General features: G+C 46.7%; 8 protein-coding genes, 2 long non-coding RNA genes and 4 pseudogenes across 18 annotated transcripts; 10 read left to right on the plus strand and 4 right to left on the minus strand.

Moving 5' to 3' along the window:
• Positions 1-18,228: 18,228 nt before the first annotated feature.
• On the plus strand, positions 18,229-18,752 carry LOC120658945. The gene is made up of 3 exons (XR_005668890.1): positions 18,229-18,320; positions 18,413-18,475; positions 18,577-18,752. It is a non-coding gene; the product is annotated as an uncharacterized LOC120658945 (long non-coding RNA).
• Positions 18,753-20,674: 1,922 nt separating this feature from the next.
• LOC120661495 lies at positions 20,675-21,600 on the minus strand. The gene is made up of 2 exons (XR_005669923.1): positions 21,237-21,600; positions 20,675-21,091 (listed from the first exon to the last, which is right to left on the minus strand). It is a non-coding gene; the product is annotated as an uncharacterized LOC120661495 (long non-coding RNA).
• Positions 21,601-21,718: 118 nt separating this feature from the next.
• LOC120662844 (protein FAR1-RELATED SEQUENCE 5-like) lies at positions 21,719-23,115 on the minus strand. The gene is made up of 3 exons (XM_039941909.1): positions 22,806-23,115; positions 21,949-22,556; positions 21,719-21,790 (listed from the first exon to the last, which is right to left on the minus strand). The coding sequence occupies exons 1-3, from the start codon at positions 23,113-23,115 to the stop codon at positions 21,719-21,721; spliced, it is 990 nt and encodes a 329-aa protein (XP_039797843.1).
• Positions 23,116-27,298: 4,183 nt separating this feature from the next.
• LOC120661496 lies at positions 27,299-29,625 on the plus strand. Its single transcript, XM_039940379.1, has 2 exons — positions 27,299-28,510; positions 29,180-29,625. The coding sequence occupies exons 1-2, from the start codon at positions 27,337-27,339 to the stop codon at positions 29,413-29,415; spliced, it is 1,410 nt and encodes a 469-aa protein (XP_039796313.1). The 5' UTR covers positions 27,299-27,336; the 3' UTR covers positions 29,416-29,625.
• A 468-nt stretch (positions 29,626-30,093) lies between these two features.
• LOC120661498 lies at positions 30,094-35,975 on the plus strand (annotated as a pseudogene).
• An 877-nt stretch (positions 35,976-36,852) lies between these two features.
• LOC120661499 (pentatricopeptide repeat-containing protein At1g05670, mitochondrial-like) lies at positions 36,853-40,765 on the plus strand. 5 transcript variants are annotated; one of them, XM_039940386.1, is made up of 3 exons: positions 36,853-39,368; positions 39,468-39,549; positions 40,000-40,765. In XM_039940386.1, exon 1 carries the CDS (start codon positions 36,960-36,962, stop codon positions 39,249-39,251), a length of 2,292 nt encoding a protein of 763 aa, XP_039796320.1. In that variant the 5' UTR covers positions 36,853-36,959; the 3' UTR covers positions 39,252-39,368; positions 39,468-39,549; positions 40,000-40,765. The 5 variants fall into 5 exon arrangements, with proteins under 5 accessions (XP_039796320.1, XP_039796318.1, XP_039796319.1 ...); XM_039940384.1 differs by having other exon boundaries at positions 36,879-39,368; positions 39,452-39,549; XM_039940385.1 differs by having other exon boundaries at positions 36,879-39,368; positions 39,452-39,549; positions 40,003-40,589.
• Positions 40,766-40,909: 144 nt separating this feature from the next.
• Positions 40,910-47,980, plus strand: LOC120661497 (tRNA wybutosine-synthesizing protein 2/3/4-like). Its single transcript, XM_039940380.1, has 11 exons — positions 40,910-41,399; positions 41,825-42,015; positions 42,552-42,838; positions 43,305-43,715; positions 43,962-45,110; positions 45,187-45,316; positions 45,820-46,055; positions 46,136-46,271; positions 46,358-46,434; positions 47,365-47,471; positions 47,602-47,980. The coding sequence occupies exons 1-11, from the start codon at positions 40,967-40,969 to the stop codon at positions 47,700-47,702; spliced, it is 3,258 nt and encodes a 1,085-aa protein (XP_039796314.1). The 5' UTR covers positions 40,910-40,966; the 3' UTR covers positions 47,703-47,980.
• An 8,067-nt stretch (positions 47,981-56,047) lies between these two features.
• LOC120661500 lies at positions 56,048-60,710 on the minus strand (annotated as a pseudogene). Its single transcript, XR_005669924.1, has 8 exons — positions 59,921-60,710; positions 57,619-57,762; positions 57,363-57,515; positions 57,151-57,266; positions 56,916-57,083; positions 56,698-56,825; positions 56,416-56,515; positions 56,048-56,304 (listed from the first exon to the last, which is right to left on the minus strand). The product of XR_005669924.1 is annotated as a calcium-dependent protein kinase 2-like (transcript).
• A 5,346-nt stretch (positions 60,711-66,056) lies between these two features.
• Positions 66,057-71,630, minus strand: LOC120661501 (serine/arginine repetitive matrix protein 1-like). 2 transcript variants are annotated; one of them, XM_039940387.1, is made up of 4 exons: positions 71,468-71,630; positions 68,337-69,847; positions 67,895-68,110; positions 66,057-66,870 (listed from the first exon to the last, which is right to left on the minus strand). In XM_039940387.1, exons 2-4 carry the CDS (start codon positions 69,845-69,847, stop codon positions 66,732-66,734), a joined length of 1,866 nt encoding a protein of 621 aa, XP_039796321.1. In that variant the 5' UTR covers positions 71,468-71,630; the 3' UTR covers positions 66,057-66,731. The 2 variants fall into 2 exon arrangements, with proteins under 2 accessions (XP_039796321.1, XP_039796322.1); XM_039940388.1 differs by having other exon boundaries at positions 67,895-68,107; positions 71,468-71,611.
• A 396-nt stretch (positions 71,631-72,026) lies between these two features.
• On the plus strand, positions 72,027-75,506 carry LOC120661502. Of its 2 annotated transcripts, none has more exons than XM_039940390.1 (10): positions 72,027-72,254; positions 72,962-73,143; positions 73,266-73,416; positions 73,490-73,576; positions 73,674-73,801; positions 73,903-73,999; positions 74,257-74,334; positions 74,439-74,664; positions 74,808-75,031; positions 75,121-75,506. In XM_039940390.1, the coding sequence occupies exons 2-10, from the start codon at positions 72,962-72,964 to the stop codon at positions 75,142-75,144; spliced, it is 1,197 nt and encodes a 398-aa protein (XP_039796324.1). In that variant the 5' UTR covers positions 72,027-72,254; the 3' UTR covers positions 75,145-75,506. The 2 variants fall into 2 exon arrangements, with proteins under 2 accessions (XP_039796324.1, XP_039796323.1); XM_039940389.1 differs by having other exon boundaries at positions 72,041-72,254; positions 73,224-73,416.
• A 158-nt stretch (positions 75,507-75,664) lies between these two features.
• On the plus strand, positions 75,665-78,833 carry LOC120661506 (annotated as a pseudogene).
• A 252-nt stretch (positions 78,834-79,085) lies between these two features.
• Positions 79,086-82,170, plus strand: LOC120661507 (annotated as a pseudogene).
• Positions 82,171-83,193: 1,023 nt separating this feature from the next.
• Positions 83,194-98,790, plus strand: LOC120661504. 2 transcript variants are annotated; one of them, XM_039940391.1, is made up of 10 exons: positions 83,194-83,329; positions 83,955-84,163; positions 84,303-84,450; positions 84,526-84,612; positions 84,703-84,830; positions 84,938-85,034; positions 85,131-85,208; positions 85,315-85,540; positions 85,635-85,730; positions 98,624-98,790. In XM_039940391.1, exons 2-10 carry the CDS (start codon positions 83,976-83,978, stop codon positions 98,773-98,775), a joined length of 1,200 nt encoding a protein of 399 aa, XP_039796325.1. In that variant the 5' UTR covers positions 83,194-83,329; positions 83,955-83,975; the 3' UTR covers positions 98,776-98,790. The 2 variants fall into 2 exon arrangements, with proteins under 2 accessions (XP_039796325.1, XP_039796326.1); XM_039940392.1 differs by having other exon boundaries at positions 84,324-84,450.
• Positions 98,791-99,489: 699 nt separating this feature from the next.
• On the plus strand, positions 99,490-102,459 carry LOC120661505. The gene is made up of 10 exons (XM_039940393.1): positions 99,490-99,719; positions 100,355-100,404; positions 100,510-100,664; positions 100,739-100,825; positions 100,906-101,033; positions 101,118-101,214; positions 101,386-101,463; positions 101,571-101,796; positions 101,914-102,137; positions 102,227-102,459. Exons 3-10 carry the CDS (start codon positions 100,560-100,562, stop codon positions 102,263-102,265), a joined length of 984 nt encoding a protein of 327 aa, XP_039796327.1. The 5' UTR covers positions 99,490-99,719; positions 100,355-100,404; positions 100,510-100,559; the 3' UTR covers positions 102,266-102,459.
• The last annotated feature ends 7,786 nt before the right edge of the window (positions 102,460-110,245 follow it).

Below are 110,245 nucleotides of genomic sequence, written 5' to 3' on the forward strand. Positions count from 1 at the left end.
TGCCGGAAAGTACCTCCCCTGAAAGAACTCGTGGTGTGCCCGCGGCAAGCCACGCGGCTCGGCGCTGGACTCCTCGTCGCGGGGATGCTTGTCGCCGGCCATCCGGGGAGGATCAACAACGACGACGAATGCGGTTAGAGCTCCTCTTCCTTTTCCTTCTCCTTGCTCCTTCGCCTTCGTCTCCTTTCCGTGTTTTCTCTCCAAGAAACTGGCAGGGAGCGATGTCGATGGAGATGAGGCGACGGGAGGCAGAGGGTTAAATAGGCGATCACTGTCATCACTCCGCAGCGGTTCCTGAGCAAAGCGATGCCTCGAGACACGAGCCACCACGAACGGACCTCTCCGCTGCAACCGGCGCGACGCATCGGCTCCACGGGTGCGTACTTTACAGTTCCAATTAAATTCTCATCGTTTATTCGTTTCCAATTGCAGGGAGGACGGCAAACTATTTCCATGCCTCAAATGAATCGCAACTGCACGATTCGATCTCAAGGTTCGAAAGCCAGTCCACCAAGGGCTCTGCGCTGCCTTGACTCAAAGAGCCAGGGAAGAAAAACCGAGACGAGCACCAAGCGGCCCATGCCCGACCTGCCCCGACAGCACTCGGGTCGTCTCAAATTTTCTTGTTCGATCCGGCCTCTAGCATTCCACGGAATCCCCTCCAGGGGGAGGCCAACTAGGCCCCCCGAGCTGGCTGACGGCTCGGGTATCTGTTTGGGATGCGGGCTGTAGAGCAGTGGAGTGCTCCCATTGGGGTTCCGTCGACCCGGTCGTCCGCGGCAGGGTCGGACTTCACTCGGATTGTCCTTAATTGGGCCTACCCGCTATCGAGCTCACCGAACTCGCCGTTCCGAGCCATCTAGGTCAAGCAGTAGGGTTCACCTCCTCCGATCGCTACCGGTCGCAGTGGAGTCATTCATCGTTGAGGCACGAAAACAAAAAAAACAATGCGGTAAAATCAACAAACAAGAACGCCTTAGGGCCAACTTTGTTTCAACAATCTTCCTTTACAATAATCGGCTGGAGGCCGTTGCATCAAACGAAAACTAGCTGTCCTCGACTCACGGACACAGCGGATACAATGGATCAAATCTATTTACTCCCGCTAAGGGAGCAACAAAAAGGGGCTAAGGCAACGGCTGCTACCTGGCAAGCAGGAGGACATGGCCAAAGAACGTCGCAAGACTTCTTGTAGCACCTTGCAAGCCTTCTCCTAGCATCAGCCGCACCGAAAAACCCCTGGCGGAGAAGGAGGCAGACGATGCCGACGAGGGGAGTTTAAAGGGGCTGAGGTTAGCCCAAAAACTCTACGCCGGTGTCTGCTCCTGGGTATCTTCCTCATGCGCTGGAAGTCGGGCCATGATCTCCTTCCATTGGCCGCTGCGGCTTCCAGGCGCACCACTCTAACTGCCCGCCTCCGAGGCACGAAGACTCGTCCTGGCTGCAAGACCACCCTGCCTGATAAGAGAGGAACCCTTCACCGTCCCCCGCTACCACGGGGCACAACCGCGGTTGGAAGATGGGGTTGCAGCTCCGCGTCGACGACGCGTGAACTGCCCACCCGAGATCTCGGGGGAGCGGCAACCGCAAGAAGGACACAGAGCAGAAGGGTGACCCCCGCGGCAGGGAAGGGTCGCACCACCACCAAGTCTCCGAGCCGGCGCCGAGAGGAGTCCAAGGTGGCCACGAGAAGCTGGGAGCCCCCCTCGCCTGTTGGCAAGGGAGCAGGCAGACTAGTGGTCTGGCTTGCCTAACTCCAGCAGCAAGCCCTCGAACTCCTCAGCGCCGGGCAGCGGTCGACGGCATGAACTCGCCGGCGAGTTCATGCCTGAGGAAGATCCCCCGCCATTCGCAAGCATTCTTCTAGCACCAGAAAAACAAGCCATGCCCACTCTCATCTGGAGAACAGATGTGGGGTGCGAGGAAGAGAACTACCAAATGGATCTCCATGATCCGCCCGCTTGTGTGGAACCATGTATCCACAATCCCCCTATTTATAGGCAAACGAGGGCACTAACGGCCCCAGTAGTCAGTGGGCCAGCCAAAACGGGGCACACCAAGAGCCCTCACCTAACCGAACCCCTTCTTGAATGCCGACGGAACGGCGCCAGCGCGCCCGGCAACCACCGCGCCACTCGGGGCACGATCGCTGCACGACCCACCAATGGGGGGCGACCCCGAGAAGGGGGAAACGAGGCGTCCGCGGCACAGCGATAAGACGCGACGACCGACCTCAAGATTCCACGACCCGTCAGCCGGCCATCAAGACGGGCCTGACCCGTCACGCCATCACTGGCGCATGCCGAAAGCTGTGGACGCGGACAGTTGGATGGGACGCCCCGGTTAGGGGTCATCAAAGCCAAGACCAGCGGCTCCACGATTACTTCAAATAATCGCAGAGCCACTCGGGGGCCTCTGATGGGAGAGTAAACCCAGGACCCCTAATGGGCCCGACTCATGAGCAAGGCCCAGCAGACTTGTTGGGCCAGGGACGGGACAGCCCGCTAAACCGCGCGGGGAGCAGCCTTCGCCGCTAAGCCAACGGGTCCGGGAGCCCGACCTCCCGGGACGCGTGGCGGCCCCCCGACCTAGCGCCTTGGGTCAAAGCCAAAGCCGGTGACCTGGGACGTACGCTCCAAGGGCGCTGCGCCTCCTGACAGGTGTGTCGGCCAAGACAGCCTCCGTGCAAGCCCCAAGGCACCAGCCCAACTTATCTTGCGGCGAGGGCCAAGCCAGCAGGCCTCCCTGACAAGGGGATAGCGCTGCTCGCGCGGGCCCCTTGACGCAACGGGAGGGGGCGTCCGCAGACGCTGCCTCCCCTCGCCGTAATGATGGCTGCTTCTGTGCACCGCCTCATTACGCCAGCGACCGTGACCGGACGCCCCTGGCAAGGCCTCGGTAAGACGCCCCTCACCAGGCACGCCGTTTTGTGACAGAGCTACGTAAGATAGCCTCGCAAGTAAGGAACCCGGGCTTCGGCGGACAAGACCGGAGGAGACCCCCGAGCGACTGCCCGAGTGGTCGAGCCGCCCCGACTGAGCCAGGATGGGACAGCGCCAGGGGAACACATCGCTCAAGGAGATCGCCAGGATCATCCCTTGCACCAGAAGATTGCCAGGATCAAGCTCGTCCACTCCCGACCGACCGAGTGGGCCCCGACGACTGATGAAGCGCCCCGACCCGAACATCAAGGCTAAACCATGTATTATTTACCGAATTAAGTCTCCGGCACAATACATGTTACATCAAGTGGAGTCCAGAGTCATACAGAGCTTTATTTAACACGTACATGAGGAGTAAAGTGACAACACAAAGCTACACAGAACAACCATAGGATAACAACTAGCATAACGACATGCAGGACTAGCTCTTCATCCATCACGGCTCCACTCGAAAAGCTTGGGTGCGGACACGATCTACTCGCAGTCTTCCGGCACAAAGTCAGGATCCTCTGGAGAAAATCAACAGGGGTGAGTACAAAAGTACTCAGCAAGCTCCACCTCGCCCTACGGGAGGGGAATGACATGCATGATACACATTAAGCACAATCTAATAGCAATGCAACTAATGGTATGCAAACCCTTCCAGACACAACCCACAGTAGGTAGCTCACTAGTTGTCAGGGCCACACCTTAGCCTGCCCATACCGTGGGCACGGACCATTCGAATAGATTATACACTCTGCTGAGGTCGTACACTGTACCCACACGCTCGACTGCCCGAACGGACAACCGACATAGCCGACACCCAGCCGTGGTCACGCCCCAGCCCAGCCGCACAGACCCTCGGGCCCTGACTCCAATGGTCTATACCCGTAAACAATCCCTGCGACCGTCAGGCTAACCAGTGGGATTAGGCTAAGTCCGGCCCATACCAGAACCTGTGGTCGTACTAAAGTAAGCTAGGTGAGATGTCAAAACAACTCGGTCCTTATGGTTCACCAGGGCAGCAACCATCCCTCAACATACCAACTCGAGCCTACCACCACGGTAGCACTCACCTGCTAGTCTACCACCACGGTAGCGCCGGCTCCAGCATACCCAGCTACCGTCTTAGCCAGATCCCTTTGTATCCTAGTCTCAGCTCTGGATATGCATGACTACTCAGATGCATGCATGAGCACACTCAACCACTCAAGTACTGGTATATGTAATCGATCCTAGACCCAGGCTACAGCTAAACGTCCTCACATGGATGCAACCGCTCACGTAGGGGTCGATGAAACTTGCCTTCGCTTACGTACGCATCGGCGGTGGCATCTTCCTGCTCGCGGTACGGGCCTTCTGGCTCCGGCTCGTGGTACTGGCATTCGTACTCCTCGGCGCGCTCCTCCTCGATCACTTCGTCGTCTACGGGCGGAAACGACATAACCGGCAAGCAAACACAAGCAAGCACCAAATTAAAATGAGCTTAAAAGGTGATGATAATAGGTGGAATCCATAGTATATGATTTTTGAAGAATTTAGAAAAAGAATCAATGGAATCAGAGCTTGGATGGATGAGATATTGGATGACAAAGTGGGCTGGTAATTAAGTTGCTTAATTAAATTAGCATATTTCATGTGATGGCATGGATGGGTGCTTTGGGCTACTCGAACAGCATATGGGCTGGTTTAAGGTGAGCTGGCATGCGTCTGAGCTTGGGCTCTTTTGGACTTTATTAGTGTTATCGCCCCAGGAAGAAAAGGAACGGAAGGGGACACGTGAGATTCGTATTCTTATACTCGGCCACCATGGAGGCAGACCAAGCTCTCTGCAGCTTGCCGCAGGGCGGCTCGGACCACCATATTTGAAACTGAGCACATGGGGGGCGGAGGGCGAGGGGGTTTCCTTTTGACGGCTTCAAGCATGGGAGACGCAGGTCGGCTCTGGCCGCATGGCAGCCATGGCCGAGCTTCACGAGCTCGTTGAGCTCAGCTCAGGAGGGGAGGCTGGGATGGGGATGAAGACGTGGGTGGAGCTGCTGGCGGAGAAGCTACCAAGGGGTCTCACCTTCTCCGAGCTCGAGAAAGAGGACAGTGCGACGGTCTCCGGTTCTTAAGTAGAGCAGAGCAGGAGTGAGATGAGCTTGCGACAGCTGGTTCAGCTCGGCGTGCACTGGGTGGTGGCGGAGCTCGGCACGGCTTCGCTCCTTTTTATAGGCGAGGCGGACAGCGGCAAGGACGACGGCGTGGCAGCTCGGCGTCGTTGTGCACAGCTGCCGCATTGAAGCGCGCGAGCGTCGAGGCGGCAAAGCCGGTGAGGACGCGGCAGTGGCGTGGGCGAGGTGGGGACGCGGCGATGGGCGGCACGGCATGGTGTTGGCGGCAGTGCGCGGTCCCGTCGTGGGGCCGGCATGTCGTGCATGCGCGAGCGAGAGCAAGCGCGGGTGAGGACGGCAGGTGGGGCTGGGCTGCTGCATGTGCGAGTGAGAGCGAGCGCGGCTGGGGCTTTGGCTTGGCGAGTTGCAGCAGCGCAGAGACAGTAGTAGCTGCCCAACTATGGTGTGCATGCGTGTGTTGCTTGCTTGTGCGGGTGCATGCATGTGTCTCGCTTGTGCGTGTGTGCATGCATGTGTCTTGCTTGTACGTGTGTTTAGACAGCAGAAGGGAGAGCAAGAAGGATTAGAAGAGGTGGAAGACGATTGGTTGCTTGGAAGATTATGAGAGAAAAATAATTGGTAATTAGGAATAGGATGGAGTTTAGATGACTAAGGACTTAGCTCGAGAGATTAGTTTTACAATAGATTTTGAAAATAGTTTTTGAATTCGAGTGATTTTTGAATACCAGAATTTTTGGGTTGTTACAAACCTACCCCACTTAGGTTGAATCTCATCCCCGAGATTCAGCTATACTGCTAAAGAGACTAGGGAACTCGGCTTGGAGCGCGTCTTCTCTCTCCCAAGTTGCTTCTGCTTCCGAATGTCTGCTCCACTAGACTCGACAAATTTTGACTGCAGAGTTGCGGGTTCTTCGCGTCACAATATCCAAAATTTTTACTGGTACCTCTTGATATCTGAGATCATCCTGCAGGTCGATTGTTTCTGGGGCTACTTGTTGTTCTAGTACTCGCAGACACTTTCTGAGTTGGGACACATGGAATACATCGTGCATATCTGACATCTCTGCTGGCAACTGAAGCTTATAGGCTACCGCTCCCACTTTCTTGATAATTGGGAAAGGTCCAATGTAACGTGGGGCCAACTTTCCTCGCACCTGGAATCTGCGTGTGCCGCGAATTGGGGAAACTTTAAGGTACACATAGTCTCCAACTTCGAAGCTGAGAGCACACCTTCTTTTATCGGCATAACTTTTTTGGCGGGATTGAGCAGCCTTTAGATTCTCTCTGATTTCTGCTATCTTGTCTTCGGCTTTTTTAAAAAAATCTGGGCCCTCAATAATGTGGTCGCCAACTTCGGTCCACATGAGAGGTGTGCGACACTTCCTCCCGTAGAGGGCTTCAAACGGCGACATCTTCAAACTATACTGGTAGCTGTTGTTGTAAGAGAACTCCGCATATGGCAAACTGTCTTCCCAATTTTTGCCATAAGTAAGAACATAGGCTCTTAGTATGTCTTCAAGGATCTGATTAACTCTTTCAGTCTGGCCATCGGTCTGAGGATGATAGGCTGAACTGAAGTCCAACTTTGTATCAAATGCTTCATGTAACCTACTCTAGAATATAGAAGTGAACTGGGTGCCTCTATCTGACACAATCCTCTTAGGTACTCCATGCAGCTTCACAATACGCTCAATATATAATTTGGCTAATTTACCACCTCCATAAGTGGTACGCACTGGGATAAAGTGTGCCACTTTAGTGAGTCGATCAACAATTACCCAAACTGAGTCATGACCGCTCTGGTTCCTTGGTAGGCCGGTGATAAAATCCATACTAACTTCATCCCATTTCCATACTGGAATTGGCAACGGCTGAAGTAATCCACTAGGCTTCTGGTGCTCTGCCTTAACCCTTTTGCACACATCACAATGAGCGACGAATCGAGCGATATCCCCCTTCATACCATTCCACCAATATTTCTCCTTAAGGTCCAGGTACATTTTCGTGGTGCCTGGGTGAATGGAATAAGCTGAGTTATGGGCTTCATCCAAGATGGTCCTGCGGAAATGACCTTGGTTAGGTACACATAATCTCTTCTTGAACCACAAGACTTCATCTTTATCTACTCTGAAATCTGGGGCTTTGCCTTCACTGTTGCGACCTTTAATCCGTACCAATCTCCTATCCTCCATCTGAGCTACCTTGATCTGGTCATCCAGGATGGGATGAACACAAAGGTTGTAGTTGCAAGGGCGGTGTACAACCCTTAGATTCAACTTCCTCATTTCTTCACTCAGCTCTGGGGCTTGCGTAACTAAGTGATGGCAATATGCTTTACGACTGAGCGCATCAGCCACCACATTAGCTTTTCCAGGTGGTAATGAATTTCCAAATCATAGTATTTGATCAACTCCAACCACCTTCTCTGTCTAAGGTTGAGATCTGACTGGGTGAAAATGTACTTCAGGCTCTTGTGATCCGTGTAGATTTCACACTTGTTTCCAATCAGATAATGTCTCCAAATCTTGAGCGCATGCACCACTGCTGCTAACTCCAAGTCATGGATGGGGTAGTTCTGCTCATGCGTTCTCAACTGTCTTGAGGCATAAGCTACAACTCTTCCTTCTTGCATAAGCACACAACCCAATTCTTATCGGGATGCGTCGCAATAAACGACAAAACTCTTCTGATTATCTGGCAAGACTAGCACTGGGGCAGAAGTTAGTCTCCTCTTCAACTCATGAAAACTTCTCTCGCAAGCTTCAGACTAGACAAACTTCTTGTCCTTCCGGAGCAACTCGGTCATAGGCCGCGCTACCTTAGAGAAACATTCGATGAATCTCCGGTAATAGCCAGCTAATCTCAAGAAACTCCTAATCTCCGTGGCTGAGGTTGGTTGCTTCCATTCGTATATTGCCTTGATCTTTTCTGGGTCTACTTCCACACCTTCAGCTGTTAAGACATGGCCTAGAAAACTGACTCTCTGTAACCAGAATTCACACTTACTGAACTTGGCATACAACTGGTGTTTTCTAAGCTTTCCCATCACAACTCTGAGGTGTTGTCCATGCTCCTCAGCATTCTTAGAGTAGACCAGTATGTCGTCTATGAATACCATGACAAACCGGTCTAGCTCCTCCATAAACACCTTATTCATGAGAGTCATGAAAAAGGCAGGAGCATTAGTCAGCCCAAAAGACATCACTGTGAACTCATACTGGCCATAACGGGTTCTGAAGGCTGTTTTAGCGATGTCCTCTTGTCGAACTCTGAGCTGATGATAACCTGACCTCAGATCAATCTTGGAGAAGAACTTAGCTCCCTTCAGTTGGTCAAACAGGTCATCAATCTGGGGCAGAGTGTACTTGTTATTGATGGTGACTGCATTAAAATCGCGGTAGTCCACACAAAGTCTCATGCTCCCATCCTTCTTCTTCACAAAGAGCACTGGGGCTCCCCACGGAGAAGCAGCGGGTCTAATAAATCCCTTTTGTTGAAGCTCTTCAAGCTGCTTCTTCAACTCAGCAAGCTCTGGGGCTGCTAACAGATAGGCATTCTTTGCTATAGGCTTGGTTCCAGGGACTAAGTCAATAGCAAATTCTACCTCTCTTTCTGGAGGCATACCGGGTAATTCATTTGGGAATACATCTGCGAACTCCCAAACTACTGGCACACCTTCGGGGGATTCTGCTTGGATGTGGTTCACCATGGAGTCTGTCAGGCTAGGCTGGATTAGGCATGTGACCATTTGCCCTTGGTGGTTGGTGACTGTTACTGCTCTCTCAGCACAAGATATATTTCCTCGGTGCTTGGTGAGCCAGTCCATCCCGAGTATGACGTCTATCCCTTTGGAAGTGAGGACTACTAGGTTGGTAAGGAATACTACCCCACTTAGGTTTATAGGGATATCTAAGGCACCTAAGTGGCAAGGTATGCAACCTCCAGGAGAATGGGTCATTAGCGGTCTCTTAAGGGCTATAGTAGGTATATCATGCTTTTCCACAAAGTGGGAGGATATAAAGGAATGCGATGCTCCATAATCAAAAAGCACTGAGGCTAGAGCTGATTGAACCAGAAACTCACCGAAAATCACCCCTGGTGCCTCCACTGCTTCCTCAGCATATACATGATTCACCTTTGCCTTGCCGAAGGACTGTTGCTGGCTCTTAGCTGGTGATGTACGGTTGGCTCCAGTCGGCTGTTTTGGTCCTTGCACAGAGTTGGAGAAAACAGAAGGAGCGGGCTGACTGAGATATGGACAATTGGCAATGTAGTGTCCGGCTTCACGGTAGTGGAAACAGGTCTTCACATTGGTTACTTGACTTCCGCCAGACTGTTGGGTGCGGAAGGTACTCTGGGTCTTCATAACAAGAGCTGACTGAGCTGGCTTCTGGAAAGAACCGGGGTGCGCTTTGAATGAAAAGGCACCCTGGCTCCTTGGGCCTGAGTGAGCCAGATACTAGGTCCTCTGGAATTTCTCCAACTGCTGGGGCTTCTTGCTTTCAAACCGACGTTTGCGCTCACTGAGTTCTACCTTCCTGTTTCTCTCAGTGGTGATGGCCATGTTGACCATAGCATTAAAGTCACTGTGGGTGGTGATTTCAACCAAGGTCCTTATTTCAGAGTTAAGCCCACCAAGAAAAGCTTCTTGCTTCTTCTCATCATCATTGATATCCTCTGGTGCATAACGAGATAACTCTATCACAGTCATGCCACCTTGACGAAGCTTTCTGAACTCATCCCTCTTGAGCTTCATAACACTGCTGGGAATGTGATGGTCTCTGAAGATCTTGACAAAGTCAGCCCATACCATCTCGTTAGCATTTTGATTTATTTCCCTGTAACTCTGCCACCAAGCAAGGGCTGGTCCCCTTAACTGCTATACTGCGAGCAAAACCTTGTCTCTATCATCTGCATGGACCTCTTCAAGCTTCATTTCATTCTCTCGCAACCAATCATCTGCCTCAATTGGGTTGTCAGATCCTCCAAACTTGGGTGGTTGCAAGCGGTTGAAATCGGCAATTCTGCTGCCATTGGCATTATGATGCACTGCAGGTCTATGGTTGCCAAGATTGCCTTGAGCTTGAACTGTAAGTGTGGTCACAAGAACTTGGAGGAGTTGGTTCTGCTGCTGCAATATGGCTGCCAGATCAATGGGTACTGGGGCACGGGGAGGTGGCGGCGGCAAGTGTCCATTTTCAGGTGCTTCTGGGGCTGCATTCAGAGGGGCTTGGTTTCTCGGGTTGACCTCGTCACCGTCTTCCTGAGCATGGAGTCCCTGGACTCGGCTCGAACGACGAGACATCTGTGGTTAAGGAGGGATAAGGTAAGTTTAGGTGACTCTCCTAGTTTATTACTGGGGTAGATTTGTGTGTGTGTGTGTGTGTGTCTATATATATATAGTGTATTTTGTACCACCCAAAGCACACAAGTCAATCGCTCAAGCATCACACAAGCATTTATTCAACCAAGCAGGGATACATGGCACAACGGATTACAATAACGCGGCTCGACTTTTAAGGGTCGGCCAAAACAACTCGGCTACTGGACACTACGACACGGTCTTCGGGGTCACTGTTTCCGGGATCTCGGGGAGACGTGGGAGGTGTGGGTGGCACTGATTCACCAATCCTCCTGCGTGGTTGGGACAAGGGATACAGCGGGATTCCCTCTAGGATTGGCGGCTCCACGGCAGTCCTGGGATGGCGTTCCTTGCGCTTGGCACGGTCCACTAGGTAGACACCCCTAAGGAGCTGACTATGGCGATCTGCCTGCTCCCTAAGGTTCTCTTCGGCCACAACAAGGTGGCTTTCAGCTTCAGCCGCTCGGGCTTCTGCCTGAGCTAAGGCCAGCTTAGCCCCACACCAACGGGACTCCGCTTCCTCGGCACGCTGGATTAGACCTCTCACACACTGATGCAGTTGATCGCACAAAATCGTCGAGGCTAAGCAAATAGCTAGACATTGTGACAACTGTGGGGTTCTTCTCTGTCCCTGCGGTGCTCTCCAGGTTGTGGATCCTCGCCGCCCAAGCAGGACGGTTACGATCCAGCGGGGGAAAGTACTTCATGGGGGTGGAACCAAAGTGCCATTCAAACATCTGGCACAGGTACCACAGCGCCTTGCGAGCTGCAAGCTGAATTGTGTCAGGCATACGGGCTCCAGTGGCGGTGACGCTCCAGGGTTGCATCTCCAAGTACTTATCACTGGCGCCAATATGGATGGTGACCTCACAGCTTTCGGTGCTATGCTTCATGACCTCGCGACCCACGTACTCCGGACATTATGGAATACCAAGTCGTACCGTGGCAGCATAAAGCACTCTGGGGAATCCATCTTCGTTGATGCAGTAGGTGGTGGTCCAGTCATCAGCCATCTGACTTCCAAGGGTAGGGTTAGCATAACAATGATAAAGTTTAAGGAGTAGTAGATTTTCAATGATTGACCATCCTAGGGCTCCTACGGTCATCTTTCACTACCGGTTCGTGTCCTACAGCCAAGCATGACTCTGATACCACCTGAAGCTCCCCGACCCGAAGATCAAGGCTAAACCATGTATTATTTACCGAATTAAGTCTCCGGCACAATACATGTTACATCAAGTGGAGTCCAGAGTCATACAGAGCTTTATTTAACACATACATGAGGAGTAAAGTGACAACACAAAGCTACACAGAACAACCATAGGATAACATCTAGCATAACGACATGCAGGACTAGCTCTTCATCCATCATGGCTCCACTCGAAAAGCTTGGGTGCGGACATGATCTACTCACAGTCTTCCGGCACAAAGTCAGGATCCTCTAGAGAAAATCAACAGGGGTGAGTACAAAAGTACTCAGCAAGCTCCACCTCGCCCTACGGGAGGGGAATGACATGCATGATAGACATTAAGCACAATCTAATAGCAATGCAACTAATGGTATGCAAACCCTTCCAGACACAACCCACAATAGGTAGCTCACTAGTTGTCAAGACCACACCTTAGCCTGCCCATACCGTGGGCATGGACCATTCGAATGGATTATACACTCTGCTGAGGTCGTACACTGTACCCACACGCTCGACTGCCCGAACGGACAACCGACATAGCCGACACCCAGCCGTGGTAACGCCCCAGCCCGGCCGCACAAACCCTCGGGCCCTGACTCCAATGGTCTCCTGCGACCGTCAGGCTAACCAGTGGGATTAGGCTAAGTCTGGCCCATACCGGAACCTGTGGTCGTACTAAAGTAAGCTAGGTGAGATGTCAAAACAACTCGGTCCTTATGGTTCACCAAGGCAGCAACCATCCCTCAACATACCAACTCGAGCCTACCACCACGGTAGCACTCACCCGCCAGTCTACCACCACGGTAGCACCGACTCCAGCACACCCAGCTGCCCTGGTCTCAGCCAGATCCCTTCGTATCCTAGTCTCAGCTCTGGATATGCATGACTACTCAGATGCATGCATGAGCACACTCAATCACTCAAGTACTGGTATATGTAATCGATCCTAGACCCAGGCTACAGCTAAACGTCCTCACATGGATGCAACCACTCACGTAGGGGTCGATGAAACTTGCCTTCACTTACGTACGCATCGGCGGTGGCAGCTTCCTGCTCGCGGAACGGGCCTTCTGGCTCTGGCTCGTGGTACTGGCCTTCGTACTCCTCGGCGCACTCCTCCTCGATCACTTTGTCGTATACGGGCGGAAACAACATAACCGGCAAGCAAACACAAGCAAGCACCAAATTAAAATGAGCTTAAAAGGAGATGAAAACAGGTGGAATCGATAGTATATGATTTTTGAAGAATTTAGAAAAAGAATCAATGGAATCAGAGCTTGAATGGATGAGATATTGGATGACAAAGTGGGCTGGTAATTAAGTTGCTTAATTAAATTAGCATATTTCATGTGATGGCATGGATGGGTGCTTTGGGCTGCTCGAACAACATATGGGCTGGTTTAAGGTGAGCTGGCATGCGTCTGAGCTTGGGCTCTTTTGGACTTTATTAGTGTTATGGGCCCAGGAAGAAAAGGAACGGAAGGGGACACGTGAGCTTCGTATTCTTATAGGTAAAAGCTAAGTAACGACTGGTCGCGCCCCGCGGCGAGCGCGCGACCGCCCAACCCAGCAGGCCGCGTCCAAACCGGCCCATCAACTCGCCCCGACATCCCCTCCCCCCATTCCAAATCCGGATCCAGGGTTGTTTCCTCATCCCGCATCGGCCTGCTCCTACGGGCAAACCGCCGCCGCTCCACGCGTAGGTGCTGCCGGCGGAGGTTGGCGGACAGGCGAGAGGACCTAACGGGGGTTTGCAGAGGCCCTGCTCGGGTGGATCTCGAGCGGGGAGCGGCGGCGGAGGCGGCGGCGGAGGCGGCTGCGAGGAGTAGCGGCAGAGGCGGCATGGCGTGAACTTCCGCCAGCGGCGCTGGAGAGGAGGCCCCGCCGGGAGTTGCTAGCCGCGGCGGCACCCGCGGCTTGCGTCAAGGGAGGAAGGCGCTTGCGATGCGGGGTCCCAGGCCGACTACCTTCTCCACCTCCGCGGACCCAGGATCCGATGACGACGCAGCGAATGAAGTCGCGGGTCGCCCGCGAACAAGGGCGTCGAGTCGTGGGGGAGGCGCCAACTCCCCGATGATGGCAGCGCCCGGCACGGCACCACATCCCCCTGCTGGGAAATCACGGTGACTACTCTCTATTCTCCAAAAAAATTTTCTGCCTAGTTGTTTTGTTTAAGGTAATTTTGTATCAAATTGCGTGGCAACTTTGTATCATTTTTTTTCTGTTTTATTCGGACCATGAACATTTTAACCTGAAAAAGGAAAAAAGAAACGAGATAGAAATGCAGTTTTGTTCACCATTTCATTGGCTGAAAAAGAAACGAAAATATCATGGGCATAAAGAGTGATGTAGCTCTTGGTGTAAACCTTCGTCACAAATCAGGTATGGACAGACTAAAGTGACTTTAATAAGTTAGTCATGTACATTAACCTAGCCACAGAGGTTTCACAACTTAATTTAGCTGGGCTTTTAAGGAACAAGAATATTAGAAGTACATTAGATATTCCAAATAAAGTTACAATATCAAACCAAATATTAGAAGTACATTCAGTCAACTGAAAAATCACTCTCTGTGCATTAGATATGTCTGTGCATAACTAAAAAATCTGAAGGAAGCACTCTCTGGCTGAACACATTCCTGATTGTGTTCCTGCTCGCACAAAAGCCCATAAGCACATGGCTGAACAGCAGCCATCAGAATCATCTGAAATGTCAAGAATACATTATCATAGCCATAGTTCACAAGAGTTTCAGGTGGCATTCCAAAAATTGCATAATCTAAACTGAATATCAGGTTATCAACTACTACAGGTCATGCATGAATGAGTGATTACATAAACTACATAATCTGCAAAAATCTGCAGGGAGCAACACAACTAAAGAAGCACTAGACACTAGACACCAAAAAACCACTAGACACTCCCACCTCCACTGCCTCCTAGTATTTTCAGCTAGAATTTTAGCACGCATGGCCTCGACATATGTCCTCTGTGTTTCCAGCAACTTATTCATTCCCTATGCAGCAACTTATTCTGTTTATCATGGGGGGTTATTATTCAACTAGGGATTATTATTTTCAGAGGATGATTTTGTTGACATTAGGACCCACTGAACTCTTTTTTTTTCTCTGAACCCACGTAGCAACTTGATTTCTTTTCCAGCAACTTATTCATCCCTTTCGCAGCAACTTATTTTGTTTATCATGGGGGTTATTATTTTGTCTAACACATTTTCTTTATGCACTTTTTTTATAGCATGGCCCAGAAACGCAATATTGAAGCTACTAATACAGCCCCGTCTCCAAAGCGAACAACTAGGGCTACTTCTAGAGCAGACAAGGGTACTTCTAGAGGCAGTGCAGTGAATGATGAAACGACAAAAGTTGATGAAGGAAGAAAGCACGCAGAGCAGGTATCATTCAGAGCAGAAAAACTATGTTGCATGAATCTTTTTTTTATGGTTAACTTGTAGTATGTCTGCTCTAGCAGCTTTATACATGAATTATGTGGTAGCTTGTATGGATCTTTTTTTTAAGCAGTTTGAATTCATGAATTGTGTGCAAACTCATTAAATGCTTCGTTTCTTCTTTTAGGATATAAGGAAAAAAGGATTAGCGAAAAGACTGAGCAAGATCAATGAAAATCTCAAGGGTAATCAGAAACAGCGAATTGCAAGTGTTGGGTTTGAGGGACTCCTTGAAATAAAGTGCAACATTATTCCTGAGAAGTTGTCAACTTGGCCAGTTAACAATTTCGACATCAACAAGTCCGAGTTGGTGATCCCTTACAAGGGGACAATAAAGGTGGACGATAAAGCTGTTAAACGAGTGCTCGGGTTACCAATGGGCCCGAACTCTGTTGTTTATGAAAAGAAGAGTAATTCTGATACATTCACTGAGTTCTATCAAGTTTTTGGCCATGAGAATGATCATAAGGCACCATCATTTATAGAAGTTGAAAAATGGTTGTCTGGTGAGGGAAAGAATTCAATAGATGACAAATGGTTGAAGGTTTGATTAATGTTTGCAATTAGCACCTCCTTGTGCCCAACATCAAGCCCAAAGTTGTGTGTGAGGGCTTTCCATTCCATTTCAATCTCCGAAGAGATTAAAGGATACAACTGGTGCAAACTAGTAGTGGACAGACTCATTAAAGGAATTGCAAAGTTTAAGTCTGGGAAGCGAAAGTTTGTGTCCGGGTGCCTCTTCTTCCTTACCGTATGGACACTAGACTTGTAGCACCTTGTCTTTTTCATTTTTTTAGTCTCCCTTTTTCTTTTTTCTCAAGACCTGACTACCTTTTTCTTGGTGTTCAATATGCTCTTTTTTGTGCATGCAGATATTGTATCTAGATTCACTCGATGTTGGTGATATCGTTAACAACAACTTGGAAGTAAGAGCCGCTGCGTGGACGGGACAACTCGTCTCCAAAGTCTGCCTCATGGATAAGCTCTCCGAGACTCAGTTCGGCAAACTACAAGTAAGATTCATGCACAAATATCTTTTTCCTTCCAACTTTCTGCATGTGTGGGAATTAGTAACTTTGTAAATATCTTGTATGTGTAAGTAGCAAGTTATACATGTGTTGGATATACATGTCCAACACATGTACAGAGTCACAGAGTTATACATGCAAAGTTATATATTGCCTTTTGTAAACCAGTAACCTTTTTTTATTCACTCATGCACACCTTTTCTCCTTTTTTTGTACAGCTAAAGCCAGATCATTTAAGAACAACGATGATCTCACCAGAAAGGATCTAACAATTCATCGATTCAAACATGCCGGAATCGGTCATTGTTGTATGTTTTTGCCCTCCATCCTTTTTTTCTATCATCACGCATCATTTTTCTCCCGCATTTCTCTCATATAATCCAACCATCTTATGTTTTTCGTGCTGCCTTATGTTTTTGTAATTTTTTTCTTTTTTGCAGAATCGGGAGGTCCTCAAAAGTGCACTGAGCGAGTTCAGCATTGCAATCAATCAATCTTTTGTCAACCTTACACAAAAGTTGTGCCAAGGGGTACAACAGCAAGAAGCACATGCAGAAGGAGGTCAATCAGGCCCCAGTACCTCTAAAGGTACCCGGGAGGTTAGGAGTAAAAGGAAGAACGACATTCTGGAAGAATCACTCGGTGAGATTAGGAGTGATGAAGAAGACTCCAGCAGCGATGAAGATTATGCCAACTTTGACTCTTGCGACATAGAGGGGGACGAAGATGATGAGAACAACGATGGATTTGGAGATGATATCAATTCATCACAAATTGACCCAAGAGCTACTGAGAACGAAGGTATTGACTAACAGCATCGCATATGCTTCTTATAGTTTTGTTTTTCTAACAGAAACATTTTCTTTTTCTTTGATAGTGCAAAGCAAGAAGAAAGTTAGATTTGAAGATGTAGATAACGCAAACAAGCAAGATGATGACATAGAGTACAAGTTGATGAAAGGCAATCAAGGTAAATATGTTGACATGATATGTTGGTAGCAAGATCAATGGAAATCTCAAGGATTCTTTATTATTTTATCTTCGCAGGATCTGTCTCTGGAGCCTCATGTAAAGATGAGGCTGCTAATAAACAAAGGAATAAAGACGACCACAATGATGGCGGTTCAAATGATGGGGCCAACGACCGAAAGAAGACCAACAAAGCCAAACCAGCCAACAAACAATCAGGTATGCAACTTGTATTGAAGGCCTCCAACAACTTGTATTGGTTCAGTAGCATATTCTCTTTTTGGAGACAGCAGCAACTTATGTTTTTTTTTAAGTATCTGCTGAACCATCATCACACAAAGATCAGTCTGGTGATAAATCTAAAGGTGCGTCATCCAAGGATGATGATAAAGGTGCAAAGGACGACAATAAAGCACAAAGGATGATGTTAGCATCAGAGATGATGGAAAGCAAGGTAAACATATGTTTTTTATCAGTCCAGCAGCAATTTTTGTATCACTAATTTTTTGGTTGAACCAGCAACTTGGATTGAGTTATTTAGCAACTTATGATTTTGCGTAGCAGCAACTTATGTTTCGATCTGTAGCAACTTATATTTGACCACAGCATCTATTTTTTTGACAGATTTTGATGAAGCACCATCACCTAAAGATGAGGTTGGTGACAATTATCAAGGCACACCATGCAGTACGCAATCGGGCACACAATCCAGCTCTGAGTTTAGCGGATTGTCACCGATTACACCAGCAAATCGGTACAGGTTTTCGGGAGGTATGACACTACTGGACTTAATGGCTACACCGCCCGATAGGAAGCCTTTGATCTTTGAACCACCTGAGTTCCTCAATGTGCCGCTCGTGCCCAATGAGAAGGAAGTCTTCAATGATATTGTCGAAAAGGAATTTAAAGGGGCGAAGGACACGGTCACAATGTCCGATGAGATGGATTCTGAACCGAAAGAGCAAGCAAAAAAGTTTGAGGCCAAGCTTCTGGAAGATTTGTTGCAACCCCTGCCTGTGGACAATCTTCCGGAAGATGTGCCCAAACCCAAGAGAACAAAGAGAAAGGCAGAGCGATCAGATGTAGTGTCAAGGAAAAAGCTTGCTAGCACAAGAGGGAGAGGCTTGCCACCGGTGGTGCCCAAATCCAATACTGCAAAGGAGCAAGATGAAGGAAAGGTAGAGCCGCTTCCTGGTGCAGCAGCGACCAAAGTGTATGCGAGGAAGTTTACAGAAAAATCAGATACCATCCCAAAACAAGCTGAGGTAGCAACTCACGCATGCAAATGTGCCCCATCACTTTTTTTTTTGCAAACCAGCAACTTATGCTAATCTGTTTTTTTGTCTTCATTACATAGACTGCAACCCAAACACTTGGTGATGGGCGCACGGAAGCTATGCATAAAGCAGCAGTAGAAAAGGTAATAGCAACCCATGTTTTCTTTTCTTCTCATTTTTTTCAATCCGATATACAGCATGCAAGTGCTAATTTTTTGTGCATGTGTATGTGTTCCGATAGCAGCGTGTCGACAACTTGAAGGACAGCAAAGGTTTCAAGGATGCACCCGATGCTCCAAGCTTCTCACTGGGATTTACAGACGATGAGGATTCTCAAGAAATGGACAAGGGTCAACTTGCAACAGAAGATGAACTGTACAGCATCATATGCAGACACACCAAGCACGAAGAGGGGTATGGCAATATACCTTGATCTTATCCCCCATCTTTTTTTTCGCCTATCAGTCATGGAGAAAACCTTTTTCTTGTTTGGCAGCACAATATTCTTTCAATCCAAAGAGATAACACTTACAGCACATGAGGTAGCAGTGGGCATGGTTATGGGGAGATCGCTAGGCACCAACGCCATGCATCTCGGGACTTACGTGCTGTCACAGGACCCTAGAAAGAAGAGGACAAAGATAATGTCCCCATGGGTGTCGGTAATATCATTTTTCCCCCTTTTGACCCCTCTGACATCTTTGTGTATCTTATCGTTTTGAAAGTATCTCCCCATGTGCATATCTGAGCATTTTTTTGCCATATATTTTTTTTGCTACAGATCCAAATGATGACAGGGCCCATGAACAGCAACATTGTCAAGAACGCTTTTGAGTTTCGCGATTCAAACTATGAAATGGTAAAACCACATTTTTCTTTTTCTTGAAAACTTTGTGCTGTCTGCCTAGTAACCTAGTTTGCAAACTTGTGTTGTATGATTATAGCAAATTTTAGCCCACGGAACCCATTGGTAATTGCAATATTACTAAGGATTAGTTTTCCAATGTCTTTGTTTTCTGATTTGCAAATATTAAGAGTAATGAGTAGTTTGTGATTTGCAACATTCAGAGTTAGGTAGCTTTCTGATAGCATTATTCAAAGTTAGATATTTGCAACTCGATTTTCTTTTCCAGCAACTTATTCATCCCTTTAGTAGCAACTTATTTTCTGTTATCATGTGAGTTATTCAACTGATTTTTCTACAGATACTCTTTCCCGTGCACCAAGAGAATATAGTGCAGCCGGGCGGCGATGGCCACTGGTTTGCATTTGCTGTAAATATTCCAGATAAGAAGTTTCAAATCATAGACTCTCTAAGGAACAGCGACAATGCTGAATTGAGATGGAAAGCCAATCAGGTGCGTGCAAAAGTGATTACCCTATGGAACAAGTACACATCTAAGGTTCAGGGGTGCAAGATTCCCACCATTTACAACTTCGAGACGCAGTTCATTGAGGGGTACAAGCAATTCGGGATGTAAGCACAAGTCACTCTTATCTTTTTATCCTAAACTGAATTCCAAACTGTAGATATTGTAACAATTTGTAAGTTCTACATTATCTAACATTTGTCTCTATTTTTTTGTGCCCTCAATCTCAGTCATGACTGCGGTCTGTTCACTCTCAAGGCTATAGAGCACTGGGATGGACACAACCTCCCAAATATGATGGAGTTTTATGAAATGAAGCTGAGGAAGCGAGTTCTTCATGTGTGGTTTCATAGCCCGGCCAACAAGCTAGAGAACAAGACTGAACTATTCTCAAAGGGAAAGGGAAAGATGCCAAATCAGTAGGCTAGGAGCGGAGTGGGGAAGGGGAGGAGAGATGTCTGTATTTTTCATATGATGCATATACTCTGTATATAGATGCTCTCATTTTATTTTTAATTGATGCTCAGATATTCTGTAATATACTTGCAAGCAGTTCAACGGAAAACTTGTATGCAATTTGTGGCTAGTCCAACAGCAACTTGTGATTTTTTTCATGATGCATGCACTCTGTATATAGATGTTCTCTGTGGTTTTAAACAATGCTCGGATATGCTGATTGTTTTTTTACCCTCCACTTTTCCTGTGTGAGAAGCAACTTATGTAATATATGGAGGTATTCTTTGTGATCAGCAACTTATGTAATATATGGAGGTATTTACAGTGGCAACTTGTGACCAGCCCAATAGGCAACTTGTCTGAAGTCAAAACAACAAATTGTGCACAGATTTTTTTTTTTGAAATATCAACTTCTGTACATCAGATCTGCACTTTTTTGTGTTTTCTGTTAACTTAATTCAACATGCAAGCTGCAATTTTCCAATCTTTTTTTTTCATACGCCACCATACACAAAGTTTTATTAAAAGTATATTTATCCATATATATAGCAAGTCTGAAATATACAAAAGCATCAACTATTCATTATTACATCACCACACACAATGCTTTAATAAAATCATAAATCACTAATTGCAGTTTAATAAATTACAAGGAAGTGGAAAAAATGTTAGATGCATCCCCCTGCAACACATCTTGTTTTTTCACGCAGCAGCAACCTCATTTAGTGATTTATCCGAGAGTTCTTTTGTTTGCTTTCTTGCCGGCTTGGCGGGGCAAGTCGATGCGGTATGTTCTGTTGAACCACAATATCCACACGGTGGTTTTTTTGGGGGGAAGCAACCCCAACCCTGTCTTGTATCTCTTTGACCTTGGACGCCCTTGCTTCTTTGTTATTGGTGGGTCCCCAATCTCAGCACCAGCAACATGCGAGCCTGAAAAGTCAAAACAATTTCAAGTTGTTAGGAGTAATACACACAAGTTGCTAGAACAAGGAGTACAAGTTGCTAGACTGAATGAGTAGAAGTGGCTAGGGGCAAAGAAGTATAAGTTGCTACGTTCAGTTAAGACAATACGCACCATTAGGCTGTTGTGACAGATTTGGATCCCCACCCCCTCCGGTTGATGAGCTTGTTTTTTGCGCGATTTGTTCTGCGGCCTTGACGCAGCGGGTTGTTCAATATCAACTTGTTCACACTCCAGCCCCGGAAGAATACTTGACGCTCTCCTTTTCCCCCAAAGCAACAAGCTTAGATTGTAGAGCACTCACTTGTTTTGATACTATGGCATACCCCTCGTCATCAGCCATAAAAGGTCTCACAATCTTATTAAAGTTTGTGCACATCCTGCTGTAACGTATAACATGCTTCCCATGGTCTGTAATTTGGGCTTCTTGAAGAGGCTCGTTAGCGGCAACTTCCACCCCACTATCAACCACTGGCTCAACTGACCATCGAGAGAGAATGTACCGATCAGGCACCTCGCGGACTGTAAGGGCGTCAAAAACCTTCAATATGTGGCAGCAAAACACTCCATCTCTCTCAAACTTGCAACAAGTGCAGCTATATAAGCCCTCCACCCTGGACGACGTGACCCTGAATGTCCGTGTCCCATACAACAGATTGGGGCAACGCCTGTACGGAACAACATCTATCAAGTCATCCCCTTCAACACGAACAACATAGTAGCTCGAACTTAGCTGCAGCTCGTGTTGAAACACATTGAACAACCTCCTTGTATACGCTTTCTTCATCTGATGCTCCATAGGGTGCCCCGTCAAGTAGCGTGGGACCTTCGTGGCTGTGGCCGCCTCTTGCAAATCTTGCTTGCTGAAAATCCTTTGTTGTATCTTCTTATATTGCTGCACAAAGTTGAGTATCGAGTTCTTTGGGTTGACATAGTGCTTCAGGACAGCATTGAAGCCTTCACTCCGTGCTGTTGTTTGGAGGAAGGGGAAGAAACAATGCATGAAATACGCAGGGATCCAACAATGTCTCATGTCATACAAATGTTGGAACCTCTCATCATTGTTGAGCTCATATTTATCCAGAAAAGCCTGCCACTTCTGCTCAAACCCTGCCGGCGTGAAGCTATTGTCAATACAATCCTTGAAGTCATCCGCCAACTCTTGCTTATCATCCCCCTTGCTATCCAAGAAAGGACCCATTGTCTTCCTAGCATTTTCCATAATGTGCCAACGGCAATTCCTATGAACTGAACTGACAAATACCTCTGCTATAGCAGCCTTCATCGCAATATCTTGATCAGTTATTATATTTGCAGGATCCTTGCCGCCCATTGCTTTCTTGAATTCAGTAAACAGCCAGACAAAACCCTCAGTCTTCTCATTCCTCAGAAAGCCACAACCCAGTTGGATTGTTATGCCATTCCTATCAATCCCTGTTAACACAATACAAATTATTAGTATTTTTTTCATAGCTGAAGGCTATCAACTGGTGCAGAATAAAGATGGCAACTTATGTGCAACTAGTGTGTCAACTTGTGCTTTCTCAAAGTAGCAAATTGTTCAAAGAGTATACAGCATTATAGTCAGTGTGATAACCAGTATTTTTTCTGGACTCCAATATATAACAATCAATGAAAACCATCAATGGTCAAACTAGCATTTTTTTTGCTGGACATACATACCTATGAAAGGAGCACATGGCATGTTGTAGGCATTGGTCAAATAAGTAGTGTCAAAGGACAAACAATCACTATACAGCTCATAAGCTCTCCTTGCTGCAATATCCACCCAAAACAGATTATCAACCCTGTCAAACTCATCAAGAGTGTAACTATAATAGAATTCCGGATCTTCCTTCTTTAATTCTTCAAAGTACTCAAGCGTCGCCTTCACATCTTTACCTCTATATTTAGCGCGGTACTCAACACGCAAATTTTTAGCATCACCTTCGGTGTATGGACAGTTTTCAATACCTCCATACAACTCAGCCATTATCTAGTAAGCACGAGTTGTCGTGATGCAGCATCCATGGAGCAACTTGATGAACTCTTTCTCTTCAGCTGGTATGTCTCTGTGAGACTTCAAGTATTTTGTGAGCGAGAATTTTCTTAAACGCTCATGGTTGTGCTCCCTTTCAAAGTTCACAACCTCCCAGTGTCCAGGGGATGTCTTCCTCACAATCATGCGAGCTGGGCAGTGCGTCCTATCTACATAATCCCTGCGGCTTTGCCTCACAATCTTTTTCTCAGTTATTGGCCCATCATCAGCAACCTTCTCTTTTTTGTTGACCCCAGCCTTCTGGCAAACATAGATATACTTTGTCTTTTCATTGGCCTTCTTCGACTCACGGGATGTGTCGATCCTTATAGAGAAACATGTATGACGGGCATAGGAATTGTAATAGTCTTTGGCAGCATCAGAACTATTAAAAGACATGCCTACAAAAGGTTCCTGCGGAGTGGATAAAACCTCAACACCATCCTCAACATCAACTTCATCTGCGGTTGTCTCAGCCGTGGGAACTGTCACACCACCAGATTCAGCCGGGAGCACCTTTGATGCTGAGTTGCTAAGTTGCTGAGTTGCCAGTTCGGGAGGAGCTGAGTTGCTTGGCAGATGAAGGGTTTCATTGGATATTACAAGGAGAGTCAAGTTGCTGCTGGACACATGTGCATTTACACCACCTGCAACACACATCGGTGGGAAAGCTGCACCAGAAACTTGCTGCAACTCAAGATCTGAAGGGGATGCAAGGAAATCATGCTCTTGTAGTGGCGCAGAATTTAGATCAAAAACCCCACTACAAGTCATATTGCACCTAAAAAACACAAATATTAAGTATAAGTTGTCATGCAAGGAAACTCATAATGTATATAGGAAGGCACACAAATACTAATTAGCACAATACAAGTTTCTTTTTGTAGCCACAAAAAAAAATGAACACAAATTGCCATACAAAAAAACTCGAAATGTAGATAAGCTGCAATCTGAGGAAACACAAGTTGCCACAAAAAATTGAACACAAGTTGCCATCTCAGGACTGCAATACATAAACCTATATGTTCAGAAGAGTCTTGTAAGGGGGCACCCATCCTGTTGATCTATTAGACGAAATTAAGTCCTAATAGTTTATTTACTGATCATTAGTCAAGAGGCACCATCCAAAACTGCTAGAAACTTGTGTGGATTGCAACAAATTTGCACTAATATATAGATGGACATAAAAAATTATCTACAATTCGAAGATCATAGGGAAGATTTGTTCAGATTTAGGAGGATTAGATCGAGCAGATGGGAAGGAAAGAGCACGAAAAAAAGTTGCAAACCTGCAAGGAAGGAGTTGCAGATCGGGGAGGGAGGACACAAGTCGCGAGGGTCCTGCTGCGGCCGCGGCTGCCCTCCCGTGCGTGTCTGTGAGATGCGGCGATGTGGGCTGGATGGATGGATGCGAGATGCGGCGAGTCGCGGTGGATGGGGCGATGGGGGGATGCGGCGCGCCGCGGCTGCTGCGGGCGCCTCCCTCCTTCCAGCACGCGGGTCAAGGGGGCTCCGCGCCTGGACCGGACCAGACGCCGACGCGCCTCCCTCCTCCAGCACGTGGGGCCAGGTGTTGAGGCGAAGCCGCGGGTAGGTCGAGATGGAAACTAGAAAAGGAAATGTCGCTATCACGCCCTGGTGGAGGGGGGTCGCGCGGTCCCCCAGCGCGCGATAGGTCGCGCGTTAACGCGATCCATTCTTATACTCGGCCACCATATTTGAAACTGAGCACATGGGGGGAGAGAGGAGGGCGAGGGGGTTTCCTTTTGACGGCTTCGAGCATAGGAGACGCAGGTCGGCTCCGGCCGCGTGGCAGCCATGGCCGAGCTTCACGAGCTCGTCGAGCTCAGCTCAGGAGGGGAGGCTGGGATGGGGATGAAGACGTGGGTGGAGCTGCTGGCGGAGAAGCTACCAAGGGGTCTCACCTTCACCGAGCTCGTGAGAGAGGACAGTGCGACGGTCTCCGGTTCTTAGGTAGAGCAGAGCAGGAGTGAGATGAGCTTGCGACCGGTGGTTCAGCTCCCCGTGCACTGGGTGGTGGCGGAGCTCGGCACGGCTTCGCTCCTTTTTATAGGCGAGGCGGACAGCGGCAAGGACGACGGCATGGCAGCTCGGCGTCGTCGTGCACAGCGGCCGCGTTGAAGCGTGCGAGCGTCGAGGCGGCAAAGCCGGCAAGGACGTGGCAGCGGCGTGGGCGAGGTGGGGACGCGGCGATGGGCGGCACGGTATGGTGTTGGCGGCAGTGCGCGGTCCCGTCGTGGGGCCGGCATGTCGCGCATGCGCGAGCGAGAGCGAGCGCGGGTGAGGACGGCAGGTGGGGCCGGGCTGCTGCGAGCGCGGCCGGGGCTCTGGCTTGGCGAGTTGCAGCAGCGCGGAGACAGTTGTAGCTGCCCAACTATGGTGTGCATGCGTGTGCTGCTGGCTTGTGCGTGTGCATGCATGTGTCTCGCTTGTGCGTGTGTGCATGCATGTCTCTTGCTTGTACGTGTGTTTAGACAGAAGAAGGGAGAGCAAGAGGGATTAGAAGAGGTGGAAGACGATTGGTTGCTTGGAAGATTATGAGAGAGAAATAATTGGTAATTAGGAATAGGATGGAGTTTAGATGACTAAGGACTTAGCTCGAGAGATTAGTTTTACAATAGATTTTGAAAATAGTTTTTGAATTCGAGTGATTTTTGAATACCAGAATTTTTGGGTTGTTACAACTGACAAGGACGATTTGCACCCCGACAGTGCAAAGACATAGCGCTAGATATATGTAAACGAGGGCTCCATCTTCGACTATAAAAGGGAAGGCCCCCCACGTAGGAAAGGGTTGGACTCCCACGGGTTCGACACTATAGACCAGCTTGTAAGCTCCCCTCTGAACTTTGAGCACCCGGGCTCGAGAGCAATAGAGCAAGAACACCACCCCCCATACTGGACGTAGGGCATTTCAGGCCCGAACCAGTCTAAATCCTCAAGTAATTGCGTGCTAGACCATATCCGATCAAGCGCACAACAAACAAACAATGGAGTAATTTTGTAGTCGTCCATTTCCCGCAGCGACAGATGGTAACAAAATTTAATTAGTTTGATCTAACATTCGGATTACTAAATGTTTGAGTTTTAGTACGCATAGACGTCTTGCCATTTTTCATTAAGGTAGACACGACACCAGTTTGGTTTCTATTCGCAATCATTACAAAATCGTACCTACAACATAAACATGCCTATTGTGAATTGATTCTATATATGTTAGTAAAAATATATAGCAAGAATATTGTATAATCTTACGCTACTATTTAAATTTTAATGCTTGCAATATCTTAGAATTATGAACATATTGAAATTATAGGGAGAGTAGCTCGAAAAATGCTTGGCAACATGAGTATTGACTCAATCAATGATTTAGATCTTTCTATCCTATAACCCTAATTTTTCCTTCAATACTCATGTTGCTGCCGCTCAATGCAGCTCGCTTCTCATTCACAAATGTCAATCAACGGTTCAAAATTTTCCATCTAATAACTTAATTTTTTCAATAACACTATCATTCCTTATTTGTATCCCTCACGTCTGTTGGGATGTAAATTTGCCAAGCAGTTGAGAGAACGAGGGAGAGAGCACCGAAGGGCGGGAGGTGACAGAATCAAACACATGGTCAAGTATGGAGTGTAAAAAAAGCCTCATACGAGAGAACCCCTCAACTGAGGAGCTTTCGAACCTCTGGCAAATACAAGATTTATATTTAGGCCCTCGGATCCTTATAAGAGGCCCATTTGTTATTTGGGCTGGGCCATTCCTCTAACAGCGCCACCACTTAATGCATCTTTCCTTGCCACTCACTGGCGTAAACCAACGATCCAGATCTCCTGACCTACTAACCCTAATTTTTCTTCAGTACTATTAGTCTTTATAAGTATTCTGCTGCCGCCGCCGCCACTTAATACACACCCTCTTTGTCATTCACCAGCGTCGTCTCAACTCCACCTTCTTCTTTGTCTCCGGCGGTTTAACGCCGCCTCCGACCACCACCGTGATACCTTTATCCTAACATCATTTGATTGACTATCCTACACCTCTATTGATAAATCTCATAGAAGTTTTTGGAAATTTGGAGGAAACCCTAGCCCCATGGATCTGGCGTCGATCTGCTAGTGCAAGGCCATCACTTGCTCAAATCTGCCGGTCGAAATGTCCGAACCCGAGCCGGAGCAGCCCGAGGGCCCCGGGCCCGAGCTCGAGCCCGAGCCCGAGCCCATCCCCCGCTTTCGGCCGTCCTCGTCCTCGGTGCTGGACAGCGACGACCTTCTTCCTGGGGTACTGCGCCGCCTCCCGCCGCGGCCCGCCTCCCTACCCCGCGCCTCCCTCGTCTGCAGGCGATGGCACCACCTCGTCACCTCCAGGAACTTCCTCCGCGAGTTCCGCGAGTTCCACCGCGCGCCGCCGGTCCTCGGCTTATTCCACAACACCTACCTCGGCGCCGCCGACCGCCGCTTCGTCGCCGCCGTCGCCCCGCCTGACCGTATCCCGGGCTCGCTCTTCCGAATTCCGTGCGGCCGGTACCACCGGAGCTGGAGGTTTCTGGACTGCCACCACGGCCGGGCGCTCCTCCTCTGCCCGATGGGGCCCCGCCGCGAGGTCCTCGTGTGGGACCCCATGACCGGCGCGCGCCGCCGCGCGCCCCTGCCCCCGGATGCCGGGGACGTCCGTCACGGGGCGGTGCTCTGCTCCTGTGGCCACGTCCGCGACTGCCGGTCCAGCCAATTCCAGGTAGTCCTGGTGTGGTTTGAGCTGGGGTTGACACATCTCAGGCGGGCTGTCGCTGCCGTCTACTCGTCGGAGTCCGGCGCGTGGAGCCACATCATCGCCGTGCAGGCGCCGTTCGTGTCTACTGCCAGCAACGCGAGCAAGCCCGGCACGCTTGCCGGCAACGCTGTCTACTGGTTGATTCCGGGGAGCCTCGTCCTTGAATTCGACGCGGTGACACGCAATTTAGCCATGATCTCGGTGCCAGCATATACGGCAGGGTCTCTCTACTGGCAATGCCAGCTTGTGCTGACTGACGCGAAGGAGCTTGGGCTCGCCATGGTGACAGAAATCAGCATCAAGCTGTGGAAGAGGGACAGCGGGAACGCCTGTGGATGGTCGATGTACAGCTCCGTTCAACTGGAGGGCTGCCTCCCCCCGAGGAAATGGATGCAGGAACAGCCGTCGTTGCTGGGGTATCATGAGGAAAGCAATGCAATTTTTGTGTGGGTTGAGGCTGGCGTGTTCATGATCCAGCTCGAGTCGATGCAATCAAGGCTGCTGTGCCAAGGTGCCAGTAACTTCGAGATTTATCCCTTTGCGGGTTTCTACAACAGAGGTACTTTCTTGTCTTTGTAGTGCAGAAACAATGTGTTACGCAGTCAAGTTATTCATTGTGATTATTTGTCAAAATGATGTATTCCTTGGGTGTTAAATAACGTATTGTTATGTGTGGCATTATAGTATAGCCAGAGAGCAGTACAAAGCTGCTGTGTGTTTGTCTTCATGATGGTTACAGACTTCTGTTATTGGGTTTTCTGAATGAATCGTATAGATCTAAAGGCATGACTAAATGCTGGCGTGTTTGAGCTGCCTGTTGTTATCCCGTGCCTTTTGGCTAGTGTTGATTAGGCTTTATGTGTAATCTTTTTTTGTTAGATAGGTAGGGAGCCATGAATGGGAACGATGGAACTTCAGCATTTCTCTCTGGTACAGTAGATGTTTGATGTTTCCACCAGTTTCATGGTAACTGTCTCAGTGATATACTGGTGCAAATGATGAACTGTATGCACGAGAATTTAAAAGATTCAGGGCATTATTTATGATTAGCAGAAGCAGACAAATCAATGTTGAAATTCTGTACTAGTTCATATGCTATTACTACTTCGGAGCCTGTAGTAGGCTTGCAGTTCTCCATTTCATATGTCAGCAGTCAGCACTATGCTACAAGTAAAGCATCTTCCTTTCCCCTAACCAGATTGTTTTTTGATGAACTCACTCAACGCAGGTGATGCCATAGCAGGAGCACCAGGAGACGACGACGTAGACGCTCACTGGCCTACGGCCACTGTGAACATGTGGCACTACGAGGACCTTCGGGGGGACTCGCACGGGCCATACTCAATAGTGAGTCTGCAGCGTTGGAGCGGCAATGGTTTCTTCACCGAGGGTTTCAACGTGTGGAGAACCGACGAGACTAAGGAGCAGGCGATCCCGCTGACCGACGCCATGCTGAGCCTGTGACTGACTTGGTAATCCCCGTGTTAGTGTCTGCTGTGCTAGTGTCTGTCTTGAGTTCAGGAGCCTGGATGTGGTGTTTTAAGGTTTCGGTGAGACTCATCTGTTGTTTGGTGCCTGGTACTAGCAAGCATTGCCACCAGGCTATATTTGTATGGTACCTGTTATGTTTCAGAGTTGTTTGTTAATCGACTTTAAGTGGTTGTTGTCATGCTAGTTCTTGTGTGATTTATCTGTGTCGCGCCGCCCACTACTGCCGAGCGGATCTCGTCGGCGACTCACCGCCGATCGAGACAAAGGTGCATCGAGGAAATGTGATCTTCCGGCGAGCTGATCTTGAGCAGTCGAGGTTTTCCTTGGGCCAAGCTTATTCAAGCTGAGCTCTGTCTCTGTTACAGAGTTTACTACAGGTGGGGAGTTAAGTGAAATTGGCGCCAGTTCGAACCTGAAGAAATGTCACTGAGCTTGCACACGATCTGAAGACGACTGCCTGTCTGCCTCCATGCTCAGCTCAGTCACCATCACCATCACATGATGCCAAGCGAGACGCCGGAGCACTGACACGCGCTCACGAAGCGTCGAGAGGCCGCCCGCGAGAACGCCCCGGCGCCTCCCCACTTGTCCTCCCGGCGTACCCCTGCTCGCGGACCTTCTCGCGCGCGGTTGGCGCTTCCCTTTCCCTCCAAATCAGCCTTCCTTTCTGCTGGCAGTGGCAGGCAGCTCCGCCTGGCCCCCCTTATCACTCGCTGATCGCCGCAGCGCAGCGACGATGTACAGAGCGGCCGCCTCGACGCTCCGCCACAGCCTCCGCCGCCTCCCTTCCTCCTCCGCCGCAGCCACCCGCCCGCTCGCTGGGGCCGCCCGCTTCCTCGCCACCTCCTCCGAGCGTCGGCTCCCCGCGCCTACCTCGTCCCGCCTCCTCGGAACGGCGGCTGCGCGCAGGAGCTGCTCAGGCGCTGCGGTCACCGAGCGGCCAGCATCTGCGTGGCGCGGGCTCGCCGCCATGGGTATGCACGTTTCTAGTACGCAGCCCGTGTTTTTTTTTTAATGAAAATACGCAGCCAGTGTTGCTCGAAATTCCTCACGCTGCAGACTGCAGTACCTCTCCCTCTCTCTTGTTAACGGTAAAAGAGGTGCTAGAACTTAACTTTTTCGAATTTAAGAAAGTGCTGTTGATAAGCAGCGTTCTACTAAGTTCTAATCCATGCTTAATAAGGTGACCAATCGAGTAGTTTCAAGCATCCAGTTGACACTGATCATATCACTCTTGATTCCTTGAATAATTTCCAACCAAATCTCAACGGGTTTGAATTCTTAACGGTTGTTGCTTGTGTTCTCATTGCCACTCTTTAATCTTGATCTTTCTATCATTCTATGTGTTCTGACCGCAGCGGATGGTAATAGCCGCTTCGGTCATGTCCTGACAAGCCTCCCGAAGCCTGGTGGCGGAGAGTACGGGAAGTACTACAGTTTGCCAGCACTGAATGATCCAAGGATAGGTAAAGCTCTCCTCAGCCGAGCAATGTTCCAGTGCTTCTATGCGTAATAATATGAAGATCTCCAAGGACATACATCATACCACACCTTACAATTTGTAATTCATTTATGCGTTCCATTTCAGAAAGATTGCCATACTCTATCCGGTATCTGCTTGAGTCAGCTATCCGCAACTGTGATGGTTTCCAGATCACAGAGAAGGATGTTGAGAATATAATCGATTGGGAGAATACTGCTCCCAAGCTAGTGGAAATACCGTTCAAGCCTGCCCGTGTTCTTTTGCAGGTGTGGTAGCGTGCATGGAGCCTTCCTAATTTCATTCTTCACTTCATGCAGCGTAGATTAACTATTGACTTTTCTATCTTGAAAGGATTTTACTGGCGTCCCAGCTATTGTTGACCTTGCAAGCATGCGTGATGCTATGGCCCGACTGGGCGATGATCCTGGCAAGATTGACCCCCTGGTAGGCAGAACTCAATACACTTAAGATATTAGAATCACCATGCAAGAATTGTCACACAACTGATCATCTTCTAATATTTATCAACATTTCATGTTTTTCTTATTCGCTTGCAGATTCCAGTGGACCTAGTAATTGATCATTCGGTACAAGCTGATGTGGTAAGATCAGAGAATGCTCTTCAAGCTAATATGCAGCTTGAATTCGACAGGAACAAGGAGCGCTTTGCCTTCCTTCGGTGGGGCTCTATGGCATTCAATAATATGCTTATTGTTCCACCAGGTTCAGGAATTGTTCACCAGGTATAATTTGGTTTTCTCTAGGCCGGACAGTTTTCACTACCAATTTTTTTTGTGTACCTTAATTGTGTTATGCTTCTTGAGTTTCATTTGATGTTTTTCTCTTTCTATTTTTTCAGGTGAATCTTGAATATCTTGGGCGAGTTGTTTTCAACACCAATGGTATTTTATATCCTGACAGTGTGCTGGGGACGGATTCTCACACGACCATGATTGATGGAATGGGAGTTACCGGCTGGGGTGTTGGGGGGATTGAGGCAGAGGCAACAATGCTTGGTCAGGTAATACACAGAGATATTCATTCTTTGTACACATTAAGATATTCATATTTGCATATCAACCTTTCTTTTGATTTTATCTGATGCAATATTTTCTGAACGAACAGCCAATGAGCATGGTCTTGCCTAGTGTAGTTGGATTTAAACTGTCAGGGAAATTGCGTGATGGTGTTACTGCAACTGACCTAGTGTTGACAGTGACACAAATTCTTAGGAAGCATGGTGTTGTTGGCAAGTTTGTTGAGTTTTATGGTAAAAGTTTATTTGTGCACAATTTTACTCTGTCAATTTTAATAACTATCACTAATGGGTGGGTTTTTGCGTGTAGGTGAGGGGATGAGTGAGCTAGCAGTTGCTAACAGGGCAACAATTGCTAACATGTCACCGGAGTATGGCGCAACAATGGGCTTCTTCCCAGTTGATCATGTGACCCTTGAATATTTGAAGCTGACAGGGAGAAGTGATGAAAAGGTTAGTTCCATTTTTCAACCTAAAGTTGCTTATGTCTTCTCGATAAACATTTAGACGGATCCCATATATTGTGATCTGGACATTCCTTTTTTGGTCCAATAGATTTCTTGCATTCTAATGTCTTTACAAATAGGTTGAGATGGTGGAGGCATATCTTCGAGCTAACAACATGTTTGTTGACTACAACGAGGTTAGAATCATCAAACTATCTCAGATATCAGAAGAAGAATATGTCTAACATCCAACTGCAATTTCAGACTCAAACAGAAAGAGTTTACTCATCTTATCTAGAGTTGGACCTAGCAGATGTTGAACCATGCGTTTCAGGTCCGAAAAGGTAACATTCTATTCTAGATATGCTTGGATCTTATGGTAACACATAGGTTTTTGTTGAATATGATTGTACTTTATCATCTTTATGCACAGACCTCATGACTGTGTTGCTCTGAAAGATATGAAAGCAGATTGGCATGCCTGTCTCAGTAATAAAGTTGGTTTTAAGGTAACAGTAGTAAACTGACTTCACTATTGCCATCATCCATGATAGTCAAATAGCCTATCCTTGCATGGTTTCTGTTGTACCCATCAACAGAACAGTAAACTCACTTAGGGTCTCTACAATTTCTGTTTGGGTTATTGCAGGGCTTTGGTGTACCTAAAGAGCAACATGATAAAGTTGTGAAGTTCTCCTTCCATGGAAAACCTGCTGAGATTAGACATGGTAGTGTTGTGATTGCTGCCATAACAAGTTGCACAAACACCTCGAATCCAAGTGTCATGCTTGGTGCTGGCCTTGTTGCAAAGAAGGCGTGTGAGCTTGGCCTTGAGGTGAGTCTTCATTGCTTTCAAAATTACCTCTTGATGCAGCACGCCTTTTGGTAAGATTGGTCTATTTACAGGTTAATCCATGGATTAAAACTAGTCTTGCTCCAGGATCTGGGGCAGTGACCAAATATCTTCAGAAAAGGTAGTATTTTCCCCCAGCCTGGTAGTTTTAGATGTGAAAGTTTGTTTAGCTTCAAATCAGGAAAAACCTGACTTATGTTGCAAAATCAGTGGCTTGCAAAAGTATTTGGATAATCTGGGTTTCAACTTAATTGGATATGGCTGCACAACATGCATTGGTAACTCTGGGGAGCTTGATGAAGATGTTGCTAAGGCAATTACTGACAACGGTAACTTCATACTTACTAACTAATCACATATGTCTGATTTTTTCATGCTCAATTAGACTTCAGAAAATTAAATCCCATTTTCTTGGCATGCTTTTCAGACATCATTGCTGCTGCAGTACTCTCTGGCAACAGGAACTTCGAAGGACGAATTCATGCATTGGTTCGGGCCAATTATCTTGCCTCCCCTCCTCTGGTTGTGGCCTATGCCCTTGCCGGCACTGTAAGCAGTGATTTACCTGATTGATTCCTTTTTTTCTGGTGCCACCGCCAAAGGATAAGCTCTTGTATTTTGCCCCCCAATATGTATGCATTTGCATCAGGTTGATATTGATTTTGAGAAGGAACCAATTGGGAAAGGAAGAGATGGAAATGATGTGTACTTCAAGGACATATGGCCATCAAACGAAGAAATTGCAGAGGTAAATAAAATTTTTTGCACTCATCTACATTGTCCAGAATGTATTTACCAAATATAGAATGCACCTTCAGTTCAAAAAATATAGAATGCACCTTATCTCATATTATGGTTGGATTATAACACTGACCAGGTTGAGCAATCGAGTGTGTTGCCTGACATGTTTAGGAGCACCTATGAAGCAATCACGCAGGGCAACCCAATGTGGAACCAGTTGTCCGTTCCAAAAGAAAAACGCTTCCCATGGGACCCCAACTCCACCTATATATTCATTATCCTCCATTCTTCAAGGATATAACACCAACTCCACCAGGTCCACGCAGTGTAGAGAATGCCTATTGCCTGCTGAAGTTCGGTGATAGCATCACAACTGACCACATCTCACCAGCTGGGAGCATCCCCAGGGACAGCCCTGCTGGCAAATACCTGCTTGAGCGTGGTGTGCAGCCAAAAGATTTCAATTCTTATGGAAGCCGGCGGGGCAATGACGAAGTGATGGCACGACGAACCTTTGCGAACATCAGGATTGTGAATTGGCTGTTAAATGGTGAAGTCGGACCAAAGACAGTTCACGTTCCTACTGGAGAGAAGCTTTTCGTGTTCGATGCTGCAATGGTTAGTTTTTCTTCGCCAAGAGAATTTTGTTGTCAAGCATATACCATTCGAATTGATTACCAATTAGGATAACCTTTTATTTCATTCTAGACTAGTACAGACTTGTCATCTGAACAAAGAACCTTAGGTAATAGTCAAGGGTGAGTCAAGTATATACTTGCCATTTTCCGTTGTCTATCTGACTATCAAAATGCAGATGATTATGACATCATAATTCCTTTTGCCCATACTGGTTATATTATAAAAAGGAAAAAGGAGTTCAGGGTACATACAAAAAGAAAAGCTAAAGCCAAGGCAAAAGAAAAATTACATCATTCATGTACACCTATCAGTCTTACCACAATTTTCATGTCTTTGACAGAGATATAAAGCTGATGGATATGACACCATAGTGCTGGCTGGAGAGGAATATGGCCGCGGAAGTTCTCGTGACTGGGCTGCCAAGGGACCTATGTTACTGGTATATACACATCATATCACTGCCATATCTTTTCTGGCTACCAGAAATTTGCAACATTTAATTGACAAAACTTATGTCATCAGGGGGTGAAAGCGGTGATCGCCAAGAGTTTCGAGAGGATCCATCGCAGCAACCTAGTGGGAATGGGGGTGATACCCCTGTGCTTCAAGCCTGGTGAGGATGCTGATTCTCTGGGGCTCACAGGTCATGAGCGCTTTACGATAAGGCTCCCTAGCGATGTTAGTGAGATACAACCGGGGCAGGATGTTGAAGTTGTTAATGATACTGGGAAGTCCTTCACCTGCAAGCTCCGTTGATACTCTGGTAAGTTCTCCGGTAACATGGAACTGGTAACTCTAGGAAAACTGCATGTAGGTTGACTGGAATGTTCACAGCATAAACACTACCACATTACATTCCATTATTGCAAGTGCAGCATGTACACCCCCACTTAGATTTTAGTTTTTTCTATGATTCGTAGCAACGAATTTTAAACAAGCTTAACATAATTCAAATTGTATTTATTTTCAATGTAAATGGTAACGGAATAACAAATATGTTGGTTTTGCAGGTGGAGCGGGCTTACTTTGACCATGGCGGAATCCTTCACTATGTGCTAAGGAACTTGGTGAAACAGCAGCAGCAGTAAACCTACAAAATGCACGCAAATTTGTAAATATCCTGTTTGTCTTCAGAAAGGCTATGGTCGGAATAAGAAGAGACTCATCGAGTTTGTGAACATCCGGTTTGTCTTCAGAAAGGTAAGGAACAAGCCACTGTAAACGTTCATGGGCTGTGCTGTTTTGTATAGCTTTTTTTTTAAAAAAAATCATGTACTAATAAAGGCGTCCTTTGTATGTTAAAAAGATAACTATCACCTGAGTTCTCTCTGTGTTCTTCCATGAAGTGCAACCGCTGGTCTGCCAATTCGCCAAAAAAGAGAAATCTCTGTCAGTGAAATGTAACTCGTAATTTGAAACTCCATAGCTCTTTGTTTGGTGGGAAACACCAAGGAAAGTATCAAAGCACTTGGCATAAGAGAAGCTCTTGTATAGTTGATCAAACCAATCTCTGAAACTGAAGATATACGACGACGTAACCTTGGTCCCACTTCAGGTTTTTTATTTTTCTGTTTACATTGAGCAATATTTATTGAAGACATATTTTATGAAACGGAAAAGGGGAAAACTGGCCAAATTTTTATGAAACGAGTTTCTAAAAGAGATGAGACTCGAGAGGTTCGATCTATTTGACGGACTTCCAGGTTCCAGCTCATGCTTTTTTGGCAAGCTTTGATCTGGATGTGACCTTCTCCTCTTGTTTTTCATGTATATTCAATTGTTCATTGTGATAATGCAACAAAATTCATGAAAACTACTTCAGATCGCTGAATTTATATCTACTATTTTTTGGAAAAGAAAAGCAAGACAGTTCTTGTCTGCACAGCTTCAAACTTGGGCAAATCACTGCAACATCACTGAAACACTGGACAGGTAACTATAAACTAAACATCGAATGTTTGGATGCTAATTAGAAGAATTAAATATAAGCTACTTGTAAACTAATTGCGTAAGCCGTGGCTAATTCACGAGATGAATGTATTAAATCTAATTAATTCATCATTAGCATATAATATAGCCAAATTATGGACTATTAGACTTAATGAATTCATCTTGCGAATTAGTCTCCATTTATACAATTTGGTTTTATAATGAGTTGATATTTAATACTGCTAATTTTCCGGGCGAAACAAACGTGGAGCTCTACCGGGGCCACGTGACCTGATCCAACGGCCCAGCAGCGACCTCCGCGGCTCCGGCTTCCACCCGCTCAGGCGAGCGCCCATCTCACGCCGCAGTCAGGGGACCCGGCTGCGCCGGATGCTCCTCCGACGAGCCGCCGCCGCCGCCGCAGCAGCAGCAGCAGCAGTGAAGCGCTCCTCCTCTGTCACCCCTCCCCGAGCCGTCCGGCACGTGGGCGCCGCCGGCCGCAGCCGCGGCCACGCCACCACCTCTACACCCGCCTCCTCCTCGCCCCGACGCCGCCGCCGCCATCGCCGCGCGCCGTCGGCTGACTCCGAGTCCCTCACGGCCACCGCCTCGCCCCGCCCGTTCCCGGACTACCACCCACCCCGCCCCGACTCGCCGGAGGACGACGCCCTCGCGCGCCGCCTCGCCGCCGTGGTGGTCTCGTCGCCTCGTCCCGGCACCCTACCGCCGCTCCCGTTCTTACCCCTCCTCCGCCCGATCCACCTCCTCCTCGCGCTACAGCTCATCGCATCCGACCCGGACCACGGCGGCCTCCTCCTCCCGCTACTCCTCCTCTTCCCATTACGCCGCGACCAGCAACCCCACCCGCACCTCCTCCTTTGCTTGGCCGCCGCCGCCCACCTCGCTGCCGCCCGCGGAGACACGGTCACCGCGCGCGCCATCCTCGTTCGCGCCGTCCGCTTCCCCTCGCCCCATCGGCATTTCGTCGAGCACTTCTTCAGGACCTACAAGGCCTTCTCTTCGGACCCTGCCTCCTTCGACCTCCTCCTCCAGTGCCTCCCCTCCGCGCCCCTACTGCGCCGCCTCCGCCAGTACGGCATTTCCCCGTCGCCGGAGGCCTGCAACGCTGTGCTCTCCCGCCTCCCTCTTGATGAAGCCATCGAGTTGTTTCAAGAACTCCCAGACAAGAACGTTTGCTCCTACAATATACTATACAAGGCACTCTGTGGCGCTGGCCGTGTGGATGATGCACACCAACTGTTTGATAAAATGGCGCTCCTGCCTGATGTTGTCACGTATGGGATTCTTGTCCATGGTTACTGTGCTATTGGTGAGCTGGAGAGCGCGGTGAAACTGTTGGATGAAATGGTAGCAAGAGGGGTGAAGCCAAATGCAACCGTGTATACAAGCGTTGTTGCATTATTGTGCGACAAAGGGCGGGTTTCGGATGCTTTGAGGGTGGTGGAGGATATGGTCCAGCATAAAGTGATATTGGATGAGGCAGTGTATACGACGGTCTTGAGCTGTTTTTGTAGTAAAGGGGATTTGGCAGCTGCAAGAAGGTGGTTCGATAAGATGCAGAAATCAGGTCTGGCAACTGATGGGGTGACATATACCACGCTGATCAATGGCCTTTGCCGGTCTGGTGAACTGAAAGAGGCAGAGAAGGTGCTTCATGAAATGTTGGCCAGGCGGCTGGATGTCGATGAGGTCACATACACAGTGCTTGTTGATGGGTACTGCAAGAGGGGGAATATGGCAGAGGCCTTTCGGGTACATAATACAATGGTGCAGAGAGGAGTGATACCAAATGTGGTGACATACACAGCTTTGTCAGATGGCCTATGCAAGCAAGGGGATGTTCAGGCTGCTAATGAGCTATTGCATGAGATGTGTAACAAGGGGCTTGAGCTAAATGCTTGCACATACAACTCCCTGATCAATGGCCTATGCAAGTCTGGCAATCTGGAGCAGGCCATGAGGACTATGGCAGACATGGATACAGTGGGTCTTAAGCCGGATGTTTACACGTATACAACTCTTATCGATGCACTCTGCAAGTCAGGGGAGCTTGACAGAGCTCACAGCCTCTTGCAGGAGATGTTAGATAAAGGAATTAAGCCTACTATTGTCACTTATAATGTTTTGATGAATGGTTTTTGCATGTCAGGTAGGGTAGAAGGAGGTAAGAAGCTGCTTGAATGGATGTTGGAGAGGAATGTCCACCCCAATGCTGTAACCTACAATTCTCTAATGAAGCAGTACTGCATTGGGAATAACATGAAATCTGCCACTGAAATCTATAAGAGGATGAATTCTCTGAAGGTGGCGCCAAATGAGAACACATACAATATATTGGTCAAGGGGCACTCCAAGGCGAGAAATATGAAAGAGGCAGTACATCTCCGCAATGAAATGATAGAGAAGGGTTTCAGACTTACTGCAACCTCGTACAATTCTCTTATAAGATTGCTGAATAAAAAGAAGAAATTTGTTGAGGCAAGAAAACTATTTGATGAGATGAGGAAGGAGGGTTTGACAGCTGAACCAGATGTATACAATTTTTATATTGATTTTAATTTTAATGAGGATAATCTGGAGTCAACCCTTGCACTTTGTGATGAGCTGGTAGAAGCCAGTATTGTGAAATCAAAAGCTGAAATGGATCAAGATGTTGTGTAGGAACATATACATTAGGCTGGTGATGTAATGCTAGCTTCTTCAGGATTGTGTGCAATGTGAACACAAAATCCAGAGATAGTACTGTCCGTCTTTTCACTGATAAAGCTGACAGTTGAGGTAATGATGATTTGTTCTTAGTATTTTAATTGGTGACACATGATAGTTTTGTGTTTCCAGTATTTTCTGATGGTTGATGACAGTGTCTTTTAACTACAGTAATTACGGAGGTCTTCCAGAAGATGTTCAGAGTGTACATGGAAAAGCACATCCTGGTGTTGGTGCTATTGGCTAGGTGGACGTATGCACTGTGAACTCATTGTTTTTCTTTCCAAGTATTATGTATGGTCCTTGTTCCTGTGTTTTTCTATACCAAAATTAACAATGTATCCATTTGTTAATTTGGTACTTGCAGAAGAAATATTTGTCACCTAGAGCATTGTTAGATGTGCCTATTGATTATTTCAACCATATCCTGCATGGCTGCATCCAACCTCCACTAATGCTTGTTGTGTTGCTAGTGCTACTGGCACCATGTTGAGGGTTTTCCTTCTGCGTTCCTTAGAACCAGTGCTTCTTCGGAGCTGCTCATGTCCTGGTGTTATTTTCTGCAAAAAAAAAAGATCTCTATGCTTGGATTTAGTCTTTTTATTTCTCCAGAATCCAGATTAAGGATTACTAAGATACACTTTTCGCAATATTTATTTGGAGTTGCAATGAACTCACTGACCTTTAATCTGCTGCCTTGCAGGAGAAGGAGGTTATTGCCTTCATAGATTTTTTGGAAACAAAGATGTGGCCAGGCTGCAAACAAGTGAATTAATCATCTTTACAAGGAGTAATCAGGGCATACGCTACTGTGTCTGATGCCGATAAGTACATAACTAGATGTCAGAGGAGCATGGACCAAACCACTGGCAAAATAGGAGAGAACTAAAGAGACAGTGAGGCTGATTTTGAGAAAAAAATATCAGTACGCTCCATTTGCCTACGTCCTTCCTTCCTTAAGGTTACAGGACCCACCTCAGCACTATTGCTCACTGGCTTGGACCTTCATTTGTACTTTGGAGAAATATATCAAATGCGACAGAGAATTCAATAGAAGCATAAAGTGCAGCATCAGATTGGTTTAGCTGTTAAAAATTAGGACAGTTCAATACAAGGCCACGTGTGGGAAATATACGGCTTGGAGTTGGAGCGAACATATTGATATAGGAGACAGGAAGATACAGCTGTAGTGTAAGAATTCTAATGAGAAGCAATGTATGTCCTTTTTTCTGTATCTAGAAAACAAAGGGGGGTTAATAATACAATCTTGAAAGGAATAATTTTGACTACTAATTTCTAGCACAATATATTCTTGGTTCTTAAATAATATTCAGTTATAATACCATGAAAAAGCTCAATTGATCAGTATCCGTCGATACCGAGACGAGTGTGTATGTATGTATGATGTATATGAGGAGGCAGTCTATACTATGATTTTGAAAAAAATACCATGAAATATATTAATACCATTTTCTATGACCTGTCCAAGTTTGATAAAAATTTATTGAATACTACGTATCAAATGGAGAAGAAAAGGAGCGATTCTTGTAGGCTTATTATCGTGGGCCATCCGACCATATGAAGGCCCAATCTCCAAGCCTCTGGATTATCCGCTCATCCAGTCATCCCCTAAACCTCGCAAAAGCCCAACCCAAACCCTAGCACCTCTCATGGATTTCGCTCGCCGGAAGGCGGCCGCGCTGGCCGCGCTCTCATCGCCGGCGCCAGACAAGTCCCCGAAGGGCGGAGTCGACGCTCCCATCGCCCCGCTCCTCGAAGTGCTCAACTCCCACCCGGACCTTTTCACTACCTCCTCCTGCTCCGGCCGCGTCTCCGTCCTAGCGCAGCCGCAGGAGGTCCAAGGCCAGGGCGCCGCCAAGTCGAAGAAGAAGGCGCGGGGCGGCGGGTGGGTGTACGTGTCTCACGATCCCGCTGACCCGGACGCCGTGGTGGAGCAGCTATTCGGCCTTAGCGGCTCGAGAGCGGCGGGGGACGAGCTGGTGTTCAGGTTCGAGCCGATGATCGTGGCGGTGGAGTGCAGGAACGCCGCCGCAGCTGCCGCGCTCGTTGCCGCTGCGATCAGTGCTGGGTTCCGGGAATCAGGTGAGCTGTGTCTGTACTGTATTAGGTGGCTTAGTTAGTTGAGTGGCTTGGTCTAGTTGAGTTTTGTTGAAATGTTGGACAGAGCTGTAATTCTTCGAACAACTTAGCAGTCTAACCTTACAGTCAGTGTTGCTTTGCAGTATTTCAATACATGGATGTGCAGTTATTTCTGAATCCATCTGTGATTGTCACATAGTTCATTGTAGTCAGTTTTGCATATAGCAGTTTTAGAGATATATGAAGTTCTGGGTGGTGCTTAATGCTTTTGTCTGATAATAAAGTAACACAGTGTGAAGTGTGAACCGTGAAGGTTCATCTACCATGTATTACTGAGCTTTTATATGATGTTTTCACTTGTCTTGATGTTGCTTATTATAGGAATATCATGCTAAGTTAATTTAAAAATTGATTAATCTCATTTTCAGGTATCACAAGCTTGCAGAAACGAGCAATGGTGGCAATAAGATGCTCGATTCGTATGGAAGTGCCACTGGGGCAGACTGGTGAACTTGTTGTTTATCCAGAGTATGTCCGTTACCTTGTTAGAATTGCCAACTCTAAAATGAAGGCAAATAAAAAGCGAATGGGTGGATTTCTAGATCTTTTGCAGACTAAGGTACTGAGCTACTTTTTTGTTACATTTGGTTACTAGCAGATATTATTTTCTTATTATATTTCTTGCACTGCTGCTTACTTTCTTGTTAAGAGTATGCATGGCAAACATTTGTTTGGAATGTCTGGAAATTATGAAAGTCTTAAAATGTTTTTGATGAATACTCATTAGGCGAAGAATAAACATGGATAGTGTTTCTTTTGACAGATAATCAGTGGAACTCTTCTGTTACTTAATGAGCTGAGTAAGATTTTTCAAACATGTGGCAAAATTCACTTGTCCTTTATTTGCAAAGTTATTTGTCAACTTATACATTATACATTTCCTCAAAAGTTCTAACTTCAGTCCAATCCCTCTCTTGACACACACACAAAAAAAAAATGGAAGTTTGCGCATGCCCCAAAATTCAAATTTGATCAATCCTGTTACAAGTATATATGTAAATCCTATAACAATTTAGTTGATTTTGTATCATGATGTCCTTGATTGCAGCTTTCACATAATTTTCTTTTAACCTGTTTGTTCCTATCAACTGCCAGGGTTTGTCAGGTTCATCAGCGGGGTCAAACAATTGTAATGGAAGTAACAGTCAGCCTGTTGATCACAGGGCTTCCATGGGCCGTGAAGTTAAGATACCATCGCGTAAAGGTGCCAAGAACATTGATGAATACTTAGTTACAAAAAGGAGAAATGGTGGTAGCAACTGTCATTCTGATGATAGAGGTGATAGTGAAATTGGGAAGGGTTCACTAGAAGCACAGTATTTTGTAAATCAAAACTCTTCATGGAGCAAGGGTGCCGAGCATGGTTTTGGTAATGCTAAACGGCATGTTCTCTTATCTCTTGTTTCTCATCTCGTTCTTACTTTCTGTTTTCCATAGATTGACATTTAAATTTATTGGTGTATTATTGGGCCCTGAAATGGATGTTTGAGTTTGACAACACTTATTTCCTTCAAAAAGGTGTATTACAGATTTACAGTACTTGCTACGGTTCTATGCTGGATCCACTGACTTGGTTTCCATGTATTTATATGTTGATGCTTTAAATTGTATTTTGTTTAAAATTAGCTGAGCTAATAGAGAAACCATTTTCCATCTTTCTTTAATGAACAAATAATTTTTTTTCCTTATAGCTGATTAGGTAATGACATTGTTTTATTGAACCATGATGTTCCTGCACTATTTAATGAATTGTGGGTCCTGCACCTACTTAGGGTACCAAAATCTACATCTACTAGCTCTGAGCCTTTGATTGAACCTTGTTTGTGTCTCCTGTTTTATTCTATATAGATTTACACTGGAGAAGTTGCCAGAAAACAAAAATTATCTATCTACTGCTGCATTGAAGATTAGTGGTGAGCCAATTGAGAAGCTCTTCTTATGGGGCCAATCATCGTGTGTGTTTACTGTTGGAGGAGAGCAACGGGTCCTAACTTTCGGCGGATTTGGAGGGCCAGGAAGGCATTCAAGGAGAAATTGTTCCCTTCTGCTTGATCACAAATCTGGTTTGTTGACAGAAATGATCTGTAAAGAGTCTCCTTCACCACGGATGGGCCATACAGTTACTTCTGTTGGTAATAGCACTTATGTCATTGGAGGTAGGGGTGGCCCTTCAGAAATTCTTGATGATGTCTGGGTTTTACAAAGCACTGAGAATACCTGGTTAAGACTGGAGTGCATTGGAAATAACTTCCGTCCAAGGTACAGTTTGGATAAAATGCTTGACCCCCATCCTCCCTTTTTCTTACATTATGTGTGCTTGCAAAATAGAGACTCAAGACATCGGTGGTAGATATGAAATAGCTACAATGTTCAAAATATATTTTTCTCAATTCTTTTCATTTTTTTAATGCAACCTCTCAAATGGCAGGAAGTTCCTGCAGTTCACCATAGGTAGAAAAGAGTTGGCCCAATTCTTTCATTGAAGTTCTCTGTCTCCTGATGCAGGCACCGGCATGCTGCAGCTGCAGCAGCTTCAAAAATATATGTCTTTGGCGGACTTAGTAATGAAGGCATATATTCTTGCATGAATGTATTTGACACGAAAAGTAAGCAATGGAGCATGCTTGCTGCTGCTGGCGAATGGCCATGTGCTCGGCATTCACATTCTCTGGTGTCTTATGGTTCAAAGCTTTTTATGTTTGGAGGTCATGATGGTCAACAGGCATTGAATGACTTCTACAGTTTTGATACAACTACACTCAGGTGGAACAAGGAAAGCACAAATGGGGGAACTCCGTCACCTAGGTTTTCACATTGCATGTTCATATATAAAAATTATCTTGGGGTACTTGGTGGTTGCCCTATTACTGGAAACAATCAAGAAGTCACATTGCTGAACTTAAAGCATGGAGTCTGGTTTTCTGTTTCCATTCCCATGTTGAGCCAGTGCCTCTGTGTCCGTAGCTCCTCAGTTCTCATTGAAGATGATCTTGTTATTGTAGGTGGTGGTGCATCTTGCTATGCATTTGGGACCAGATTTAATGAACCAATAATAGTTGATCTGCATTCAGTGGAGACTATGTTTAAACTTGACAAGAAGGATGTCACGCTTATACAAAGCTGCGATGCATCATCTACTGTTGACTTTTCAAGAGATGAACAAAGTGGCATCATTGGTCATGCTATGAAATCACAAAATGATGCTCGTTCTGGTGGTTTTACCGATTCAGGCCCTCTTATTCTTCAGCTGGAAAAGAAGTACGCCAAATTAGCAAAGGACATTCTGAAAAAGTTTGGATGGTTGGATCTTGCTAGAAAAGTTCGAGTGAGCCATGATAAGAACCATGTTCTCTTTCCTGTTAATGAAGCCTTCAATGTCCTAAACACTGATAAGCATATCAAGATGGAACATGGTGATTTGTGTACCCTTGGAGAACCATTGGCATTTAGTGAAAATAAGCTTGCAGGAGACAACCTATCTCTTGAAAACGCATTAAAAATTCTGTCATCTTGCAATGGTTCCTTTTTGAAAGATGAACTAGCAATCAGCCGAAAGCCTTCCAAGTCTCCTCAAACCATCATGAAAGAACTTGTATCTTTTCTACTGGAAAGTAAAGGAATGTCCTCTCAGTTGTTGGAGCAGCTCCCAGCAAGGTTTGTTTTCTCTGATCATAATATCTATTGCCTTGACGATTATGGCTGCTTGCTTAAGTTTCATTCTGATGTGTAGGTGGGAGACACTTGGTGATATCATCATACTCCCGAAGACATGTTTTAAGGATCCATTGTGGGAATCAGTTAGCGAGGAACTTTGGCCACTAATTGCCAAGTCGCTCGGTACACAACGTCTTGCACGTCAAGTAAGTGCTAGCTGAATTCTTAGTTTCTGTTTTCTATGTTGTTGGAAATGGGAATAATTACCATACCATTTGTGAAGCTGAAACACCTATTTGTGTAGCTAAATAATAAAATAATAATTTTAGTTGTCCTGATGTTCATCTTAATGTCAATATCTTTTTTGGTGTCTCATCACTGTTTTCAGATCGAAAGTCGAGTCTAGTCGCCTCAGCACTTACTAGGCAGACTAATCAAGATTAATCACAACTAATGAGGTGACTTTCCGACTAATCACGGTTAAAATTAAGTTGCTTCAGTACCGACTAGTAAGACTATTCGCGACTAGTGGATGACTTGAAAACATTGTCTCATGCTTAATTGCATCTCAATGTTAGGTAGTGCTTTTCTAATTGTTTGTGACTTGTGACATGCATGCGGTTATGTTACCAAGCATTTTTTTTCTCTAATTCTCTTGGGGATTCTCTTCTGTTAAGATAATTTACTCAGTCTTTCCCTTTTTGAGCAGGGTAAAATCATGCCAAATGGTACTAGAGATAGTACACTGGAACTTCTTCTGGGCGATAATGGATGGGTTACCCATCATGAAAATGGCATCCGCTATTCGCTTGATGCAACAAAATGTATGTTTTCTTCTGGCAATCGTTCAGAGAAGCTTCGCATGGGACAGCTAAGCTGTAGAGATGAGGTGGTTGTGGATTTGTTTGCCGGAATCGGATACTTTGTTCTTCCGTTTCTTGTGAAGTATGTTCTCCAGGATAACCCTCCATCTTATGCTTTTTGATTGTACAAAAAGTGCTATTCTAAATCTCTTATTCCTGCAGGGCTAATGCTAAGTTCGTTTATGCATGTGAATGGAATCCACATGCTCTAGAGGCTCTTCGACGCAATGTTCGTGACAACCATGTAGAAGACCGATGTATTATACTTGAAGGAGATAACCGTGTTACTGCACCCAAAGTACGTACTGGACACATTTCATCTTGTGGGCTAATACATGAATTAGGATGGCTCCTGATCTTTGTTTCTTACTGGACTTGAATTAGGGTGTTGCTGATCGAGTTTGTCTCGGATTGTTACCCTCAAGTGAATGCAGCTGGGCCACTGCTGTTAGAGCTTTAAGGTGATTCCTCCATATCAGCAACTGATTGTTTCAATCATGCTTATGCTCTTGTGGGACCGAGTTTATTGTTTCTTTTGCTGTTCCACTAATAGCAGCAGCCTTCAGCAGTAAAGGAGATTTATTATTGTTTGAGTTGGTTTTGTTGAAGAGTCTATTTGTGTTTCAGAGTCAGTTAGGAAATTGAATGTACCTTACCTTTTGGAAAGTTGTAATGTATTTTAATATTGGTTAGTTCATCATACTGAGCTAGGATATTGAGTCATCTAATTTCTATTTTCTAACCCTGTTGCCCTTTTTTGAAGGGCGGGCCTGGTGCAGCGGTAGAGCCTACCGTCTGTAACCGGAAGGTCCTGGGTTCGAGCCCCAGCCTCTACACATTTGTGTGGGTAAGGCTTGAGGCTTAAAGACAACCCTTCCCCAGACCCCGCACAGTGCGGGAAGCCTACGGCACTGGGTACGCCCTTTGTTGCCCTTTTTTAATCACCAATCGTACCCACCAGTTTATAAGTGTCCACAACAATTTCCCAGTAAAATATTATTTCAGACGATTCTAAATGTTCTTTAAATTCTGCTTGTCAGCAAACCTAGCTTAGAGGTGCTAGTCTGACATATTATACAGGCCAAGTTTCGCATGTTACCCAGAATAATCGGTTGCATCACTGTTTAGGTTGTCTGCACACTGTTAATGCCTGCATGGTGGTGCTTTCAGTGTGCCAGGCATTGAACAAGCTGAACTGAGTGTCTTGACTCTTGTAGTCTTCTTGTGTTCAAATATTGGAATATGTGGCATCACATGGAAATAAGTTGTCTGTTTTCTTGCGTGTAATATTAAATTGTGGGATAAAGGAAAAAATATGGCAATTCGCTAGGCTGCTATGAGATGCACAACGAACATCTCATGTTCAGATTCTACTCTGTTGCTATGTGTAGGGTTGAAGGAGGCATATTGCATATACACGGGAATGTCAATGACTCAGATGAGACACGGTGGCTGGACAGTGTTGTTGAATCCATCAGTAATATTGCTAAAGCTCATGGTAAAAATGGTGACATGATGTTTTGATCTGTTCCCAACCATGTCTTATTGTTGTTCTCCAAGAGTACTGCATGTGTTAAGTCTCTTTTCTAATATGCCATCCCCTGGCCTGGCCTTTGTATTGCTTGCAGGACTACCTTGGAATATCTCTTTGGACCATGTCGAACGTGTGAAATGGTATGGGCCGCATATTCGACACCTTGTGGTTGATGTTAGATGCCGGCCAATCTAACAAAGCGAACGCCTTGAGAAATCTGTTGTGTACTACTGGGGCCTTGTGATGCTTAGGCACATTGTTGCAGATTGTATGGTACTCCTACAACAGTTTTGTTCATTTACTCTCTTAGTAGCCATCAGGGAGTGTCTGTTGTAACCTTAAAGGCATGCTCATGTTCTTAACGACAATTTGCAACTGCATAGCTACAGCAAAGTTGTGTTCATTTATGGAATGTTTTATGCATCCTTTTGTTTAAAGATAATAATCTATGCTACATCTGGTCATTTTGAAGATAATCTATGTTTTAATGACATATGGAATGTTTTTGCGGTTGTTGATGGCACAACACCGCTGGGTATTCCATTGATTCCGGTAAGAGTCATGGGGCTTTAGTAAAAAAAAAATACAAGCCTATTTTATTTTGTTTTGAAGAGGAAAAATATGCATTCACTATATTCTGACCAAGATTTTGTTAGTTGCAGCATTAATGCAGAGTTTTATGTAAGTAGACTAACCAATACATGATGCACGAGATGCAAAGTCTTGCGTATCATACTGCACAGTTACGTACAACTTAATTTTTTTAAGCTTGATTACGAGTGTCTGTCTTGTTGGTTCCATCACGGGCACGGCTTCAATGTTAACATCAAGGACAATAAGACATTGTAGGTCAAACACGAGCGTGCTTTCTATAAAAAGAGAGAAAAAACGAGCTTGCTACACGGGAGTATAGTGTTGTGAAACGGTGCCTGTTGGCGTACATGCACCCATTCACTATCGATCTCATCAAAGGCTTAGCAGTTAGTTTTGTATTAGCAGTTAGGCTTGTCACCAAAGGGACATGTCCTTTGGCGTTTCTTCCGAACAGTCGCGTCCGTACGACGTCCGTACGACGCAACCGTTCACTTGTATATATTCCAAAGAGATCAATGAAAACATCGGTTGTTCCCAAATCTTGTTCATTTACCTACACGCTTTAACACGTTATCAGCACCGCTCTACGAGAACATGTAGAGGAGAACGCACTACTCTTAGTTCTGCGCTCTCGAGAGGGAATCCAGAAGGGGATCGAAGTCGCACTGTCGCCGGAACTCGTCGCCCCGCCTCCTCTGCCTCGTTCATGACGATGGCGAGGCTGACAACCGCTGCTCTGCTACGATGGCTGGGCGGCCAGCGGCTACGCCCGCTCCCGGGACCCAAGCCCATGGCCGGTCGGAGACAGCCCCGGCGGCCTCGCTCTCCTAGCGGCGGGTGGCCGGCTGGCACGCGCATGTTGCCGGAGGCAGCCTCGGCGGCCTCGCGCCCTCAGAGGCTGGCTGCCGGCTGGCTCGCGCCCGCGCCTTGAGCCCGGAGGCAGCCCGCCTGCGGCAGCGATGGCGCTCACGGTCGAAAGACCGAGCGTCGTTTTTCTTTCCCGTGAACTACGTCCGTGGGGGAACGGGAACCAGGGAAGGATAAGATTGTACAGATTTGCATTAAGACCCTTATGTTTTCTGCGAATCATGTAACAATATATACACAAATTAATTATGCATTCTGTTTTATGGTTTAGCCTTGGATTTCTTTTCCCCCGTAAACCATATTACAGACGCTGGAAAGCAAATAACTTTTGCACTGTTATTTCATCCAGTTCTTTGCATAAAATACCATGATGCGTATTATTTACCTTAGTAAATAATATTTTTGAGACCATGCATCATCAAAAAATTACATCATAATATGTATTTCTATATATGAATTTACCATAGTAAACTCATACATTCCAGATCCTATTTTTCTGGATTTCTTTTTAGTATCGTTCAAAGTGTTTGTCCAAATTGGCAAACCCAACAAAATGATACTATTAGCATTACATGTTCAAAGTGTTTGTTCAAATTAACAAATCCAATAAACATGTGTTCTATTATATGTTCAAAGAGTTTGTTCAAATTAGCAAACCCAATAAACATATAATATTTTTATTATGGTATTGTTCAAAGTATTTGTCTCAATATATGGCAAATCCAATAAATAAATATCATCACAAATAACGACCGCTTCTAACGACCATGATTTTGCAATCTATTTATTATTTTGCAATCACTCTTTATTTTAAGCCCAATTATGCTTTAATTAAAACCTCTAGGCACTTAAATAATGAATGCAACATTTTATGTGTATCTTCACAAAAATAATTGTATAACACGCATGTTCTAAAATCATTTTGTTGGCCACTCCACAAGGTAGCACCATAGTTGCTACTGCAGGATCTACACTAAACAATATTTAGTGACTATCCTCAACGTGCGTACCCAACATCACCACTTAGAACATTTGGTCTACATCTTTTTATAAAAGATGACTACCATTAATTCTGCATCCGTATTGGCCACTCTAGCACCATAGTTGCTACTGCAGGATCTACACTAAGCAATACTTAGTGACTATCCTTAACGTGCGTACCCAATACGTTTGCGAATTAAACAAGGTCTACATCATTAATTGATGACTACCTTTAGACGTGTTCATACAATTTACATTAACAATTTGGCATCTACTGTTAACACAGATTATGCCCAATTCGAGGTCTACACCTTCATGGTGACTACCTCCATTATATTGTTATGTAAATAAGATACACCATCATTAATACAAGATTTATCTTGTCTTTATTTTGCATCTCATTACAACACACCTCAACATTTTAAGTTTTACTTAAAAATGTTCGATGGTTTGCCTCGTGTTGGATAAATGACCGTCAAAGAAGTTTAATCGCTCTTGATGGTTTCCATTATCCAACATGGTCAATGGACGTAAGGTTAAACTTAATGCTCTATGGATTGATACCAATATTTGATGCTCCTCATAAGAGAGCATCACTTGCTCATGATCAATTTAAATATGGAGTTTTATTTAAATAAAGCACCATACACATCCAGATCACACATATGTGTATCTCAAAGGATGCAAATCAATGCACTGGCTAGCTCTCAATAAGTGATATGAACAACACAAGGCAATAATTTTGCCCAAATGCCAACTATGTTTGGCCATAATTTTATCTCTAGGACTTCATGTCCACTTGAGAATAAAAGTTATGTTGTTCCAAATATCCTCATTATTGCGTTTTTGCGATTAACCGCAACTTACCATATGAATTCTAGAAAATTCCTACAATACTTCAGGTCAAAATGTATGATAAACTCTAATGAGTAATCATCATTGGCATCATAGTGATGCTCCATTAGCACCTAAAGTACAGTTGAATTTTTAGGATCATGAAAAGCTTTGGTCGTGCTACTATCATACTCCCTATTGGTACTCAATTAGTAATCACGAATCCAATATTACATTCTGATTCCATAATGTACCCAATTCGATTATAGAGATATCCATCAACATGGTTTCCATATTGAAACCCCAAGATGACAACCAACGGAATATTTTCTCTTAAAAATGGATATGGCAAATCAGGTGCTCATACAAGGTGCCCTCTATTTGATTGGACTACACATACATAGTATACATATTCTATATGAGTGCAAATTCAAATTCGAATATTGCCTCACTCTATATAGAATTGTTTGGGATTCAACTAGATGGAAAGGAATCTTGATTACTGGACCATTGTCTTGCTAACACAACTATGAGAGATTATGCTCTTTCTATGGGTATTCAAGTAATCATGGATGCATCAATGTATCCCGATTCTATAAATACCATATGTTGTTTTCATATTATCTAGTTACATGGTTTCCACTGAAACCCAATACTAAGGAGCGATGATGAAAATCTTCACTCTATTTAGTGCAACATATATGAAAGCTAATTAAATTCTGCAGATTCTTTCCATATCATCTAGGGTGTATTATACATACATCAATCCCATATTACATGTTGCGTACACAATAATTCTCTTTTGATGCCAACAAGACTTGGCATATTTTCCTAGGTTTTTCAATCATAGGAATAACATGAGAATTATTATCAATTCTATTTGTCATAGCATCAATATGAGCCACTAAATTTCTTGAAGAAATTCAAGTACATACTAGTGCTTCACTTAACCATTTATTGTGGACCATATGTACTCACTTTTGATGCATCTATAATATAGTCCCACATGTGTGTATTATCTTAGTCATAAGAACCACTGATATACCAAACTTATTTCTCTAAATCTTCAATTTAGAGCAAATTATCCTGGACGCGGGATAAATCCATTTTACATGGAATTGTTTGTATTTTGGGAACTATATATTTTGAGTACCTTATGTCCATACCAATAATGGTTTGTTTGAATCTCTTATTGAAAATCAACTTAATTGCATGACCCATTAAAATAGAATTGTAATTTCCAACACTAAGTTGTTTTCATGTGGCCTTACACACCACATCCATAATTCAAATTCATCAAACTGCACTTATACAACTCCCTCCGTTGCAGTATGTACGTGGAGCTTTGGCCACAGCCAAACATTCCCTATCTGCGCATCGAGTATGTTTGCACATACCAATATCACTGCCCCAACATACCAATGGGCATTAGGGGTCCCAATGAGGTATTATTATCCATCATTCATACAATACCTCGGATCTCTATAGGGGATTTATATAGCCCGTATGTTGATCACAATTTGAGGAGAATTCCAGGCATTAGGGGGAGACTTATACCACACAAAGAATGCCAGGAATCAAAAGAGTATCACATATTGATATTCAATCCTCATATCCACGTACCAAAAAGAATCTAAACCAAATCGTTTATACCATCTTATATTTTTGCATCATATTGCAAAGAATCTGTCAAAAGCATTTACTGATAATAAGGGTGTCACAAAATCCTCTTATCCTACTCACAATGTGCCTGAAAGAATGGAGGTACCAATGAAAACCATTCATCTCCCACTTCCAAAGATGAGGGGGAGAAGTACGGCTGCTTGTAAGGATAATGCTCTAAGTAAGCATATGAGGATACCGAGGACTGATCTATCCTCCAAGTCAGTAAATCCAAGCCAACCTCAAAGTTGGTAGACACCCAATGGACGAGCATCCAATACCAGGATCGAAGTCCACCCAAATCAACGGTGCATCCAAATTCTGATTTCGGGATATCGGAACACCCTAACTCTATAATAATGGGAATGACAAAGAGTCCAAAAAGGGTTAAAATTTTCACATGCTATATTGATTCCAAGCAATGAATCAATCGTTTAAAGGCTACAAAATGTCGCGACATATACTCCTCAAAGATTGTTGTATACCTTACTGGATCCAGACCAAAAGTCCTAGGCAGAGTGTCTTCACACTCAAATTGGGTCAAACTAAAAGGTGGCAATCAAGGAGAATTGCTCTTGTTCAATGATGAGAAGTATTAGTACAACTAATGTCTTCTCTCACATAGCTTCTTTTAAGAAGCAAGGTGGTGAACAATGAGAGCTTGTAGCATATGGTTTCACGCGGAGACCCAGCATAATGTTAACATACCTAAGGGTATGTGTGAAAATTATGTTCCTAAATTCAATCATTGGCAGGTCAAATGAATTTGATAGATTCGGACATATAAGTCCCAATGGACTTCACATTCTGAATCCAAATACAAATCGCAACATACATTGTGTATAATTCAGGTCATCATAGCATGACTTGAGACAGTTAAGTTGATTGTGGTACAACTTATTGATTGAGTTCCTTCCATAGAAGGATTACTCTACTCATGATTGCATATATGTGTAAAGAAATCCCTAATTGGATTCTTTATCATCTCAACACATATTGATTATTTCAATACCTTGAAATAATAAAGCAATCATTCAAGGTACAATTTCCATTATGTGGAATTGGCTTCTAAGACGGAATTTGAGATGAGATATGCTTAAGTCTCAACTTAAGTACATATATCAGTATACCAATATCCAATTGGTATTGTTTGTCAATATCCAAATTATATATTGGACTTCATATCCACATTCAATCCCTAAATATGGACTTATATCCATTCAGACCCTGGGATGACAACCATAATGCCATAAAGCGCTCATGTATCTTACAATTGCAACAGGCCTGATATTGCATTTGTAGATACTTTGCTAGCACAAAATAGCGCAACTTCTACAACACTGAAGGGTGGGAGTCAAGGGATATCCATAGATATCCATATGGTATTGGATATCACTGGCTATTTAATCCTCATGCCATATTACATACTGATTTGATTATAGTGGAATCTCCACACACACGAGTCATCAAATTTGACTCCAATGGTTACTTCCACTTACCATTCTGAAGTATCACATATGCATGGCTTCATAGAGTGATCAAATGTGATTCCATAGAATCACCAACCATTATCTGTAAAGATAAGGTTGCTTGTATTGTCAAGATGGAAACAGGTCATATAAGAGCATAAATTATTGTTCAAAATGTTTTATCTCCATATTGGGAAATAAACATCTTGCCAAAGTAGTCTTGCAATCATTTTGCAGATTCACTCACTAAGTCCATACCTACATCCATATTTCATGGAATTGGTATTCAATGATTTTGAGAGTTGCAAGGTTCAGGGGGAGTCTTTTCCTGGATTATAACCTGTTCAAACATCATATTGTACTCTTTTCCCTCTATGAGTTTTCCTCAAAAAGGTTTCTCATTAAAGGTTTTTAACGAGGCAATATCAATACAAAAATGTGTCATATTTTCTATTTTCTCCATCGGGGTTTTTGTGGGAAATATCAAAGACACATATTGCCCTCACAACTCATTCATGATTTTTCCCTGAAAAGGTTTTTCATGTGAGTTATCCAAGAGGCAATACCAATAATATACCGTCATATTTTCTCCTATTTTTTCCACTGGGTTTTTATAGGAGTTTTTGCGGTATATCAACTTATACAGCTCCTCATATTTTTCCCAAAGGATTTTTGAGGGAGTTAACAATATGTCGTATCTCCAATATTTTTTCCCCACTGGGGTTTTTAATGGGATACCAATGACATAGTGATTTATTTTAAATCACACATATATGCTATTTTCTCCTAATTTTCCTACAAGGTTTAAAGGAGTTTTTATGGCATATTATACATACATATTCCTCAGATTTTTCCCACAGGGTTTTTCGAGGAATCCAAGCTTTCAACTTCATTGATCTCAAGTAATATTCGATCGAGGGGGAGTGTTGTGAAACGGTGCCTGTTGGCGTACATGCACCCATTCACTATCGATCTCATCAAAGGCTTAGCAGTTAGTTTTGTATTAGCAGTTAGGCTTGTCACCAAAGGGACATGTCCTTTGGCGTTTCTTCCGAACAGTCGCGTCCGTACGACGTCCGTACGACGCAACCGTTCACTTGTATATATTCCAAAGAGATCAATGAAAACATCGGTTGTTCCCAAATCTTGTTCATTTACCTTCACGCTTTAACATATAGGACTTCCTCGGCGAAGCTCGGTCTAGAAAACATGAGCGGACTTTCAAAGAAAAAAACTCGGTAACTATCATGGTATGTGAATTTGTTTGTTATGTCCAGACACCTTTAGGTTAGCGATACTATTCTATTTTGCATGTATTCCTTCAACACTCCAAAAAGATTTGCGGCCCCTAGCATATAAATATACAGTAAAAAACTATACGTTGGATCTGTATCTTGAAATGATTTCACGCTATATTGCCGAGATTGTAATAAAAACTGTATTGAATTCATAGTTATGAATAATAGGTTTTGTAAAATATAGTCAAATTCTATTTTAAAATTAGAATCAAAATAAAATACTACATTCGTCCCAAAATATAAGTATTTGTTGACTTTTGCTGATCATATTTGACCATTTGTTTTATTCAAAAAAATTTGTGAAAATATTATTTATTTTGTTATGACATGTTTTATCATCGTATATATTTGAAGTATATCTTAATTGTTTTTATTTTTTTCTCAATTTTTTTGAATAAGACGAATGGTCAAACATGATCAGCAGAAGTCAACAAATATTTATATTTTGTTCAAAAAAATTGTGAAAATATTATTTATTTTGTTATGACATGTTCTATCATCGTATATATTTGAAGTATATCTTAATTGTTTTTATTTTTCCTCAATTTTTTTGAATAAGACGAATGGTCAAACATAATCAGCAGAAGTCAACAAATATTTATATTTTGGGACGGAGGTAGCACATCTTCTGTTCTTGATTACGGTGAGGGAATGGCACTGCAGGACCACTGAGCAGTTTTAGCAGCGTAATGACTTAGGAAGTTCGGCTATCTAACTGAAACAGACATTTTCCCATTGTTAAGAATGTAATTGAAAGCTTGAGAGGCAAAATGCACGTTTTATTAGATGTATTTGCATAAACAAACTTACAGAAGAAAGTACGGGACGTTCAAGATACTACAAGGCAACAACCAACAAACACGAGCAAAAAAGATATACACAATGATCTCTCAACAATGCACAAGCAAAGTCCATTGTAAGCCTTTATCCAGCTACCAAGTACCAACCATGAAGAAAAAAGAGCAAACAACAGTTACTAATGGAGTAATGGTACACCGTTTCTACAACGTGAACAGGCTACTTAAGCCTCATTGGCTGCTGCATCCCACCTCTCATCATAGCGCAAAATTCCTCATAGTTAATCCTCCCATCCTGGGACAGGAAAATGACCAACATCAAGAAGATGGAAGGTTGGGCAAATGACCAACATCAAGAAGGAATAAACATGGCACAGCTGTAAAGGCGATAGTGTAAGCAGCTTACATTGTCCGTGTCAACTTCTGATATGATCTCCTTTATCGTACTCGTGTCACCCATCTCATGTTCGATCAAAGCTGACTCTAGCTCATCTCTTGTGATGAAGCTGCATAAAATCAAGGTAATCCTTCATGTTAAACAAAACAAGTTTATGCATGACACATGATGTGGTAGAAATTGGCGCTAATAAGTGTAACCAGTTATAGTAATATAACAGATAGTTTAGACAAGTTCTGATGGACAAAAATGTTGTTAGCTTGCCGTTGAGATGTCAATTGAAGTACTCACCCGCTGTTATCTTTATCAAAGTACTGGAATGCCTTAAACAAATGCTCGTCCCTTTCGAGCTTGTGTCTATGCATTGTGGCAGTGATGAACTCAACATAGTCAATGGATCCATTCCCATCAACATCAGCCTGGAAGAGGTCAAAAGGTAAGCATGTAAGTCGAACAAGATCCTAAAAATGTACTGTAGCATAGTTCTAGTCTTCTAGATTAGAACATACAGCCTCCATCAACTGCTTTACTTCAGCTTCTGACAGTTTTGATCCAAGTTTGGCTAATCCTGCTTTGAGTTCTTCGTATGTGATTGTACCACTGTTGTCTGTGTCCATGTTCATGAACATTTGCTTCAAGCCCTTGATCTCTTCCTCGTTAAGGTTTGAAGCAATAACCTGCACATAAATTTGCTGATAAGCACAAGAAAAGAAAAAGTAACTAAGTAAGCATAAAGATAACAACCTTCAGAGCCATCTTTTTCAGCTTATTCATTGCTCTGAATTGCTTCATTCTAGAAAGAACAGCACTGTCAATAGGCTTATCAGATGCATCTCCACCTTCTCTGAGCCATGGATGTTCTGCTCAAGTGTTTAATACACATATTAGTATTATTATTATTTTATTTTCTGAAAAGTTGCTAAAGTTTGGAATTAATGCATTGCTGGGAAGCTTACGAAGAACTTGGCCTGAAGTAAGTCTTTTCTTTGGATCTCGTGCCAACATCTTTCTAACCAGGTCTTTAGCGCTCTCAGAAATTGATGGCCAAGGCTGACTTTCAAAGTCAATCTCCTCATGCAGAATAGCATCAAATATCCCCTTTTCAGTTTCTACACAGAAAAACAGAGGATAAAGATTTTTTTAAAAAAAGTATAGCATTGCTGCTTAATATATACATGCCAGATGTAGAAGTGGTTCTTAATAGGTAAATACCAGCCCAAAATGGAGGCACGCCACTGAGGAGAATGTACAGAATAACTCCTGCACTCCAAACATCTATCTCTTTTCCATAACTCCGCCTAAGGACTTCAGGAGCAACATAATAAGCACTTCCAACAATGTCCCTGTACATCTTTCCTGTTATGTTTGAAAGATAGACAGTGAAGAGATAAAGAGAGATCCCAAAGCTGGAAGTTAGACAGTGAAGAGATAAAGAGAGATCCCAAAGCTGGAAGTTTAGGGTCTGAGGGTACTAAACATCAAATAGTTACTTCAGTTTGTTACACCAAGTTCTCTTAAACTAGGATAATAAAAAAATCAAATACTGGAATCACTGATGAAGATGTCCAATGAAAAGAATGATCTACTGTTATGGACAAGTTCTTTGGTGCCAACTGCCAAGCTATGTTGCCCGGATACGCGGATACGGATACTGGTACGCGATACGGGGATACTCCGATACGCCATTTTTCCAAAAATAAGGATACGGGGATACGCCAATATATATAAAAAATAAAAATAAATAAAAATTTCAGGAACTAGAATGTGAGAAAATATAAGTTCCAAGGACTATAATGCGTCATAAACTCATATATTCATATGTTCTATAATTATTAGAAAAGGGAAGGGGCAAAGGAAAAAAGAACCAACCTTATCTTACCTGTTCGTCTGTTCCACGAATGGGGTCATCTTCTTCCCCAACCTCCAGCACTCTCTCTCTCTTTCTCTGTGTAGCGGCCAACTCCGGCGGCCGCGGCTCCTCCTCTCCCTCTCCGGAGGCTGCGACTCATCCTCTCCCTCTCTAGCGGCCGCGCGGGCCGTCCAGAGGCACGCTCCGGCGGCCGTGGCGGCCCGCCAGCGGCGAGCTCCAGCAGCACAGCATCACCCTAAATAGTGCTTTAACAGATGTGTGGGCCTCTGTCTGGACAGGCCGCGCAGCTGCTGGAGCAGTAGGAGGCACGGACGGGTGGGCGGGCGGAGGTGACGGCAAGGGAGCAATGAGTGATGGGGAAGGAGCAGGAGGAGGCATGGGCGGGTGGCCGGGCGGCGGTGACGGCAAGGGAGCGATGAGCAGCGGGGAAGGAGCAGGAGGAGGCGTGGGCGGGTGGCCGAGCGGCGGTGACAGCAAGGGAGCCGTGCGGGGCTGCTGCGGGCATGCGGCTGCGCGAGTGGGGATGAGAGGGTGGCACAGCTGAATGGAGGACCTTTATACGAAGCGATTGAGTGGTGTTGTTAGGGTTTGAAGGTATCTGACAGGTATCCCACGAGTATCCGATTTATTTTTATTATTTGAAAATACCTAAATAGTCCGATACTTACGGAATACGTATCCGGGAGTATCCGTGGAGTACGGGTATCCGATACGGTATCTGATACCGGTACATGAGTTTTGCGAAGTATCCGCGTATCATAGCTGCCAAGTTCAGGCGCAGGTCCAAGGACAAGAGTTCTGGTTCGGTTTAGATATTTGTTTTGGTTTCTTAGTCGGTTGATAGTTTCCTTTAGGGACAGGTTAGCTAAATTAGGGAGGTTTGTTAGTTTCGGGCTCTTATAAGGAGCACGGCAGGATCTTTTGTAATCAAGGAAGAAGTAGATCAGAATTCTCAGAGCCTCCAGCGTGAGGGTGAGATTCATCTACCTCAACCTATATCATCAATAAAGCCAGCAAATTAGCCATAACATCTACCTACCCACAGCAAGCAATTGACACCATCATCCACAACAATATTTATATATCTCCCCAAATATAAGTATCGCCATTAAGTGGGTAATAAGATTCTCAATGTGGTTGAGGCTTGGGCTTCAAACCAGTCAAACATTAAAAACCATTGAGCTATTGTTACTAATTTAGCAGTGGTTTCCCAGTCATAACTGATATAGGGCCAGATTTGTAGTTTTCAGTGCTAACCCCTGAAACTGAACATGGCAAAAGTCACCAGTTTTGGCTGATTCTCTGTGAAGCTAGGTGGGGTCCACAGGCCTTTATGTTACTATGTATTATGGGACATTATGGTTACAGTTTCCAGTGACAAAAATGTTGCACTAAGATGTCCAAAAAGGTGAGAACTATCCACAAGCTCTTCAATTGCTTGGAATAAAAAGTGCCATAAGTTCAAATAACCAAATTCAGATTATGTATGGAATGCTAGCCTTATATGGGTTGTTCAGCAATATGAAAACTTCAAAACTACAACCAGCCACAAACCTCAACAGATCAAAGGTCAGAATATATGTCTAACTGCTATTGCAAACAATGCAATTCCAAGCGTACACAGATCATATCTATTCACATTACCTTCTTCAATGAAGACTGAAAGACCGAAATCAGTGGCCTTGAGCATTGCATTCTCCTCCTTGGTTGCGAGCAAGAAATTCTCTGGTTTCAGATCACGATGCATCACTCCCATGAAGTGGCAAATGTTCACAACATTCACAACTGCTCTGCAGATTGTAGCAGCTGCCCGTTCTGTGTAGTGCCCCTTAGCAATGATCCGATCAAATAGCTCACCACCAGCACAGAGCTCCATCACCACATGCACATTGCTCTTATCCTCGTACGCTCCCCGGAACTCGACAATGTTTGGCTGCCCAGACAAGTGCTGCATGATCTGGATCTCCCTGCGAATGTCCTCCCTGTCTGCCTTGCTGGTGAGCTTGCGCTTAGAGATGGACTTGCAGGCGTACTGCCTACCAGTAGCAATCTCTGTGCAGAAGTACGTCACCCCGAACTGGCCGCGGCCAAGCTCCTTCCCGAGGGAGTAGACTGTGCGCACATCCTCATACGGCTTGCCAAGAATTGTGTCTGATGTGGGCTTTGGTGGGATAACTACAGGTGGGACTACCGGAGGGTTCATCGCCGGTGGCGTGTACCGTACCTCGGCCTGTGGCTGAGGAGCATTATAACTGGGAGGCGTTTGTGCTGGCTTTGCCTGGTTAGAATAGCCATACCCATTGGTACCTCCCCGTCCAGAATCTGGGGCCGTAGCTCTGCTGCAACACTGTCCCATTTCTCTAGTCAAATTATTCCTTCCAGTTCTAAGCTTGCAACCTGACAGCTGAGCAGATGAGACCAATCAAGACTAAACCTGCATGGATCCCAAGGAGGAGAGCAGTTGTGTCAGTACAAAGCAAGCCAATCAATAAACCTTTATGTTGTAAACTCACAAGCTCATGATTCAAGTCAAGATATCCAAAACTGGATGTGCAAGCAAAACCAAACAATAGGATTCAATAAAGAAGAGCAGAAGAGTATAAAAGAAGCAATGCAAAGAATTGCCTCTGACACAGCGTTGACCTCTTTCTACTCAGAATCCAATCCAAGAAATGCAAGGAAACAAGGCAGACGACCGACTCCATTTGGTGAGACTGGAAGCAATAAGGCGAGATAAGGATAGAAGGAAATTAGGTAAAAAGGGCCACTGAAAGCAACAGCATCAACAAGGCAGTCGGCACTCAGACCCAGGGGAAAAAATAAAGGAAGCCACAAGAGCCAGGATTCCGTATCGCAGCAATGGATTGATTGAGACAAGCGAAAAAGATAAAATAAGATATAACAGCTCCGAACTGCACTAAAATTTCCCTGTGCGAATAATTTCAGAATCCCAAATCCACTGAATGGAAGAATAACAGAAGCACAAAGTTAAAGACGAACAAATTCTTTGGACGTAAGGCATGAGGAACATAGTAACACACCAAGCTGCCTGTATAGCACTACTTCAGATCCGGAAACACAATATTCTACTCGCGACCAAGTGAAATCTACCAAGCTTTCAAGAACTAAAGAAAAGAAGACTGTAATCCGCGAACGGATTCACACAGCAGGCCTCCCCGATCCAAGGAACCAAGAACTGGACGGGCAGAACACCTACCTTGTGAGAGGGACAAGATTCCAACCTCAGAGCCCGGAGAAGCAACCACCCCTCCGCCTTAGGAAGAACTGGGCGCAGGAACTGGGTCTAAAGAACGAATCTTGGGAGGACGTTAGGAGGACAGAGCAAGAACAGCTCGGCGCGGCGACCGCGGGGAGTGGATTGGAGGTGGTGGCCACCGCAATTGGCGCCCGTCGTCGAACGTGACAGCGACTAATCCACACGGGGGCTCGGGGCCCGGAGCTAAAGATCTCGCAGCGAGGCCGAATTTCTCAAAGGGAAAAAGGTTGACAGGGAGGAGAAAATGGGGGCGGCGTGTTTTGGGAAAGCTCAAAGCTTGCTTTGCTGTCAGTTGTAGATAATTGCGTTGCTTTACGGGAAGATGCGGATGGTAACTTGGTAAGGCGATTTTGCTAAAAGACCCTCCGGTTTCTCTATATTGGAAGCTAAGATGCTTGAAATATATAAGCTGAAACGAAGATGTCTCGGATTATAAACAGATTATTACAATCCCTCAAACTGTTTTGTTTGATTTGGTTGACCTTGCAGCATTTTTCGGTGGTCGCACACCATCATCTTTAACTTTTTCACTTCCGGTCTTTTAGCTTTGAAACTTGAAGAAAAACTCTGTATTTTGTTTTTCTTTTGCTTTTGATTTTGAAGCTTTTATTGTGCGTGTGTGTCCTGCTATACTTTGAGGCAGAAAAATGGATTGCCCACGTAATAGAACATTCTCGGACAAGATGTGAGATCAGATTATAGCTGACGCATTTTGTTCCACATGTTATATTCTACGCGCTTTCTGAGTCTAATCTAATTGTGGTGCGTAAACTATCTCCATTCTCTGACCCTGACGGCTACTCCCTCCGTCCCCAAAAACAATTCATTTTAGTATTCGAAATTTATCCCAAAAAACAAGTCATCTTATCCTATTTAAAAATACATATGCATGCCAGAATCAATTAGTACCGAATATAGAAAGTAAATAGGGGCAAACATGGTCATTTTACCTTTTTGCTAATTTGTCCTAGAATTCTTAGGATGACTTCTTTTTTGGGACGGAGGGAGTAGTGGTGAGATTAAGGGGAGAGAGACACTTAATTATGTGGCATCTTGAGATACGATTAGTCCTGTCGTCCATGACCATAAGCTTTGATAATTTAAATTAACATGTTAGTTGACCAGGGTGTTGAGCGAGATATGATTTACATGCGTGACAGTAGTCTTTTTTTTTGGAACCTGGAAACACAGCGAGGGAGACCCCCACTGTGAAAATTTTATTTAAAAAAAAAGTCTGAGCAAAGACAAGAAATACTTACAGGGTAAGAGAAACAACAAAACAAACATACATCTACCGGCTAACTCTTTGGAGGGGGGGGGGGGGGGGGGGGGGGGGGGGCAGGGAGCTATACAAGAGGAAAAATTGAAACTGAGACTGTTACTGGAAGAGATAGCTAACAGTAGTCTTACCTGACCGCGCAAAGATTCTCCCGACGGGGAAGCTGTTTTTGGTGGCATGAAGTAGACGTGCAAAGCACCCAGGCATCTCTCATCACTTTTTTTCTATATTTGCTGAAGGGCATTTTTTCTTTTTGGAAATACCAATCCTCGTACATGCAAGGACATCTTCATTTCATAATATGTGTTAAGTATACGCCATTACCAATCTCTTCGGTAATGCTCTCAAAATTTAGGCCTCTGCTTTGGAGCAGAGGGACGAATTCTGTAGGATTAGATTCATGTAGGAATGTTTCGTACTGCGTCCAACATTGACATAAAATGTAACATCAGGCCCAACTTCATGCAAAATTTCTTTTATAGCAATCTCTCTTCTATTTTTTTTTCTTTGTTGCATCTAGACGCTCCTTAAAACTCCATGCGTTTTCGATCCTATGTTTTCCTATCCCTATATTTTAATCATCCTCTGTTCCAAAGAATATCAAAATCTACATGAGTCTTGAGCACCCCCACAATTTTTTTTTGAGGGAGCACCCCACAAATTGATTACTAATTACTAGCAGCTAGTTTTTCTCTCTATTATATTTGCTATTTTCCACGCAGATAAAAGTTTGAGGTAGCATGTACTCATGGAAATGGCAGAGACACTTGGAATAAACGCGTACAAGCCAATAGAAGATGCTACCTGTAGCTATACCAGTCATACACGTGCTTGCCTGACAACTCTAGGAGATATGCATATCTTGATATCAAATAGTCTATAGGTGGATTCATAAATTCTAGAAACTCATCTGGTCATCTTTCATCAAGGTGAATCCAATTATCGATTTCTAAGTCTGTGGTATCTTAAACCCCCTTATCACACTCTAGCCTGTGATAGAGGATGTGCTTAAGGCTATATATGCTTGAATTGGTTAAAGTTAGATGCTAAACTCTAGAACATATTAGCACTCGTGCACTTGCTTAAAATTCTAAGTCTTGTCTAAAGTTTAGTTCATTCCATTAACACTCTTGTTTGGATAGATTAGTGCTAAATTTTAGCACTTTAAATGTTAACACTTGGATCCAACATTCCCTGACACCGTTTTAGCTTTCGTTGGGGCCGACATTTCCCACTGTGCCCTCGTCTCCTGTCTGATTACAAAAATATTTATCGATCGTGTCAGTGTCACAAAAAGCATGTGAGGGCCAGATTAAAAAAAAAGTAGAAAAGCACATGCACCCACAATGTTTCTTTTCGCGCTCAACGGAATGTTGTGTTGCCATCTAAAATTCTGGTGAGTGGTGACGTGCACTCTTATAGACAGACAATCGATGCAAACTGTGCTTTCTATCCATGCCTAAATTACCATCAAGTCGTGTGATACTAATATTGTTCACAACTTTAATTTTCGTCTAGTTATGACAATTACCTTCCAACATTTGCCTTTCTTTTTTTGCTTCTTTTCTTTTTCTCTGTTTTTTTTTTTTGGCTAAGCTAGAGAAAGCAGAAGTGAAGTTGGTAGGATGGCCATGTCCTAGTGGGAGAAGAGACAACAAAAGTGCCCTTGTATTGTATGTAAAAACAAGGTTTGTTGAGGTGGGTGGGAGGGGTACGGGGGTGTTTAGTTGGTGAAAATTTTTGGTCCAAGTGTCACGTCAATAGTTTGACCAGATGTCGGGAGGGTTTTTCGGACACTAATTAAAAAATTAATTTCAGAACTCACTTGGAAACTGCGAGACGAATCTTTTGAGGCCTTTGACCGCATCATTAGCAAATGTGGGTTACTGTAGCACTTATGGCTAATCATGCACTAATTAGGTTTAAAAGATTCGTCTCGTCGTGTACATCCAAACTGTATAATTAGTTTTGTTATTTAGTTACATCTAGTGCTTCATACATGTGTTTAAAAGGGAGGTGAAAATTTTTGGGTAAAAATTTTTGGCAACTAAACGGCCCCTGCCGGTCTGGCGCCGCGACAGAGGCCGCGATTTGGACGCTCGTTACGCGCACATGCCGCACGTTGTCTTTCACTCGCCGGTCGCGCGCATCCTCGCCGCGCCGGGCGCCAAGATTTGACAGTAAACACCAACGAACTCGACCGGCGGAATTTATTTATGCACGACCCATAAATGCATGTGGATTGAGCGGTGGCACAGTTAAATGGTTATTGAATCTGATTCCATGTCCATCTCCTTGTATATCGGCGTTGTGTTAAAATGCAACCATGGTCCTGCTGAAGTGTTTGTTCTGGACTCAATTAATATATATTGTGTCTATTCTAGCTTCAGCTTTTTTTGTGTGTAAAAAAAGCTTAGCAATTCATTTCTATCTGCGAAAGGCACTGCCTTTCAGAGTAGGCAGCTGATGCTCGATAAAGGACACATCAGAGCAACGAAGGAGAAATCATTTTTAGATGGCTACTTACTATTAAGTCTACTAAACGGTCGAGCTAGGTGGGGTAGCTGGACTTCATCGTTTCATTCGCCCAGCGCTCGCCTTCAGGGGGCAGTTGTTCACTCCACTGGCGAGCAACGTGCGACGCATCAAGCTCTGCTTTGCGGCGCAAATCGGTGCGAGGATCTGGAGCCCAATTAGTGGCGGCATCGGAGCGCGTGAATCTGGACGGATGACGACGACTTGGTTCGATGCATACTCGCCCCTCTTCGGAAGTCCTTCGTGCGTGTCTTCATCATACAACGGCTAATGCAAATCCAATCTTGAAACCCTAGCGACCACCAAATAGCGGACCCTGATGAAGTGATAAGGCCAACACTAACCCTTGGTTGGCCGGACAAGATTAGAATTAGGTGAGCAACCGCCCCTTCTCTTCCTTTTCCAAACCAACTGCTTCCTTGCAATTGGCGTCTACTCCCACTACACAAGCAAAAACCGCCAGCCTCCTTGGCCTACAACTGCAACACGACAGGTGGTACCAGAGGGGGGCATACACTACACATTGTCTTGGGAAAAAAAATCTCGCCACATGTGACCATGCATTGCAAAAGGATTTGGTCTGGAAATATCTCAGGGGTCAACCACCATAACTGAGCCAACCAACCAAATAGGTATCGAAGAGCGAGCATAAAAATATTGAACGACATGATGACAGCCACCCAAACAAATGAACACTGGCATCCAAGCTCAAATTCGATTCGCGTGAACAGACAGATATATCTGGTTCAAGAGTACAGGCAGAAAAACCATGTCAGCAGAAAAGGCATGATGAGGCTAAACACGGTGACCATATTTAACACCAACCATCTGGAATTCAAAACACAAACTATAGGGCACTTGTTAAACCCCTCACTCAGAGGATGCAAACATATGAAGCCTATATATATAGATTATTGAACTACTAACTTAATCCTTGACTAGTAACAGCCTCACAAGCTTGAATCTCCTGGAATTGACTTGTGTCGTCAGTGAACCCGAGTCCAAGACGAAGTCGAAGAAGGGTACTGATAGTTCACCAACAGGCACAGTATTGCATTTCAGGTGTAGAGGTTGCAGACACTAAAAGGTAGTACCCACTAAGTCCCTCTTATCAGCAGCAGGGTCCTGAAACAAGCTAAGGCGTGACGTTACATCTTATTCTTCTATAACTGTCAGCAAGGAAGTGCATTTTATTACTCTTACTCCTAGTACAGCATCAAAAGCCAGGTTCAGGTGATCTTGCGACATGTACCGAGTATGTAATACCGATAATAAGTTACGTTTTCTGACCAGTAAAATCTGTGCAAAGTGAAGCAATGAGGTCCCTCTTGAACAATGGTACATGGGGTTCCGAGGTGGATGATTCACCATGTAGGTGCCTTCGACTTCTCCACAAGAATGATCCTACCATTCCACTCAGTCTCGTCACAAGAACGAATCGCTGCATCAGCATCCTCATCCTTCTCCAAGGATAAGAATCCAAAGCCCCGGGAATCTCCAGTTCTATGAAGGGAAAAAAAAACAGTATTGAGTAACTTCACTCTAACCAAGTGCCAGATCAGCAAATGCAAAATGATCAGTTCTCAAAAGTAACTGCATGCTGGGAACTAATTGGGTATGGTACTGAAAACCAGTAAATCCATCAATGCACAAAAGTACCAAAGCACTCATCCACGCAAATAGATTTGGCTGAACTCCAATGACTGAACTGCTTAAAGTATGGTTAATCAGTAAAAAGGGTGGTCAACTCCAAAGACAACTGCTTAAAGTTTTTAGTAGATTCGGCAGAATATATTTTACCAATTACGCTCTTGAATACTGAGCTGCAAGTACAATGAATCATCAAAGGAAATGCCTAATCATTCAAGGGTATTGCCAGCAGAACACTTCCCTTTTCCTCTCCCCACACCTTAGTTGCTCATTTCCACATTTTTCATTGTTTTCTGTTCCATATAACAAGACCGCTCAGTTGCAATTTGCTCTGATGTAAAAGTCCAGTTTTTTTGGTACCATTTCACAAAAACAGAAACTACTATTGTGTTTTAAGTTACACATGTAGCCAAGAAAAAAATTCCCATCATGATCAGTCAACATGCAAAACTACAAGGAGCTTAGAAATAACATAGATTTGTATACCGAATGTGGAACTTCTTATTCTAGACTTGTTTGAAATATAGAAACCAAACTAGAAGAATGGTTTAAATGACTACACTATTTAATACTTTAGTTGCGCAACAGCTTCATACATCACCCAAAAGGATTCTATTCAAATTTGCAAAAGTTTCACAAATCACAGGGTAGCCTAGCCAACTCCCATGTGTGAGTTATCCATTACTCTTTCAGTAAGGTGCAATCTAGAAAAAAATCATAAACAAAATATGACCTTGAGTTTCACAGAAAAAGGTGTCTCATCCAATGACACCACTACCCTATGAAACAATAATATTAGAAGTGCTGAAACCAGAAGATTTGCAAGAAAGATTGTTGAAAACAGTACCAAAGGAAAGCTGAAAGGATATGGAAGTACCGTTTATCACGGACAACACGCGCACTTGTTACGCGTCCAAATTTGCAAAATTTCTTCTCTAAATCTCGCTCGGTGGTGGCATAGCTAAATCCTGCAATGAACAGATTCTTTCCAGGCTTACCCAGTCCAGTCTTCCTGTTAGCAGGTGGTGACCAATGTCTTCTTGGTGAACGATGCCGATGGCTTGAGGGTGATCTGCGCCTTGGTGAATGCCTTCTACAACATCGAAACAAATGGAAGAAAATAAACTAGAAGGCAGAAAGCATAATAGGTGAACACAAAGTAAATACAATAGAAGTACATGCAACACTAAAATTCTATCAAGGATGCATGGCCAGAGAGCATCTAATCACAAACATGAACCTGGTGCAATCATTTAAAATTTTAAAGGAATTTATTGATAACTTCAGTAGTATGTAAGTTACTAATGGCAAGGAATCACCTTGGAGATCGTCTGTGGTGATCCCTTGGGTGGGGAGACCTTGACCGAGATCTATCATGTTCCCTTCTATGTCTATCATGTTTTCTTGAAGGTGACCTTGATTTTGACCTATCCCTCCTCCTTGGGGAGTCCCTTCTCCTCTTTGGTGAATCCCTCCTCCTTGGTGAGTCTCTCTTCCTCGGTGATTCCCTCCTCCTAGGTGAGTGCCTCCTCCTAGGTGAGCCTCCCCTCTTTGGTGAGTCCCTCTTGCGTGAGGACCTTCGAGGGGATATAGATCTTTTTCGAGGGGATATAGATCTTCTTCTAGGGGGTGTAGATCTTCTTCGGGGAGATGCAGATCTTCGCCGTGGTGACCTCCGTGGTGACCTATCACCATGTCGCGACTCCCTCCGTCTTTTCTGTCCATGCGGAGACAACTCCCTTGAAGAAACTCTTTTGCGGTTGGGATCATGCTTTTCAGAAGATCTGGACCGCCGTCTTTCAGGCGGGCTTTCAGCATGAGCTAAATCAGCAACATCTTTGGCATGGCGCTTTGACTCCATCTTCTCGGAATGATGGGCATTTGGACTGCTGACCGGAGGAGATACCCTTCCATCTGAAGACGGTGTATCCCTTTCTAGTCTTGCGAACCTATCAGGGGATACCCTCCCATCAGGAGACGGTGTGTCCCTTTCCAGTCTAGCAAACCTGTCAGGAGGCGAATCAAAACGATTATCTGGAGTCAAACTGCCATTTCTAGTACCAGGATTTTCCTGCTCCATCTGTACCCTAGAGGGAGGTCGTTCAGCTGAAGTGTTAAAGTTCTCTTTGTCCCTACCATCAATGGGGCTAGATTTCCTACCATTTATTTGATCATCCTCTGACCCACTCTTTTCATTGTGAGAAGTCTCATGTAACTTTTCCATGTCCTCATTTTCCAACTGAAGTGCAGGAGAGTTTGGAATTTCGTCATCATCAGCACTGCTATTGTTAAGCTGGCAATCCTTATTGCTATTTTCAGTTAACAAAGAGTTACCATGATACACATCAGAATATGCAGCTTCTGGTTGAAAGTTTGATGTATCATTACCACTGCTTTCAGGAAGCTCTGGAGGCAGCACGGAACCAATCACTTCAGTGTTCTGATGCACATCACAGTCCACAGAAGCGACCTGTTCTTCAGAGTTACTATTGTGAATATTTTGTTCAGTTGCATCATTCTGTATATCAGACTCTACATTAAGAGGTTCTTGAAGCTGCTTCAGTGATGATTCTGAACTAGTTGAAGCAGATTTCATAACATTGCATGTGATTTGATCATTCATGAAGGGCAGAGAGTCTGCAGATAAATACGGAATTGCATCAGCTGGATCGACTAAAAGTCCATCATCCAGTGTTGGAGACTCATGCTGTGGAATTCCTCCTCCCTGATAATCCAAGTGGTCCAACAGGCTACTATCTTGGTCTCCAAATAATGGCCCAGGATCTCCACAAGTCCCCTCCAGATTTCTCTCAGGGGATATGTACTCCATCTGAATGTTAAGCAAAGAACAAATTTGAATAGCATGATCATATAACATAACTCGATCGATTATACATCTGAATAGCTCCATGCACCCTAAATTAGCATGAGAAACAATAGATACAAACTAACATAACTGAAGCAGCAAAAAATATAACCTGTGCGGGATTACCTCATAGGAACTAATGTCAAATACCTACGAGCCTCTTCACATTTCAAAATTTATTAAATATGATTCAAGTTATTTTGAAATGATGCTGATTTGCTCTCGCAGGCAATTTGTGGAGATATGTCCAATCACCTAGCTTAAAAGTACCCAGGTTTGCATTATGCTTGAAGAAAGAGCAGACCTTAACAAAACTACAGGGTATGTTAGCCAAAAATAAAAATACAAGGGATTAATTATGAAGTGAAAGGAAAAGCAAAGGCAAAGGCAATTATGTGTACTGGTGTTCTTTCCCGTCAGGGTACCGGGGAGGTGGGACAAGGGGAGAGGGATGCTCCTGATATGATCAAGTGAATCTGAAGTCTTCTAAGCAGTATTTTATCAAGTTTATAGACTCCCACCATTTAGCTCGTAATAAAGCTTCAGAGTTTCAGAAGTCAATTACAGAACAATCAGGCAGGCATGCTGGCTGTTAGAACAACGGGTTAAGACTACAGTGTGGCAGCAGAAACACTACAGTGAAGGTCAAATTAACTAAGTCAGGTGTGGCAACATGCGTTCGGCAAACCACAAATAGAGAAACAGTCATGAATCGAACTTAGCACTATGTTTCATGAAAGATACTACAGGATAGTGATTCCAAATCTAAAGACCAGTCAGTTCTACAATCAGAATCATACAAACCCACAATGATATTTAAAAGGCTTGCCCGGTCAAAATTTGGCAGCGCATATCAGAGAACAAACCAACAAGCCTTTTACTACTTTTCACTGGTCGCAACAAAATTCTAAAAAATGGAAGGATTCAGCTACAATTTTTTATTAAAAACTCACTCAATTCCACAAGCCAAAGTACAGTTCCACACTTCCTTCCACTTCTATGTCAAAATAATTGGCAACAAAACATTATGAGATGTTCACAAAAAAGCGTTTAGGATAATCTGTTAAAAAAACACTGTGCTATACAGCTATAGGTTGATTTATGGTTAATTTCAGCTTGCATTCGAGAAGTTTAACATTCATTATAACAACTGCAGCACATTAATACCGTTCCCACGCTTACACACGACAATGCCTAGGGCCTACCCCCAGAAAATTCCCAAAAACAGTAACCAGTGAAAAATAAACTGCGCACAGTACCAGAGATTCCAGTGAGTGGAATTGGATGACCTCAAGCGCCAAACCGGAAAATTCCGACCCGATTCCTCACCCAGATCCTCACTCCCGCTTCTCCCACAGATCAATCAAGCGCAACAATGAGACCCAATCGCAACAATTCACCACGTCTGCACCTAGGCAACAGATCAGCCACGGCGTCTGATCCAGGGTACCGTCTAACCCAGCGCGAAACCAGCGCCGCCCGGATCGAACCAGCCGCCGCATCTAGGGCCCCCCCGGCACCGGATCCCGAACCCAATTCCGAGCGAGCGAACGAGGCCGGTCGTGGGGGAAGCGGAGCGCTCACCTCGCACGGCGCCGGCGCGAGCCACCTCCACCGGCCGCGGGTCCTCCGCCTCCCGCGATCCCTCGCGCGAGGTTTCCTTCGTCCCCTCTTCGGTTAGGAGAGAGAAGGGAGGAGAGAGACGGGTTGAGATTTTTGAGGGCCGTACCTCGTGGTGTGGTGGGGCGGTTTGGGGGATGCCGCTGCGCCGCGGTGCGCGTGACTGACTGCGTGCGGGAGCGAGGTGGGCCCGGTCAGCCCGCCCCCGGCACAGAGTGGCCCACCTCCCAGCGGCTCGGGTACGCAGCCGGTGGCCGGTGGGTGGCCAACCGAGCGGTGACTGTAACCGTCGAGCGCGAGGGGGGAAAACGTGCGGCGCCGGGAACCTACCGGCACGTGATGTATTCCTGGGCCGGAGAGGATAAGCGAGACTTCGATGGGCCTTTCAAGTTACAAAACAATTTATGGGCCGTAAGCACCGCACAATATCGGACCGGAGGCCTGCGAGGGCCCATCCTCCGTCTCGTCGGTCGGCGTCGCGGGTTGGGGGAAGTCAAAGGCGACAGGCCGCAGCTGAGCTGGGGGAGTGCTGGATTGTTGGAATAGAAAAAGACGAGAGAGCACGCCGTGATGAGCTAGCATCCGGCCGCCGCCGCCGCCGCCGCGGCAGCGGACTGAGCCAGATGCGCTTGGGGTCAATAGCTCCCTTGAGCTCTCCTCCCACGGTGTTCCGAACTTCCGATCAGCCCTTGCACGGGCGCAGGCGCCGGTCCAGGCCTCGGCGCTCGCCCGCCCGCTTCGCTGGTGACGGGTGAGTTCGTCGTCGTCTTCCGATTCTTGCTACCGCTCAACCAAGGCCGCGTTTGCCACCCCCACCGTGGCTCCCAATCGAAGTTAGAATAACCACAGTTCTTGCTTGAGCTCGACCAAGGCAGCGTTTGCCATCTGGTTTCCGATTCTTCTCGTGGCTTTGTCAACACTTGTTTCGCTGGGTAGGAAGGAGCTTTTGATTAGTAGCCCGGAAGGGTTGATGCGCAGCGTTCAATACGATTAGGAGTTGATTGGAGTGCCTCGATAGGGCGATTAAGTGAGCAAGAAAGTAATCTCACCAGCATGCTTTGCTACCTATGACTCTGAGTTGTTTGTTTGGCAGAGCAAAATAAGCATGTAGTGCCTAGTTGGTGCGCATAGGATGCAGATATGGACATATGGTCGTGTGAGACAAGAGCCAAGTCAGAGTGCCGTGGCACTAGCATGTTTTCATAGTAAAAATCTGGACGCCTATAATGGCATCTGCTGCATAATATGATTTGCTCCCCAGATGCAAATGTCTGCTTTCTGAAGGTCTTACGAATATTTCCTTAGATCAAATAAAAGTTGTTTAGAAGCTTTGTTGCTTGCAATTTTCATTAAGCAGTCTACATTCGTGTACATGAGGTGGGCTATTGTGCATATCAGTTCACCGCAGCTGTTATCCGAGTGATGTCAAGTGTTAATGGTTTGTGGTATTCGCTGCAGATGGCAATACCCACCTTCTGCAGTTTGAGCAAGCAACACAAATGGAAGATAACAGCCTGTGTGATGCTATTCTCCGTGGTCCTTGTAGCTTCTGATTCGCCACTCAGGACTTTTTTCAGCAAGTATCTCAGCTCTATCGTACCATCCTCAGGCTCAACAGATGCAGCTACATCAACTCATGAGTAAGACTGAACATGCACCCCTTTATAGGCCTAATGAGGATTCAAGTAGACAATTCAGATTAGTTGCTATCTTGAAATAGGAACTGGAATTTGTCCTCACAGCATCCCACTAACCTGAGTAGCAAGCCAGGGCAACAGATCGAACATGGCACATATAACATGAACACCACTTCGACAAATGCAACTTCTGGTTGGAGCATTGTGAAGGAGGAGTTCACATTTCCAGCAGTTGGTCGCCCTTTCAATAACTGCCATGCTTCCACAATTGTAGAGGTATATCTTCTTTTTGAAGGATATTTTGGGAAAGATCACTGGAATTGATTTAGATGTGGTTTTGTGATTGTAGATTGAGAAAGACAATTTTTTGATCTCATATTTTGGTGGATCCATAGAGGGTGCTCCTGATGTCAAAATCTGGACACAGAGATACAGTGTAGGTTAACTACTGTAGGAATGAACATTCTCTTTTCCTTATAGATAAATTGGCCCTTGGATGTTAATACTTGCTAGAACACTTCATGTGTCTCTAGGATGGCTACTGGCATCCTCCAGTAGTAGCTGATGAAGAAATTGCGACGGCAATGTGGAATCCCGTTTTATTTCAGCTCCCCTCTCGTGAGTTGCTTCTCTTCTACAAGATTGGTGAACACCCCCAGAAGTAAGAACTCTGTTTTGTTCCCTCAAATCTTCCAATACAATGTAACAAAATTATGACAATACATGCTGTGTGTGATCTAATTCTGGACATAACTTATTCAGTTGGAGTGGTGCCATGAAAAGATCGCTCAATGGTGGCATGTCCTGGTCAGAGAGAGAGCAGCTACCACCTGGTATTCTTGGCCCCATTAAGAACAAGGTATATATTAACTTTCCCTCACTTGTTCATCATACATAACATTGCATAGTACAAAGTAAGAACAGACTTTGGGATTAGGCAGAAGCTTGCATGAGTTGAGAGCCGCATAACCAAAGCTAACTCTTTAGTTGTGAAAGATTATGTATCGCATATCTGGCAAGAAAGACATTGTCAAACATTAGTACTTCAATTTTTTTTGTCAGCTTAAGAATTCGTGCTTCCCAAAAGTCATTGAGCAAATTTACACTTTAATGCAGCCCTTTTTGCTTGATGATGGGCGCTTACTATGTGGGTCATCTGTTGAAAGCTGGAACTCTTGGGGTGCATGGCTTGAGGTATGCAATTGGTCTTTATTTTCAACAGATAATATACAGAATGAAGAAGTAAGCATTCTTTAGATTACGTATTGTGGTTCTAACAACTTTTCTGAACAATATAGGTCACAGAAGATGTTGGCCGGACATGGAGGAAATACGGTCCTATATACGTCGAAGGTGAGAAGCTTGGAGTGATTCAACCTGTCCCCTACCAGACCACCAATGGGACTATTCGTATGCTGCTGAGGTCTTATCAAACCATTGGTCGGGTCTGCATTGCTGATTCCAGTGATGGAGGATTGACATGGGGTTATGCGCGCAAGACTGAGCTTCCAAACCCCAATTCTGGTATGTTGAAGTAACTTAGCATTCTCTTTGCATATGCACCCTTCAGCAGTAGTATCAGGAACGTTCAAATGCTCTGCATTCATATATTTGGAATAAAAAAATATGATCACTCCGTACTCATCTGATAAACTCCACAATCGTAGGAATCAATGGAATCAAAATGAAGGACGGGAAAGTTGCGCTCGCCTACAACACCGTCTCCAGAGGCATCCTCAAAGTCGCAGTCTCCTCGGACGACGGCATCTCATGGGGCGAGGTGTTGACGCTGGAGAACACGGAAGGCGTGGAGTTCTCGTATCCTGCAGTGATCCAGACCATGGACGAGCTCATACACGTCACCTACACATACAACCGGACACAGATCAAGGTAGCAAAACTTCCCCGATGAGCAAGTGCTTTTGGTCAGCTGTTGCCCTCCTTGTTACGAGTCTCAATCAACAATTTGCACTTTTGCAGCATGTGGTTCTTCGGCCCAGCTGAGTGGCGCGAGTCTTAAGCATGCGGCTGGACTGGACTGGACTGGACTGGACTGGACTGCTGGAGATTTCAAGTGTACTTCGGTGCCGTGAAGGCTCTGCTGTTCACCGTGCTTGTTCTCTGAATCTGTGCCTGCTCATGTAGAAGGGAGAATCTCACCTGTAAAGCAACATGCTTACCAGTTTTCTATGTTCCTATCACCGACAATTTGGTATGAAATTACAGTATCAGTGTGAAGATACAACTGTGTCAGCTTATTTAGTTTTGTCCTTGCTGGTCCCGTTGGAACTTGTCCTCTTTCTCGTGTCGCTGTAATGACCACTTTTTGTACAATTAAATGCCAAAGTTTGATGTGCCGCTGTTCATCTGTGCTTTCCGTATAGCCTGACAGCGATGAGGTCTGATACTACATTGAGGATGAAGTTAAGCCGCGACCAGTGTTCGACTCGTCGCCCATGTTGCCGCCTCCACCACCCCCGACTCATTCCTCTCTCTTTTCAGGAAACTCTTCCCCCCTCTCTTTTTTCCCCGGTAATGTCGCAGTCGCAGCTCGCAATCCAAGCCCGTGACTCCGTGAGCGTGTGGGCAGCAAGCGACCGCCTAGCCCCAAGCCACTTCACGGGGGTAGCCGCCAGGTGCTCCGACGAGGCGCCTCCACGACGGCGGCGGAGCGCGTAAGTGTCGCCCGGCGCCGCCCCACGACACTCACAGCTCCAGCGGCCGCACCGTACCTCTGTATAAATAAACTGGAGAGACGGCGAGGTAAACCAGCGCAGCAGATGTTCCGGCACCACCGGCGACCGTGAAGAACGACTCAGCGAGCTCGATCAAGCTGATCGGCGACCTATGGCGTCCCTGCAGCAACTCAAGGTAAGATCAGATCGGATCTTTGCACAAATGAGCCAATACGCTCTGTGAGTGTTCTCGTACGTGTTGCCAGGTCGGAGAGGAGGAGAGCGGCGGCGACCGGGCGGCGCAGGCGGTGCGCGGGACGGGGAGAGGCACGAGCCGGGCCAGGGCGTCGTCGGGGCGGCGCAAGGTCACGTACGGGTTCCACCTGGTGGAGGGCCGGATGCCGCACGGCATGGAGGACCGCCACGTCGCCGAGTTCAGGCAGCTCGACGACGGCAACGAGGTCGGCCTCTTCGCTGTCTTCGACGGCCACTCCGGCGCCGACGTCGCTACCTACCTCCGCGAGCACCTCTTCGACAACATCCTCAACGAGGTAACGCATGCTTTGCTAGTTGCTACGTACTGTACACTGATGCGCACATCGACAGATGTGCACGGCTCATTTCGTGTCTTTTTTTTTTTGGCTTCCACGTTTCCCACTGTGACGCGCCTGCGCCTGGCATGCATGCTCGTGGTGCGCGGCAGCCGGACTTCGACTTCTGGACGGACCCAATGGAGGCGATCCGGCGCGCGTACCACCGGACGGACCGGAAGGTGCTCAAGATGAAGAAGGCGGGCGACGACGAGGGCGAAGGCAAGGGCAAGGGTAATGTGAATGGCAGGCGGCGGCGCGGCGGGTCGACGGCGGTGACGGTGATCCTGATCAACGGCGAGACGCCGGTGGTGGCCAACGTGGGTGACTCCCGCGCCGTGCTTGGCGACGCCGGCGGCGCGGCCAGGCAGTTGTCCGTGGACCACGAGCCGCTCCGGGAGCGTGGCGCCATCGAGAGCCGCGGCGGCTTCGTCACCGAGGTCCACGGTACACCGCCCCTCTGCCTGAAGTGCAAGATCGCCGACGATGGCCCGGTGAGGTCGCCGTCGTCGTCGACTCGTCGTTCAGATTAAATTACCAACCTGTGTTCGTGGTTGCAGGAGACGTGCCCCGCGTGGACGCGCAGCTGGCCATGTCGCGCGCGTTCGGGGACCGGTCGCTCAAGGAGCACATCAGCTCGGACCCCGACATGTGCATCGAGGAAGTCGGCGACGGCGCTGAGCTCGTGGTCCTGGGCAGCCACTAGGGGTAGGGGTGGTAAGGCTGTCCGCAGGGTACTGCATCCCGCTCGGTACCCGGATGCAGTACCCTTTAGCGAAAAAAAGCCCCGCAGCGGGGTACTGCATCCCGCTCTGTATGGTTGCGGGCGAGGCGAGATTCTCCAAATGAAGCGCAGGTAGCGATCGTCCGCAAAGCATCGACGTGGCGTGGGGCCCGCTCACCTCGGGCCAACCCAATCGCATGCGCTCGCCGGCGCCGCGCACGTCCTCGCTCCGCCATGGGCGCGGAGCTCGATGGGGACCTGGCAGCCCGGCCGCCACCTTCTGCCGCGGCTCCCGCCTGGCGCGCGGCTGTAGCAGGGGAGGGGCGCGCAGGCCGCGCCTCCGCCATGGCGCGCGGGCTCCTCCTCGCGGCGCTCCGCCCTGCCAGCGAGCGCGGCCATGGCGTTGCTCGCCACGCCGCGCGCGCCGTCCCTGCTCGCCACGCCGCCGCGGCTGGCGCTCGCGGAGGGAGGGGGCGGGAGCGGGCGCCCCCCGCTGCTGCCCGGCCGCCCCGCTGCGGCCCCTGCTCGCCACCGCAGCTCGCGGCGCCCGGCGAGGGAGCGCGTGCGCGCCGTGGCCGCACCGCCGCCGCGGCTCGCGGCGCTCGCTCATGGCCGCCGCCGGCGCTCGCCCATGGTCGCGGCCGCTCGAGCAGGGTCATGGGACCCGGCGCGGAGGGAGGAGAGAGGTGCGGCAAAGGAGTCGAGGAGGACGGCTGAGGCGGGACTCCGCGCCGCCGAATCCCCGGCCCGGCGCGGAGGGAGCGCCACGGCTCGGGTCGCGGCCGCCCCACCGTGAGGGAAGGAGGAGGGCGAGCGCCGCCGGAGCAGCTCTGCGAGGGAGGGAGCCCGGCCGGCGCCGGCGTGGGAGGAGAAGGGAGGAGGCAGCGGCCGTCGCGCGCGCCTTGCCATGGCGCTGCCGGGGGCCGCCGCCGAGATCCCCCCCCCGCCGTGACCCCCCCCCCCCGCTGCCTGGCATGCGCGCCTGGGAGGAAGGTCGGAGGAGGGCCACCGGTGTTCGTGGGCGACGGCGCCGGGGAGCAGAGCTGCAGAGGAAAGGAGGGAGGCGCCGTGGAGAGGAGGGACGCCGCGCGGCAGGGTAGCAGGGGCCGCGAGGAACGCCGCGCGGCAGGGGAGCAGGGAAGGGGAGAAAAAAAGAGAGAAAAAAGAAAAGGAAAAGAAAATGAGATGTTAGGTGGAAATGGTTGAATAAAATATGTGATAGTTGGGATAGAGTAGAGATATAGAGAGTGAACGAGCGTAGCGAAACTAAATATAGAGAGGAGAATCTCGATGATTAGGCAGGAATATTCTTTTTGGAGAGTGAATTTAGAGAGCGGCGAGTGCGGAGAGCCTAAAGGGCCCAACATTTTGAAATAGAAAATCTAAGAGCCGGGCCCTAAAAGAATCGGATTATAATCTTATACAATTTTGAACTAAAAAATTTAAAAATTTTGTTGGGCTGTGAAGAGATCACTAGGGCCATGGCCCGTTACCACCCCTACCAGCGACGGCTGTGAAAGATGATGTCGAACCAGGAGGCGGTGGACGAAGCCGGCAGGGAGGCCGGGGACGCCCGCGAGGCGGCGGTGCGGCTCGTCGACGAGGCCGTGCGCCGGGGCAGCAAGGACGACATCTCCTGCGTCGTCGTGCGCCTGCATTAGGCTTGGATGGCACTACGACTGCTGTCTACTGGCTAGGCTATTCCTTCCTGAATGTTCGAAGGTTTCTTAGATGCGAATGCTTGGTGCTTTCTTAGATTTGAATTTTTTTTTGGCTGAATCGTGCAATGTTTGAATTCTGTTGTGCACGGCTCATGAGAACATTGGATGGAATCGCATTTGAACCGGTGTTGTTTTTACTCGCAGCCCGGTCCACGAAACGATTTTAGCGGCAGCCCAGGCCCATTTAGGACTTCTCGTCCTCGTGATCATCGGGCCATCCATCCATCCATCTCGCGACAGAGTCTGCCAGCAGCCCAGCACCCAGCCTCTCGCCTCGCGGCGTGCTCGCTCGCGGTTGGTGGTAGTAGTAGTAGGGTTCTAGCCATGGCGTGGAGCGCCGCCGCCGTCTCCAGGTTCGCCGCGGCCTCCCCGGCCGCGGCGCCCGTCCCCGCCAGGCTCGGCGCCGCCGCCTCCTCGCTCTCCTTCGCCGGGGCGCGCGGCCGCCGCTTCGGCCCCGTCGCCGAGTCCCTCTCGACCTCCGCGACTGGTACGCTTCCCGCTTCCCCAGCCGCCCCTCTCTCCCCGCTACCGGGGTTCTCCTCGGAGGCTCGGAGGTTTGTCAATGTCGCCCATCGACGCGCGGGTTGCTCGTGGGTTTCCCTCAGCCGAGGATCGGTTTCCTCTTCGCGTAGGGAAATGTATGTTTTTGTAATGCTGAATGCTGGTTAGCATTTTCTCCCGGCAAAAAAAAAAGATAAAACTGAAGTGCAATCTTAGTCATCGTTAGCCAACAAAAAAGGATATAGATTGCTGATTCGGCTGGATGGTCAGTGCGTCTGACAGCAGCAGTAGCCAATAGGCTTAAATAAATAATTTTATTTCTAACAGGAAAGAAAAACAGAGAGGTGTGCTTTCTGTTATCAGGGGGATTAGAGGATTGCTGGAGTGCTGAGAACAAACCACAAAAATATGTTTTTTTGGCTTTGTATTGGTCATGAACTTGGGATATACATAGCTCTGTGTCAGAAATTACCCTCACTAAATGCAATGAAGTTTTCATTGTGCCACTGAAAATTTTTGTAATCCCTTATAGGTCCTCGAGAACCATGAAATTTCACGGTGGCATAGAGGAAATCCACCTGAAATATCTTAGCTCAGTCAAATAAATGCAGTCAATCAAAAAAGTCACTCACCTGTCATTTTTTAAACTTAAAAGTAAGGGCTAAAAGAACAACTTCAAACCCCAAAACATGATTAACATGGTTTGAGTTATGACTTGCGAGTTGATACTGCTGAACCAATAAACAAAACTAGTTGTTTCTTCTACACTTGGCAACTCTGCAGGGCATTTGCTTCTCTCTAAAGACTGAAGTCTAGAATTGAGTACTTTTTGGACATTTCACATGCTAAAATGACATTTTTTCAAAATTTTCTGTTTAGCTTTAAAGGAGGCTGTTCAGACAGAGAAGGCACCGGCTGCACTAGGCCCTTATTCCCAGGCCATCAAAGCAAACAATCTTGTGTTTGTTTCTGGAGTTCTTGGCCTGAATCCTGAGGTTTGCTTTTGGACTCTTGTTCTACTATCATTTTGTTGGGTTTTCTAGTTTGTTTGTATTGGCCACTTTGCTAGTTGTAGGCAGGGTTAACATATCCGACCGGTGACCGGTAACCGCCGGCCTCCGGTTCCGGTATACCGGTCCGGTTTGGCCGGTTACCGGTCGGAACTGGTGGAATTCAAGTTTGAATTCAAACTTCTCCGTTCAACCGGTTCCGACCGGTATACCGGTCGGTTTGGCCGGTATACCGGCCGGTTTGGATGGTAACCGGCCGGTTTGACTGGTAACCGGTCAAATTCAATTTTTTTTCTTTTTTGATTTAAATTCAAATGCCCACAAAATATACTAAATAAATGTTTATATAACATATTTTAGTCTAAATGAACCCTCCAACCCTTTTTTATACTACTTTTACATTGTATTTGTATACTTTCGTATGCACACTTTTTTATTTAACTTATAAATTCCGCAAACCATACTAAATGAACGAATTTTTGAGAAAATTTGACACCATTAGATTCTTTGCACCTTGAAATATTTTTAGGAATTTTTTCATTTTTTTGAATTCAAATTTAAATTTTGAATTTTGACCGGTTTCATACCGGACCGAACCGGAACCGGTCCGGACCGGTTTGACCGGTAACCGGTCAAACCGGACCGGTTACCGACGGTTCGGTTAACCCTGGTTGTAGGTACGTTGAGGAGCAAACCGAGCAGGTAAAAAACTTGATTCTTTAGTGTTGTAAAATCCGGATGGAGCAGAGTGCCAAATGACTTACTACATACTGTTTGCCACTTATTTTCTGAGTTGTTCAAAGCATATATTGATCTGGTATAAAAAGGAACATTGCTAAATATTTCAAACTTCTCCATGGAAAGAATTATCAGCTTTCACTCACACTATATCAAACTGTATTTAACATTTTAAAACTTTGATACAGAATCTGTATATGATAAATGCAGAAATGGAATATCCTGTATTACATTCTGCAGGTCCATAAACCGCCTTTGCAAGTTTGCAGTCAGAAATAGTCATCTAGTGTATCTATCTGGTGTAACATGCTCTCTTCTGAGTTCTGACACAGATAATGAAGAACATGGGTGAAATATTGAAAGCAAGTGGCGCTAGCTATGCTTCAGTGGTGAAGACAACAATCATGTAAGTACACATTCTTTACATGGAACTTCTCTTTTGCTCAAAATATTGTGATCTTCAGGAGTGATTCTGTTCTTGTACCTGCAGGTTGGCTGATCTGCAGGATTTCAAGAAAGTGAACGAGATCTATGGCAAATGTAAGTTTTGAGTTACCGTTAGCCTTCCTAGTGCCATTCCATTCTTTAATCGTGGAGCTGTGAGAGTGCCTGAGCTCAAATTACCAAATAGTTGTATCAGAGTTCCGGATGCTGTATATTCTTAATCTTTTATCTTTTCTGAAGATATTTGCGTTCTTGCTGCAGACTTCCCAGCTCCTGCACCTGCCCGCTCAACCTATCAAGTGGCAGCACTGCCCCTGAACGCCAGGATTGAGATCGAGTGCATCGCCGCTCTCTGAGCATATCATTCGGCCAGCCATCGGACCATCAATAAGCATTCCAACCCTGTCGATGTAGTTATTCTATTTCCTGGGATGCACTACTCATAGGAATTTATGGTACAAGTGCTTAGTGTCGCCCATGAGAGATCTTTGTACCAATTAAGATCTTGAAAACTGGCTATAATAAACTTTGGATAAGTGGTGTGGTGGCTTCGATCACCGTGTGATCCATGCTAAATTGCTAATGTTTTTCTAATGATCATGCTGTTCAAAAGATAAGGTTCTGCTATTTTCCCTGTACGAGTACCAAAGCGATTTGCAACATACACATACTGTTTTCTTCCGTGTGATCCATGCTAATGTTTTCTCTAATGATCCTGCTGTTCAAAAGATAAGGTTCTGTCCCCCCCCCCCCCCCCCCCCCCCCCGTACAAGTACGTATCAAAGCTCCGTGTGGTCCATGCTAATGTTTTTTGTTTCTAATGATCTTGCAGTTCAAAAGATAAGGTTCTGTTTTGTTTTTCCAGTACGAGTATCAAAGCGACTTCCAACCGACACATTTTTCTTTTGTGACAACGTGGGTGCAACATTTCTGCTCGACTAACCACCCACTAACCGATATAAAAAAAAACACCCACTGACCGCGAGAGGGGGTAAGGAGTGCTCGCTCTCCTCGTAGCGAAGAACAGTTAATTTGACTCCAAATGAAGAAACATATGATTGGTAGGAGAAAATTGAGGTGGTTTGAAGCAACTGAAAATGAGGACACATCACGATACCTCTCCTCTCGTATAGTTCGTGAAACCATTTTTAAGAGTTCTGAAAATTTCTAGGGGAACAAAACACACAAGTAGAGGAAGTAGTGGCACACTGGCACGTAAAATTTCAAGCCCAAAGGAGACTTCATTTCTGATAATATGAAATTGACAGCTATTGTTTTCTTTGCTAATTGTAAATTTATCTGTCAGAAATGAATATATGTTTCTATTTTCCTATCTCTTCTGCATTTGTGTCTTTGCTAGCTCTGTTCAGCTAGCTTATCAGCCAGCAGTGTTTTTCTCTCACACCAAATTAATCAGCCACCAGCCAACTAACAGTACTTTTTTCTTATAACAAATCAGCACCAGCTACTAGCCGCAGCCAGCCGAACAGAGGAGTGTTAAATATTATTTTTTTGAACTAAGAGGGAGTGTTAAATATTATTTTTTGAACAAAGAGGGAGTGTTAAATTTTGCTGGACAGCACAACACATGCTCTGTCCGTCATCAGCTAAATAAATACCTCCCTCCCTCCCTCTCTCCAAAGACTGGGCCACCGCTTGACCCTTGACAGTTGACTCCATTGCCACTGTTAGCGGCAGCCAGGCCGCGCCGGCAGTACGAGCCCACAGCGCCACCGCGGGCTTACCGCAGCCGGACACCGGCGGCGGAGATTGCTCTTGTCCGCAGGTGCTCCTCTCATCCGTCCCATTTATTTCTGCACTGGGTTGGGCATTTTGGGGTTTTGCTCGGTTCCTTGCCGTATCGGAGTCAGAGTCAGTACTTTTCACGGTTGTAGCGCTGCCAGATTTTATCGGTTCGGTTAGCTGCGTGGTTCTACTTCTACCCCGTAGCACATTGGTGTTCATCGATTTTCACAAGTTAATCAAGCTACCGGCTACACTATACTAAGTTCGTTCTTTCTAAATTCGGGGATGCAGCGAATTAGGTAAAAATATTTACAATCCATCGATATACATACGCTACTTAACATTGGGTATTATTATAGTTTTCGCCCACCTTGTTTTAATGTATTAAGGAAAAATACTCTTCATCTGATTCCCCTGTCGGTAATAAGGAATTCTTTATATGGATTATGGATTGGTTCAGATGAGCGATTACATAGGCATGAAAGTGAATTTCGCTTCTTTGGTGTGGTTATAATGGAATGCCTAAAAAAAAGAATTACTTCTAAACTTCCTGCCTTGAAGTAAAACTCTGTCTTTTGTTTTTTTTTAAAAAAAGATCAATTGAATAGTTGACATACTACACTTGATATACGGCTGCCAAACATTAACCCAATGCAACTTTGTAGGAACGTAACGTGTGTAAAGCAATGCTCATCCACGGTACCAACAAGCTACAACTACTATGGAATGTTATATCCTGCATACTGCTCTTCAACACTTTCTTCAATTTTGATTCACCGCAAAATATCCACCTTGGCAAGAAAACTTTCGACTTCACCATATTGGCTTCTAGGTTGTTGCATGAGACCCGCACCAATTCAAGGCATGTTCAGGAGTAAGTTCTGATTTGCGTTTCAACTTTCAACAGCCTGAGGCAGCTCTGTGTTATCTATTTTCTGTTTTCATGTTGGTTATGTTTTAAGAGGCTTCAGATTTATACCATTGTGTCTTGCCTGTGGGTAACTAAATTACAGAATGGTGGATAATGGACACAGGTTTGCAGAGATTACCCAAAACATTACCAACATTACTGCAAATGTGACGTCTGGATGGAGCATTTTGAAGACATTTCCTGCTGGGAGTGCCCCTTTCAATAGCTGTCATGCTTCCACTATTGTACAGGTACATGGCCTCTGGTTGTAATAGCATTTTAAAGAAGATACGAGAATCACTCACATATGAATTTTGCCTCATCAGATTGAAGAAGGCAATTTTTTGGTGGCATATTTTGGTGGATCCATGGAAGGTGCTCCGGATGTCAAAATTTGGTTGCAGAGATATATAGTGGGTTCAATTCATCCAGCATACTCAGTTTTTTTATGTTTGTTTTTTTACCTACAAGATCAGTTGTCACTAGAAATATTGCATTTGTAGGATGGTTTCTGGCATCCTCCAGTGGTAGCTGATGAACAGGATGGGGTGCCCATGTGGAATCCTGTTTTGTTTCAGCTTCCCTCTCGTGAGCTACTTCTCTTCTACAAGATTGGTCAAGAAGTCCAGAAGTATGACATGTGTTTATGACCCTTGGCCTCTTATCTCGGATAGAGTTAGCTGACCCAGAGAAATAGATACAAATTTTGATGATCTGATGCTAACATAACTCATTCAGGTGGAGTGGTGCCATGAAAAGATCGCTGGATGGTGGCATAACCTGGTTACCAAGAGAGCAGCTACCACCTGGTATCCTTGGTCCAATTAAGAACAAGGCATGGCTAAATTTGTGGTCTTTTGCTTTCCATCACATGATAGCATAACAGTTTTCATGCTATTTTTCTGCAAAATTAATTAAATACCAAATGCAGCCTTTCTTGCTTGAAGATGGTCGCCTACTGTGTGGATCATCAGTTGAAAGCTGGAACTCTTGGGGTGCATGGCTTGAGGTACCCATACATGTTTCTTTGTTCTTTCGTTGAGAAATGATATAGACTTAACAGCAGTGTTTCTTGAATAATGGCTCTGACTTCCGACAACTCTTTGTCAACAAAGGTTACACGAGATGCTGGGCGGACATGGAGAAAGTATGGCCCTATATATGTGGATGGACAACCACTTGGGGTGATCCAGCCAGTTCCCTACCGTACTGCAAAAGGGGTTATTCTAGTTCTACTGAGATCATTTCCGACAATAGGCCGCATCTGTATGGCTGATTCCTTTGATGGTGGTGTGACATGGAGTTTTGTGCAAGGAACTCAGCTTCCAAACCCAAATTCTGGTGAAGTTCCCTGATCTGTTAAGACATACTACGAATGAATTTCTGAAGAATATTTGCTCCCTCTCTATTAACACCTCCGGACTTGAACCTGAAGGTATTGATGGAGCAAAGATGAAGGATGGAAGAGTGGTGCTTGCCTACAACACCTTCTCCAGAGGAACGCTCAAACTTGCGGTCTCCTTGAACGATGGTTGTCGGTACCCTGTACCAGAGATACTCACTTCTACTGCAGTAAGGCAGGACTCGCGTAGTCATCCGTAACTGCGCGAGAAAGAGCGAAGCAGCCGGGCCCCACGGGTCAGGATCTTGCCTCACCGGGCCAACAGCCCCGGACCCGCTCCCCGCTCTGGGACGGGTCCGGAGACGCCACTTGTCCCCGAGGAAGGGAAGCTCCGAGCCAACCGCCGAGATCGCGGACCCCCATAGGGGTCCGGGACCTCCTCGCGCCCGTCCGGACCTCCCACGCGCGTAGAACTAACATACCGCCGGGGGGGGTCCGGAGCCACCACACTCACGCAGGCGCGGGCGCGGGCGCGAGTCTTCCGTTGGAAGGCTCGCCCACCCACCGCATTCAATGCGGGTGATTGAGGCGTGCTCTGCCGCCGCGGCACGCGGGGCAGACCTTGTCAGTCCTCACTGTAGACCGCACATTACCGAGGTACACAGTGAGGCCGCCTGCGCCGCACCCGTGCAGAGCCCGTCTGCTGTATTAATTGGATACGACAGCACGGCACTTTTCCATCATACCTCCTACGCCGCAAGCTACACAGCCCGTTCAGCTATGTGGCAGCCGACGCCGCTTGCTACGTCTGGCGCCGTTTCGACAAGACAGCACCGGGACATGCTGAACGGGGGATTCCAGGAGCAGGCAAGGAAATTCAGGAGAGAGATCTCCTTCGCCTGCGACGCCATAATGTATGAAAAGTACGTTATTTTATACTACATCGTTGGGCCCACCTGTCGGGGACCCAGCAGCCATGTATGCGCCTCCCTTGAGATATAAAGGGGAGGCGCTCGCTGCACAGGGGGAGGGGCATCCAGAACACGCACAGACGCACGCTGGACTCAGCTCCAACCTCTTCCAGACTTGAGCAATACAACGACATCTGGGCTGAGGCGGGTGCATTCCGCCACCCGGCTGTAGTTTGCCACACTACGACATTTGGCGCGCCAGGTAGGGGGCTTAGCTGGTTCCGGTTCATCTCTTGCTCGTCTCCATGGTTCGGGTGGACGACGTGGAGATGACAGTGGGTGTGGCGTCCTCCATGCCACACGCCTCTCGCGTTCCTGCTCCAGGGGCAACTGTGCCTGTGGAGCAGCCACCGTCGGCGGCGGCGCGCGCAGCTCGCCGGCAGGAGTCAGGGCGCCCGTCAAGGGCCCCCTCACAAGCTGCGAGCGGCGGAGCGCTGGCGGAAGCTAGGGAGTTGCTCCGCAACCCTCCGACTGCTGCAGCCTCGCCAGACGCCCTGAGGCAGTGGTGGGACGACGTTGACCGTCTCCTCCATCTGGCTCAGGCCTCCCCCAGTTCTGCAAAGACTGGGCAACGACCCCCGCCTGGCAATGCGGTGGTACCCTACCACCGGCGTCAAGGTGGTGTGTCGGCATCCGTGCGCTCCCCCACAGTGAGGGGTGCACGAACAGAAGACCTGCGGGCGGAGCTCAACCGCAGGCACGCGGGTGAGGACGCCCGCATCTCCGTGGAGAGGGCGCGAGAGCGCCGTCTCAACATTGAGGGCCGCAACCTCAATGCTGACTTGGACGTGGCAGCACCAAAGCCTCCGGTGAACGCCCGGATACAGGCGGGTGCCCCGGTGGCTGAGGTGTGCTGTGCTGTGCTGGCGAAGCACCTCCGCGCGGTGGCATTGCCGTCCAAGTTCCGCCCGCACCTGCCGGAGAAGTACGACGGTACCACTAACCCATCGGAATTCCTGCAGGTGTACGTTACCGCAATCACAGCAGCTGGTGGTAACGACGCCGTCATGGCGAGCTACTTTCATGTAGCCTTGTCTGGGCCAGCCCGGACTTGGCTCATGAACCACACTCCTGGGACGATTCAGTCGGGAGGAGCTCTGTGCAAGGTTCACAGCGAACTTCGCCAGTGCATACCAGCAGCATGGTGTGGAGGCACACCTCCACGCCGTGAGGCAAAAACCCGGAGAGACGCTCCGAGCATTCATCTCGCGCTTCACCAAGGTACGGGGTACCATTCCTCGTATCTACGATGCATCTAATATTACTGCTTTCCGTCAGGGGGTACGTGACGAGAAGATGCTCGAGAAGCTGGCGACGCACGAGGTGGAAAGCGTTACCACGCTTTTCTCTCTGGCAGACAAGTGTGCCAGGGCTGCTGAGGGCCGCGCATGGCACTCAGCCCCCCAAGACGGAGACGCCAAAGCTGGTGGCTCCAGAGCTACCGCTCAAGGCTATGGCAAGAAGAAGAAGAACAAGAACCGGAGTCGCGGGGAGCCGCAACCCGGCGGCCCAGCTGTTGCAGTGGCGGCATCAACAGCAGCGGCAGCGGCTGGGGGCCAGAACGCGCATGGCAAGCGTCCGCGCCCGTAGGGTGGCAGCGGAGGTTCATGCCCGGTGCATCCCACCGCTCGTCACAGCGCCGCTGACTGCCGCGAGATCCAGAAGCTCGCGAAGCGGGTCAGTGGGCGGCGTGAGCAGTCCTCCAAAGGCGGCTCACCCCCTCCTCGCCAGCGACCTGGCAAGGAGAAAGCCTCCGACAGCGGGGCCGCAGCTGGGGAGAAGGAGCTGGGGCACCAATCCCCCGCTCGGGAGCTGAAGGGCGTGTACCACGACGACAACTCCGACTCCGACAACGACGACCGCCGCAAGAAGCTGTACGTAATGTACGGCGGAAGCTGGGAGCTTGTCTCCCGGCGGGACGTGAAGACCCTTTGCCGAGAGGTCCTTTCGGTGAAGCCGGGGGTCCCGAAGGCGGCGCCACACCAAAGGTGGATGAACACCACCATTTTCTTCGGGCCATCTGACTGCCCGGAGAATATGGCTGGGGCTGGTATACTACCTCTAGTCACCGCCCCTGTCATATCCAACGTCAGGCTCTATCACGTGCTGATAGACGGTGGGGCTAGCCTCAACGTCATCAGCTATGCAGCGTTCAAGCAGCTGCAGATCCCGGAATCCAAGCTGACTCCCTCTCGCCCATTCTCCAGAGTGGGCCCACATCCGGTGTTCCCTCTAGGGAGCATCACCCTGCCGGTCACGTTCGGGACCGAGGAGAACTTCCACACAGAGAGCGTCCAGTTCGATGTAGCGGAGGTGAACCTCCCGTTCAATGCCATCATTGGCCGGCCGGCACTCTATCGCTTCATGGCCATTGCCCATTACGGGTATTTGGTTTTGAAGATGCCTTCTCTTGCCGGTGTCCTCACCGTGCGGGGTGACCGCACCGCTGCCGTCGCTGCAGTCGAGAGATTGCATGCTCTGGCGACAGAGGCTGCACGTTCCGAGGAGGACCCATCCACCTCGCAACCCAGGGCGCCTGCAAAGGCACCTAAGGTTCAGCCATCTCATCCGGACGATGTTCCCGTGAGGACGGTGCCGATCGGAGCGGACTCCACCAGGACCATCCGCATCGCGGGAAACCTGGAGGAGAAATAGGAAGACGCGCTCATCACCTTCCTCCGGACAAATGTGGATGTGTTCTCCTGGGAACCGTAACAGATGCCCGGGATCCCTAGGGAAGTGATCGAGCACAATCTGAGGATCTACTCCGACGCCATGCCGGTGCGCCAGAAGCCTCGGAAGCAGTCCGTGGAGCGGCAGAACTTCATTCGTGAAGAAGTCCGCAAGCTCCTACACGCTGGCTTCATCGAGGAGGTCCACCACCCCGAGTGGTTGGCCAACCCGGTCGTCGTCCCAAAGGCCAACGGGAAGCTTCGGATTTGCATCGACTACACCAGCCTCAACAAGACATGTCCTAGAGACCCCTATCCTCTTCCACGTATCGATCAGATTGTGGACTCCACCTCCGGGTGCGACCTTTTGTCTTTTCTAGATGCGTACTCTGGTTTCCACCAGATTCAGATGTCTAGAGAGGATATGAAGCATACTGCATTTGTAACAGTAGATGGGCTTTATTGCTATATTGTTATGCCATATGGTCTACGGAATGCCTTACCCACGTTTGTACGAGCTATGAACAAAACCTTCTGTAATCTAATTAGAGATATTGTTGAGGTGTATGTTGATGACATCGTGGTCAAGACTAAGGTAGGGTCAACACTAGTTGAGGACCTGTCCCTCGTCTTCGACCGACTACGCGCCATGCGCACGAAGCTGAATCCCGAGAAGTGCATCTTCGGCGTCTCGGTAGAGAAGCTGCTGGGTTTCCTGGTCTCACATCGAGGCATTGAGGCAAACCCATCCAAGATCAAGGCGATCGAAGCAATGAGGCCTCCTGGCCGCATCAAGGACGTCCAGAAGCTTACTGGATCTCTCGCCGCTCTTAGCCACTTCATATCGAGGCTGGCTGAGAGGGCCCTCCCCTTCTTAAAGCTATTGAGGAGGTTCGGTCCATTCTCTTGGACCGAAGAGGCTGAACAAGCCTTCTAGGAGCTGAAGCGGCATCTCATCTTACTGCCAGTATTGGTGGCTCCAGAGTCCGGTGAGACGTTGTTTCTGTATCTTGCAGCGTCTGCAGAGACGGTCAGCATGGTGATGATCGCCGAGAGGACGGAGCAAGCTCGCCAGGGGGACACCAGGGTCTCCCCGGCCAAGGAGGGAGAGCCGGACCCCGGACATGGGAGCCCGTCAGCCTCACCTCTGCCTGAACATCCGGACCCCAGACAAGGGGGTCCGGATGAGCCTCGTACCAGTGGGAACCCAGAGCCGTTGGGAGCCCAAGAAACTGACGTGGTGGGTAAGGGCGAACCGGACCCGGTCGCCAGGGTCCGGACCGTCCAGAAGCCGGTCTACTACGTCAGTGAAGCCCTCCATGAGGCGAAGGCCAGGTATCTTGAGACGCATAAGCTTATCTATGCCATACTTATTGCGTCCAGGAAACTGCGCCATTACTTTCAGGCACACCGAGTTGTCGTGGTGACCTCTTACCCGCTAAGAGCGATACTGCACAACTCCAACGCCACGGGCAACGTCGCCAAGTGGGCAGCAGAGTTGGATGAGTTCCAACTGGATTTCCAGCCTCGCCATGCAGTCAAGAGCCAGATCCTGGCCGATTTCATAGCGGAATGGACTCCTTCCCCCAAGCAATTCTGGGGTCCGGACTTCAACGCCGGACCCCCGGAGCCGGAAATCAGGACACCAGTCTTCACCCAGCCCCATTGGACACTCTTCTTCGACGGGTCCGTCCGCAAGAAGTGAGCTGGAGCTGGTGTGGTCCTCATCGACCCAAATGGAGATCAGCTGAAGTACATGGTGCACCTTGAATTCAAGGCCACCAACAACATGGTAGAGTACGAAGCTCTGATCTTTGGCCTGACACAAGCCCTGTCTCTGGGGGTCCGGCAGCTTCTGGTGAAGGGGGACTTTCAGCTAATCATCAAGCAGGTCCGAGGGGATTGCAGCTGCAATAATCCCCAGTTCGCGGCATACCTCATCCACGTGAGGAAGCACGAGAAGGACATCGACGCCTTGGAACTACAACATGTTCCCCGCGAACTCAACTCAGCAGCAGATGATCTCTCCACGAGAGCATCTACCTGGGCATCAGTGCCTGAGGGCGTCTTCGAAAGACGGTTGCTGAGACCTACCGCCCAGCCTCCCGAGCTGGGTGAAGGGGATCAAGCTAGCACCTCGAAGCTAGCGGTCCCGGCGGCATTCCACCTGTGGTGCCCGCCCTGGGTTGTGAGCTCTGTCGAGGATCCTGGAGACCTCATAGAGCCACTCCCACCTGCTCAGGGAAGCCCTGATGCATGGATCTCCGAGATCCGGGGCTACCTGAAAGACAATATCCTTCCTGATGACGATGTGTCTGCTGAGCGCATAGTACGATTGGCTAAACACTACGCGGTGGTAGAAGAGGATCTCTACCGCCGTGGCGCCAATGGTATCCTCATGCGGTGCATTTCCCAGGAAGAGGGCCGCGAATTGCTCTCGGAGATACATGGAGGCGAGTGTGGAAGTCATTCCTCATCTCGCACGCTTGTTGGTAAGGCCTTTCGGCATGGCTTCTACTGGCCGACAGCACTCCAAGATGCGGCTGAGCTGGTAAAATCCGGCAAAGCATGCCAGTTCCATGCAAAGCAAATACACACACCGGCTCAAGCTCTACAAATGATCCCGCCCTCACGGCCATTCGCCGTGTGGGGCGTGGATATCCTGGGGCCATTCCCCCGGGCCTCGGCGGGTACCGGTTCCTCTACGTCGCCATCGACAAGTTCTTAAAGTGGCCGGAGGTTACCCCTGTGGTGAACATCACCAAAAAGTCAGCAGTCGCATTCCTCAAGTCCATTGTGTGCAGATTTGGCGTCCCAAACCGCATCATTGCGGACAACAGGACCCAATTCAAAAGCAGACTCTTCCAGGAGTACTGCGAGGACATCGACATCCAGCTATGCTTTGCGTCCGTAGCACATCCCCGCAGCAATGGACAGGTTGAGAGAGCGAATGCAGAGATCCTCAGGGGACTCAAGACCCGCACCTACAACTGCTTGAAGAAGCATGGTGCCAAATGGGTTGACGAGCATCCGTGCGTACTATGGGGCAACCGGACCACACCCAACCGAGCCACCGGGGAGACTCCATTCTTCCTGGTCTACGGGGCTGAAGCATGCCTTCCCCCAGAAATTCACCTGGGCTCACCACGGGTCCAGGCTTTTGACGAATCCATGCAGGAACAACTGCGGCGCAACGATGTGGACTTCGTTGACGAACGAAGGTGGCGATCAGCAATCCGAAATGCACGCTACAACCAGGCGCTCAGGCGCTATCATCAGTGGTTCGTGCACAGTAGGGAGCTCCGGGCTGGCGACCTCGTCCTGAGGAGGATCCTGAAACGAGCAGGGCTCCATAAACTCTCACCCAGCTGGGAGGGGCCCTACAAGGTTACAGAAGTATGCCGGCCCGGATGCATTCGTCTTGCCACAGAAGATGGAGTGCCGCTGCCCAACCCATGGAACATAGAGCATCTGCGTAAGTTTTACACTTAGGCGGAGCGGGGAAATAATTTTTTTTCTTTGTAATAAGATAAAATCAACGTGCGGCCCAGAGCGGTTGGGGTCCGCCCCCGTAAACCCGACCTCTGGCATCCATCGCACCGTCGGCTAGCATTAACGCGCGGCCCGGAGCGGTAGAGGTCCGCCCTCGTAAACCCGGCCTCCGGCATTCATCGCGCAAGCCATGTATATCAAGTTGCAAAGGAAAGATTTGCCCCGGTTATGTCTTTGTGTCAAAATTTTATTTCGCATTTCGATTCTCGAGATTTCCCTTTTCTAACCCCCGCACGGACTTTCACTCTGGTCGCTACAACTAAGATCTGAATTGAGTTGATGGACTACCGTACAGGTCTGGACCCTCTTGCTGCTGGGAGAGAGGTCCGGACCCCTAGGGACCTGCTCTGGAGAGGGGGTGCTCGTTTCCTGGGGTGGTACGGAGTCCTGTGTAGCTGCTTAGCCGGTTCCATACCCAAAGCCTACACACTCTACCACTCTATAATGAGTGCTCTAGTACCTGGAGCTGGGTAATTAAGGGCCCGTACCTCGTTCTAGCTCAAGAGTTGGCTTCCTAAGTCCTACATGACATGTCCAGCTACATATCTCAAAGGATCGAGTACGACAAGATGACCTCACCCACTGCCAGGAAGGGTCTGGAGCGTCGGAGCCAGGTCCGGAAAAGTCGTGTTGTTTCCTGGAGTGGTCCGGAGTCCTGTGTAGCACCTTAGCCTGGTTCCGCACCCTAAGCCTATACACTCCACCACTCTGTAACAAGCACTGGACTTCCTGGACCTGTGCATCTGGAGCTCCGGACCTCGTACTAGCCTGGGGGCCGGTCCAAATTAGGTCCCGCGGGCCTACTACTAAGTTGTAACTTTGAGTGGTATGCAGGTGAAGCCTTGACTGGTGGTAGCTAGTCTCAAATCATTGAGCCTACCTACCAGGGGGTCTCAGCATCCGCTTTAAAGGCTTCATGCAGATCGAGGTCCAGTCTCTGTGGTAGACAGGGGCGTTTGCTTTGAGCCAGACACCAAGGATCGATTCTGTATGCGTCAAACAGCTAAGTTACAGTATCATTACTGCCATACAAACGAGTTAATTCACCTCTCTGTAGTTCTTTCTGCTACACAGGGAATAAGACTCTCGCTCGGCTTGCAACCTATGCTACACCTACACGCCTAAGAACGCTTGTCCAACCTCATACGGGGGTCCGGAGTGTCTTCTACGGCTCCAATGGCAGATAGGTCCTTACAACTGAACCTATCTGCCAGGGGGCCAGGGCGCCGGGGTGCTGCATACCGCAACCACAGCAACTGACAAACAGCTAAGTTGAAATTTTTTCCTTTATTAAAATTTCAACTGGTACAATGTTTGTTACATAATGCAAAAAAAGAAGGGGTACAATGTGCAGCTCAGGAGTCTGCAGGTTCCCGCTTGAAGTAGGCGGCCACGAAGTCGACGACCTCCCGCACGCTGTCCCGAGCGGCGGCCTCCGTCTCCGCCACAGGACCATCAACCATGGGGCTAGCGAGATGGCCGGGTCGTGGCTCCGAAGGCAGGTCAGGATGTGCTCCGCCACCATCCGGATCAGCTCGCGGCCCTCGGCTTCAAGCTGGCCAGCAAGGACCGGCTCCAGACGCCGGAGCCTATCCGAAACGGAGTTTAACACTTGGAGGGCGTCAGCAATCGAAGCTGGCAGCTCTGCCACTTGGATTGAGCTCATTCCAAGTGGCACCAGTGCTAGGCTCGGTTCGGTCGCCCAGTCAGCGATTCGCTGGGCCCCCACGCGCTGGTCCTCCTGGAGCTTCCGGACCGCCTCCTGAACCGCCTCTTGGACCTGGGTGTCCAGAGCCGCCTTGGTCGCCTCCACCTCGTGGGACCTCTCCTCGAGCTCAGCCTTCCTCTGTGCCGCCCACTCCTTCAGCTTCTTGAGGGAGTCGCGCTGGCGCTCAAGCTGCTTCTCCATGTTGGCGGCGTGGGACTCCCGTTTATCGAGGGACTTCTGGTCCTCCTCCAGCTCCGCCTCGGCAACAGCCAGCTTGCTGGCCCTCTCCTGCAGCTGCTCGCGCCATACCTGCAGAGTCGCAGAGAGATTGTCGAGCTCCTGCTTCCGGACCTCGAGACCCTGGTCGCGAGTCTCAAGCTCGGACCGCTGGGCCACCAAGAGAGTCTCAAGATCGGACCGCTGAGCCGCGAAGCTGGCCACCTCCTGGGCAAAAGCCTCCTCCCGCTACGCTAGGGCTTTTTCCCGGCTCGACACTGCGAACTCCCGGTCGAACACCTTCCGAAGGTTGGCTCGGTAGGCCTCTTGGTCGGCCTTGAGTTTGGACCGAGTTTCCGCAGCATGGGAGGCTTCGGCCTTCGTGTGCACCTCCATGCGGGACGTGCGGCCAGCCCACCGTCGTCGAGAGTCGGCAGGGTAGCCAGCACTACGGTCCTCAAGCGCGAGTCCTCGCAGAGGGGGACGACGCCCTGGGGGAGGATCAGGTGCTCCGGGACGAAGACTTCCCCCGTCACCGCCCGCACCAGGACCTCCAAGGCTTCCTAGGTCAGGTCGCTCCCCTCTCTGCGGTGGGTCCTGCTGCAGTCGTTGAGGCCGGTGAAGCTCCAAGCAGGACGCGGCCGCTGCTTCAGGGGGGCAATCCGGCACTTCAGGAAATCTCCGAGTACGTGCAGAGAGGTGAGGCCGCTCTCCGCCAGCGACCTGATCTTGCCCAGCACGGAGTCGAAATCCGGCGGCAGGGACGGCTTGGTCCTCCAGGATAGACGGTCGGAGGCGGGTCCCTCGGTCGGCATGACCAGGCCCTCGTTGGCTTCAGTGGTGGCGATGACCCACTCCTTGCGCCACTCCTCCCACTTCCCGCCATTGAGCCCGGGGATGTACGGCGACCGCAGGTCGCTCCTCGTTTGGAAATAGTATGCCCCCACTTCGTCTTTGCTTTTCCCGGACTTCACCAACTGGAAGAAGTGGCGGAAGAGGATGACGCAGGGCCGCACCCCCACGAACATCTCGCATAGGTGCACGAAGATGGCCGTCACGAGGATGGAGTGCGGTGTGAGGTGTTGAAGCTGGAGGCCGAAATCTTCCAGCAGCAGGAAGAAGGAGGAGATCGGCAGCCCCAAGCCGGTGCAGATGTGCGAGATGAACAACACAAACTCACCGGCGCGCAGGTTGCCGAGGGGAACCGAGCCTGCTCGTACCCCCCAAGCAGTCTCCTGAGCACTCCACCCAAGCAGGCGGCGCACTGTGCTCAGCTCTTCTTCAGTCTAGAAACGGCGGGGATGAGCAAGGGATGCCATTTCTCCAAGGAGGTGAGGAGCAATCTACGTGGGGGAGCAAGGGGCGAGGAAGCTCGAAGGCAAAAGGGCGCAAAGGTTGGAAGAAAGAAGGCGAATGCGGGAAAGTAACCGCGGTATGCGGATCGCCCCTTTATGTAGCCTGACCCAACTGGCGCACCACGGAACCGTCGCTGGAACCCAAGCGACGCCCGCACCTGGTGTTAACCGCCCCGTCCATGACAGGGGGGCCCAGGCCCGCCTGTCAGGGAGAGCGGGTAACAAACAAAGGTGTGAAAAGGCGGGATCTAAACCGTCGCTCGCGCGCGAAGCGAGGCGGAAACTGAGCTGACGTGCGCGTATTAAGCACTGGCATGACCAAGCTTTTCGGGAATTGCGTCGGTAGTAAATATCCCGTTTACTCCGGCCGCAACAATGCCGAGCATCGCGCGCGTGACTAGGTGAACCACTGTGCGTGGGGGCCACAAGTCAGTAAGCCGTTGCGATGTGATGAGGTAGCAACCAACCCCATGGATGGTCAAAGCCGGTCAAGACCCCTGCAGTGAGAGGCTTCAAGTTATGCAGGGCCAAATCGCAGTAGTGGCCCCACCTGCGGGTTCGAACCTCCCCCGAGGTGGGCCTGGGGGCCACTGTCGGTACCCTGTAGCAGGGATACTCACTTCTACTGCAGCAAGGCAGGACTCGCGTAGTCATCCATAACTGCGCGAGAAAGAGCGAAGCAGCCGGGCCCCACGGGTCAGGATCTTGCCTCACCGGGCCAACAGCCCCGGACCCGCTCCCCGCTCTGGGACGGGTCCGGAGACGCCACGTGTCCCCGAGGAAGGGAAGCTCCGAGCCAACCGCCGAGATCGCGGACCTCCCACGCGCGTAGAACTAACATACCGCCGGGGGGGGGGTCCGGAGCCACCACGTGTCCCGCAGGCGTGGGCGTGGGTGCGAGTCTTCCGTTGGAAGGCTCGCCCACCCACCGCATTCAATGCGGGTGATTGAGGCGTGCTCTGCCGCCGCGGCACGCGGGGCAGACCTTGTCAGTCCTCACTGTAGACCGCGCATTACCGAGGTACACAGTGAGGCCGCCTGCGCCGCACCCGCGCAGAGCCCGTCTACCGCATTAATTGGATACGACGGCACGACACTTTTTCATCATGCCTCCCACGCCGCAAGCTACACAGCCCGTTCAGCTCTGTGGCAGCCGACGCCGCTTGCTACGTCTGGCGCCGTTTCGACAATACAGCACCTGGACATGTTGAACGAGGGATTCCAGGAGCAGTTAAGGAAATCCAGTAGAGAGATCTCCTTCGCATGCGACGCCATAATGTATGAAATGTACGTTATTTTATACTACATCGTAGGGCCCACCTGTCGGGGACCCAGCAGCCATGTATGCGCCTCCCTTGAGATATAAAGGGGAGGCGCTCGCTGCACAGGGGAGGGGCATCCAGAACACGCACAGACGCACGCTGGACCAAGGATTACATTACCGGTGATACAGCATTTATCAGTGAGCTCCAGTAACGATAATCGGTTGAAAATCGGTGAAAAATCACCAAAACCGATCGGTAAAGGGACCCAAATTAAAAAAAACGAAAATCGACAATTTATCTTTGATAATCGATGCAAACCAAACGATTTATCGTTTCGCCTACTGAAAATATATTTTGGCAGTGGAAAAAATATAAAAGTTTGATAGCATTTAATTTTTTAGGTTATGTATTGTATTATATTAGATAAATTACACATATATGCACAATTTTGCACTGAAAGCCAATGCCAATCTTCTCTCCATATTCCCAAACTAAGTCCTGATTATCAGACATTCACCTGCAAGAGGAAAATTGAATCATGTCTGTGTCAAAATTATGCTACGAATAAATGATACTCACTCTTAATTTGTACCATTTAGACATACAATATAAAGTAAAGGCATGCACCTTGTTTTTCTATTTAACATAGCATATTGTACAACCAACCAACCATCCAAGAAATATTGTATACCAATGTAGTATATTTGACCAAATCGGTGAGTAGAAATACAAAAGAAGCTGACCTGAACTGAAAATCATCGGATACAAATCGATAATCAACGATTTACCTCAATTATCGACGCCACGGTCATAGCTCCCTCGCTCCCAGCTGCAGCATCATCGATAATCGCCGCATATATATCGATTATTGGCCTTAATCGCACGAAAAATAGTTTTTCCCTAAGCAAACAATTGTTGCTTTCAACATGTGACAACACTCTGGAATCAAGAGAATGTCTAGTTTTTTATAAAAATAAGTTCTCTACTTTTTATGAATTTTTTTAAATTTTTGAATTTTCCATTGAAATCCACCGAAATTCCAGTCGGTTTACGTTTTCAGCTAGCATCGGTAACGATAAATTTCACCGATAATCGCGATTATCGAGCGGTTTTGTATTCCATGCGCTGGACTCAGCTCCAAACTCTTCCAGACTTGAGCAATACAACACACAGTGGACGTAGGGTATTACGCTCCGGCGGCCCGAACCACCCTAAACCTGTTGGGTTCATCGTGTTCCTGAGAGAGATTGAACTATCCGCTAGCTAACCCCTGAGTACTCACCCTCTGGGCTGAGACGGGTGCATTCCGCCACCCGGCTGTAGTTTGCCACACCACGACAATGGTGATTCGTGGAACAAAGTGATGACATTGGAGGATACCAGTGGTATGGAGTTTTCATATCCTGCAGTGATCCAGACCACGGATGGTCTCATACATGTGACATATACATACAACCGGGCGCAGATTAAGGTAATTTCCGTGATGCGTGCATAAGGAAGCAGCAGCCTTCGCAGCAATAGTGGGTTTCTGTTTATTACTGTATTTTCTAAAGAGTATTCTTGACTGGTGCCACAGCGAATTGAGTCTGCATCTACGGGGTGATTATGGATTGCAACCTCGAGGAACTTAGAACTTATCCAGCAACTTTGTCTGACCATTACATCATACAAGCTAGACTACGTTTTATTTCGCTTCCAGTTATTGGCTTGTCGCTAAGGAAGCGTTTTCAACTACATTTTAACAGAATATTCTCGAGGCACAAATTACACTGTAAAAAATTGCTAAAGATATGTTTGAAATGGAAAGATTGGCCCGCTATGGCTAGTTTTTGGTTTGCTGCGAGGCATATGGCATGCCAAACGTTTTGTCCATTGGGGGTCCAAAGAGTGTTGTTGACTCAATTTCTCGCCAATTTTCGCTCCAAAAGTAATTCAGTTTTCCAACCCCTCCAGCCGAGGGCTCGCCTACAGATTTAAAGAAGTAAGTTTGAATTTCGGATTGTTCCACCTGATCTGGCGTATTTGTTTCATAGAATTCTTCTGGAACCGAATAATTCGAAATTGAATTCATGTTTTTTTCTTCGTGGCGCGTTAAATGTGTAAATTAAAGGAGAAATTTCGATATTTGAGGGTCTACATTAAAAAAACCGTTACTCTCTGACACTGACGCTCCACCTTCCTCCCCTCCTCCCAACTCGGACCCAACTCTCTCTCGTCTCCACCATCGTCATTTCTGCCCCTGCCGCTGACCCGCGAGACACCACGCCGTAGCAGCTGCATCTTGCCCCGCCCGCCCGTGTGCGTCAACTCTGCCTGAGCCCGCAGCGCCGCGGCCTCGGCGCCCGCGAGCGCCTCGCTATCACTCACGGCAGGGCCGCTAGCCCGAGCCAGCCGTGCGCCGCAGCCGCACCGGAACGCCGCCGATACCTCTGGTGAATGGTGAGCCGGTGGTCCCTCTCCCGCCGATTTCCGTTGGTTCTGTCTGATGTGCGCCTAAATGGCCAAATGGTGCGCTAGCTTATTAGATGGAGTGGCTCAGAAGAGTGAATATGTACGAGCATCGAAATGATTTCGCATTTTGATTAAGGTGCTAGCAGTTAGTGTGATATCCTGTGTCAGCAACGCATAATGCCTGTGCTCTTCCTAGAAATTAAACGCTTCTAGTGTGATGGGAAGTTGCTATCCAGATATAGCCCTTTTTTCTGCTGCAAGGTCTTTGGCAGGCTTTATCTGAAATTCTAAGAAAAGAAAATTCTGGCAGCTTGCCATCTTCTGTTCCTTGAAGCAACTCAGAATATTTGGCTAGTGGATATGTTGTACTCTACTCGGTATTGTAAAGGCTGGCTTGCTTTGTAATTGTTTTTGTTGCACGCATTTTAACCCATTTTGCAGAATTCGTGTGGACTTCAGTTATACATATGCTTTACCTGTCTTTAACGATACCCTATTGCAGCCTTTTAGGAAGTCAGTTGGATTAGGTTATAATTCGTATGGAACGCCATACACTGCATCCTTCTATTTTCTGTGCTCATCTTTATTTCTGTCTCACCGTGTAACCTTTCAACTTCTGCTAGGCCATTGAATGAGATTGGTGCCAAACTGCCAATTCAGGACTTATTGAGGAGTAAGTTACAGTTTGCCTTTTAACAGCGTCAGAAACGAAACTTTCCTTGTTTATTCTGCTTAATAGGCTTGGTGATTCATCCTTGGACACTAACCTGAATGACAGCAAGGTAAAAGTTGGTCAAATCTGGAAGAAATACACAAAACGTTATCAAAATGACTACAAATGTGACATCCGGGTGGAGCATTGTAAAGGAAGAATTCATACTTCCTGCTTCAGGTGCCCTTTTCAACAGTTGCCATGCTTCTACTATTGTGCAGGTATATGGCATTCAGATGCGACTGCATTTTGAAAAAGAATTTGGAATATTCACATGTTAATTTTGACTTTCCAGATTGAGGAGGACAATTTTTTGGTAGCATATTTTGGTGGTTCCAGGGAAGGCGCTCCAGATGTCAAAATCTGGTTGCAGAGATATAGTGTGGGTTCAGCCCATCCAATATACTTCCTTTTTCTTTGTACCTACAAGATCAGTTGTCACTAGGAATATTGCATTTGTAGGATGGTTGCTGGCATCCTCCAGTGGTAGCTGATGAACAGGATGGGGTGCCCATGTGGAATCCTGTTTTGTTTCAGCTTCCCTCCCATGAATTGCTTCTCTTCTACAAGATTGGTCAAGAAGTCCAGAAGTAAGACCTTTATTTATGAATATTGGCCTACCATCTCTGATTTGAAGGAGTGTAATGATCTGATGCTGAACATAACTTGTTCAGGTGGAGTGGTGCCATGAAAAGGTCGTTGGATGGTGGCATAACCTGGTCACAGAGAGAGCAGCTACCACCTGGTATCCTTGGTCCTATTAAGAACAAGGCATGTCTAAATTTGTGGTCTTTTTCTTTGACTCACATCTTAGCACAGGAGTTTCCTCATACAAAAAGCAGTTAACACTGGGTCGAACAAGTAGTTTGCTGTCCCCTCTGTTTAGATGCTATGTTTTATGCACAAAGACACAAAATGATCAATCAAATATCTCCAATGCAGCCTTCTTTGCTTGAAGATGGTCGCCTACTATGTGGATCGTCAGTTGAAAGCTGGAACTCTTGGGGTGCATGGCTCGAGGTAGTCATTTGCAGAAGTATTTTAAAAAATCAATGCAAGTTGACATAAGTATATTTAGCAATGTGCAACACGTAGTTCTAACTTCTAACAACCTTTTATCAGAAAAGGTTACAGAAGATGCTGGCCGGACATGGCGAAAGTATGGCCCTATATGTATAGAAGGTGAACCACTTGGGGTGATTCAGCCCGTTCCCTACCAGACTGCCAATGGGACTATTCGAGTGTTGCTGCGATCATTTGAAACGATTGGCCGTGTCTGTATAGCCGATTCCATTGATGAAGGTGTGACATGGAGTTATGTTCATGAGACTGAGCTTCCAAACCCAAATTCTGGTGAGCCTAATGAGCTTTGTGCATGATTCAGTAGCCTTTGATGTTTCAGAAAGCTCTAAGGCATGCTTATCAGTTTTGCTAGCTCTCACTTTTCACATCTGGACTTCACACCTGAAGGTATTGATGGAGTTAAGATGAAGGATGGAAGAGTGCTTCTTGCCTACAACACCTTCTCCAGAGGAACACTCAAAATTGCAATCTCCTCGAACGATGGTGATTCATGGGATGAAGTAATGACATTGGAGGATACCCAAGGTATGGAATTTTCATATCCTGCAGTGATCCAAACTATGGATGAGCTCATCCATGTTACGTACACATACAACCGGACACAGATGAAGGTAATTTCTTTGATGCGTACACCATGAGTCTAGCATGAACAATTATTTGTTAGTGCATTTTCTAAAGTGTGTTCTTGAATGATTTTCAGCGTGTTGTTCTTCAACCAAGTGCAATGGTGAAATTGTGATTCTACGACTTCTGGAGTGGAGAACTGTGTCTGGCAACTTTAAGGCACTTAAATTTATTTCCACATGTTTAATGTGACCATTGCTTCATATTTCCTAGATTATGTTCTTGTACTTCTCCGTTCAGTTGATATCAAATAAATGCTTGGGTTCGTGTCAACAAAGATATTTTATAAATGAAAAGTTGTACATGTGCAACTCCGCCTATGCTGACTGGAAGACTCTCTCTCTCCTGAGTCGTCTCAGCATAGCCGGTCCCAAGCCCGGGTAAAAGAGGAGGGTTGCGTTAGGTTTTGGCAAACCAGCATAAAATAATAGCAACTCTAATGGATTTGAAACCCACAAAAAACTCGTTGGGGCGTAACCCTCTTAACGACGCGCTACATCGGAACCCGGGTGTGGTGATAAATTGGCAAGGGCCGAGTCGCCATCCCCCCAAGGGCGCGTCGTATCGTGACCTGGGTACGATGATAAGTGAGCAAGGGTCGGGTCGTCACCTAAATGTCGCGCTACATCTACGTCCGGGTGTAGTGAAAAATGAGCAAGGGTCTTCGCACTTCCCTCGACGGGTGCGAAAGGTAATGAAGCTAGCCGAGCCAACTAGGATTCATATAGGTAGCTGGAACGTAAGGTCCCTAACGGGTAAGTTGCGAGAGCTAGTTGATGCAGCAATTAGGAGGCGTGTAAATATTCTATGCGTTCAGGAGACTAAATGGAAGGGCCAGAAGGCGAGGGAGGTTGAGGATACTGGTTTCAAGCTTTGGTACACGGGAGCAACTCCAGGTAGGAATGGTGTAGGCATCTTGATTGATAGGAGCCTTAAGGATGGAGTCGTAGAGGTTAGAAGGCAAGACGACCGGATTATCCTAATCCGGTTGGTAGTTGGAGATTCGGTTTTGAATGTGATCAGTGCCTATGCCCCTCAGGTAGGCCTTAGTGAGAGCACTAAGATGCAGTTCTGGGAAGATCTAGATAGCATGGTTAGTATCGTGCCTACCAGCGAGAAACTCTTCATAGGAGGAGATCTCAACGGCCATGTGGGTGCGACTAATGTAGGGTTCGAGCGAGTGCACGGGGGTTTTGGGTATGGTAGCAGGAGTCAAGAGAGGGATGATGTGTTGAACTTCGCGTTAGCCTACGACTTGTTGATAGCGAATACCGTGTTTAAGAAGAGGGAATCACATCTTGTGACGTTTCGTAGTGGACAACACTCGAGCCAGATCGACTTTATCTTTGCTATGAGGGAGGATAGACGTGATTGCTTAGATTGTAAGGTGATACCTGGGGAGTGTGTTGTCCCTCAACATAAGCTTGTGGTGGCGGACTTTCGTCTTCAGGTACGTGTCCACCGGAACAAACGTGCCAAGATTGCGAGAACAAAGTGGTGGAAGCTTAGAGGGGAAGCGGACAAGTGTTTAAGGAAAGGATGCTAGGTGAGGGGCCTTGGGAAGAAGGAGAAGACGTAGATGACATGTGGCTAAAGATGGCAACATATGTTCGGAAGGTGGCCTCAGAGGTGTTTGGCGTGAGTAGGGGAGGCAAACAGGAGGGGAAAGACACCTGGTGGTGGAACGACGAGGTGCAAAGGGCTATTAAGGAGAAGAAAGAGTGCTTCAAGCGCCTCCACCTTGACAAGAGTGCAGCCAACATCGAGGGCTATAAATTAGCGAAGAGGGTTGCAAAGCGAGCTGTGAGTGTAGCAAAGGGTAAGGCATATGATGACCTGTATCAGCGGCTAGGCACGACAGATGGGAGAAGGACATTTATAGGATGGCTAGGATCCGCGAGCGGAAGACAAGGGACATCAACCAAATCAAATGCATTAAGAATGGGACAGATCGACTGCTAGTGAAGGATGAGGAGATCATGGATAGATGGAGAGAGTACTTCGACAAGTTGTTTAATGGGTAGAGTGAGGGCCCTACCCTTGAGTTAGATGACTCTTTTGACGATACCAACAGACGTTTTGTGAGGAGAATTCAGGAGGTAGAGATCGGGGAGGCTTTGAAGAGGATGAAGGGAGGTAAAGCGATGGGCCCTGATGGTATCCCCATTGAGGTGTGGAGATGCCTAGGAGATAGAGCAATAGTATGGTTAACTAAGCTTTTTAATCTCATTTTTTGGTCCAACAAGATGCCGGAAGAATGGAGAAGTATATTAGTACCTATCTTCAAAAACAAGGGCGATGTTCAAAGTTGTACTAACTACCGTGGGATTAAGCTGATGAGCCATACGATGAAGCTTTGGGAGAGGGTTATCGAGCACCGCCTAAGAAGAGTGACAAGTGTGACCCAAAACCAATTTGGGTTCATGCCTGGAAGGTCAACCATGGAGGCTATTTTCTTAATACGACAATTGATGGAGAGATATAGGGAGCAAAAGAAGGACTTGCACATATTCTTCATTGACCTTGAGAAGGCATATGACAAAGTACCGAGAAATATCATGTGGTGGGCCTTGGAGAAGCACAAAGTCCCAACTAAGTACATTACCCTCATTAAGGATATGTACAAGGATGCGACGACGTTTGTCCGGACATGTGATGGCAATACCATTGACTTTTCTATTAACATAGGCCTACACCAGGGGTCAGCATTGAGCCCTTATTTATTTGTTTTAGTGATGGATGAGGTCACAAGGGATATACAAGGTGAGATCCCTTGGTGTATGCTCTTTGCTGATGATGTGGTGCTAGTTGACGAGAGTATGGCAGGGGTTAATAGGAAGTTAGAGCTGTGGAGACGCACGTTAGAGTCGAAAGGGTTCAGACTTAGTAGGACCAAGACCGAGTACATGATGTGCGATTTCAGTGCGACTAGGCATGAGGGGGGAGACGTTAGTCTAGATGGGCAAGTGGTGGTCCAGAAGGATACTTTTCGGTATTTAGGATCGGTGCTACAAAAGGATGGCGACATTGATGAAGATGTCAGGCATAGAATTTCAGCTGGCTGGTTGAAATGGCGGCAAGCTTCTGGCATCCTTTGTGACAAGAGGGTGCCACAAAAGCTAAAAGACAAATTTTATAGGACAGCAATTCGTCCGGCGATGTTATACGGTGCTGAATGTTGGACTACAAAAAGGCGACATGTCCAGCAACTGAGTGTAACAGAGATGCGGATATTGCGGTGGTTTTGCGGGCACACGAGGAGGGATAGAGTCCGGAACGAAGTTATTCGGGATAGGGTCAGGGTGGCACCAATTGAGGAGAAACTTACCCAGCATCGGCTAAGATGGTTTGGACATGTCCAACGAAGGCCTTCTGAGGTGCCGGTGCGTAATGGGGTTTTTGAGCTGGTCGATAATGTAAAGAGGGGTAGAGGTAGACCTAAACTGACGTGGGATGAGTCGGTTAAGAGAAACCTTAAAGATTGGAATATCTCTAAAGAGATAGCTTTGGATAGGAGCGCTTGGAGACTAGCTATCAATGTGCCTGAACCTTGAACTTATTTCTTTCGGGTTTCATCTCTAGTCTATCCCAACTTGTTTGGGAAAAAATGCTATGTTGTTGTTGTTGTTGTAAAAGTTGTACATGTGCCTACAATTTATCATAAGGTATTCCTTATTTCGCAGTTATACACCTTTTTCTCTAGGTGATGAAATACACCTTTCCTCTGGTTGTGATTTGCCTCTCACTATGATCACCTTCCAGAAAAAAAAAGTGGCCATGACTACTGCAAAAAAAAAAAGAGTAGGACAGTCATGGGTGAAGCTAGAGCTAAATCGAGGGGGGTGCATTGTCCATGGTTTTGTTGCTGGCTCACTGATTTGTAAGGTGGAAATATGATAATTAGCACTGAATTTTCATTTTGGTGTGGGTGCACGGGCACCCACTAGAGCCTATATAGCTCTGCCCGACAGTGTATGATCTGGTATTGCTACAAAACACAATAAAAATATTTCTTTAGTCTTTGCTTATGACTTAATGTTTTTCAGTGGATGAGAAAGAGTGCTGGTAAAATATATAGTCACAAGGAGGATGATCATTTGAGCTCTGATTCTATTTCAATGTCACGGACTCAGTGGGTATGTCTTGATTACTTGCATCCTCTTCCAAGTTCTTACCTGGTTATTTATGAAATGCTCATGAACTTGTGACCAGAAAGTTACCAAAAGCATCTTCTTCTTCCTCCGAAGAAAACTGGCTTTCTGATTGATCTCCTCGAATACTCTTTTTGATAGTGAGCCAGAATCTTTATGTGGAGTTGCATTTTTACACTAATTTCGCTATTCCAAATGGAAACCGGAAATGTAAAGGAAAAGGCTGCATTGGGCAAGTACATTGGTCTAGTGTAATTGGCGGTCTCATGCATTGCCACATCATCTTGAAACAATGTAACATCATCTTGAAACGATGTAACAGACAATACATACAATGGATTGTCTTATAACTGTTCCATAGTAAATCCATAATTCCATAATTTGTGCATAGAAAAAAAGAATATTATGAGTTGCATGTCAACAATAACTCATACAATAGAGAGGAAATTGTCTCATAGTCCTAAATTTTAGCCTATGAGACGGTTGTCTCGTGAAATAACCATCTTATTCTCTTTCCTCCTCTCTCTCTCTTTCTGCCACCTAATTAAAAATTCTACGTAAATTTACATGAGACTATATATGAGACTGCTGACGTGTAGTAGTGTACTTGCTCTGTAGTCGGAAAGCTGCGAAGAGGTCTTTCTTGCATGATGAGGATAAAACGGGAAGTTTGTACCATGAGCTGGGTTGGGTCGAGAGATTTCCCCCCTCTCCAGCCTTTCTTAACCAAAACACGAATTTGCATCCCGTGCTATATATCCCTGTTAGGTGGGCCGGGCTGGGCCTTGCATGTCGAGTCTGACAGCCTGTGCGTTTCCGAAGAGAACATTTACGGTCATGATTTGCGGCCATCAAACCAGATCAATTTATGACGGCTTCCTGTTCGTACGCTACAATGCGTCAAGAAAAAATAATCAAAAGGCTAAGACCGACGCTAAATGAGCTTGCATGTCGGCTAAACTGTTATTATAAGCAGATGATTGTACTTAAAGCACTTTGCTTTTGCCAGCTTGAATCGTACTGGTACTAGTCTTAGTCTATGGCTGTGTTTGGATCCAAAAGCTAGAGTTATTTGGCTAGAACTAATTAGCTCAAGCAAATAGTCCTCCAATAAAATAGTCCTTGGCTTGTTTGGATCCAAGAGCTATTTAGCACATTTTTCCAATCATTGAAGCCTTATTACATCTCTTGCTATGATGGACCCCACTTGAAATAGCTCAAATAATCACCCTTTGGGTGGGATAGTTTTTGAGGTAGGTTATTTGCAAATAGTCAAGAACTAGCCCTCATATTTGGAGATTTTAAACTACTTTTGGCTATTTTAGACTAAAAATAGCTCTAGCACTTGGATCCAAACACGCCTCACCTATGGTGTGCAGTGAACACGTGACCAACGATGGGAAGGCAGTTTGAAGCTTCCTAGCTGTAAGTGCAACAAGGACACGGCACACGGCTGCTGTGCAGGCACAAAACAGTGACATTTTCATAGATGAAAAATGGTAATATTGTAATGTCGACATCGTAAATTCGTAATGACATTTTACCACTATTCTCTCGGGTCTCGGTCAAAATCTATTTCTAGCTTCGAGAATTTGTTTAAGAAAGAAATGTTTGGGTATGACACAGTATATCACTGGATAAAATATTTCCATTATGTAATAATTGTAGACTTTTTCATTGTCATTTTCATATAAGAATCAAGGGAATAACCACTACAAGTAAGTAAAAAAACATAAACTAAAGTAAGTGATTGTAACTAGTATCGGTGTGGTTGTGATCTGTATGCTTGTCCTTTTTGTTTATGATAGGTAGACTTTCTCCAAACCAATAAGAAAGGCAGGGTAATTAAAGATGTATGCATGTGACAATGCGGTCATGTGGATATATAGAAGCGGACTTTTTGGTTGTGATGACGAGGTTGTTAATTCTATTTGCAAGTAGATCTCTTTTCTTGGGAAACCATGTGCCTAACAGCATATGTAGTGTAGTACGTCCTTCAAAGAAAAGCAAGCAGAGCTTGGAGTCATCCATGTTAATCCTTTTGATCTATGGCAGATTAACAATTGACCTTTTAATGCTTTCGGTTTCAACAGCCCATTTTGTTATTCTTGTTGACTTTGTACTCAGCTACGGCAGAATAACATGTGCATACATACTCTTTCACAAATAAATAAAACAAATAAAAGTGAGTATATCTCTCTCGTCAAGAAACTATCAGAAAAAGGAGAATGAAGAAGATACCTCCATCTGTAGCATGTAAAGCATGAGCACGATAGATGTTGCTTATGCAAAGTGAAGCAGACCTGTTTCTATCCAAAAGCTAGGATCCAGATGGATACCAACATATCCTGCTTTGCAGATCCGATCCGGTGAGATCGCCGGCCCTTTACACATGGGATTGAAGCATCAACTTTTAGAGTTGAGGCACAAACTATAGTGATGAGTAGAGAGTAGAGAGACACAAACTTACCGCTAAAATAGCGACAAGCACCTTGTTGACTAGGTGAAGAATATCAAACCCTACCGAATAAGGTCATCCATGATTCATGAACCAAATGAACAGTGTGAGCACAACAAAAGGCACTATAAAATAAAGCTGAGTAATCTTTTGAAAAAAAAATAAAGCTGAGTAAATAGCATCATCCACAAACCATATATACCTTTGCTTGCTAATATGTAATAATACCAGTGACCCTGTGAATATTAATTGTCCTGCGTTGTCAAGATAGCGTGAGTAGTGGGACAGCTTTTACTCCTAAAAGAACGGCAGGCACCTTGACTAGGCGAAGAACACGAAACCCTAGCTAGATCCATGATTCATAACCCCCCCCCCCCCCCCCCCCCCAAAAAAAAAAAAGAGCAAACGTGGTAGACAACAACTATGTATCCGATCCCATTAGAAAAATAAGACGCTGCCAAAAGGCAAGTAATAAACATCCATATCGCGCATGCATGGAAAGGCATGTGTATGATATGTACCAGTGAATATTCCGGGCTTCTGGTTTTAGTCAAGAAACAAAGGTGATTTGGACACTCTCGTTAGTGGCAGTCCAACCTAGAGGAGATGAGTATCATTGTGCCTCCACTATGGCTATCAAGTTTCATCCGCGCCTACAAGGAAGTGTATCATAATAACACTAGCTAGCGTTGCAACCTGGAATGTTCCATCTATGTATGCTCGGTGGGACATCATGAGATCATTAGCCAACATCTTATTGATTGATTAATTTAGTACATAATGGGACTAATAATAGTGCTATCTAGTGACTAATTCTGTAATAAAGAAAGTAATATTAATTTAACATCCTTAAGATGATACAAATTAAAGACCTTGAAACACTGCACCAGTCTGCAATCTAATTAACTATGACGGATAGAATTTGGAGAAAGAAAATTCCACTTTAGACCTTGTTCGGTTAATCCAGAACTACTTATTTCTTGGCTTCAATATTTGTCGTTTGATGTAGTACAAGGGAGTAGGGTATTGTTTATGCAATTTCGCTAGACGCCACGTGTGAGCTGAAGTGCAATTGTGTTGGTTTGGCGGCACGCTTTTATGTATATACAATGACAGTAATTATGTATGTCCCTACTGACAATGACAGTAATTTCCTCTCCATTCACCTCACCCATATGTATATACAACTTCTACCACTACACAACATTTATCTTTGTTATATAATATTTGACCTAGACGCCAGCAACCTTTCCAGCTCCAAGCAAAGCGAAGCTATGGGCGGGCGCCGCCGTGCACGACGCAGCATCATAGAACACACCTACTCTACTCGATCGAGAATTCGAGAGAAAAAAGGCTTTCGCCGCACTGACACCATCAACACCACCGCATGATCTTCTTCTTCTTTAGCATCGACGCAAAGATTAAAAAAAAAAATCCAGCCGCTCGCACATGCCACGGGCACAGTCGCACAGAAATAAACACCGTA

Source organism: Panicum virgatum, chromosome 2N (genome assembly GCF_016808335.1).
Source record: "Panicum virgatum strain AP13 chromosome 2N, P.virgatum_v5, whole genome shotgun sequence".
In the NCBI taxonomy this organism is placed as follows: domain Eukaryota; kingdom Viridiplantae; phylum Streptophyta; class Magnoliopsida; order Poales; family Poaceae; genus Panicum; species Panicum virgatum.

Coding starts and splice junctions, on each gene's coding strand:
- LOC120662844 (XM_039941909.1), bottom strand. CDS start 23,115: ATGGCTGAGTTGTATGGAGGTATTGAAAACTGTCCATACACCGAAGGT. Junction 22,557..22,805: donor GCCATGTGCTCCTTTCATAG/GTATGTATGTCC, acceptor TTGTGTTAACAG/GGATTGATAGGAATGGCATA. Junction 21,791..21,948: donor AGGCGGCCACAGCCACGAAG/GTCCCACGCTAC, acceptor TGTTCCGTACAG/GCGTTGCCCCAATCTGTTGT.
- LOC120661496 (XM_039940379.1), top strand. CDS start 27,337: ATGTCCGAACCCGAGCCGGAGCAGCCCGAGGGCCCCGGGCCCGAGCTC. Junction 28,511..29,179: donor TGCGGGTTTCTACAACAGAG/GTACTTTCTTGT, acceptor CACTCAACGCAG/GTGATGCCATAGCAGGAGCA.
- LOC120661499 (XM_039940386.1), top strand. CDS start 36,960: ATGCTCCTCCGACGAGCCGCCGCCGCCGCCGCAGCAGCAGCAGCAGCA.
- LOC120661497 (XM_039940380.1), top strand. CDS start 40,967: ATGGATTTCGCTCGCCGGAAGGCGGCCGCGCTGGCCGCGCTCTCATCG. Junction 45,111..45,186: donor TTGGAGCAGCTCCCAGCAAG/GTTTGTTTTCTC, acceptor TCTGATGTGTAG/GTGGGAGACACTTGGTGATA. Junction 47,472..47,601: donor TAATATTGCTAAAGCTCATG/GTAAAAATGGTG, acceptor TATTGCTTGCAG/GACTACCTTGGAATATCTCT.
- LOC120661501 (XM_039940387.1), bottom strand. CDS start 69,847: ATGGAGTACATATCCCCTGAGAGAAATCTGGAGGGGACTTGTGGAGAT. Junction 68,111..68,336: donor CACCACAGACGATCTCCAAG/GTGATTCCTTGC, acceptor TCGATGTTGTAG/AAGGCATTCACCAAGGCGCA. Junction 66,871..67,894: donor CGTGTTGTCCGTGATAAACG/GTACTTCCATAT, acceptor TTCCCTTCATAG/AACTGGAGATTCCCGGGGCT.
- LOC120661502 (XM_039940389.1), top strand. CDS start 72,962: ATGGCAATACCCACCTTCTGCAGTTTGAGCAAGCAACACAAATGGAAG. Junction 73,417..73,489: donor ATGCTTCCACAATTGTAGAG/GTATATCTTCTT, acceptor TTGTGATTGTAG/ATTGAGAAAGACAATTTTTT. Junction 73,577..73,673: donor TCTGGACACAGAGATACAGT/GTAGGTTAACTA, acceptor ATGTGTCTCTAG/GATGGCTACTGGCATCCTCC.
- LOC120661504 (XM_039940391.1), top strand. CDS start 83,976: ATGCTCATCCACGGTACCAACAAGCTACAACTACTATGGAATGTTATA. Junction 85,035..85,130: donor TTGGTCCAATTAAGAACAAG/GCATGGCTAAAT, acceptor TACCAAATGCAG/CCTTTCTTGCTTGAAGATGG. Junction 85,541..85,634: donor GCTTCCAAACCCAAATTCTG/GTGAAGTTCCCT, acceptor TTGAACCTGAAG/GTATTGATGGAGCAAAGATG.
- LOC120661505 (XM_039940393.1), top strand. CDS start 100,560: ATGACTACAAATGTGACATCCGGGTGGAGCATTGTAAAGGAAGAATTC. Junction 100,665..100,738: donor ATGCTTCTACTATTGTGCAG/GTATATGGCATT, acceptor TTGACTTTCCAG/ATTGAGGAGGACAATTTTTT. Junction 101,797..101,913: donor GCTTCCAAACCCAAATTCTG/GTGAGCCTAATG, acceptor TCACACCTGAAG/GTATTGATGGAGTTAAGATG.